The sequence below is a fragment of the Heterocephalus glaber genome, unplaced genomic scaffold (assembly GCF_053883595.1).
Source record: "Heterocephalus glaber isolate CG9 unplaced genomic scaffold, H.glaber_assembly_v1.0 deba00001555, whole genome shotgun sequence".
Lineage (NCBI taxonomy): Eukaryota > Metazoa > Chordata > Mammalia > Rodentia > Bathyergidae > Heterocephalus > Heterocephalus glaber.
This window is the reverse complement of record NW_028258346.1, coordinates 440,827-585,005: the sequence shown is the minus strand read 5'-3', so window position 1 is coordinate 585,005 and position 144,179 is coordinate 440,827. Positions and strand designations below refer to the sequence as shown.

The following is a 144,179-nucleotide window of genomic DNA, read 5'->3' as shown; positions in this document are numbered from 1 at the left end:
TAGAACTCCAATTAGCCATGACCAAAATAAATCTACACAAAGATTTATTAATATAATAATCAAGATTCTAGAAACTCAGCATAAAAACAGAATATTAAAAGCTGTTAGAGAAAAGAAACATATCACCTATAAATGAAAGCCCATCTGAATTACACCAGACTTCTCAACACAAACACTTAAGGGAGGGAGAGCTTGTAGTAAAGTATTTCAAGCCCTAAAGGGAAACAACCTCCAAATCAGATTGATGTATCCTACAAAATTATTTTCCAAAATCAATAGAGAAATAAGATACTTCCATGATAAAGAACAACTGAAGAAATTCATGACCACCAAACCAGCCTACAAAATGCTCTGAAGGATATTTTAGAAAGAGAACAAAGACCACGATTCCAAGAACACCAATAGAAAGAAGCCACCAGGCAAAGCAAGCAATTAAACAGAGAAGAAAGACAGGGAACCAACAATAGGAAAACAATATGACAAGGATAAACCAACATATATCACTTATAACCACCAATGTAAATAATCTCAATTCACCAATCAGAAAAAATAGACTGGCAGAATGGATCAAGAAACAAGAGCTAACAATTTGCTTCATACTAAAAAGACATTTAACTCAAAAATAATTTCATAAATGAAAGTCAAAGGATAGAAAACAATACTTCAGGTGACAGGAGTCCAGAATAAAGCAGGGGTAGCTATTCTATTTGCAGACAAAGTGAACTTCAAACCAAAACTGATCAAGAGAGATTAAATAAATGCAAACAAGTTGAAATTATCCCATGTGTATTCTCAGACCTTAGTGCAGTGAAACTGGAAATCAATGGCAAAAGAAACCACAAAAACTACACAAATATGTGGAAATTAAATAACATCCTCCTAAACCACCAATGGGTCACAGATGAAATTAAAGAAGATATTAGACACTTTCTACAATTAAACAATAATACCAATACAATATTCTGAAACTTATGGGGCCAAATGAAAACAGTCCTACAAAGGAATTTTATAGTGGTAAACTTTCACATCAAGAAAACAGAGCGAGCTCAAATAAACAACCTAACGTTCAACCTCAAACGTCTAGAAAAAGAAGAACAAGTCAAGCCCAAAGCTTATATGAGGGAGGAAATTACAGATCAGAGCAGAAATTAATGCAATTGAGACTAAGAAAAAATAGAAAAACTCAAGGAATCAAAGAGTTGATTCTTTGAAAGATTAAATAAAAGTGATAAACACTTAGCCAACCTTATCAAGAAAGGAAAGAAAAGAGTCAAACCCATGTAATTATGAATGAAAAGGGTGAAATCACAAAAGATCTTGCAGAAATCTAGAAGATCATCAATACCTACTTTGAGAACTTGTATTCTAATAAGATGGAAAACAGAAGAAATGGACAAATTCTTAGATGCATATAAATTACCAAAGCTGAATTAAGAAGAATTAAGAAGATATAAAAATGCTAAATAACCCAGTATCAGTCAATAAAATTGAAGATATAATTAAAAACCTACCAACAAAGGAAAGTCCAGGATCTAATGGATTCACTGCTGAATTCCACAAGAAATTTAGAGACAATCTAGTGCCACTATTCCTCAAAAACTTTAATAAAATTGAAAGGGAAGCAGTACTCCCAAAGTCATTCCTGGAAACAAGTATTACACTGATACCAAAACCAGAGAAGGATCCAATCAAAAGAGAGAACTACAGGCCAATCTTCCTAATGAATAAAAAAATTCTCAATAAGATATTGGAGAACAGAATGTAGAAAATCATCAAGAAGACTGTGCACAATGACCAAGTAGGATTCATCCCAAGGATGCACAGGTGGTTCAACACACGCAAATCAATAAATGTAATGCACCATATCAACACAGCCAAGGAGAAAAATCACATGATAATCTCAGTAGATGCAGAAAATGCATTTGACAAAGTCCAACAACTTTCATGATAAAAACCCTATAGAAAACGGGAATAGATGATCTTTATCTCAATCTGATAAAAGCCATCTATGACAAACTAACAGTCAACATCATACTAAATGGTCAAAAACTGAAAGCTTTCACCCTAAAATCAGGAACAAGACAAGGATGTTCACTATCATCACTTCTATTCAATATAGTTCTGGAAACATTAACCAGAGAAATTAGATAAGAGAAAGAAATAAAGAAAAGAATAAAGATAGGTAAGGAAAAAGTCAAACTATCATTATCTCCAGATGACATGATAGTCTACATAGAAGACCCCCAAAACTCCACCAAAAGACCTCTCTTCTTTTCTTTTTTTTTTTTTTTTCTTTTGGTACCAGGGATCGAACTCGGGTCCTTGTGCTTGTGAGGCAGGCGAAGAAACAACTGAACTAAATCCCTGGCCCTAAGACTTCTTGATTTAATAATCAAATTCAGTCATGTATCTAGTTACAAAGTCAACATTCAAATATTAATAGCATTCCTGTTCACAAATAACAAACTTAGTGAGAGAGAAATTAAAGAAACCACAACTTTCATGGTGTCATTGAAAAACGAAATACTTAGGAATCAATCTAACAAAGGAACTAAAAGATCTTTACAATGAAAACGACAGTACTCTGAAAAAAGGGATTGAAGCAGATATCAGAAAATGGAAAGATATTCCTTGCTTGTGGGAAGGAAGAACAAACATAGTAAAAATGGCCACACTCCCAAAATTACTATATAAATTTAATGCAATCCAAATCAAAATACCAATAGCATACCTCACAGAACTAAAGAAGAAATTCTTAAAATTCATTTGGGACCAGAAGAAGCACACATAGCAAAAGCCAACAAAAGTGAGCAGGGACCGGGGTGGGGGGGCGGTAATCACAATCCCTGCTTGAAATTATACTACAGAGCTCCTGTGATAAAAACAGCAAAGTACTGGCAAAAAAACAAACCCAAGGATCAATGGAACAGATTAGAAGGTGCAAAAGCAAGTCCAAACACACTTAACCATTGTATCTTTGACAAAGGGGCCAAACACCTTCATTAAAAGAAAGATAGCTTCTTTAATAAATAGTGCTGGGAAAACTGGCTTTCCACATGCTGAGGAATAAAACTAGATCCAGGTCTCTCACCATGCACAAAACTAAAATCAAAATGGATCAAAGATCTAAATATTAAAATAGAAACACTAAATTTGCTAGAAGACAGAATAGGTAGAACACTCGAAAAGACTGATGTAGGCAAAGACTTTATGAACAAAACCCCAATCACATGGGAAATATTACAAGGAATCAACAACTTATTCAAAAGCTCATCTTATTAAAAAGCTTTTGCACACCAAAGGAAATAACCAACAGAGCAAAGAGACAACCAACAGAGTGTGAAAAAATTTTTGCCAGCTGTTCCTCAGACGAAAGACTTATGTCTAGAATATATAAAGAACTGAAAGAAATCAACTCTCTCAAATTTAAAGCAAAAATGAGCATCTGAGATGAATACACACTTCTCAGATGAAAAAGTACAAATGATAAGTAAATATATGAAAAAACATTCCACATCACTGTTCATTTGACAGATGCAATTTAAAACAACACCAAGATTCCATCTCAGTCCAGAAAGAATGGCTGTTATCAAGAAATCAACCAATGATAGATGGTATGGAGATAAAGGAATATGGATAGGGCTATGGAGATAAAGGAATCCTTCTCCACTGTTGGTGGGAGTGTAGACTGGTGCAACCACTGTGGAAATCACTTTGGAGATTCCTCAAAAAACTACAACTAGAAGTTCCCTTGGACCCAGATATCCTCCTTTTCAGTAGCTTCCCCAAAAGAATTAAAAGCATTATACCACAGTTATATATCTATGCACATCCATATTCATAGCAGCACATTGTGTAATAGCTAAATCTTGGAAACAGCCCAAATGCCCATCAACTGATGAATGGATGAAGATGTGATTTTTTTTATATAATGGAATACTGCTCAGCCATAAAGATGGATAAACTTGAGACATTTATAACTAAATGGATGCACCTAGAGACCATACTCTTAAGAGAAATAAATTGGACACACATGTGTAAATATTGTGTTGTTTCTCTGGTGTGAGAAACTGAAAGTGTAAAAAAGGACCAAAATGTATAATAGATTATGTGAAATAGGAAGAAAAAGTTCAAGAGGAAAGGAGCACTAGGAAGGGGGGAGGGGGAAAGGAAAAAAGGGAAAAGGGGGAAAAATGAGAAAAGAAAGATAAAATAGAAACAAAGCTTTTGTAAATAAGGAAGGGAGGGAGGGTTGCAAGGAGAGGAGGGGAATGGGAAAAATATGAATTAAGATATATCATGTACAGGTACAAATTCCATAGGATGAATGTGATCATTATGTATATCTAAATTGTACCACTAAACTTAATTTAAAAGCTAGTTTGTTTTATTGCATTGGATAAACATTTACCAAATTTCTCTAAAATGGAGAAAGAAATGTATGCATGTATTTACAGACTAAATATTAGTCAAACTCTGCCATGAGTTTCAAATCCAATGGCCACCAATTAATCAAAATGGGGTTTTCAATTAAAAATTTAAAACAAAACAACAAAAACCCCACAGTCTCATTTGTACCCCAAAACACAAGTCACTACTAGAACTACAACAAATGTTTAACAAATAGCATTCAAAGAAGGCACATAAATAGCATGGTAGAATACTGACATGATGATCTCAAAGAATAAAAAAATGTACTGCCTAAATGCAGCTATCTAAACTAGTACTTCCTAGCATAGTAGCACAATATTTAGAAAAGAAACATTTTTTTAGGTTTAGTAAGAATATTTTCAAACTATGATATTGGAAGAGTCAAAAAATGATGGACAAGAAATAAAGAAATCATCCATAATGAAATTTAATTTTTTATTTTTTATTAGTACATGTTTGTAGTACATATTGACTTTAATCTTTTTGGAGAATTGGTACATGTATGTAACACATGATTCTTTCATCTCCTTCTCCTTCTTCAGTCTTTTGGTCCCTCTCTCATTTGCAAAAGATCCATCTCCCTTTTTCCTACCATCTATCTTTTATTTTGCTCTTTTTTATATTTTGGGGTTCTCATATAAGAGAAATCATGTGCTATTTAATATTTAAGCCCATGTGCTTGATTATTACCTTTAATATTATAGTCTCAAGATGCATCTATTTTCATACAAATGGATTAAGTTTATTCTTGTATATGACAGAGTAGACCTACATTGTGTGTGAACACCATATTTTCCTTATCCAGTCATCTACTGATGGACATATAGACACATAGGCTACTTCCAAGATTTAGCTATTAGTAATCATGCTTCTATAAACATGGGTATGTATAGATCACTGTCATATGATGTCTTTAACTCTATCAGGAAGATTCCTAGAAGGGGAATAGCTGGGTTGAATGGAATTTCTAGTTTTAGTTTTTTGAGGAAATTCCATACTGATTTTCATAGTGGTTGTACTCATTTACATTTCCATCAACAATTTAGAAGGATTTCTTTGTCCCTGTAGCCTAGCCAGCATTTGTTATTATTTGATTTCTTGGTGATAGTTATTCTTTCTGGATTAAGACTAAATTTCAGTGTTGTTTTAATTTGTCTTTCTGTAATTTCCAGGGATATTGAACATTTTTTCATGTATTCAATGGCCATTTGTACTACTTCTTTTGAGTACTGTCTAGTTCACTTGCCTTTTTTTTGCCTGGGTGTTTTACTTTGGGTGTTCTAAGCTTTTTGAGTTCTTTATATATTGTAGACATTAGTCTTCTGTCTGAGGGGTAGCTAGTAAAATTATTTTCCTATTCTTGGTTGTCTCTTCACTTGTTTGTTGTTCCCTGTGAATGAAAATTTCAATATAAGATTTCTACATAGAATGAGTCAAAATGTAAAAGAAAGAAAAATAAATCACACATGAAATTTTAAAAGCTAAATATTGTTCAATTCAACAACACTGTCACTGTGACAAAAGTCAGACTTAAGTAATATTATATGTAATGTTGAGTTTCCATATGAAGAAAAAGAATTCAAAGTTAATGATTATTTCATTAGTTTCACACTTATTACAAAGCACATTTGGTTTTGATTCATATAAAAAACTTGAAGAAAAACAATTTTCAATTTTAGGCAAAGATTGTTGACCTATGATAGTAACTCTGACATCGTTGATAGAGAAAAAAGTCAGAATTTGGATATATATGGCATATAGTTTGAATTTGTTAGCATGACCTCCACTATATAGGTGGTGATGATATTCTTTGGAACAACTTAAAAATTATATTTGACATTGTCTAAATTTACCACATCTTGAAATTATTTCAAATTCCACATTACAACCACTCTTTGGCAATAGATGAGAATAGCTACTAAGTGATGTTAACATATTTGTTTATTCAATATTTTAGATGTCTTATAAGAACACGGTGGGGCTCATAACTATTTATATTCTCTCTCTCTCTCTCTCTCTCTCTCTTACACACACTTACACATACACATACACAAACATTCAGAACACTGAATTTTATTAAATGTTACCAAGCTCTTGGTAAATATTATCTTGTTGTCTGAAATTAAAGATAATGTCTGGCTTGTTCTTCCCTGTATATCTAATACAGGAGATATTTAGAACATAGTGGGCAGTTAATACATCTTCATCCACTCTTAAACAAATTATGCTTTCTCATGGCTCAGTGACTTCAAGGTTTTCTAATGGTCTTTAGAAACATTTTTGAAAACTCTTTTCCTGAATTATGAAGTGTTCTTTCTTCATTATTCCCAGCATATCTTGGTTCTTGTCTATTAAACATGTGAGGCTCTCTGAAAAAATGTTGATTTACTCGTCTGACTTTATCACTACTATAAGAGTCACTTAAAATTGTCCTGTCATTTTTGTAGGGTCAATGCCTGAAATTGTTTTAAGAATGAGCCATTAAAAACTATCTTTTTGAATGAATACAAACTAATGATATTATTTTCCAAAGTGCTCCTTATTTAAGTAATTACATACAACTTACTTTATGTTATATAATACTTGTCTTTTTCACCAATGAAGTTTTGTTTTTCTACAGTCTTTGATGAGCTATAACATCTATACATGTGACACTATTGATTTAATTTTTCCTTTATTTCTGTGCTAACACTAATTCCTTAAGAAATTCTTCAATCTCCCTAAGTAAACTACTTTATTGTTTTAGTACATGTTTGCAGTATATAATGATTACATTCATTGTGGATAATTGGTACATGTGCATAATATGTTTTAATTCTTTTTAACCGCTTTACTGTCAATTTTGTCTGCCAAATTCTTTTTTAAACTGAACATAAATCCCTATGCTAATGCTTAAAACCTTTATTTCTCTTTATATTTTTACTATAACTCTTAAAATTAATGAAAATAATTAAAATAAATACGGAAAGTAAATTAAATATGATTCAATAAGTTAGCTAAATATTTAGTATTTCACTATATATTAAAATCATTATTAATTTGTCCTACAAACACTTATTGAAGGATCAGTATGAATAGGGCAGTGTTGAGGGCTTCGTATAAAATTAAAATAAGAGTAAGTTTGCAAGTTTATTTATTGTTCCCAGTGCCTATTGTTTCACTTCCTGTTAGTTTATCCTCAGTCCTTCACAACGCAACCATTCTTTAAAGCATCACTAGCAAAGGCTTTTATTTCTAATACATTTATTGAATGCTCTGGAGAAAATAAAGGGGAATTAAACTGGGCTACAGCAATAGAAACAAGGCATACTTGAGTATTGGTCATCTCAAAATTGTCTACTTATCTTTAACATAAAGAACGTCTCAGTAGGTATCAATGTCCAGGAATCACATTCTGTGTACCTATTGATTTGACCCCATACTTTACTGAAGAGACTTTCCCATTTTTTTCCTGTTTTCCCCTAATACTCTCTCCTTTGAGATAAGGATTTTTGTTAATTTATTTTTAAGAGTAAATCTGCTCTCAAATACCTACTGTGCCTTAAATCATAGTACTATCTGTCTAAACACATAAAGGCTTCTTATTAAATTCCCCTTAAATATAAATAAGTAAATGAGAAAATGAACAAATAAACATAAATGAACAAATAGCAATCTATCCAAAGTCTAAAATCTTGGTAATAATAAAGAATAGAATATTCCCAGAATTAAGAAAGGGTCAAGATATTTCCTATTGTACTATTTAGCATGTACAATATCACTGTGCAATTAATAGATAACCATTATGTATTAAGATGGTTCAAAGGAGAATTAGTCATGTTCGTAATATTAAGGTAATCTCTGAGTTCATATATTTCTTTATGAATCATTTTATGATAAATCATACAATTCACATATAAGAAACCACTTGCTCCTTGATGTTCGACACTATTCTTCACACAATATTATTACAGTATTTATATCATGCAACATATGATTTTGCTTGAATATGCAAGTAAGCCTTAGTTTCTGGTTTAAGATAGTGGGCTAAGCATTTGGATTTATTTTTCCAAAGGTATCAAAAGGACTACAAACATGAAATAAAAATGCCATGAGAACACTGGAAAACAATGAAGGGTACAATCAATTGAAAAGAAATATTTGAATATTTTAGGAGAACAGAAAACAGAATGGGAAAGTCTAGCAAAGCACATGCTAAAGTTGAGGAAATAGGACCTATATCATGGAAACCTTGCAAATCAGGGAAGTTTAGAATTAATTCCAAGTACTATGGAAAATCAAGAAGCAATTTTAATTCAAGGTGTAGTATCATTGGATTTACATTGTTGTAAGATCACTCAGAGAGATTCCGGAAAAGTGGCAATCAAAACCTAAGTAAGTCTAAGATACTCATTCTCCCAGTCTCCTACCAAGTATATCTCAGAAATGCAAGAACTATATCCTCAGAAATGCAGGAACCAGAATGGATAGTTAGATGGAGCTGAGAACTTATGTATCTGTTCAAAGGCTTTGCCAAAATATCTTTGGGAGAATATATGTTGAGTAGGGAGGGAAGTGATACAATTTTGGATCTCCTAGGACCTGGAAAGACTTCCAGAGAGTCACAGATGGATTAGGATAATCCTATACCCAAGTCTTCTAACACAGTAATATTTGTAACTGGATAAAACATAGATCAGAGAGGCCTTGTTGGGGTGCTCACCAAAGGCCTGACTCTTGGTAGGTTCATCTCACCTGCTCACAGGAAGCTGTTTTTGAACCTTCTATTTTTCTTCACTTTCCCATCATCTTAGCCTATATTTTCGACTCAGGTTTGCTATTTTTTATATGTTTTAAGGTGAGTGCTACTTTTGTTTTTATCTTCTGTCCTTAATATTGAAAGGTTTGTAAACCTATAATATTTTCTCTCAGTAGAACTTTTAGCTTTATTTTAGGATTGCATATGAAATGTGATCTTTTTCATTGCCTTTTTGTCGCTTTAATTTCATAAATACTTTATAACTGCTCATTATAAGGAATAATTAAGAGTTGTTCTAAGCGGAGAAATATTTGAACAATATAATAGCCTGGTCCCCCTCTGACCTGTGATTTCATTTCGGGAAAGGAACAGCGCCACCTAACGCCAATCAGGTGGCCTCTCTTGACCCTGCGGATGCTCTCAGAACACAGCAAGTTTTCTCCTCATCATACACTCACCCCGTCCTTAGAATATATCTCTGGCCTGTGATTTCCACGTTGGACTTGATCAAGGAGGCCCTTTACTGCAAAAATCTCAAAAAACTCAGTCGCTAGGCCTCTGCATTCCTGTGGGAGAACTTCTCAGCTTGGCTGGCACTGTATCTGCTAGGTTGAGCCCAGACTGCGGAGCCCCGTGACTTTTTCCCATGGAGCTCTATCTGGGCAGTTCACAAGATGGCCTGGTCTCCAAACCTGCTCTGTTAGCAGTGCTGGGTTGTAGCAACAGCTTCGCTTCTTGTTCTACTTATCCCAACTTTGTTTTCCAGCTGTTTTCTATCTAGTTCAAGTTGTATTCCTGGGATTTGTTTCCCTACCACCGGGGGTTGGGGGCAGCCATTCACCTGATGATCTGAGTTTCTACTTCCTCTAGATCGCCATGATGATCTCTCCTGATTTCTGTGTCTTCTAGGAGGTAAGCTCCAGGAGGAAAGAGGTTTGTTTTGCTCTCTGCCATACCTCCAAACCTAGAATAGAAGTTAAGAATTGTTCAAGAATTAAGTAGGCAGAATAATTTAATGAACTAAATAATATATTCCAGATTATCTTCGGGGTAAAAAACTATTGCATAAGATACATAAATTGAACTGGAAGAGACAAAATTAGTTTTCTGCCTGCATATGTTAAAAAGACCTAAGGACCTAAGGAAATAAAAATAAATAAAACTAAAGAATTAATGAGCAATTTGGTAAGGACTTGGGTTGTTTCTCCCAGAAATTTGAATCTGCAGGGGAAATTAAATATCTACTGGTAGCTACAACTAGAGTTAAGCCACTCTATTAACAGTGCCCTAATAAATTCTTCATGGGCATTTGCTCCCGAGGTTCTTGAAGTGCTCTTTATTCATAGCATTCATTTTTATTATTTCAGCAGAGAATTTCCTTTTTCTTTTCTGGCTTAATTTAATAATTTTATCATTTGTTACTTGATATCAATACATCCTTCCTGGTAAAATAAATAAAAATGATTTTAGAGTTCAGTTGAAATACTGATAATATAGATTGATGTTTGCTGAGTCAGACTAAAAAAAGATACAGGGAAAGCATAAAAATAAAGCATCAAAAATGAAAAAAAGAGCAGCACTACAAACATAGTAGCCATATCAGTACATAATTGACTGGAATTCTTAGAGAAACAGATGTTCTGGTTAATTTAATTTTCCTACAAATTGATAAGTAAAAAAGAAGCTCCTAATACTTGAAAAAATATTTATAAAATGTCTTTCTTCATTTTGTTTTAATAATAACTCAAAACTTAAGGCACTTTTTTTGGTAATTCTAGCTTTGTGTTTCCATGTGGTCTTCTGATCAGTATAGAATGATATTCTAACATTACTCTACTTGTAATCTATATTTTTATGATTAGCTTAAAATCCTGGTTAATAAAGTATTAGTATTTTTTTAAAATCACTACTACAAACTATTTTTAAAGATTTTATTGGTACATTTTAGGTATACAATATAATGACATTCACCATTGGAAATTTGCACCTTTACATAATCTCTCTTGGTTCTTATTTTTTCGCCATTCTCCAGCCCTCCCTTCAAACTCTCCATCCCTCCCTATTTACAAAACCTTTCTTTCCATTTTTTCATTTGCTCCTATTAATTCAATTGCCTTCCTTCCCTTCTTTCCTTTTCCCTCCCCCTCCCCCTCCCCCTCCCCCTCCCCTTTCCCCTTTGCTCCTCTTCCTATTTCACATTATCTATTATACCTTTTAGGTCTTATTTATATTTTAAGTTTCTCACACTACAGAAACTATTTGGTATTTACATGTGTGTCCTATTGATTTCAATTAAGAGTGTCCCCTCAATGTGCATCTTGTTTACCTTTAAATGTCTCTAATTTCTCATTTTTTATGGCTGAGTAGTACTCCATTTTATAAAAACACTACATTTTCTTTATCCAGTCTCCAGTTGATGGGCAATTGGGCTGATTCCACGTTTTAGCTATTACAAATTTTGTTGCTATGAACATGGGTGCACATATATCACTGTGGTATGTTTCTTTAATTCCTTGGGGAAGATACCCAGCAGAGGAATAGCTGGGTCAAATGGGACTTCCAGTCCTAGTTCTTTGAGGTATCTCCATACTGATTTCCGCAGTGGTTGTACCAATCTACACTCCCACCAACAGTGGAACAGGGTTCCTCTTTCCCCACAGCCCTGCTAGCATTTGTTATTGGTTGATTTCATGATAGCAGCCATTCTTTCCAGGATGAGGTGGAATCTCAGCACTGTTTTCATTTGGATTTCTTGAATGACCAGTGATGTTGAACATTTTTTCATGTTTATTTGCTATTTCTACTTCTTTGTCTGAGAAATGTCTGTTCATTTCAGATGCCCATTTTTGGACTGGGTCTTTAAATTTGGGAAGTCTGATTTTTTTTCAGTTCTTTATATATTCTAGATAGTAGACCTTTGTCTGAGGAACAGCAGGTGAAAATTTTTTCCCACATTGTGGCTTGTCTCTTCACACTGTTGGTCATTTCTCTTACTGTGCAGAAGCTTTTAATAAGAAGAGATCCCACTTGTTGATTGTGCTAGCTCACAGGCAACTGAAGTTTTGTTCATAAAATCTTTTCCTACACCAATGTCTTCAAGAGTTCTACTTAACCTCTGTTCCAGCCAGTTCAGCATTTCTGTTTTAATATTAAAATCTTTAATCCATTTTGATTTTAGTTTAGTGCATGGTGAGAGATATAGGTCTAGTTTTAATCTTTGGCAAGTTGAAACCCAATTTTTCCAGCTCCATTTATTAAAGAGGCTATCTTTCCTCCAATGAGGGTGTTTGGCTCCTTTGTCGAAGATGAGGTGGCTGACTGTGTCTGCAGTTGTTTCTGCATATTCTAATCTGTTCCACTGGTTCTCAGGTCTGTTTCTTTGCCAGTACCATGCGGTTTTTATCGCAGTAGTTTTGTAGTATAGTTTCAAGTTGGGGATTGTGTTACCCCCTACCTTGTCTCTGTTGCCTAGAATTCCTTTTGCTATTCTAGCTCTCTTCTTGTTCCAAATAAATTTTTGGATCGTTTTCTCCAGGTCCGTGAAATATGCTGCTGGGATTTCAATTGGGATTGCATTGAATCTATATAGCAGTTTTGGAAGTATGGCCATTTTCACTATGTTGATTCTTCCTACCCAGAAGCAAAGGATGTCTTTTCATTTTCTGATATCATCTTCAATCTCTCTTTTCAGAGTGCCATAGTTTTCAGAGAAGAGGTCTTTGATTTCTTCTGTTAGGTTGATTCCTAGGTATTTCCATGTTTTGGATGCTATTGTGAAAGGAATTGTTTGGCCTATTTCTCTCTCAGTGAGTCTGTTGTGTGTGTAGAGGAAAGCTATGGAATTTTATGTGTTGACCTTGTATCCAGCTACTTTACTGAATTTGGTTAAGTCTAGAAGACTTTTGGTGGATTTCTTGGGTCTTCTATATAGAATATCATGTCATCTGCAAATAATGACAATTTCACTTCTTGTTTCCTATCTTTATTCCTTTCTTTTTTCCTTGTCTAATTGCCATGGCTAATGTTTCCAAAAGTATATTGAACAGGAGTGGTGATAGTGGACAGCCTTGTCTTGTTTCTGATTTTAATGTGAAGGATTTCAGTTTTTGACCATTTAGTATGATATTGGCTATTGGTTTTTCATAGATGGCTTTTATCAGATTGAGATAGAGACTGTCTATTCCAATTTTTTGTAGGGTTTTTATCATAAATACCTTTTGGATTTTGTCAAATGCTTTTTCTGCATCTATTGAGATGATCATACGGTTTTTGTCCTTGGCTGTATTGATATAGTGTATTACATTTATTGATTTGCGTATGTTGAGAGAAAGACCCATGTGCAGCTGAAAAGAATATGTATTCTGGTTTTGTGGACTGGAACACGCTGTAAACATTTGTTAAGTTCATTTGTTCAGGAGTTTGATTGAGTTCTAGTATTTCGTTGTTTATTTTTTGTCTATTTGATCTATCTGCTTATGACAGTGGAGTATTGAGGTCCCCAAATACTATTGTATTAGCATTTATTTGATTTTTCATGTCTGGTATTATTTGTTTTGTATAGTTGGGCGCACTCGTGTTTAGTGAATAGATATTTATGATTGTCATCTCTTCTTCTTGGACTGTTCCCTTTACAAGGATATAGTGGCATTCTTCATCTCTCTTAATCAGTGTTGGTTTGAAATCCACTTTCTCTGCAGAGGAGAGATGCTCCTGCTTTTTTTCGGGTTCTTGTCACATGGAGTATTGTTTTTCACCCTTTAACTTTCAGTCTGAGTTTCTTTTTGCATTAAATGTCTTTCTTGTATGGAGCATATTGTTGGATCTTCCTTCTTGACCATTCTGCCAGTCTATTTCTTTTGATTGGTGAATTGAGACCATTAACATTGATGGTTATAACTGATATATATTGACTTATTATTGTCATGACTTTTTCTTTCTGTTGGATTCTCCCCCTTTGCAATTAATTTCTTGTTGTGACTAATAGATTTATTCTTCTTTGCTTCCTGGGGTTGTTATCCTCATTGTCTTTTCCTAGTATATTGTCTAAAGTTTTTTGGAGTGCTGGTTTGGTATTTATGAAGTTCCTAAGGTTCTCTTTGTGATGAAAGTATCTTATTTATCCATCAATTTTGAAAGAGAGTTTTGCAGGGTAGATCAATCTGGGTTGGAGGCTGTTTTCCTTTAGAGTTTGAAATACATCACTCCAAGATCTTCTTGCCTTGAGGGTTTGCATTGAGAAGTCTGCAGTGATTCTGATGGGCTTTCCTTCATATATGATTTGTTTCTTTTCTCTAACTGCTTATAGAATTTTGTTCTGTTGAGTTTCTGTAATCTTAACTATTATATGCCTATGTGTAGATTTTTTTTGATCATGGGTAGTTGGAGTCCTATATGCCTCCCTTATGTGTATGTTAATTTCTTTTCCCCTGCTTAGGAAGTTTTCTGCCATCACTTCTTTGAACAGCGTTTTTTTTTTTTTTATGTCATCTGCACTCTCTCCTGTTTCTTCATTGACTCCAATCTGTCTTACCTTATTTTCCTTTGCATCACCTAGCACCTGCTGGATTGATTTCTCATGGTCCCTTGCTATTTTAAAGAAATTTTTCTTTTCCTGGTCACTAATTTCAATCTCACCTTCTATATCTGAAATTATGTCCTCACATTGGCTCATTCTGCTGTGTAAACTTTCAATGGAGTTTTTAATCTCCTAGAAATCTGTTTGCATCTGTTTTATGGATTCCATTTATTTCCTATGTTGGGATTCCATCATGTTGCTCAGCTCCTCTATTTTTCAATCTGTGTCTTCTCTATTTATTAATCATGTCTTGCTCTATGGGCACAATCTCTAGTGTTTTCTGAGAAATTATTTCTGATTTCATTTTTTCCAGGTCCTCTTTCATTGCCAGTTCAGGGAGTCCAGGTTGTTGAGTAGCAGATTGTTCCACCTTGTTTCCCTTTGGGGTTGCTTTAGGTGATCTGGAAGGCTGGGATGAGATTTGTTTACATTTCTTCTCATTTCAAGGGGGTGGGGGGATGGGTGTGAAGGGTTTGCTGCTGGTGCCAGGGGTGCTCACCTCCTCAGTGCTGGGGTGGGGGGCTCTGCTCCTTGGTAGTTGTGGCAGTGGTACGGTGGCCCAAAAGGCTCAGTTCCTTGGCACTGGGGTCCTCTGCTTCTCATTGCTGGTGGTTGTATGGCAGCCTGAAATGCTCAGCTTCCCAGCACTGGGTTGGGGGGGACTCTGCTCCTCGGTGCTGTGGGTGGTACTACAAACTCTTTATTAAAGTATTCGTCCTTGTGAAATTCTTGCCACTATTCTTGCCTTTTAGTTTTCTAAATTTGGTTAACAAGAGTTTTTAAGAAAATACTGTCATGTAGTCAAAATACATCAATATATTCTATAATCTTCACATTTTTATGGTTAAATATTCAGCTATAGCTTATTCTAATAATAATTTCTTCCATGTTTTGGTTTTAGCTTTTCATACATCTGGAATCTATTTTATTTAGAGGGTGAATTGTGGTTCTAAATTGTTTATTTTAAAGTAGAAACATGTTTTATGGCTAACCCTTACATTCCTGATATATAGTATTATCTTGATCACATGTTAAATTAAATTCTCATGGATAAAGTGGTTGTGCTTTATGGTTGTCCATTCTCTTCCATTGATTTGTCTACATAATCTGTATCTGTAAAACACTATTTTGTGTAGCTCTTGTTCAGTTACCTTTACAAATAAAGTTTAGAATTTTATTTGCATGTCTGCTATCAAACATAAATTATTGCTATTGTCATGTTTTGGATATGAAATATCCCCCAGGGCCTTCTGTGTTGTAGACTTGGTCTCAGTGTTAGCACCAGTGTTCAGAGGGAGTCCTTTGGGGAATTGCTCAGATCATAAGGGCTCTTTAATCTCATCCATGCATTAATCCATTAATGCATCCATAACTGGATGGGTTATTGGGAGGTGATAGCAACATAGGAGGTGGGACCTAGTTCAAGGAAGTGGGTCATGGGTACTATATCTTGTCCTGAGCCCCTTTCTGTCTCTCTCTCTGTGTCCCTCTGTCTGTCTCTCTCTGTTTCTCTCTCTCTCTCCTTGTTCCTAGCTGTAATGAGGTGAGAAGCTTTCTTCTACCATTTCTTCCTGCCATGATGTTTCTGCCTTACCACAGGCATGAAAACAGTGGGGCCACATGACCATGGAGTGAAGTCTTAAACCTTGAGCCCAAACAAACCCCTCCTACTTTACATAACTTACATTATTGTTCTTGGGAATTTTGTCATGGTGATGGAAATCTGACTAATATAACTATATTTTGATTGAAATGGAACTAAAACTACAAACTAGAGCAAAGGGGTGAACATATTCATATGTATTTATCATATATATTTTTATCATATAATATTCCAAGATTATAAGACATTGAATGAGATGCAATACCTCATAATGAGAAATTTATTGTCAATAAAATTTGCTAATCATTAAGAAAAAAGTATCCTTTGGTTTATATGGAACACTGCAAAGTGATATTTTGACCAAACTGGAGATTTTCAAAACTCAGGAACAGATGGTATTTGAGTTGACCAGTTCCTTAAGTGTTAATATTACCCAAGTAAACCTTGGGGAATAAGCAAAATACAGATAATATGAAGCATAATAATTTTAGGAGATGAATTGAATCAAAGGTCAAATTGTAACAAATCAAAATGAAGTTGACTTTAGTTTTTAGTATTAAAATAAAAAATAAATATACCAAATCAATATTGTATCATTAGAGATTGTAATGCCAGAAAAGCTAGCGTAAAATTGAAACCAATATGTATACATACACAAACAAACATAATACTTTTCCCTCCTCCTTCCTTTTGTGATATGAATTCACTTTTTTAGGGTATAATAACTTTAGAAAATACAAATAAATGAGGTCAAAATAAAATTACCACAATATGTCATCCAAATTAGAGTACTTACAATAATATACCTTATCTACATCAATGTATTTTTTTGTATCTTTATCTGTATCTATCAATATTTAGATCAAAGTAAATATATTGTTAATTAATGAGTTTAATTTGAGAAGTTATTTCTATTTATAAATATTCCTCATAAGTAAAATTTTAATATCTATATAGAATTTTAGAATGTATGGTGAAAATTTGTGCATTAAAATTAGTATAATTATTCTAATCATTATTTTCAGAAAGTTATTTTATATATTTTGGTGAATCATATCATCACCTGCTTTTTCATTAATAAGTACAGTAAGAAATTCTTGTAATAGCTCACCAATAAACCTAGCTGCTTGTTAAGATTGTTAATATTCAAAGATAATAATAGTACTCATTCAATTCATAATGTTTGTGATAATTACTCAGGAGAAACCCAAATATTTATCATGTAAAACCAAATGATGCATGCACACACATGTAAGCCTATACATTAAATAACTCTTTATAGAGTTTCCAGTCTCTGAATGAAAACTGATCCTCCTTTTAGCTACTTTTTAAGGAACTGAATATATCTGGGACTCTGTAAGGTTCCTGACATCTGTTTACAATGTTAGATTTACAGAGACATCTCTTGAAGGTCCAGAGGAGGTGCTATGGTAGAAGTCTGTGCCATTTCTCCCCTAAAAACAATCATTATTTGGAAAACTACAAAATGAAGACTGTTCTGATGTAGTGGTGCTGGGGATTGAAGCAAAGGCTCTGTATATGGTAAGTGGGCACTTCACCACTAGGCTACATCCCCAGTTTCAAAAATAAATTTTATTCCTACTCTTTCCTTCTGCCATGTACATAGCAAGAAATTAGAACTAAATGGAAGAGGAAGCTCTAAGAAATGATTTCAACTAAGAGTAGCTGGAGACACTGTAGGCTTCACATGTTCTGCATTATGGAATTACTTGAGGAGCTGGGGGACTCATACAGAGTGAGTTATAAAGGTGTACTCTAATTAAGGCTGAGTGAAATTCTCCTGGTAAATGAGGCTGAGGTTATTAACAAAGATTTGTTAAGAAAGACAGTCTCATCTTTTTCTAACACGGTTGTTAATTTTACTAGTTTTTGGGTTCAACTATTTCCCCAAGTAGTTGTATTTTGTCAATAGAAGAAGAAATCTTTAAAGTAAAAAGCTTTAATGTTAATTTCAGACAATGTACATACCTGGTAGATAGAGCCACAAAAGCATTTGAAACAAAATAATTATTGCAGTTGATACTTGAGAAAATGCTTTGGTGACTTTAAAGAAATTGCAAAAACATTTTTTTGGTAAGTTATTTTGTTTAACATACAGTAGAATTTATTTAACATGAAGATGTGTTTAATTCTTGCAAAGATATGCAAGATCATCCTGAGAAATCGGAAAGGATCCCAGCTAGCTATGTTTGTACATTCAAATTACTCAACAACCACCTCCCTGTGATGAAAAGCTACAAACACCTTTCTGGTAATTTGACTTCCCATGTAACTCATATATAAGGAAACAGGGTACTAGTCAAATAGTGAAAAGTACAGTAAAACCTTGGTTTGTGAGCATAATTCATTCTGGAAACATGTTTGTACTCAAAAGCACTTGTGTATCAAAGTGAATTTCTCCCTAAGAAATAATGGAAACTCAGGCGATTTGTTCTACAACCCCAAAATATTCATATAAAAATGATTATAATACTGTAATATAATACAAAATAATAAAAAAGTAGAAGAAATAGGTGAATCCCAGATGCTATCATGAACAGAGATCAATGGAGGAGTGGAGATTTCATGGTCAGTAGCTAAATTTATAATGAACATTTATAGTACAGATATTCTCTCTTTCCTTTCTCTTACTTTCTCTTACAGTCTGTCTCTCTCTCTCTCTCTCTCTCTCTCTCTCTCTCTCTCTCTCTCAAACACATACACACTGCAGACCTCTCATATTTCACATAAAGGCAAAAAAGGCACACTTTCAATAAATGGTTTCAAACGTTGGAAACCACTGAAGAACAATAATAGTCATTCAAAATCAATCACAGTGTCAGTTGTTTTGGAAAAAAAAGAAACCTAAAATGAAGCAACTGTATAGTAGTGTTTAACCTGAGTCTAGGACAAAATTGAGACAATGAATTTATTAACCTTTAAACCCAAAACAGGCTAAGAGAAATTTGTCATGATAATTGTCAGAAGAGCAAATTTCTTAAATAGAATTTAGGTAAGTTAGAAGTAAAAAATGATATACATAATAGTCAAATGTTTTTTTTTGTAGCTTCCAGATTTTATTAAATATAAAGATACATAAAATATGTACATAGACAACAAAATTTTTTTTCATCTAAATGATAAGGAACAATTGTGAATGCTAAGTGACAATATATTCCAAAGATAGATAATGTCTATAACACAATCAGACAATGTTTATATTACAGCAAGAGGTGAACTAAGGAATTAAATTTTTCTTTTCCATTCTTTGTTAAAGACTTAGCATACAACCCTACACTTAGGTTCCCTTTTTAGTCTCATACTTAAAATAGTGTTTGTATCAAATTTAACTATCCACTTTACAGGCCCCTGCCAAATATGACCTCTAAAAACACATCATCTGAATCTTTGTTTTCTGAATCCTTGGTTCACGTGTAATGTTAGGATAGCGTCAGGGAGCACTGATTGAATCTAGCAAGCACAGAACTACATTCCCAACCCTTTTTATTTTGAGGAAAAGTCTTGATTAGTTGCCTAGGCTCACCTCAGGCTTTTGATTCTCCTGCCTTAGCCTCTGAGTAGCTGGGAGTACAGGCATGCACCACCATGCATGATTGACTTAATATTTTTATATCATAATTTATTTGGATTGTTTCAGTATAAGAAAGTGTTAATTACACTTATATTCTCACTGTATAATACATGTGAAATTTAAATTTATGTCTAACACTTAAAGAGCATTTGCACAAGGATGCTAATGACTTTGATGAAGACATGGCAGAGTGGTAATGGGATGCCAAGTTATTATTATAGTAATTTTCAGCCATCTTTTTATTAGTAAAAATAATGCTTTATGCTTCCTAATTTATAAATGCATTTCATGTATTATCTCAATTTAAATTTCCATTTCTGTAATTTAGATAGACTTTTTTAGGTAATAGTAGCTTGAAAAGGTTGAGTTACTTGACCAACTTTACAAAGAGGAGGGAAAGGAATCCAGCAGTCTAGGATCTGCTACCTTAAACCGATGAGAAAATCATGAACTATTTTCCTGCTTATACTTCACTTTGAGAAAAAAATGGATGTTCATTTTAAAGATAAGAAAAAGCATGAAAAAATTTAGCTGAGGAAGTTAAAGACAAAAGTTAGATTTCCAGCCCTTACTGTGGCATCTGATCACATCGGTGACATAAACAATGCTATGTATCACCAAAGTCTAATTGTCTTCCCACATTGAGCACAGTTCATTTTTAACTCCATATATCCCTTCTCTCAGTTGATAGGACAACATGACCAAGTTGTGCAATATGAAAAGTGTGGACATGATACACACTGAATCTATGCACAGTCCCTATAAATACACCTGTGTGATTCTTTATTCTTACTATGCTTTACTTCCCAGGCTTTCTAGATAAAATAGATTATTGTTTCTAAGTAACAATGGCATTCCAGTACAAATATCAATTATATTTGTAGGTACTTAAAAATACACAGCACTCAACAAAGTAAAATTCAAAATATCTGGTATTCAATGAAAAATGCCAGGCATGAAAAGAAATAGGAAAAATGATGCCCCATGTGATGAAAAACATATCAGTCAATAGTAACAGACCAGGCATGACAAATGATAGAACAAGCAGAGAAGGATGATAAACAGCTGTTGTAACAATCTTCAGAACTTCAAGAAGGTTAAAAAAAAAGAAAAGCATGTTAAGGAAAGATGTAGATCATATTTTATAAGTGCTCAAACTTCTCAATATAGGAAACTATGTTGTGAAAGTACTGTACATTGGGTGGGATTAAAAGCAGTGAACATGAATATATAGTAATGGAGCAATAAAAATTATTCAAAATTATACATCATGTGGTAGTTGGGCTTAATTGTGGCAACGTAATTGGGAGCCACCTACGGGATTAGTAAAGCACTCTTCTGGGTGTGTCTAGGTGGAATTTAGGGGCACGAGCTTGGGCATTCTATGTGGTCCCTGTCCTCTGCTTCCTGGCTACCATGAGGTAAGCATTTTTGTTCTCTGGGCCCTTGCACCATGTTTCTGCTTTGGAGCCAGTGGACCATAGGCTGAGTCCAAAGAAACATCAAGCCAAATTAAATCTTTCCTCTTTTATATTGTGCATAGCAGGAATTATGTCTCAGTGATGGAAAATATGACTAATAAACACAGAAAGAACACAAAACTATGACTAGATCAGGTATCTAAATATATATGTATTTGAAGTCTCTAAAGGCAAGGAAAAAGTGTGAAGGATTAAAAAAATACTTGATACTATATTGACTTAACAAAAATTTCAAAATACCTTAAATGTGTAAAATATGAAGAAACTGCAGTACAACATATTATAATCAATTTGTTAAACTGATTAACTAAGGGAAAAGCCTTAAAAACAGCCAGAGAAAAAAGACTCAAGCATTAAATATAGGATAAAAAGCAGATATTTTATTGGAATATGCACAGCAGAATGAAATGGAGCAACGTCTTAAAATTACTGAAATATAAACTGTCAGCCTAGAATTCTGTACCCAGCAATTGTATTTTTGAAAAATAAAGGCAAACAAATAACTTGAGACATACAAAAAGATGAAAGAATTCACAACCAGCAGGTATACACCATTAGAAATGTTCAAGGAAGACTTTTAAGCAGAAAAAACATAATACCAGATGGTATACAGATGTATGCAAAGAACAAAGAACACTGGAAATGGTAAATATATAGGTGAATACAAATAATTTTTTCATATTTTAAAATTCTCTTTAAAGGAAGATAGAAGATTTAAAGCAAAATAAACAATATATTATTAAATTTAGAATAAATAGAGAAATAAAATGCATAACAATAGCACAAAGATAAGAGAAATGAAAATATATCTGTCAAGTTTCTTTTGCTGTATGTGAAATTATATAATAGTGCTTAAAGACAGGTGGTGGTAAGTTAATATGCACATTATGAACCATAAAGCAACCATTAAAAATTATCACTATTAAGGTAGTAAAGGAAATGAAAATATTCTATAATAAAAATAATCTATAATTCCCCAGTGGGTAGAGTAAGAACAGAGAACAAACAGCAGATAGAACACATATTGAAAACAATGAGCAAGAGGGTGTATTTAAATCCAATTATATCAGTAATGGCCTATATCCCAATTAAAAGGCAGATATTGTGAAATTAAATAAAAAAGCAATACTCAACTATATTTTGTCTATAGTGTTTTTTTTAAAGTTCAAAATACAAAGTTACAAATTGGTTAAAAAGAAAAGATTAAAAAATTAAATCATGTTAATACCAATTAAAAGAAAGCTAACATGATTACATTAATCCCAGATAATGGAGATTCTAGAGCAAAGAATACTATCAGAAATAAAGAAGGCTATTTACATGACAAAACATATACAAATACTGACAAGGCTTTAAAATACAAAAAACAAAAAACTTATAAAATTTCAAGAACAAATACACAAATCCATAAGTATAGTAAGAGAGTTAAACACCCTTCTCTGAAGAACTGTGGAAACAAATGGACAAAAAATCAGCAAAGATATGAAAGACATGAATATGTTAAATAAAGATATAATTAAAATTTATAGAACATGACTGAAGTACAGAAGCATTCTCTTCAAGTATACATTAAATATTTACCAAGATAAACCTATATAACGAGCTTTAAAACATGTTTCTATAAATTTTAAATAATGATAATCATACAACACATATTCTCTAATTATAATGCAATTAGGTGGGAGATTAATAACAAAGATCTCTGAAAAATCTCCAAATATTTTGAAACTAACAAAATTCTAAGTCCTATCAGAAATAGGAAAACGAAATTAGAAGGTTTTTTAAATAAATAAAAATGAAAACAAAATATCAGAACTTGTGGGTTAAAAGTTCACCTGTGTTTAGAAAGAAATTTATATCCTTAATATATTGTATTAGAAAACTGGGCTGGGGATTTAGCTCAGTGGTTTCACCGCCTGCGGTGCAAGCGCAAAGACCCGAGTTCAATCCCCGGTACCAAAAAAAAAAAAAAAAAAAAAAAGAAAAAAAAAATATATACACACACACACACACACACATATATATACACATACATATATATATACACACATATATGTATATATACATATATATATTGTATTAGAAAACAGAAAAGTCTCTAATCAATGACCTCAACTTCTACCTAACTTAAAAGTCAGAGGGAAAATGTGCCATTAAAAGTAATAAAATATAAAGCTTATTGCTTTCATTGACAACTTCCTGTCTATATTTCATGAAGCTTTATATCTACTATTTAATGCCACTCTAAGAAAAGAAGTTTACAACTTTAACATTGTTTCCATTCACCTTCATATTATGCTATACAAGTTTTACATGAAAATATAAAAGCTTTTAGTGATATATGGAATTTCTGAAATTGTACAATTCATATTTCATAGATAAGATGTCCATATATATTTTGTTCTTACTAAAAATGGGCAGACTGCAAAAACTAAATATTTTTATCTCATTTTGTGTTATGCACACATTCTTTTTTTTTTTTGGTACCGGGGATTGAACTCGGGGCCTTGAGCTTGAGAGGCAGGTGCTGGAACCACTGAGCTAAATCCCTGGCCCCTAACACATTCTGTCAATACTCGGCAGAAGCGAGTGACTCACAAAGCACACTTATCTCCTCCCTGCTTTGAGTCTTGCTGAATTGCCGCACATCATGGATCTACCACAGGGCATTATGAACTTGTATACAAGCAGGATGACTAGCATCATGGTAGTGAATGTGCATCTTGTGCTTATGCCTTTGGCTCATATATATGGTCTATCATGCTATTAAACTTCATTTACAAAAGACAAGTTCAAAGATAAAATGAAAAATTCTAAGATAGCTAGAGTAGAACATATAGAGACCTTCTAAGTATGTTGTTCTCACATCATGAAGCTGGCCCTGAGAAACCAGCCTTGACCCTCTTCAAGATCATGTACAAGTTTTGGAAATTGTTAAAGGGTTGGCTATGTATGGCTTTCCATCGGGTAAGATTGACCTTTTCTACTCATTTACTTCATATCCCTGTTTCCTTGGCCTAGATACAGAAAATGACATTTTTCACTGTCCTTGTAGGTTCATGCCGAGCGTCATAGTGTCTAAGAACATAGACCCACTGAGTCCTGTGTACCGGCAGCCACCACTTGACCACCAGCCAGGGCTTCAGCTGTGCCTGATGGGAGAATGAAAGTGGGGTATACTTTAAGATTGAAAAAATTATTAATATAATTCATTACATTGAGAAAATAAAGTTGAAAAACCTTATGATCATTTTAAAACATGTAGAAAATTTTGATAGAGCTAACACTCATCTATGATCCTTTTAAATGTCTTTGAAAACTACGCACAAAAGGGAACTTCCTTAGACTAGTAGAGAACAACTTAAAAAATTCTGCTGAGAAATACTTAATGATAAATGTTTAAACTGTTCCCTTTTAGAATAAAAACTAGATAAGACTACCTGCCATCATCACTTTTATTCAGCATTGTACTAGAAACTATACTATGAAAATGAAATTTATATTGAAATACTGAAAAGGAAAAAAGTCATTACTTATAGAGGACATGACTGTGTAGAAAATAAAATAATATTTTAAGAGTTTATCAGAATTATAAAATACAAAATAAAAATTGAAATATCAATACTGACTTCCGCTTCATGCTATAGTAGAGCTGTTGAGACCAGAGTAGCTCTTCTACCCAAACTACTCGATCAGATACCTGGGGCAACATTTTTCAAGCACTGGGTAAGAGACAGCACATGACTAAGATCCCTAAGTGAAGGGAAAGACTTGATAGAAGCCTCATGTTTGCTGTCGCTCTCTAGGAACAAATTCCTGATCAACCGTAAAGAACTAGAAAATAAGCAAAGCACATCAGTGGAACTTATCGGTGGGAGCATATTTCACAGTCTGGGGTTATCACAATGGTTAGACTGTGTAGGGAAGGATATTGGAGAGAGGAAAGATGAACCTAAGAGGGGCCCAGAAGTCTATTTGGAAGTTCTCTACAAATCCATGGCTGTACACTTCTAATCCAAGACACAAAAAGTTTACTAAAGGCTGGTTTCCATAAAATTAGAAGACAAATAAAGACTTTAGAAGACAACTTGGACTGAGATAAAGAATTCTAGCCCAGGTCAAAGAAAAAGATCATAGAAACATGTCATACATAAAATTGAGACACTGGAAAGGCCACAGATTGGGACTTCACCCTACAGGAAAGCCTGCTCTTGACCTACACTAACAAAGTTTAAAACCAAACATTGACAAAACAGAAGGGGAAATAGTTTGCCAATGAGAATAGCCCATAAGGAAGAAAATGGGAAATACCTCAGTATATCCACAAATCCACCTTAACAAAGCATAAAATCAAGTCTCCGAAAGTGCAAGATATTTGAGCATAATTGACATTGTTGTTAGAAAAAAATTAGTTTTCAGTAAAACGTAACATAATCAAGTCTCTACAGCATAACTACAATGTCCAATGCTATGGTTTAGTTGATGTGTTAGAGGACTGGCTCTCAGTTTTGTGATACAGAGATGGTGAGGAACCTTTAAGAGGTGAGGCTGAAGAGAGGTTCATAGATCAATTATAGGCTTGCCCTTCAAAGGGAATGTGGAACTCTAATCATCCCTGGTATCTGTCTTAGGATGAGATCTATACTTTCATATGTGCTCTGCCATGATGCCATCCTCAGTAGGAACTCACCAGCCTCCAAAACAATGAAGGTGTCCAATCTTGAACTTTCAGTCTCCCCACATGTGAGCTAAACTCCTTTTCTTTATAGAGTTAGTTGGCCCCAGATGTTTTATTACAATAGCAGAAAATGGACTAATATATCCAGTATAAAAGATTATCAGACATGCAAAGAAAATGAAAAATATGACCAAGAGCCAACAAAAATACCAATTAATACAATACAACCTCAAGACGGCCTAGATGTTTTATACAAGGTAAAATGTTTAAAACAATTATTATCAACATGTCCAAAGACTTAAAGGGAAATATAGCTTTGGTAAGTAAAAAGTTGTCTTAGTAAAGAATAAGAAATATAAAACACATTTAAATGGAAATTCTAAAAATTCTATAGTAAGTGAATTGAAATTTTCACTGAAGCTTAAAAGCAGATTAAAGGGAGCTGAAGTGGGTATATAATCTGAAGAATAGAAGAGTGAACACTTAAAAAGATCATATGGATAACGCAATTATTATTCCTATAATTGGGATTATAGAAAAATTATGATGAATTTGAAACATTATTAAAAAAAACAGATGAACTTTCCAAATGATGTAAAGCTTTGACTTATAAATCTAAGAAATGCAGCAAAATCAAAGTAGAGTAAACAATTATACACCTCATCACATGGTAATGAAAATTCTGAAAACTAAGATGAAATCATGATACTCAGATGTAAAAAGAATAGATGGACCACAAATAAAGGAACATCAAGACAAATAATGGTTAAGCTCTCATCAGAAATATGGAAGCAAGAAGACAGTAGCATAGCATATTTAAAAATGCTGCAAGAAAAAAGGTTCAAAGATGTAGGGGTGAAGGGAGGGGAAGGGGAAAGGAAAAATTATGAGAAAAGAAAAAAAAATGGAAATTATGTCTATGTAAATAGGAAAGGGTGGAGGGAGTGAAGGGCGCACAGGTAATGGGGAAAAAATAAGAATCAAGATACATCATGTACAGGTACAAACACCCAATGATAAATGTAAACATATTGTATACCTAAAATGTACCAATAAAATAATTTAAGGAAAAAATGCTGCAAGAAAAAAATAACTTTCCACCCAGAATTCACAGAAAACTTCAAAGTGGATAAAGGCATTTTTCAGACAAATAAAAGCTGAGGGGAAATATCAGCAACATATTTGAACTATAAAAATGATAATTTTGTAATAAGAAGGGATGTGATACTATTGGAAATGCAGGGAGGAATGACATCTACCAGAAATAGTAAGTTTGAGCAAGTATAAATAATTTGCAATTTCTTTGAAGAAAGTTCAGCATTTAATCAAAAGTTATTACATTTTAGGTTGAGGTTTTACAATTTGAAGGAATAATATAAGACGGGCAGAATAGAATTATTGTAAGTCTCTGATTTATGAACAATTTTCATTCCAGGAGGATATTCTTAAATTGGATGCATTCCTAAGTCCAGCAAAGTTAGTCATATGCACTATTGACACAAATATACAATGTAAAGCATAAAAACACCTAGTGCAAGGTCTGTTTGTATCTGTAAAATTTGTAATTTGAATGTTTGCAAGTTGGTGACTCACTGTACACTATTACAAGTTTCTTACATTTGTGAATTTGTGGCATGAAGGAGGAACACAGGGGGATCACTCTTAGAAGTGTAACATTAAATGGATATAACACTGATAAATCCTAGAGATGAGTTAAGGATACACAAGGTTAACCTCAGGGTAACTCCAAATAAAATAAATATAGCTAAAAAATCATTTGAGGCTGTTATTTTCTAAAAACAAAGCTCAGCTAAGAGAGACTAAACATATTTGACCAAACCAAATTTAAAAAGGAAAGGAGAAACAGGAGAAAGTAATGAAATTGAAAAAATAAAAAAATACATAGAAAGATGAAAACACATAGTAAGAGTTAAACCTTCCACATGAATAATTACATTAAATGTAAATGAAAAACACTTAGCAAAGTAAAATGCTGTCAGATTAGCTAGACAAGGAAACTCAATATTATGTTCTCTACAAGATACATATTGAAATATAAGGACAGATAGCTTAAAATAAAGGTATAAAAATGTATCTAATGGTTACGTTCAGCCCAGGAGTCCTAGTCTAACTTTATTAATATCAGGAAAATACACATCAAGATAAAGATATTACTAGAGATTAAAAAAACCCAAAATTTCATAATGATAGAAGCTATTCATTATTGTTATTCATTAAGAATAGAATCTTAAATGTGTATGTTTCTAATAACAGAATTTCAAAATAAATGAAGCAAGAATTAACATAATTAGAGAGAAATATAAGCGTCGTTGGAGCATAGTTGAAGATTTAATACCTATCTTTCAATAGTGACAAAATATTCAAAAACATCAGCAAAAATATTGATTATAACAGACATATAACAGACAATAACATACTACATCCAATAATTGCAAAATATACATATTTTTAAATACATAGGGAGCAGTTATCAAGATAAAGTGTATGCTGGATTAAAAGTCTCAGTAATTTTCAAAATGTTTTAAATCTTAAAGAGTGTGCTTTTGGACTATAGTGTAATTGTATTACACTGTAGTATAATTATCTATGATGATTAGATACTAGAAAACCCTCAAGTACTTGGAAACTAGATTATAATTCTAAATATATAACCCAATGATAAAAGAAAAATTCAAAGAGAGAAATTAAAACGTCTTAAATTAAAATGCTACAGCACACATCAAAATTTATAGGATACAAAGAAAGCAATTCTTAGAATTAACTTTCTAATTGTAAATGTCCTATATAATTTAAGAATAAGTTGAAATCATCTATCTTAGTTTCTAACTTAAAAAATACGAAAATAAGAAAATTAAGTCAGTGGAAAAAAGAAACAATGAAATAAAAACCAAATAATTAAGTTGTCAAAAGCCAAATTTGGTTTTCCAAAAGGATTACTACACTGAACTTCATAAAACTTTCTATTAGATGGGAAAACTAGTGCAATACCTTGGGAAAACAATTTGGCATTTTATTTTTCTTTTAAAATATAGACATGCTCTACAAATTTTGTGATTCTTCTCTTAATTATAAACCACAAAGAAAGTCGGGCAAATCTGCACCAGGAAGTTAAGGTGTTTATAAACCATACTATTTGTTACAGAAGAAACAAGTAATCGTCTGTAACAGGAGAACAGATACATGAAGTGTGGTGTATACAAACACTAATGTATTTAAAAACAAATCAGTCATGGCCAGGCACAGCAATTCATTCAATCAGAAACCTCTTCCTGACTGTCTTTAGATACTGTGCATTTTTCTTAGCACTTGAAATACACCAATTAATAAAACCCACAAGGATCTCTACCCTCAAACAATTACATTCTCGAGATGAAGAAAAATAATAAGCAATACACATAATAAGTAAATTATGAATATAGTACAATAAAGTGTAAAACATTATGAATAAAAATACAAGTAAAATAAGCCTCAGGAATAGTAGATTTGGGGAGAAACTGGGATGTAATATAAAGTGATGCATAAGGAGATTGCTTTTAGAAAGGTAATATTAAATGTACGTCATGTTTATGAATCTTAGCAAAAATACTGAATGACAAAAGTACCTCCCAGATTATTCCCGTGTCCCGATTTTTACCCAGGGCCATGAAAAGTTCCTATGAAATCCTGTAACTCCTGATGTGAAGATTGCGGAGGCCTCATTTTGAGAGGAAAGAAGCCAAAATCAAAGTAGCTTGGATTACTGAATCACACTACCTAGAGGCATTAGGATGGAGGAAAATGTTGTCTGTAAATTAATATGTAAGCTGCCTCATGATTTCAGAAATGTTTTTAAGTCACTGACATACAGTCAATGTTCCATAAACTGAAAAACAGTAAATGTAAACAATTTCAACTGGCTACATGATGTCTTTTATAAACATGTCATTTGTTAAAGAAAAGCTGGCATCTACATATTTGAAATTATATTTTCAAAATATTTTCATTTTGTGACACAAACAATTCTCTATATGTTTTTATATCATTAAAATGTATTATATGTAGTAATTTTTTTCTAGATTTCAGAGACGATCTTTCATTCAATCATTGAAAAGATAATCTTTTAAATAATCCATTTCATAATGTAGGTAAATACTTTCCATGAAGTTTATTCCATATGTGGGCTTTGTAGCTATAATTTCATATATTTTACAAGTCAGTGGAAATTATTTTTATGGTTCATTAATTTTTTACTTTGAAAAAGGAAGCCTTTATTTGAAAAAACAAATTCATTTTCCAGTTTTTATTAAGTGGTTTAAATATAGTACTATAAAAACTGTGACTTGTAAGAATACACTTTGGGGAGCGCAGAGAATTCCTATACAAATTCAAATGAGAAATAAATTCTTTAAATAATTTCAACAAATTTCCCCCTAAATTCTACTATGGTTTTGTCCTAGGAGGTAAGTATGACCTATAAAGTAGTTAATTATAGCTACTTAGAGAGGGTAGGCTTTATAATTCAACTATTAAAATTTAAAAGACATCTGAACAATATTAATTTCATGTTATATTTATCAGTTTAAATATTTAATAGGCTTCATATATTTTTGACATGATAATTTTTAAGACAGACTTCACAATTATTAAAACAAGTATGTGTAAATGAATTAAATGGTTTTCCTCCAGTTTCAGTATGTACAGTTATTCTTATAGGCCAAAGGTCCCAGCATATATAAATATTTAATTCTACTTTATATTTGAACTTGCCACAAATAAAACCTAAATAACATGTGTCCTATATTGTAAAGAAATAAGTATGTTCATAACATATATGTGGATGTTTTAATTTTACTTGTTTTGTTTTTTAATCAAACTCAGGACCTTTCGCTTGCCAGGCAGGCACAGTGCTGCTGAGCTACAGCCCTGGCTCAGTTTAATTTTACACTAAGCCATTTATTCCTTGTTCAGTATCTCTAAAATGTATTTATTTATTCGCTATATTCATTCTTCATAAGTTTCTCTAACACTCATTTTGGCCTATGGAGGAATCTCAAAGTATACATATTCCAAAGTTTTAAGCAGAATCATGTGGTGCAAAATAAACAACTGAGGTAGGGGTAAGAGGCAACGCTCCTATTCCAAATGTGGGGAATACTGAAAGTTAATTAGAAAGGAAGCTTAAAAGAGAAACACACTTTCATAACTACTTGGCAATAGTTATATTAATAAAGGGTAAGTTGGCTTCTGCCTATTTTATAGATCGGTAAGATGTTTGTAGAATAACTGTAGAACAAGTGCATCTCATAAGGATATCTTACAGTAACAAATTCAATGATAGAAACTCATTATTTGATGTTTTCATCTTATCTCCTCATAGTACATATAATTTTAAAATTCGTTCCTGTGCATTTGTAGTACAGTATACTCTTCCGTACATATAACTAAATATCAAGGTGTAGAATCTCAGAAATTTGAATGTATGCTTCAAACATCTGGAGTTATACATATCTGGAATATACAGCTGTGTTTATTTCAAGGCTTACACATTTACATGCATATAATATGATTTTCTTAAATGCGTATTTTATATATGTAAGACTATTCAAACAAATGCATTTGCTATACTTACTTGAATATGCATTTGAAAAAGTATTCAAATGAATTTGCCACATTTATTTCAATGTAACAGTAGTTATTTATATATTATACTTATTAATACACAATCATAACTTTCTCTTTATACTAAAACCAAATATTTTCAAGATTCAAGAAACTTACTGGGGGCTATGAATCATACAAATCAAGGAATTCTCATATAAAGTTATTCAGAGTTAGCAAGTTTTCAGAAGAATTCGGAAATTCGGCAGGGCAAGAAAATGAAATCAGCTGCAATTGGCAAGTGTTTCTTTTATTCCAACAATTTTATCACAACATGATATGAGCGTTTTAGTGGAATCTCAAAGCATGTGTCCAGGAATATTATTTAGTTATTTTCCTACTATTACTATTTCTGACAAGATGATTTGGTAGAAAATGTAGAAAAAATGAGTTTCCCCATTTTAAAGCTAAATCCATTAAAAATCTGGCCAAGAGAATTTATATAATCTCATTTAACTGTACTTTTATTTTTTGGAAGAGGAATTGGAGTCCAGAAAATGATTTTGGAGGGCAGAAAATAAAATTACTTTTTGGATTTAATTTCTGGCCACAATATCCTGGGAGATTTCAAAACATTCTGGTGAGTCTATCTATAGTTGTTTCAGTTTTTTCTTTTCTTTTCCTCCTTCCTTCCTCTCTTCCTTCCTTCCTATCTTTTTTGTATGCAACTTTCTTTCTTATGAGCATTTTGAAGATGATAGCCTAGCCAAAGAAAGGTGACTTAATACTTGAAGAAAAACATTAAACTGAAAGTTTCACAGATTTTTGAAGGAATTTTCAATTCAGCTTACCACAGCATAAAAATAACTGCAGACACATGTTTGTTGAATAATTAAATAAAATATCCTTTCCTAGCTTGTTTCATTCTTCATAGGCTGAAAATAATATCTTAACCCCTTGGCTGGTTTGCTAAAGATTATATTAAGCACTATGTACAGAGCATTCAATTATCAAATGCATTCCAAATAATAATATCTTAATATTTCATTACTATTTTGTAGATGTGAAAACGCAGTACCTGAAATGGGCCCCCAAACTTTCTTTGTCACATTTCATCAATTGCCTTCTGTAAATTGATTTACCTTCTGTTAAAATTAATTCTTTAAATATAAAACTTTTGCTTTTTTGCTGCTTGAATTGGCAATCACACACCTTGTTTTCAGTTGAGACTGAATTTGGGATACGCGAGAATGTGGATTTTAGACAGTATGTGCCTATGTATGTTAGGTGTGTAGGAATCAATAGTCAAAATAACATTTCTTGCGTTTTAAATTTGTAAAATAAGATACAGGTCTTTTAATTTTTACAGTCACCTTGCTGGACAGTATTCGAGTTTAGGACTTACGTCAAAAGGAAGCAAAGGTCGTGGGGCGCGCCCTTTTGCATTCTGGACTAGCTCAGAGGCGGGAGAGAAACCAGCCAATCAGAGAGTAAACGGAGGAGATGCCACGCCACGCCGGCCTTACCACGCCCCTCTCGTAGCGCCCTTGGGGAATAGGGTGTGTAGCGGCCTCGTCCCGCCCCTGCCTCTGAGTGACAGGACCGTGGACAGCAACATTTCCAGCCGGACACGAAGTTTGTCGGCCTTTGCCTTGGTTGAGCTGAGGTGTGTGCGTGTGTCTGGCGAGGACGAGGGGACTAGGGTGACCTGCGCGGGTATCTTGGGGTGCCGAACTGAAAACGCGCGCACCTCCTTAAGCGAGCCCCCAAAGCGTTTAGGAGAGCACAGTTCTGCCCCGGGGAGGGGCTCCTGGGCGGTGTGAGTGCGGGGAGGCTCTGCTGGGGGAACCGGAGCTCCGGAAACCCAGAAGGTGCGGTGACCACCGAAGGGTTCCTTCCTAGGGCGCGGGGCGCTCGCCGTGGGGGAGGCGGGCGGGCCCGGGTGGGCTGCAGAGTGGGCGCGGCCTCCGCGTTGCTAAGGAACCACGGCTCCCGCCCTGCCAGCGTGTCTGGCGCGGCCCTCTGGGCGCTGAAAACCTTAGCCCCGCCCACTCCCCCAAGCCTTCCTCTGGGCGAGGGATTGGCTCCCTTGTGTTGTCAGTTAATCTCGGCCCTTTATTCCATTCTGGGTCCCCTCCCAGGTCTGCATTTCACCCTCTGGCCTTTCCTTCCTGTGTTACTCTTTTTCACTAGTTTTTCTGTTTTCTCTTTATTAATAATCAAGTATTTGCAGACCAAAATATTTGCAGAGAAGAGTGAATTTATTGATGGTGGCGGTGGAACGTGGTTCCTTTTTCCTTAGTGCTTGGTGAATCCCTGAACCCACGAGATATTTGTGTCCACGTGCATGACTAGGAAGAGAATGCTGTGGTATCTGGTCTTTTCCATTTGGAGTTCTTTTTCTCTTTGTAGCCTGTTCCTGTTTGAGCTCAATGAACTTCCTCAGGAAGTGGAGGCGATTCATTACCGGAGAGACACCAATATGTTTTATTTTCCTTTTAGTCCCTGCTTACTAAACCTGTAACATTCCCCCCCTCCCCCCGCATTGAGCCCATCTTTAATGATTAGCGAAGACATGGTAACACAGATAAATATTTCAAAAAGCTCCCTTAGCTCATATCTTTTGGCCCCAAATTCACCAGAGCAAACATTCCAGAGAGAAAACAAATGCTAAAAAGCTGCTTTTACTTCCCTGTGCCAGGTTTACAGTGTAAATTCTCAGGAAGGAAACTTGTGCCGCTTAACCCTAGGACAGCATTGGCCTACAAGTTAGGAAACTGACAGGTTAGTTGTCCTTGGGCAGTAACCCTCAATACTCTTTCTCTCTGTAAAGTGGCGATCCTAGTATGAGCCCTTCCTTCCTAAAAAGGAGGAATAATTGATTTCAAAGTACAATTAAAATAGTACACAGGTACAGAGCGTTGTTGATTATACTTTTAATCTTTCTGTCTATATGATCTGAACTTGTGAAGACACTGTTTAGTTTATTTTCAAGTTTTCTTCATTTTTTTCTTTTTGAATTTAGAAATGAGGAATAAACTCATTCATACATCCATAGCCGATTCAGTGTTGGTTCTGACTGGGTAATACCTGAAATGTTTTGTGGGGCACTTTTTTTCTCTTTAACATCACTGGACATTGTTGTTGTTGTTTTCAAGTACATATGTAGACAGAAAGGATTGAGAAACAGCTTCTAATTCAATGACGTTTTTGGTGTCATATGCTACTTTGAGAAATAAAAAGAAGCCACTGACTATCTTCTTAGAAAAAGGCACAATTTGAAGTCTTAAGTGGAATGGTGGATTAAGAATACCTGCTTTTCGGGCCAGGCATTTAGCTCAGTGGTTCCACTGCCTGCCTCACAAGTTCAAGGACCCGAGTTCGATCCCTGGTACCACAAAAAAAAAAAAAAAAAAAAAAGAAAAAAAAGAATACCTGCTTTTCTTCAATTTCTTGAGGGATACAAAAATTACTATTTCCCTCATGCTTCATGCCCAAGGGATTTAGTATATATCTTCACTTGGAGTTATGTTTTTCTCCTTCCATAAGCTTTCATACTATAGCTTACAGTTCAGAATCATCATTACCACATCTAGTTTTTAGCAGCGAAGAAACAGGAACTACCAAAGCTTAGTAACTTATTGCTGTGTCACAAAACTATGTAAACTGTCTTTCATTCCAAATGTCCTTGAAGCAACTCTGATCTCTAAGCAAGTGAAAGGAGAACTTAATATTTTAGGAAAATATTACATAATATTTTTGAGATAAACATGAAATATATAATTTTCTCTTTTATTAAAGCCTATTTTGAACAAAGGAAAGCAGTACCATTACCCAATTCCTATGACTGTCTTTCAATTTAAGTGAAAAATCTTATATTGTAATTTTTGGTGACTAAAAAAGAATTGTGGTTGGCGTCACTGTGACTCTTTTCCTGATTTCTTTATTCAAATAGAGGTCGTTACTTACTTTGCTCAAGTTACCAAGTTAGAATCAGTTGTAGATATAATATGTTATTATTGAATAAAGAAGATTTGAAAGAGCCATTTATTACATTTATAATAAACACACGAATACATAGAAGCCCTGTTTTTGCCTTAGTACTTACAACTTAATTTGAACTGTAGTATTTTACTCTTCCATTTCTTACTGCTTTGTTTCTCTTCATTTCTCATAGACCAAACTGGAATAAAGAAAAATGGACTAGAAAGAACATTACAATGGACTTAGAGATTTTAAGTGCCCAGTATTAGCTTTGTTCTTTCTGCCTTAAGTTGTAAACAGATGCTTTGAGTTTATGACATTAGATTTGTTACTAACAAGCTGACTGGGGATTGTTACTAATAAGCTTTAGATAGGAGACCAAAAAATGAGTGCTATTGCTTCCTACCCCCTTTTACTCCCTCACTCCTTTCTTTCCTACAATCTGGACTTTAATCCAACTAAGAAAAAATTTCAGTTTGCAGAACAGATACATTTACCCAGAAGTACTGCCGTGTATAGTCCAGAGCACCTCTATCATTGGAGTAATGTGGACCTGTGCATTTAATAAGCCACAAATCAGGTAACTCCTGTTAGGAAGGTATGAACAAGGAGTGAGATCTTAGGCTGGAACTGTTAACTGGTGTTCTGATTTTCCCTTTTGGGTGATACCCCTGGGAGATCTGAAATGTGTGGGAGTATTTTAAGTTATTACAATGCCTTTAATGTAGATACTCCTGGCTTTGGGCACACTGAATGTCAAGAAGGCTAAATATTGGGTAATGTAGAATCTACCACATAACTGAAGTATTTTCCTTTCTTACTTCGGTAGCACAAGGCATCTCCAACAAGAAGCACTGGTCCAGTGGAAATTCCTATATGTAGAAACATGAAGCTAGGCTATATTTTCTCCAGACGTCATTCATGTGTGTCTGCATTTCTTATTTCAATAGGTTTGGCTCTGTGAAGGTCTTTAAAAATACTGCTTAAAATATAGTCTTTTTTGTATTTTTAAGTGAGGTAAGTATATATCTGTGAAAAAGAAATGATTTCTTCCTTCATAATTTTGAAATATTAAAAAAACAATAAAAAGATAAATATTTTGCACTCAGATGTCTAGCAAACTATTTTGTTAAATCAGAACATAAAACAATCCTGCAAATGATGAACGCTTTTCAATTGCATGGCTTTTAAGCCACTGACTATGGAAGATGGCAGCAAGAATGAAGTAAATTAGTTTTTGTATAATAGTATTATGTGGTGATATAATTAAAAATTATATCTAAAAATAGTATACCAATTAGATTGAAAAACCTAAAATTTTAACAGATGGAAAGATCATCTAATTAAAGGAACATGTGTTTTACATACTTTGGATATTAAAAATATTCAGATATTGTAATGTTTTGAATTAGAAATTGTATAGGTACCCAAGGCAAGGTCCTAATTTTGGGTTGTATTTTGTAATTACCGCAGCTGGAAGGTGCACTGGATGGAAAGCTTTAGACTTGGCTCCAGTAGTGTACTTTAATGGGTTTTATAACATTTCCAGTCATCAAGTTCCTTATCTGTGTAGAATGTGTTGAAGATTTGTGGTTCTGTACCATTTTTTGAACATTATGATTGAACATCATAATACATTTCTTCTTACAGTGATTAATCATAGCACTGAATCTCTCTGGGCAGGGGCATTTCATTTCTTAGGATATATCTTAGTTACTTTTCTCATTTCTGAGAAATACCAACAGCCACAAGTTAAAGGAGGAAAGGTTTATTTGGCTCACAGTTTGTAGAAGTTTCAATTCATAGTCAGCTGGCTGCAAGACAGGGTGGCATGGCAGAGGGGTGTCACACAAGAGAAACAATTTATGGTGTGGCAAGCAGAAGAAAGTCAGAAGCAAGCCTGCTTTCTTTCTGTCCCTTAATATTCCATCCAGGCTACAAACCTATTAATTGGTGCCACCTATACCCAGGGTGGGACTTCTACTGTCCACACCCTTAATCCCAGTATCACACCCTTAATCCACATTCACATACCCTAGTCCAACCACATTTGAAACTGCCTGCCTATGAGTGCATGAGGTTTTGGGCTGACATCTAGATACAAAGCCTAACAGGATGCGTATTTGTAATAAATTTCTGATTCTGTCTTGTTTGTGTTCCTAGTGCAATGTGGCAAACCTTTGCCCTGCGTATTGTTTTTCTGAGACAAAAGATGTTAATGTATGAATTGTTTTTTTCTAAACTAAAACCTCAGTACTCAGGCTTAATTGCTGTGTTGGGACTTTGCTATAAATTAGTGGGTTTTGGGTTGCAGCTTGGGTATTTGTCTCTAAAACATTCACCACCGATGGCTTAGGGGGTGCATTCTTTGTTCTCCTTTCTTCAACACCTGTCTCCTCTAAACATATTTGGAAAAATTTGGACAGTGTTGAAATGATCTATATGGTTGCTTTAAATGCCAAATGGATAAATTTAGCATTTAAAAATAAATTGAGTGGAATGAAACATCCCAAAAAATTATGGCAATAGAAATCAGCAGAAGACTCACAGGCATACCTCTAAAAATCTGAACAGAATTTTCAGTTAAAGAACATGTCAGTGAATCCTTTAACTGCTAAACTGTCAAGAATACATGACCTCTATGGACAAGAGAATTCCTTTTAGGTGAATGAAGTGACATAGTGATAAACTGACAATAGGAATAGGGCAAGGGATAACAAAAAGATGACAAACTAGAAATATGAGAGCAGATTTTGTTTTTTATTCTTTCTTTATTATTACCATAAATTTAGTGGCTTGAAACAACACAATTCTATTTTCTTAAAATTCTATAGTTCAGAGCAATCTGACATAGGTCACACTGGGCGTAAATCAAGGTATTGCCAGGACTGCATTCCCTTATGGAGAGAATGTTTTTTCGCCTTCCCAGTTTTTAGAGGCTACACATATTCTTTAGTTTATGGTCCTCTTTTTCCACCTTCAAAGCCAGCAACATTTCTTCTCTCCATTCTTCTGTAATTCTATCTCCTTGTGACCATAGCTGGAAAAGGGTATCCACTGTTTAAAACATATCTAGATAATCCAGGTAAATCTCTCAGTTTCAAGGTCCTTCATTTAATCATGCAGCAAAGGCTTTCAGCCACAAGGTAACTTATTCACAGGTTCTGGGAATTAGGACTCGAACAAGCTATTTTTAATGATCTTATTATAATTAGTAAACTTTATATTTTCAAATATTTGGGGTTAAATTTTGAGTTGGTGTTATTATCAAACAGCAGTTTGGAACTATTTAAATTTCATACTGTTATCCATGCGAGCTCAATTGCATTGTAAAACCAGAGAAAAGTTCAGTGTTTGGCACATATTAGGTATTTAGTAAATATTTATTGAACAAAAATGAATAAATTATGCATTTATTTATTAATTAATTGATTATGGTTCTTTGTTGATTTTTAGTGGGTGTTCAGAAAGTTATATACTTGAAAGTTTTTTTTTTTCTTTTTTTTTTGGTACCAGGGATCAAACTCAGGACCTTGAGTTTGCAAGGCAGGTGCTGGAACTACTGAGCTAAATCCCCAGCCCATATACTTGAAAGTTTATGATTGAGTAAATACAGTTGTTTTTATAAGTCCTGAAATGAAATAACGAGAATAATTTCAAATTAGTCTTTTTACATTTATACTTGCATCTACAACACAAGTGAGACACTTCCTGCTACTTTTCAGATAATCTTTTGGAACATGTTGGCTGAAGTAAATTGTAGTAGCCTTTTCTATTACACAAATTCTCAGAGTCTGATTCAAGGAATTAAACTTTATGATAATGGGGCATAAAATATAGCATTTCCCAAATATATATATATATATTTCCCAATATATATTCAATATAATATATAGAATATCGTATAAAATATTATATATAATTATATAGATTATTTTACATATATATGCACTGTGGATCAAGCCTAGGGTCTTACATATGCTAGGTAAGTGCTCTATCGCTGAGCTTTTCCAAGTATATTCAAAGTTTGAAAACTTCTTTGGATTGATTTGGTAACACAGCTAGTAAATCAAGAACCTTTTAGAAATGCTTTTACTATAACTATTTTGTGGACAATTAGGAAACCGGAGATCATCCATTTAATATTTGCATATACTCTATTTTGAATTCCAGTAGAAAAAAAACAACCAGGAATATTCTTTTTGGTATCTGGAAATGAATATGCCAGAAACCCAAGCACAGCTTCCTCAGTAAAGACCTTGGTTTTGGAAACATCTTACCCCTTGGCAGCTCCCCAAGCTTCAGACTTGGCAGCATCAAAGACACAGCGCAAGGTGTGTTTATTTGATTTAACATTTGGTAAAGGGTGTTTTGATTTGTGGTTTGTTTTCTTTCATTTTGTTTTTCTTGTTTTGTGTTTTTTGCTTCTGGCATTGAACCTGGATTCTGGTCATAGTTCTTTCTTATGGGAGGCAATATCATAATGAAGAAATGCTTTCACTTATATTTATTTTGTGGTATTTGGAAAAATCCAAGTAAATGAAGCAAGATTCATAGAGCTGTAAGGCTTTATGTGATTTGTTTGTGAAATCATTTTGTACTATCATCTACTAAGATTTGTTGCTACATGAGATACTTAGTCTTTCTTGATATTTGGCACATTATTATACTTTGATACATTAACAATATTTTGTTAGTTATATATTGAATCTTTCACTCATAATTCCAAACCTGGAAGCAATCAAGGTATCCTTCAAGAGGTAAATGGACAGATAAACTATGGCATATCCAGACAATGGCACTCTAAAAGCCTTAAAAAGACACGGAAGAAACTTAAATATATATTACTAGTTGAAACAAGCCAGTATGTAAAAGCTATACATTATATAATTCCAACTATAGGATATTCTGAAGAAAGAGAAACTACGTGAGAAAAAAATCAGTGAGAGGAAGAGGTTGGGAGGGGGGAAAGATAAACATGCAGAACACAGAAGTCTTACCGAGCAGTGAACATTTTCTGTATAATACTGTATGGGTAGATGCATGTCATTACACATTTTTCCAAATCCATCAAAGACATGACACTAACAGTGAGCCTTAAAGTAAGCTATAGGTTTTGGATGATGAAGTATCAATGTAGGCTCATCAGCTGTAACAACTGTGCTAATCTGGTGAGGGATATTGATAAAGCAAGGCTATGCATGTGTTGGAGAAGGAGGTATTTGGGGAATCTCTATCCCTTACTCTCCATTTTTCTCTGAATGTAATACAGTTCTAAAATTTTTTTCAAAAAGGCTATAAAAATGAACTAAGAGTGTTGGATAATTAGTTTAAAAAATTTCCTGTATTATGAAATGATTGAGATTTTATTATCATATTAAGCAAGACACATATCCAGGGACTAGTTTACATCTCTTGAATCATCTAAAGGAAACAACATACACAAAATGTTTAAAAAGTGTATATTTTCAAATTATCGATGAATTCCAAACAATTTAAAGAAAAACACCACTGAGCCTCCCAAAGCAATTTTGCAGTAAAATGTGTTATCAGCAGTCTTTGCGTATCTCCCAGTTGCCTGAGCCATTCCAACTTGCTCATCTTCCCTCAGCTCTCACATCTAACTTCATTACAGTCTGGGTACATGGGCTTATTTCCAAATCACGACAGTATGAATTTTCAGGTAAGGAGCACTCACTTTTCAAGCTTGCTTTAATTAACTCTCATTCACACACAAATTTACACACACATCCTCAGACAGGTACACTGTCTCAACAGTACCTCAACTTGTATCTCAGGACAAGAAGTATCCTCCTGCCACGGTTTCACTTGTGCTTATGAAATTGTCCTCATGTACAATTTCCCTGCCTTTGTAGCTTTTATTCCCATTCTTTCTGTCACCTCTGTAAATCCCTCTAGCTGTGTCATTGACACCTGGATTACTGAATTAGTATCATAACTCATTTTACTATTTATTTCTAGTTTTGTTTCCCTCAAATCCATCCCATAACACTAGTAGGGACTAAAGGCAAGTAGTGTATATACAGTGTAGATACACTGGACAAAGGGACGATTTATGTCACAGGTAGGATGGAGTTGGATAGTGTGACATGTCATTACACTACACAGAATGGTGGCAGTTTAAAACGTGAGTTTCTTATTTGTGGATTTTTCATTTGATATTTTCAGAAGGTAGTTGCAAAAAAAAAGTGAAACTGCAGATAAGAGGAAACTCCTGTAATGGATGATTAGGGGGAATGGAAGTGTTCTATAGTCCCATTACTAGATCTCAGCTGTTTGGTGAGCTTATCCTTCTGGACTGTGAGCTTCAAAAGTGTTTTTTAGTTCTTTCTTCCCCTTAGGTGGGACAGGATGACTACAGTGGTTTGAAGTTGAGTATTTCCTTTCTTACTTTCAGAAGCCTAGAACTGACTGGGGCTGCATATTTCCCTTACCTCAGGCCAGTTAGGTTCCGATTAAGTAGTAGAGAGCAGACCTTGTTAAGAACAAAGTGCTCTGGAATATTTCAAAATGGCATCTTTCCTCTCCCCCTGGAGGAAGTATATGTGGATTTTTAAAATATTTATTGTATGAACCTAGATAGTCTCTTTGAGATAAAACTCACAGAAATGTGGGGGCCCCTCCCCTGACTGGGTACCACTAGAGTTTATAACTCTCAGGTTATTCTGCACTAAGCCTCTAGCAATTGTCAGTTGCAGCTCAAGTTTTCTTGCCCTGGAGTGGCTCCTGCAGTGTTTCTGCTCATGCATCCTCTCCTGGTGAATGGTGATGCTCCACTCTTAGGGGGACAAGTTTTTCTACGTAGATCCATAAAGAGTTATTTTCAATCTGTTCAACTTCTGACTTGCAGTAAGAATATATGGTGATTTCCAAACTCCTTACATGCAGAAATGAAAACAAGAAGTCAATGATAGGTTTGTCCAGTAAAGCAGGATGATGCTATAATAAACTTTGATTCTCAAAAAGAAATAGAAAAGTTATTAGAATATGTATGATACTTTTCTTAAAGATCATAGAAAGATATTTTTTTGGAATATACTATGGTTTAAGGGGTATTCTAAAATTGTGTTTCCTATTTGCCATTATGTGTTAGGTCTAAGATTGTTTTAAACATTAGGATACTATATTTTTCATTGCAAATTAAAGGTTTGAGGCTTCTGTGGCAGAGCAAATTTTATCTAAAGATATACTACTGGTTCACTGAAGAAATTATATTGACCTCACAATGCATGTAGTGTATATGTTAGAGAAATTTCAACTTATAGACAGTAAAAAAAATGGCCCTGAAGAGGGAATAAAGAAGGATTGACAAAGTGTTTACCTGAGAAAGTTGCTTTCTTAGCCAGACAATTTGGGACTTCCCATACCAGTTAGAGATTAAGTGGCCACTTTGAAAATGGAGACTGCTGTACTATGTAAGCCTTTTTTATTCTGAAGCATTTGATTTTAGAGTAAAAATATTTTTGATTGCCCATTGTATATACATACTGTAAAGCATCTATCTATCCCAACTCTATCTATTCCACTCTAAGCATCACTCTATCCCAACTTCCAACATTTATAAGCAATAAGATAGTATGCATAATTTGGCATCTTGAAAGTTATCCAAAAGTACTTTTATTGAAGCCACTTAGCCAATAATAAAAGATAGCTAAGAGATCCAGCAGTAGGCAAAACTGTATACTTACATGTAATTAAATTGTTACTGGCTTACTATACTCTGAGACCATGCTTATAACCTAATGTTACATGTAATGGAGCTCATTGATTTTTAATGAACATGAGATCAAGGTAAAGGGTTTTTTTATTTTTTGGTTTAAATAGTAACTTATTAAACCCTGATGATGTAGTAATATTAATAACATTTATTGAGTACTTACTATGTCAGAGCACTATTTGAACTACTTTATATGATTTATATTTTATTCAACCATTACAACTCAGCCAAATGAAATAAGTGTTCTTACAGTACCCATTTCTAAAATGGGAAATTTGCTTACTATGGTCAACAGCTAAAAAGTGACAAAACCACAAATGACTTAAAATAGGGAGGAGTTAATTACTCATATTCAAGCTCATATTCTTATTAGAGACAGAGAACTCATAGTAATATTTTAAAACTCAATGCATTCTAAATAAAGCTTATAATAATTGAATATCAAATACGTTTTAGGTTCATATAATTACCTTTTGGGGAATATTTGATAAAAAATGTGTATTTATTATGTGTGAGACATTAGCCTTATTGTTTGAAATTCTTCAGTATACAAAAGAAAGACCTCTTTTCTCTTGGTACTACATTTTAGTGGAGGGAAGTCAGAAAATAAACAGTCTATATTTAATACGGAACAATAATTTTAATATTTTTAAAGCTATACTTGGTAGGTCTAAGGTAGAGTGCAGGGTACCTTGTGCTGTTACACTGATCACTGATAATCTAATTGTTCACATCATTTTGTAGTATCTACAGTGAATCATGAAAAGTATAAAATATTAAGTGCTGTAAATGTTACTTTAAATAATTAATTTGAAATTAAATAATGTTGACCATTATTATGGAGAACTCTTTCCTTTTCTTCCCTCCTTATACACTGAAGATGCAGCATTCCAAAGAAGCAATTAAATATCGTTTGCCATTTGTAAAGGAACTTTACTTTCTATCATTACAGACATAGGTGGTCCATGGCTAAAACAGAATGAAAGAGAATTTGAAAAAGGTCCTATGGTATATTCTTCCAATGAAGAGCATATTTATATGCAGTCTTAGCATCTTGAAAAAATTATAGAAGCTCACTATTAAATATTCAATTTTGTTCTTTTTGTTTGCAATATATGGGTGTGTCTTTATGTGTACAAGAAAAAGAAGGGATAGAATGAATACCAAAATAAGAATGAACTACATTAGTGCTCCCTGGGGTCAATTGTTTTAGGAGCTTTTCAGAGTGCTACCCATGTAACTCAGGGAACTGACTAAACATTTACATGTATTGTTAAAATAGAGGATGCCATTTTTCTCCATCTTGTGTTTTTTCTTTCTCTCTCGCAATCTCAGTAGTACTATACTGACATTCTTTCTAAGCACATCTAATATATCACTCTGCATCCTGTATTTGATAGACCATCTTCGCTTAATTCTTTCTTATGAGAGCTTTTAAAGAGGTAAATGATAGTAGTGATGCGGAACAGTTAAAAATTAAAATGTTCGATCGCAAGGTCATTAACAAACAATGAAAAATAATTAACCAAGAAAGAAGGAAGATTTTAAGATAAAATCCAAACTCAAGTATAAAAAATGCACTGTATTGAGAAAAGTGTCAGCAGGAATTTTGCAGAGGATAGAATCTGAATCTGTATTAAAATTCCAGTCTTTTGGTAACTTTTTTTTCTTTTTTGTATTGGAAGAGATAACACGGAAGTGTTGGGACAGGCTCTAAAAGAGTTTTGGAAAAAGTAGAGGTGACAAAAGTGACACATGTAATTTAAAAATGGACAATAGGTAGTGTGGCACATTAAGGAAAAATATTTCTAATCAGAGATCATGATTATGGCTAATTATGTGAAAAAGTTGGAAAACATTTTTCTTTTATTAATTGCTTTAGGAAGTTTATTCATGGAATAATAGTTGTTTACTTTCACAAAATCTCATTTTCTCATCGCAGCAAACCAGGACAAATTTAAAGACAGGGGTTCAGAATAATTCATAGACATTTTACTACATTTATTTTTAAATGCTTTATTTGAAAAGGATGTCCTGGTTTATGATTTTCATATTTTTTCTCTTTTAGAAAGAGGCAGATGGTATGAAAACTGGACTCCCTTATTTAAAGGGAATGTTGATATTTATAACCAAGCTTATCTCCAGCAAGATTTGTTTTTTGCAGCTGTTCCAGGTTGGAAAAAAATATTATATTAAAGCTCTGGCTTATTTTTCCTTCCATATTTAGGGGGGAAATCTTCAAAATGTGATGTTTGATTTTAAACATGAATGCAATGTAAACTGTGATTTTTTTCATCTATATGTGAATTTTCTGTTTGTATGCTGTGATGATATTACTCTTGTTTCACTGATCTATTTCCTCGATACATCACACTTGAGAAATAATTTCCTCTTCATTTTCTATATATCATCAAAGTATTCTAGGAAATGTAGTAGGTTTTAGTTAAGAGTTAGCTTATGTTATTAAACAAACCATTTTTTAATTTTCCATTTTAGTATTTTAAGCATTTTTCTTTCTGCTTGAAGTACCTTTTTCACTAGAAAATGTCTTTACAGTTTTATTATTTACTTCAAGATACTGTTTTTCTATTTTATTTTCTATTCTTTGCTTCTGTTTTTTTCCTCTGGATATATTTTAGATTCCTTCTTTCATAATTTATTTGAAAACTAACTATATTTTATACCCTAAGACAGTGGTGGAGAACCTGTGGCCTGTGTGCTACAGAGAGGTGTTCGTTATCATTGAAAGCTCTAAAAGGTTCGCCATCACTACCTTGAGCAATACATGGGAATATCTCTTTGGGAACATATTGACATAAAAGAATGAATATTAATATAATCTTTGTATGTACGTGTATCTCTCTATATACCCACATATATATAATAATCCATAAAAGTGTTCTTGTAATTAACCTATTGTGAATAAATATTTGACTGATGTGGAGATAACAGTGTGCTTGTGGAATAAAACAAATTCTCCTATTTTTGTAGGTATTTATCTTTGTAAATAGGAAATATTATCCAAATTATAGTTATGCTGCACTTTTATATTTTTCCTTTATAATTTTGAAATCAAAATTTTATTTTTAAGGAAAATGTAATAGATTTTAGAAGTACATCAACATTAAAAACTTTTCATATCAAAACCATCACTAAGAAAATTAAAAGGCAAACATTAAATTGGGAAATTGATTTTTACCAAATAATGACATCACATCAAGTTATCCTTAATATACATTGTCAAGAGTTATACTTGAGATTATATTTTAAATCATTACTATTCATTGTTTTCTTTTATCTTTTATTACCAATTCTGACCTATTTTGCCTCCTATCTCTTTAATCTTGATTCTCTTTTTAATCTTAAGACACCAAAATTTGTATTGAAGTTTCTGTTGAAGTTTCTCTTTCAGCAGTTTCATTGCTTACATCTATGAAACCCATCATTGGTAGTAGCCAACAATTTAATTATCTCCAGAGAAATTTCTTGCTTTTTCATTAATAAATCTTTTAAACTTCAATCTTCAGTTCATAAAGTAATCATTTAGTCACAGGATACATAGTACATTTAATACATTTTATCGATTCAGTTTATTCTACATCTTTTACTCTTTATTAATTATAATAATTTCCATAATTAGAAGTATAACATGAAGAACATGGAAACTCTTCATTGGTGTGTCACCATCTTTTTTTTTTTTTCTTTAAGGGATTCTTTACAAATTCTATTCCTTCCTTCTATAAGTGTTTGGTTAATGTGGGTTTGGAAATTTTTAGACGGAACTTTCAAAATTGAGAAAAATTTGATATGAAACATTTAAAACTTCTGCTAGTCTCTTATTCTATATGTTCACTATGTAACAGCAAATGATCCCGCCAAAGGTATAAAACTGTGCAAATAAAAATGTACATGTCTATTCCTGGTTTATTGTTATTGCTGTTTGTTTGTTTCTAGTAGATACATATATATGAGTGAGTGTTTAAGGACCATGTGACAGCACTGTCCGTATTCATTTTGTACTTATTTAACCAGGGCATCCAAAGTATATAACTCTCAAATTCTTTAAAAATAAAAAAGATGAAAAGATATTATTTCAGTCAATATCGTATATATCTAAATGACACAGAAGTTCACTTATGCCTTCAGATAGCAGGAGCTAGGGCATAAATAAAATGCATCCTTATATTACATGACATGGTTGAGGAAGGAGGTGCTGTGTTTATTCAAGTATGTATAGAGTTTCAATGTATAGAAGAAATTGAAATGAAATATATTTAAATACATTAAAATAATTGGATTTTTAATTCAGAAAACATTTATGAATTTCCCATGCTTGTAAGCTTTTCATTACGAATCAGTGATTGTTATTCGATTCATTTATTGAGACTAATAGCAAGCTGCTGACAATCACTAGAAGTATCCTTTTATAGATCGCAATGGTGAGGAAAAATGTTAGGTTTTCTGAAGAAGGATTTGACCAACATTGGCCCTATCCAGCCCTGAAAAATTTCGTTTATAGGCCAAATCCATCTCACTTAGTATTCTTTCTGATTTTCTTGACTTTGACTTCTAGACAAATAGTTAAACTGTTAGTGTAGTTGAGTCAGTCACACTTGGATGATATCCCCATTTACAGTCCGTTGATATGGCACCTTGATCCTGTCTGTGAAACCCTCAGGCCATTCAATATAACATATCACAGAATCTCATCATAGTCACCCATATGGAAGATAAGGAGGCAGTTATACAAGGCTGAAAGTCGTTGGTGGTCATCTCAGAATTCTGCTTATCACATTCAATATCATCAATATGTATCAATATGAGTGTGGAGAAAATTTTTAATTGCATAAGTATTCCAGGATCACTTCACTACTTTTGAAGTTTATCACAGCTCTTTCTTGCTTTACTCATGCAACGTCTTTATATCTACATTTGACTCCATCTTCTTCTAGGCTGCTGCTCTCATAATTGCTTTTTTTGGTACCAGGGATAGAACTCAGATCTTTGTGCTTGTGAGGCAGGCAGCAGAACCACTGACCTAAATCCCTGACCACCATAATTTCTTTTTTATCTGGGTTTAGAACAGGACTGACATTGGGAATGCACATGTTGAGTTTTCTATTCTTAATAAGCTGCTCATAAATTCTTAGAGGGGGAGTTATTCTGGGTCTGCAATGGACATTTGAAACTTTTGAGAAAGCATAGAATGTTACAGTTAATTACAAATAACTGATATATTTAAGAATTGATTTGAAAAAAGAATTGATGGGACAGAAACAGGGTAATGGATTGGCTTATCATAGGGTTTGCGGACAAGAGTGAGGCACAGGTTAAGCTGGGATACAGTGTTAGGAGAGGAAGAGTGAGGAAGAAATGGAAGAAAGGATAAACAGTAGACAAGGAGAAAGATAAGTATAAGTTGGTTACCAAGCTGGCCACAGCTGCATGAGAAAATGCTCCAGATAGGCGACGTAGAACCAGTCAACCAAAATCAACTGTACATAAATAAGCATATTATATCCTTAACAATGAGATATTTTATTATCAATAGAGATGTAATAATATTATAGACATCTGTTTCACTCTCAAGGTTAAGCAACTAAATTATAAATACAATTAAAGACTTCCTCTTCTGACCTTGATGGAGTAACAGGGGGTAGACTTTGCTGTAAACAGCTGACAGTAATAAGTTATACAGAATATATTGAATGTGTGTGAGTATATATGTGTACATACATACATAGCATAGAAATGTGCTTCTTAAGACCCAAGTTATGGGGAACAAACAAAGTGAGCCTCCCACTCTCTAGCTGTCTTCCCAAAGTTAATTTCCTGACTGTGGTTATGAAGAGGAGAAACCCAAACAGACCCAGCAATGCTATTTAATGTAGGTGATGAAGATTGGAGTTTGGGGAAACTGAGAGTTGAATTTTATGGGTCAGAGCTCTAGAGGGAACTTTGAAAGCACTGCCTATCAGAAATAGGTAGGAGTTCCCTTCTAGGGTCATGGATGTGCAGTGTAAAACTCCGTATGTCAGGAAATAGCACGGGGAAGGATGTTTATAATGAGCAATTCTGTGAGCTCATAAGAGTAAGGAGAGATTAGGGCTGTGACTAATTAGAGGGTCATATCCTCATCCATGACATTTAGTTGAGATCTCAGTTTGAATAATGCTTTGGAAATGGGATTAATCTATCCGAGAAGTGATTGCTGAGTCAGACTCAACCTCCAAATATGTAAAGAAAGTGGAGCAAACTTAACTTTTTCCTCCTCCTGAAAATAAAAACCCCAAAAGTTTCAAATGAATAAAACAATATCTAAATTTTTCACAATGTAGCAATTGCAATCTCCATTATCTCATAAAAGTCCGATGCATTACACAGAGCAGAAAAATGTGATTTCTTACCCAAGATAAAAAAAATAGTCAATAGAAATGGACCTATACGTGACATCGGTGCTACTGTTACATAATGTTAATCTCAGCAGAATATATAGTGGTATTCTCTTTTTCATTCCTAACACAGTTTATTCATTTTTTCTTATTATGAGAATTTGATCCATATTTCTGTTTTTCAGTCATTGGCTTTTATCTATGTTGATCATTTCTTTGGAATCATTGTTTTCTATTTTGTTACTGCTTTTTGTTTGACTCTTTGTAATTTGAGGGACTTCGTTGTTCCTTTTCTAATTTTTTCTTTTTAGTTCATTATTTTTCAATCTTATCTTTTTTTTTTTTAAAGTTTAGGGGGACCAGGAGGAGATATGCCTGTAGTGGACTCTTTCAACAATCTCTCTGGTAGACCCATTTTTATTAGTAAGTAAGAAGTTCAGGGGAAGGAGTAATGAACTTTTCATGGAACAGCAGCAGCAGTAGTGAATGCATAACTAGTTAATGGGGAACAGGTCCTTCCTTCTACTTGGATGCCTGTATTCTTTACATTGTCCTCAGCAGATGTTATCCTGCCACGAGAGTGCTGTGATTACAAGCATCCCTATACACAGCCAGAAAGAATGCAGCTTTCTGTGTGCTTTTCTGTTTCCCAAGGTAGATCACATCAGCCTCTGGACCATGGGACACAATCTGGGCCCCAATAATTTCTCACGTAGCCTGGTCTCCAACATTTCTATAATAGTATTTTATGCCATTTTTGCTGTCTTCCGATTTTTCACTAATTCCAATTAGCCATAGATTAGTCTTCTTTGTGTCATCTAGCAGTTATTTGATCCTTTTTTATGTTCTTTTAATTTTAAGGTATCTTTGAATATGTGCTTTCTTTCATCAGTCTTATCTTCTAGTTCTAACACTGTCTTCACACTGGTTACTTCTGCTGCTCATACTTTTGATAGAACTCCTGGATGATTCTTTGCTAAATGGTCCTTCATGTTGTGTAGCTCAGCCAGCTTTTTATTAGTGTCTTCTATATGCTCATTGATCATTTTTTTATTATGTTCAATATCTGTTTAGTTACATCCTCTTTGAGCTTGGTGAGAACCTTATTGACCTTCTTTTGTCTCTTCTCATATCATTTTGTATAATTCAATTGTTTAGTTTTTTATTTCCTCCATTTTGATGCTCCATCAGTCAGCTTTGGGGGAGTTGGTAGTTTTGGGGGCATTTTCTTGCCTTGTCTTATCATGTTTCTATTTTATTTTTTCTTGTATGGAGGTTTGCAGGTCAACTATAGTGGGAAAATGTTGTTGCTAGTCTGGAGGTCTCTTTATTTAATGTCTGCTTTTCAGTGGTTTCCTCTGGGCATAGCTAACTGTAGGCCTTTACCTCTGTTCCAAGATCTGACAACCTTTGTTAGTTTGGGAGGGGAAGGTACAGTGCAACTAGCCAGCACCCAGTTCTTGTGTCAGCAGAGACAGGTCCCCCTTCCTGGGAGCTGCGGTGAGCTTTCCAGACTTCATTCTTTTCCTTGTGTTGTGCTCCATTTCTCCAGCTTCTGTGTAGTTTTAGTTTTCTTATCAGCTTCCTACCAATTCTTGGAGATATACTTCTTTAGTTTTTCTCTCTTTATTAAATTGATATTTTCCAGATATCTTGATTCCAGGATAGTTCTGGAAGTTGAAGGGCATTACACTGGTCTTGGCTAAGCTCTGGTGAAGGTCCCATAGGAGATGACACCATGGTGGTAACACATGTGAGAGGAAGTGGTTATATGGTCAGAGGCTGACAGATTCCAAGCTGGCAGCCTGCACGCCAGGGAACCAGAAACAAGTAGTTGCTCAAAGATTCTGAAAGCCTCAAAACAAGAGGCACCAGTGATCCAGCCCCAAACCGAGGGTTGTGGGACCCTGCAGAGTCACTGGTGCAAGTGAATATTCAAGGGCTGAAGACCCTAGAGTTCTGGGTTCATGGATACCAGCACCTCCTCACCAAGAAAAACTGAGCCTGTGCATTTGTCTTGTCTTTTCTAATTTAAGTATACTTGAAGCATCACTTTAGCTGCATTCTTTTTTTTCTCAACTTTTTATTGACATAAAAATAGCAACATGCATGTAACGTAATAGTGTAGATGGTGAATTTTCACAAAATGAACACTCATGTAAACAAAAACCCAATTATTTTATTTAAGCTTTAATTTCTAAACATTTTACCATTCACATCTTTTAGTCCTTGTAGTCCACAACTTTGATGAAAGTTGGAGTCATTACTCTTGAACAATTTATTTCAAATCTATATTTTTATTTGCTAGCATTCTTTCTTTTTTTTATGAAACTGAATGCTTTTCAAAAGGTGAACTATCACTATCCAGGAGCAGTTTGACATCTTTTTAAATGAAATACCTTATGAAAGGCATTCCCCACTTGATAGAGTAGGTATTTGAGAATAGGAGATGAAAGACACAAAACATGGTACAAGGTAGAATTTCTTGTTTTCTCATTTGAATTTTGGGTCATATCTAAGAAACCCTTTTTGCTATCAATCCATTTTAACAGAAATATTAATTATGCTTTTTATAGTGTACTTTTTTCTCTATTTTCAATAGTAGACTTATATTAGCTATAAGCCAACATTTCTTTCCATTAACTTTTTTGGCATTGTTTTCTTGATTTTGTAAACTCAGTATCCTTTATTGTATTTCTCTGGTAGTATAATTTAGTGGTTTTATAAATGTGTAAATTGCATCATAATTTGTAAATACAACTTTAAATGCCACAGTCTGAAAACTACCAGCTTGAAAAATTCTCCTATTAGTGAAGTGGTAATGATATAATCACATGGGACTTCAGTATAATGAATACATTTAGTGTAACTTCTATACATTTGAATATATATATATATATATATATATAGTTTTTTAATACTTTTGACATCTACTTGCTAAAAAAGCTATTTTAAAATAAGTAATACGGAATTACAAAACTACTAGAAACAAAATAACCATAAAAAGCATTCTGATGGCTGCCTTGGGCTGTTTTGATTCCCCTTGTATATTTAGATTAAGCTATTTCAGTCGACGTATATTTCAGTGGTTTTAAAAAAATGTATGTTTAAAAATTATGTATAACTATGCCTCTTCTAATGTGGAAAATGTGTTTCTGTGTCCCGGCCCGCGGGTAAGTCAACGAAGACCCTAGAGGGGGAGCGAGGATGAGAAGGGACAGGGGACACGAGAGATGGAGACAAGACAGGTTTCTGATCAAGTCTCGTTTATTGCGGAAGCTGCTACAACATATATACCGTAGGGCTAGAGGGGAGGAGCGAGAGGAGGGTACTGGGGCTACTTCCTTGTTGCCGGGTAGATTTGCAGCAGGCCCGGATATGTCCGTAAAAGGCACTCAAGAGTTCTAGCGGGGGTCAAGGCCCCCCACAGGTCCTCCCTTTAAAATTATAATTATAAGAAAGGCGTCAGGAGAGCCAAGCCTGCGGGGGCTGAGCCTGTCTTGGGTCAGAGCAACATACGTGTCTGCACCGTGCACCTTACCCGTCATCGGTTAACCAGAGAATCAATGCTCTGGCACCTGTCTTAGGCGGCACACAAGGGCCTTTTTACAGCATGGCACGCTTGCTCAGTTGCCCGTCATTGGCTTGCCAGCCCTCTCACCAGGTACTCATCCTGATCAGCCATGGCTAACCGATTATAATGGACCTGTATGGGCGCTGTTTTTATTGCCTTGATTTGGGCTTTTAGGAAGGCCACGATTTTGTTATAAAGTATGGGCCCTAAAGAAATGAGCAAGAGTAGACCCAATAGAGGCCCCAACAAAGGGAGGAGATAGGGGAGAAAACCATTGAGGCCAGTCCAAAGGGGATTTTGAATGAGTTCTTGTCGTCTTCTGTTTAAATCTTCTTGAAGTTCGCGAATTTTTCCCTGACAATCCCAGATTTGTTGGCATAGAAACAGCAATGTTTATTTAAGGCTATGCAAATCCCTCCTTGTTCTGTTGTGAGGAGGTCCAGACCCCTTCTATTTTGAAGGACCACCTCAGCCAGGGAATCGATCTGATCTTGTATATCTGTAAGAGTGTTGGAGAGAGCTTGAACATCATTAATCAATTGGTTGGATAATTTGGCATAGGAGTGTAACGCCACCCCAACGCCAGCAGAGCCAGTGGCAAGGGCGCCGGACACCCCTAGCCCCACGAGCAAGGGGACCAGTGAGATGGCCCTTTTATGTCGCCCAGCGATATAGTCAAAGCTGGGCAAGGGCACTGGCTCATCTCCAGGAATAAGGGAGATGCCCGGGAGGACAGTCGCCACCACGCACAGCCCAGTCCAATTAGTGGGGAGGGAGATGAATGCCAAGCTCCCTCCACAGACGAGCACGTGACCCGGGGCAGGGCAAATGGCGGCAGGGCCATTAAGCACTACCGAGCAGAGAAAGAAATTTTGGACTCCAACACATATATCGAAGCTATTGTTGTGGCCCGAATTTAGATAACAAACTGAGGCATTGAACTGTACTGGCTGGACCCTGAAGGGCAGAGAAAAACTGCAATTGTAACTAGAACTGTTGGCATAGTCAGTTTGGTCGACAACTGGCAAGGCGAGGGGCAGGGGTGTGTCAAGAGTCAAGCATAGCCAACAATCCGCAGCAAAGGCGGGGTTGGATGTATTGATCAAATGATAAGTGGCCTCTAGGACACTCAGAGTTTGGGCGTCAGGGTCTGGGCCTCGAGGTTTGGGAAGGACCAGTGGATGATAATTTAGGGAGGGATACATCTCTTGGATGATAGTCTCAAGTAGTTTTTGTACTCGCTCTTCCCTGAGCTGATCTGAAGGCCCACCACCATCAGATATATGGATTGGGGCCTGTGGTGGCCAGGAACAGCAACAGACCATGCAACAGATTCAGGGATGTCATCTCTTTAACCTGTAAGCAAAATTTCATCCTGCGATGTAAACAAGGCTGGGCTGTAGATAAGAGAGTTAGGCTAACCTGATTAAGCTTTTGAAGATAACCAATGTGGACATACTACAATAACATATTCAGAACTTAACCAATATAAACATTTTGTAACAACATATTCAGTGCTTAAATATCAAGGACAACCAATACAATCAATTTATAACATATTTAGATAATATTCATTGTGATATGTCTCCCATAAGATTATATAATATAAAATTTACTAGGGGGTCCCTTTAATGAATTAAGACCAGAATAATCATTTTCTGGGTGGCCACTTCTATATTCATCAAAGGGAGTCCCCATCTTAAGTCATTTTGACAAACAAGAGTCTATATCTTCCTATTTTGTAACTGTCAATTGCAAATTGATTATTGCTTGTAATGCACATTACTTTCACAACATAAATTCCAATGGTACTTTGATCCATTAACAACCTGGAAAGGAAGGCATGTCTTTAATTCAGTCATATTTATCTGTAAATCAATTTAACAATAGGCGAATATCCTATGAAAGGGAAGGAACATATTGAGCTCAACTGTACGAACACAAACAACAGACAATAGACAAACATATAAGACAGTGTATAAAATTAGGGTGCACCCAAATATAACTAACCAAATTGAATTATACTATACTCTTGATGATTATTAGATTGTAATTGTAGGCGCCGTTGTTAACTGGTTAAGATTGGACAATGTCAGGTCATCGGCATCATCAGCACGCCTATCGACTTGTTTTACTAGGCATTCTGGGAGCCACCTGGCTGACTTCATTTCCTTGGAGTAAATACACACTGATCCTCGGCCCCAGATAAGTACAGGATTGGGCCCGTGCCATGAGTGGTCCAGGGGGTCTTTCCACATCACCGAGGCAAATTGTCGTTGCGTCTCTGGTTGCCAGAAACGATTGGCTGCAGATAAACCTTTGGCATCCAAATTTAAGAAGTTAAGAATAAATAGTGCATGTGATATCAGGTTTCTAGGTGACCCCTTGATAGGGTACCATTCCCCTCCTTTTATTTTATCTAATGTAAGTTTGAGTGTGAGGTTGGCTCTTTTTATAATGCCTTGTCCCTGTGGATTATATGGGATTCCCGTTATGTGTGTTATGTCTAATTGTTTGCAAAACTTTGAGAAGCCAGAACTGGCATAGCCTGGACCATTGTCTGTCTTAATTTGTTGTGGACATCTAAGTACTGAGAAGGCAACTAGAAGGTGGGCAATTACATGTTTAGTAGCCTCCCCGGATTGTAGGGTGGCAAATACAAATCCACTATATGTATTAATGTTGACATGTATATATTTAAAATTTCCAAATTTAGGGTAATGTGTGACATCCATATAGTGTATAACATACATTTGGGCCCAAGATTTACGTACGGCCTGAATAGCTGAAGCTACAAAGGACTGGCTCAATGGGCTGTACAATACCTGTAGAGTGTTTACCTAGCCCTTTGCCTGGAATGTACCCATTTTTAAACATCTGTGTAGTGACAATTTTATTAGGGCTAGAAATAATCATCTCCATTTGTGATAATAGGTCTCTCCCCCATAGATTAATGGGTAACCCTGAGATGATATAAGGTTGAATGGTGTCCTGATTACCATCTTGGTCTCTCCAGGTCAGATCTTTGGCACTTTGTTTAGGATTTTGACTCTGACCTATACCCCTGAGATGGGTGAGGGTGTCTTTTAATGGCCATGCCTGAGGCCAATTTTTTCCCTTGATGAGAGTTACATCAGCACCAGTGTCTACCAATCCAGAAAATTGTCTCCCATCCAACCACAAGGTCATGAGAGGCTTCTGGGCTGAAAGCATCTCCGACCAGTAGACATCGGATGAGCCGAATCCCTGGCTGCCTCGGGCGTTGTTAAGAGCCTTATTAGAGGTAGAGAGAAGGGGAAGGAGTAACAATTGAGCAAATCTTCGGCCTGATTGAATGGTGTTAATGACTTTGGGGGAAGAAACCATAACTCTAATCTCTCCGGAATAATCACTATCAATCACCCCCGGGTAGATCAGCAGCCCATCTATAGTGCTGTTGTTTTTGTCTATTACAAGCCCAAAGGTTTCCTTAGGCAGGGGCCCAAAGACCCCTGTTGGAAGGGCCTGTATCCCCATTTCTGGAGTCAATACTGTGTGGGCAGTGGAACTGAGGTCCAGTCCGGCACTTCTCGTTGTTGCTCTGAAGAGGTCTGGAATGGATTGTTGTTTGCTGGAGCAAAATTGAGCGCCCCGTAAATTTGTTTGGGTGTGGGGGCCCGGGGCTGGCCCCCTTTCCCGTTTCCCTGGTCCGGGTTATGGACAAGCGGGAGGGGCCAGCCTTGAGCGTCAGTCATGGACTTGTATTTATTTGTCCAATGTCTCCCTTTATTGCATCGAGGGCAAGGCCCCGGAGGTGTGGCCCTAGGGGCCGACGTCCTAGGGGCCTGACATTCTTTGGCAAAATGACCCGTTGTCTCGCACCGGAAACATTTGTTACCCGGGCGGTGTGACAAAGCGACAAAAACTGTTTGACCGTGTAACCCTGCATGGCGGCAGCCCTGGCAAGTCCCTGTTGGTAGGCAGTCCCAATTTCTGAGCAAAGGCGAATGTAACCTGAGAGATCAGTTTTCTTTTTATAAGGGCGGATGGCGGCCTGGCAAGCAGCATTAGCATTTTTAAAAGCAAGCTGTTTAACAAAATCTGTCCCGGTTTTTGTGTTCCCAAAAATCTGACCCGCTGTTGTGAGCAGGCGGTGAACAAAATCCGCGAAGGGCTCATCAGGCCCCTGTCGGATATTGGTGAGAGAAGTACTCACATCCCCTTTAGAAGGGAGCTTTCTCTAGGCTCTAGTGGCTGCGGTCTGAATCTGGGCATATAACCCCGCATCAAATTGCATCTGTTGATCGTTGGTAGCATAGGCCCCATCCCCTAGAAGCATATCAAGTATCCAACCATTACCCGCCTGAGCATTGTGTCTAGCAGTATCTCGGCAATTTTCAATATATTCAGATTTCCATAATAAATAATCACCTCCTGTAAGGGTGGCGCGGGCCAGAGTCTGCCAATCAATTGGGGTGAGCCAATTTTCTGCCACCGATTCTAGAATAGCCATGGTGTAAGGTGCAGTGGCCCCGTATTGAGCTGCGGCCGTTTTAAGTTCTTTAATAACCTTGAAATCAAAACCACTATGGTGTCTCCACGCCTGTCCCTGTGCGTCAGCAGTCTCAGTTACAGGAAAGACTTCCACAGTTTCAAGTTTTAGGGGTACCCTTGATCCAGATGGCACCCTGGGGGTCGCCCCTCTAATGGGGGGTCGTGGCTTAAGGGTGTCTTTTCTACGGACATTTTTATGGGCTTTGCCTGTTCTTAAGCCTTCAAGCTGGGTAATAAGGTCTTGATGTTCCTTTTCTAACCTTATCTGTTTTTTTAGAAATTCTATTTTGTCCCAGAGTTCCTTTTGGGGATCAACAACAGGGCATGTCAAAGCGGGCGCAATGGGAGTGTTGGGTTCTGGAAGATAAGGAGGCGGACATTGAACTACGGGTGGCCAATCAGGATTGCGATATCTGGTTGCCTCCTCCTCAAGATTGGTCCAGTCAGCCTCCCCCGGACCGTTCTGTGGGAAGGGGGGGGTTTCTGAAGTGTCGGAGGGAAGGCTACAAGGCTGGTTCCTCCTTAACAGGCGGGGCGGGGTTAGAGGCAGGGGCTGAAAGAGCGGGGGCGGAAGCTGAGGAGCGCCGAAGCTTTTTTTTTAAAAGGCTTGGAAGCGGCAGAGCCCGCCTGTAAGCCCTCATCAATAACATTTTGTTTTTCCTTGTCTAAGTCATCGTCGCTATCAAAAGACATCAAGTCTTCTCCTTCATCCTTTGAAGGAGTCCCGTCCCGCAGGGGCTCGGGCCTCGGCGCCATCTTGGCGTCCCGCAGGGGCTCGGGCCTCGGCGCCATCTTGGCGTCCCGCAGGGTATTTACAAACTCCTCACTCCGAGGGAGAGTGATCAACCCTTCCTCCGATCGGAGAGCTATCTCCCCGACCTGGATGGCTTGAGCCACCACCGGATCTTTGGTTTTCTGAGAGATAATGTCATTAATAAGATTCCAATAAGAAAATGCAGTGATCGGGACCTTTCCTGGTCCGCAAGTAGCATAATAATCTTTAAGGGCCTCCCCTACTCTTTTCCATCACCTCTCGTCAATGGTACCCTTGGCGGGAAACCAAGGGCAGAGATCTCTAATATAATAAAAAAATTTCAGCAATTGTTTGACTGTAACCTTTACCCCTCGTGCCTATAATGTCTCCTTGAGACCTTGCACGAACAATTCGTGCTGACTAATGCCCTGTCCCATAATCGCTGCTCAACTTACCGAGGTGCGAAAAAGACGGCAGGTTTACGTCAATTGCAAGCCTCTCCTGTGTCGAGTGTGCTCTTTGTTCCTCAATCTTAATCTTAGGGCCCCTGAGCAGCGTCCTTCACTGGATCCCCCGTTCTCTGGCCGCACGTTGGGCGCCACTTGTCCCGGCCCGCGGGTAAGTCAACGAAGACCCTAGAGGGGGAGCGAGGATGAGAAGGGACAGGGGACACGAGAGATGGAGACAAGACAGGTTTCTGATCAAGTCTCGTTTATTGCGGAAGCTGCTACAACATATATACCGTAGGGCTAGAGGGGAGGAGCGAGAGGAGGGTACTGGGGCTACTTCCTTGTTGCCGGGTAGATTTGCAGCAGGCCCGGATATGTCCGTAAAAGGCACTCAAGAGTTCTAGCGGGGGTCAAGGCCCCCCACATTTCTGGGATTGGAAATAATTATTCCCAGAATATGTATTCTCTAATATGTATGCTCATGTATACTAGGGTTTTAAAACTGGGAAGGAATTTAGGATTGTTTAACAAAGGAAACTACATGAGTTTGTCAAGGTCATCAGTCTTTTGTGAAAAGGTTTGGCTGAACTAAGGCTTTATGCCTTCTGGTCTAGTATGCTTCCCTAGTATTTTTTACTATGTCAGGGAACAAGCTTTGAGTCTTTTAAACTATGTACCTTACTAGAAATTTGCTTTTCAGCTTATTATTCCTGATGTAGTTAGCCATATAGAGAGATAGTCAAAGAAAGATAAATCTGTATTGCTTTGTGTTTACTCTGCATAAACTTATTTTCCTGGGATATTTCTGTTAAATTTTGAAACCTAATTATTTAAAATAGATAATACACATTGAAATTATTCAAAATTAACAAAAGAATTGCTTGCCTTTAATACAAATCAAGGAAATTCACTGAGTAGTATCTTGTTTCTGTGTTTTACAGTAAAAAAGTGAGAATCATAGATTTTACATCTTAAAGATTAGTCGATACATATATGTGTAATTTCACAAAATATACCTTGAATGTTAGCAATTTGTTATAAACCATCTACTTTTTAATGTGTGAATACATAAATGTGAATAGTATGTGGCTACAGATTGAAATGATATTTGTAGATTTCTGTGTAGAATCCTAACCTTTTGTCTTCAAAGAACTCTGATTTTATTCTATTATCTCCACCTCCCATAGAAAGCTGTATACTTAGGGGAAGCAAATCCCATGACCAGCTTCAAGGGATAGGCAGTATTAATGTGAGAACAGTCTTACTTTCCTTGCTATAGAGTGGAGGATACATATATGTAAGGTTTAAAATAATGGGATCAGCTTCTATGAAATATTCAGTAATTGATATTAACATTATCTTCAACTTGGTCTGTGTCAACCCAGGTTAGCTATTTGGTAGATTTAGTTCAAATGGTCTTTTATCCATTGGTTCATAGATGATTCACAAAGTTTAAAGCAAACAGGTGTTAGGTGTTTTTTTTTTCACTAAATACACACAAAACTTTAAGGATGAAAAACTTACATTGATAACAATGTCTGACAGATTTCTCAATATCAGAGAAGAAAGTTACACATAGAAATGTGGAAAAAGAAAAGCTAGAATGAATTCTGTGATGTTGGATTGGAAGTATCCATTCCATTCCAAATACCTTTATTTTCTTCTACAAATGAACATTAGAAATGAACCTTGACTCAAAATTTCAGTTTCTGCTTAACCATTTTCAAGTAAAGGGAACTGAGGCCCCTGAAAAAGTGGCAGACTCCAAGGTAGGAGTAGGGAAATCACAGGATAAACTATGAATATTTTAAGTGTCAGAAAATAAGAAGGTGTTTAAGAAATGATCACACAAACCACCTTGAAAGACATTCCATGCCAAATTCAGGACAATGCAAACATCAAAATAAAGAAATTGCATAAATGAGTTCTAACTTATTGCATAAAACAGTAATCTATGAATACACACTGCTACAAACAAATGAATAAACAAATGGGGAGAAAAACTTGCTTTTGTATATATTAGAATACTATCTAATAAATGTAGTAGGAATGATGAAATTTGAAAATCATCATTTGGAAACTGTTAAAGTTTAATGAACTCAACCAAAAAATATCAATAAATGATAAACTAGTTGTTGCAAATTTTATGAAGAACAAAATACAAAATTTATATAGTTTCAAGACTAATTGTAAATACTTATTGATTACAAATGGGCAGACACTAAATTCACAATGAAGAAATTAGGCAGATATCACCTTATTAAGGGATCAAGGTTAGTACCACTCATTAAGGGCAACATGCAATAAAAAGAACACTATTGTTGTGTTATTCCTATGATATATTTGTGTTTTTTCTGTGAGATTAAACAAACAAAAAAACAGCAAGGGAGAAATAGGAAAAATAAGTAGCTTTTCGAGAATTGAGAAATTTAGGTTGGTTATGCTTGGTTACAATGATGTAGGTATGAGTGAAGAGAGTCAGTGCTGGGGAGAAAGGTACTTGGTATGTATTTGAAAGAATGAGACACCCAAGAAGTCATAGTATATGGAGTAGTTGAACTATGGGGAACATCATACATCAGAGTTTCATAGGCAGAAAGGAAGAGTTCCTTTGATAGAGGCTGAGAAAAAATGGAGATGTAGGAAGACAATCAGGAGAGTCAAGTCCTAAAAACCTACAGCTGAAAGTTTTAGGACTCTGCATATATACCATGCAGTACCGTGTCTCAGAATGATTTTGTATATATGGACAGTTCTCTTAGTACCACAATCTTTGCTTGTTGTATTCTTATAGCTGATTTGGGTATAGTTTAAAATAGTGATCTATTTCCTGAAACATAAGTATTCTAAAAGAAGATTTGTCATTCTTGTATTCCAGTGTCTTATGGATAATAAAGCTATTTGAGGTACAGTGTATTATGAATTTTTCTTCTGTGCTCATAGTTGAGGCAAAGGTATATCCCAGTTGTCCTGGAATTGTCCTGTTTTGCACTTGTCTTGGTATGATGGGAACCCCGCCCCCCCTTCACTCACAAAAGTCTCCTACTTTGGATGGTAAATTATATGGTCCTCTTACTCTAGATCTTATTAACACGTTTATCTGAAGCTAGGAACTCATAGATAGGCGTGTAAGTCAGGTCTTGTTAGCTTTTATCCCATTTCTTTACAGTCCTTCTAAATCAGCTTTCCAATAATCCAGGCCTCTGTTTCCTATATTTTACACAAAATAGAAGCTCCATGAGATGATAATGCATGTACATTGAAAAATTGGACAAATAGAATTGGAACATGGCATTTTCAAGCTTTTCAGTAGATTTCCCAAACCTAATAGCTTATTGTAAAACTACCATATTTGGGGACGTGTTCATTGTTTCAGTGTAAATGCACATCTATTAAGAAAAGTAAAAATGTTAACTTTATTTGAATTAGCCAAAGTTGGGTAGAGATAGTGAGTTTCATAGATTCAGAATATATTAGAATATTTCATCTAAACACAAACATATTTTTTTATAAGTTTTCTTTTATTACTTTAGCAGATTACCATAAATTTAGTGATTTAAAAATATCCCGCAAATATATAATCTCACAGTTCTGGAATTTAGAAATCTAAAGTGAGTTTCACTGTGTTAAAATCAAAATGTTGGCATCCTTCTGGAAGTTCTAGAGCAAAATGTGTTTCCCTGCCTCTTCCAGCTTCTAGAAGCCACTTACATGCCTTGGCTCATGCCCCTTTCTCCATTTCCTAGGCCAGCAACACAGCGTCTTCCAGTCTCTATGACTTTTCAGCAGCCTCTTCTACATTTAAGGATTTGTAATTACTTAGAGCCAACTGAGATAATCCAGGATAATCTTCTTATTTGAGAGTTAACTGGATTAGAAAACTTAGTTTATCTGCAGCCTGAATTTCCCCTTGTCATATACAATTACATGATCACAGGTTCTGGAGTCTATGATATGGACATTTTTGGGAATCATTATTCTTACAATAGCTGACTAACAGGTATTGTATTTTAAAATAACAAGAGCAAGGAAGATGAAAACAGGACACAGCTAAAATCTCACTTTTTTGGGCATCTTTTGATAGTAGCCTTCACAATTTGTATGGGATGAATTTTATTACATAGCTTAAGGAGGAAAGGAGAGCTAGATTAGGAAAGAATTAGCAAAACACATACTTTGAAATGTGACATATTATTTTGAAATTCCTCATCAAATTCCTTGATCATTTGTGCTAAATGGAGAAAAAGAAGTATTTTTGACTAATAAATATTTGTTTCAGAGAAGTTTATTGAAAAATTTTAATCATAATAATACAGTAATGTTCTACTGGAATCCAAGAAAAGGGAAATCTTAATAAAATGAATATGTCTATTTATGCAGGAATTATAGAGATAAAAGCAGATGCTGTCTGAGATGTTGATGTTTAGAACTTACTGTTTTTCTTCATCCTTTAGTTACTAGTTTTGACACCAGATGGATGAAGTAAAGATTTTATTAGTTATATAGTAAATGAATCAATGATGGCATTCATATAACTCTTGTAAAATAGCATAGTTTAAAGGGATTACACACATTGAAAATTCAAGTATTGTGACCTTTGCCTAAAACTCCAAATGTCTCATGAGGACAAACAGTCTGAAGGTGCATCAATTAACAGTTTGGGTGGATATGAAACTTCCCTTTCTCAACCTCAGAAATGTTGAAGCTAACTATACTCTTGCTTTTTCTCATTCCTCTTAACTTATTAAGCTCTCGTGCACAGTGCCCAACTGCCTGCATTATTACAGCATCTTATAGAATCACTTGGTAATAGTAAAAGTTTAATTATTTGGTGCCATATTATTGTAAGCTTTAAAAACATTTTTGCAAGAACAGTTTACATAAAATAACTTTTATTGATAGCATAATGTAATTCTGTGATTAATGAGTTTTTAGTTTGATAACTACAGGTTTATATTAGGTATCTCTGACCAATTCTAGCTTAACTAACCTACATACATCCTTTTACAAATATAATACAAGGAATTACCTGAGAGTATGTCCTGTTTTGCTGAAGTAAAATCTTGGTGAATTGTAATAATAATTTTCCTGTTTGGGAATTTCTCTCCCTTATGTAGATAGACATTGTCTCCCTTATGTAGATAGACATTGTCTCCCTTATGTAGCCTTTCAGATCTGAAGTCCCTGCCTCTTTTATATTTGTTCACAGTTCAGAATTTTAAAAAATAATTCCAGAGGACCCAGCTAATGCAGCACCCCCTCCCCCAGTGAGGAGTGTTGATGGTACACGCAAGGCAGCTTTTGGTCTATTCTGGGCAGTATAAATTTAATGTGTTGTTTTCAAGTATGTCATGTGTCCAGATGCCACAACAATCTGTGCATTAAAATGGCATTAAAATAAAAGTAAGTAAAATATTTATGGGGTTTTTTTTGGTGGGGGCCGAAGGATTTATAATACAATTATGTTCGGACCAGCTAATTCTATTAGGTTTCAAAAAAGCAAGTGCATTGTTTTCTTTTGGCATCTATAAATATTTTATCTTGCGGATTTCTAAGACCCCCCACCCTTGCCACCTGCCCTATACCTCCTTCTTGTGTACGACCTATTTCTGTTAACAGTGTTATCATCTCTCTAACCCAGTATTTTGCCAAGTGTGGCCCATGATCACCTGAATTTGAAAACGCTGGCAGGTAATTGGTGCTTACTGAAAATGCTCCCTACTTGTCCCTTCCTTGATCTTACTGACTGTTTCTGAAGAGTGAGGCCTTGTAGTTTGTATTTTAGTTAACTATTTACTCAAGAGGAAAAGCACTATTATCTTTATTTTTTTCTCTACCTCATGCCCTCACCCATCTGTTTCCCAAATCCTGGATAGCCACCCACCAAATATCACATCTTTTTTACTCGCTGTATTGTTTCCTTAGTAGATTATTTTGGGAACTTAGCCAGGTTTTGTTTTTTGTTTTATTTTTCAGTCAGTTAACTGTTTTCAAACTTCCCAGTCTTTCTAATCTTATTTGAATCCTACTACTCAAATCCCAAGCCTGTCAAAAAAAAGATATTAAAACTCAGCTGATCATTAAAAGCTTCAGGAATTTAGTTGTGCCACCCCAACCAGGCCTCAACATCCACTGACCAGCTGATGAACCTCACAGACTCTGCTCAAGCTTTACACCTACTTCCAGCACTTATTTACAAATGCTAGCATGCAGAGTTATCTATAAACTTGTTAAAAAGAAAAGGAATATTTTTCAAACTTGAATAGTCTTAATAATCACCTGGAAAATATCTATAGACTTCAGCTGCTGAGATTTTGATTCAGTAGGATTGTGATGAGACCTAGGAATCTGTATTTTGATGAACATGCCATACAACTCTGTTGCTAGTGATGGATGGCCTCATTTTGACCAATGCTCCCCTAGAGCTTCCAGTCTCCTCTGGTGAATCAACATGCCTAACTAGATATGAGCTCTGAGGCTTTTCTGAGGTGCTGAATTCTGGCTAGGTGACTCTTACCAGTTTGACTGAGATTTCCCCCATTTTACCTAGGCCACAGCTCACTTCTGAGAGACCTGTGCATTCAGTGCAGTTTTGATAAGAAGCTATCAAGACACTACACATTCTTCTTTTCTTTACTCATTTTCCAATATGACCCATTTGACTATATGTCCTCCTATGCATATCTGTGCTCCTTGTTATGCTGGGATTTTCCACAGACCAGTCTTCTGCTGTTCCCTTCCCCGCCTATATTTTTTGATATCTTCTTTGGACTCTATCTATCCCCAAGCACTTCATTGATCATTATTGTTATCTTTTGAGATCAAACCTGATTCATTTTCCTGAAGCCTTCTTAGAGACGCTTTTTTCTTACTTACACATCGCTGTGACACAAGACATTGGTTGTAATCTTTTGTTTCTGTTGCTATTTCCAGATCATTTAGTTTTCTGTGCATAATACAAGCAAGCGAGACAAGCCAAACAAGAAAACCCAACTTCTTTGTGGCTCATTCCATTTGACTGTAATGCCCTCTACTTCTTCTTTTACTAGTTCCATTTTGAATCTTCTTAATTCAGAATCTTTCTTTGTGCCCAAGTCCAAACCCTGCCACCACTTCTATCCCTTCACTTTTCACATGTGTAACATATACATACATCATCCTACTACTTTTGTCACCTTGGGCCAAAACCCATTCCATTTCAATAATGATGATGGTGATGATAATTATATCAATAATCTCAGATTCTCTATTACTAGTTTTTATTCTATAATAAAAGCAGTTCTGATTCTTTGTCTGAATGTTTTATTTTTTCTCAAGTTTGTATAACCTCATCTAAACCTCAAAGTATAAAGATTGATCTACTTTCTGATTAACCCCCTGCTATCTTTAGTTTCTTCTCTAGATTTAGACACCATGGTACAGCCCTTCATTCACTATTGAAACAATCTTGAATGTTTTTGTCTTAGTGGCCTTCTCTTTTGCTCACCCAAGAAAATCTATATAAAATCTGCCTGAACTGAGTTCTTCTGAGCTAGTACTGAGTAGCTGAACAGTCAGAAAGAAATGCTGTACATTATTTGCCATCATGTAGTTCAGTGCTATGATAGATCCATGATTACCAAATCCATTGGTCATAGCATTTTCCAAGACTCTTGTTTTCCTTAGACAGCACTTTATATTCTTCCACAAGCTCAATTCCAATCTCTGATACTCAAATCTCTAAACTTTCTACCCTCTCTTTCATAGTTAGGAAATAATGTTGCCTTCTACTTCATAGTGAAAGCAGAGGTACCAAAAATCTTTCTACTTTTGGCTACCAAACCTCAAACCATATATATATATACATACATATATATATATATATACATATGTATGTATATATATGTATATATATGTATATATATATAGTAACTGGTTTTTCATTTTCCTATTAAAATGACCATCTCAACCAATGCTGAAAAAGCCTTTGACAGAACCAAATATCCTTTCATGATAAAAAAAGACTGAAGAAAATAGGTGTAGAAGTATCTTATCTCAATTGAAGAAAATCTATTTACAACAAACCTACTGTAAACATCCTATTAAATGGAGAAAACTGAAATCTTTTCCTCTAAAATCAGGAACAAGTCATAGATGTCCACTATGAACCACTCCTGTTCAACATAGTACTTGAAATGTTAGCAAGAGCAAATTAGGCCAGAAAAAGTAATAAAAGGGATATGTATAGGAAAAGAAGAAGTAAAATTATCATTGTTTGCAGATGGCATGATCTTCTACATAGAAGACCCAAACAAATTTCACTTAAAGACATTGAGAATTAATATACAAATTCAGTATTTAGCAGGATATAAAATCAAGAGACAAAAATCATAACATTCTTGTATATCAATAATGAACCCACTGAAAAAGAAATTAGGAGAAAAAAATGCTATATAGCATCAAGAAAAAAAATCAAATATTTATGAATTAACCAGAAGAAGTGAAGGACCTCTACATTGAAAACTACAGTACTCTGAAAGGGGAAATCCAAGAGGAAATCATAAATGGAAAGATGGCCCCTATTCCTGGACAGGCAGAACCAATATAGTAAAACAGGCCATACCTCCAAAATTGACATACAGATTTAATGCAATCCCAATCAAAAGTACCAACAGTATCTTCACAAAACTAGAGAAAACAATCATAAAATTAATATAAAACCAAGAGAGACTCAGAATAACAAAGACAATCCTGGATGACAAGAGCAAAGCAAGAAGCATCACAATCCTAGACTTGAAGTTATATTACAAAGCTACAGTGATAAAACAGCATGGTACTGCTACAAAAACAGATGTGAGGATCAATAGAGCAGAATACAGGATGCAGAAACAACTCCAAGCACATTCAACAATATGATCTTTAACAAAGGAACAAAAACATACACTGGAAGAAAGATACCCCCTTTAATAAATGGTATTGGGAAAACTAGCTATCCACAGGCAGAAGACTGAGTCTAGAGCCATGTATCTGACGCTGTAGTAAACTAAAATCAGAATGGATCAAGGAAATAAATGTTAAAACAGAAACACTTGACCTGCTGGAAGAAAAAAATAGGCAAAATTCTTGAAGTCATAGGTGTAGGCAAGGACTTTCTGAAAAGAATACTGGTTGCACAAGAAATAGTACCAAGAATCAATAAGTGGGATTATATCAAATTACAAAGCTTCTGCACAGCAAAAGAAACAACCAACTGGGTGAAAAGACAACATACAGAATGGGAAAATTTTTTTGCCAGCTATTCCTCAGACAAAGGACTAATATCTAGAATATATGAAGAACTCAAAAAAAATCACATGCCCTAAAATAAGACTCAATAAAAAAAGCAAGTGAAATGAACATCTCTGAAAAATGACATAGCTCAGCAAAAGGAGTACAAATAGCCAATAAATACAGGAAGAAATGCTAAAAAATTATGGCCATTAGAGAAATGTTTCTTAATTTAAAAAGAAACAGATTCTATCTTACCCAAGAAATAGCCATCATCAAGAAATCAAATAATAACAAATGCTGGTGAGGCTGTGAGGAAAAAGGAACCCTTCTACATTGTTGGTGGAAATGTAAACTAGTACAACCATGATGTAAATCAGTGTTGAGATTCATCAGAAAATGAAAACTAGAAATTCCATTTGACCTTTCTATCCCCGTTCTAGGTTATTTTCCTGAAAGAGTTAAAGATATCATATTCCAGTAATACATGCATACCCATGTTTATAACAGCATAGTTCATAATAGCTAAATTTTGGAAGCAGGCTATGTGTTCAGCAACAGATGAATGGATAAAGAAAATGTAACATTTATACATAGTGGAGTACTACTGTAGCATAAAGAAGTATAAACTTGAGTCATTTGTAGGAAACGGATGCACCTTGAGACCATAATGTCAAGTGAAATAAATCAGACACACAAATTTAAGTATTGCACAGTTTCTCTTACATGAGAAACCCAAAATATAAATAAAAAGCAAAATAAAAAAAGAAAATAGGGAAGTAGGGTGATACATCTCTCTCACATGGCAAGAAGATCAACAGATGGAGGGAGAGAAAGATGAAAAAAGAAATTAAGATGTGTTATGGACATTTACCAACTCCACACAAGGAGTGTAAATGTTACGTATTACAGACATGTACTAATAAAATTTTTTAAAAAGGGAAACTAGTTTGCTATGATTATTCTGTCAAATTTGCATTATATTCTGTCTTCTGTCTACCTAGAAATACCTGCCATTTTTCATTTTCACCATTATCATTACTTTCCTTTCTCCTGACTCCTAATTTAGACCAAATCAAATTTCCTTCTTTATTCACAAGTCTTAAGAGTATAAACAAAGGATCATAGCCTGGTGTGGTGGTGCCCACCTGTAATCCTAGCCACTGAGAAAACTGAGGCAGAAGCTTCATGAGTTCCAGGCCAGGGTGGGCAACTGAACAATACCCTGCTTCAAAATAAAATGCAAAAAAAAAGGGACTAGCTGAGTGGTAGAGTGCTTGCCTGGCTTGCCTAACATGAGCAAGGCCCTGGGTTCAATCTCTTAACACATACATAAGCTGGTAAAAAAAAAAAAAATTAAAAAGCACCCCCTCAACCCCAGGTCCCATTGACCTACTATCCTCTCATTCCTAATACTCATTTTGTAATAGATTTGAGTAAATTTCCCATCTGCACTTTTTACTTATCACCTCTGCTTCATCTCTTACTCATTTTAGCCTCTAGGGAATAATGACTTCAAGCTTGTGTGCCAGCGAAGGAGCAGAGATCACTCTTATAAATGATAACAAGGATACATAAAACTGATGGGTGCTCATTTGATTTGGTTCAAAAGGAACCATGTTTCTTTCACTTGGCTTAGTATTTTTGAGAATTGAATGCACTGTTGCACATTCTCAGTTGTTTTCTCCCCTAGTGGATAATATTATTGTATGAGTCCATGGATTGATTTTTGGGCTATTTTCAAATTTTGCCTATGACATATAAGTTTGCTATGATCATTCTTGTATAGTTTTGTGGCCATATGTATTTATTATTCTTAGATTAGGGGTGCAATTGTTGGTAGTTAACCTGGTCAGGGAACTGTCAAACAATTTTCTGAAGTGGTTGTATGGTTTTATTTTTCAACTAGCAGTTTTAGTTATTTCACATTCTCTCCAGTATTTGTGCATTTGATCTTTTTTATCTGAACCTCTTAGTGGGTGTGTAGTGTTATCTTGTTTCTAATTTATGTGTATTTTGCTAATTACCAGTGGCATTAAGAACATTTTTATGTGCTTATTTATCACTTGCATAGTGTCTTTTGTGAAGTTTCTATACAAACTTTTATCTTTTTTTTCAAAAATTGATTTGCCTGCTTTATATTATTATTAGTTCTCTATATATTCTAGATGCAATTTTTTTTGTTGAATATAAGTATTATGAATATTTTCTGTATTAACTCATTTATTTTTACTAGTATTTTTGATGAGCAAAATTAATTTTCATGTAGCACATTTTATATTTTTTTCTGCTATTGTTTGTTATTTATGTTCTAAGAAACATTTGCCTCTCCAAGATCATAAATATAAACTCTTTTCCCTTAGCAACTCTAGTATTTTAGTTCTTTCGTTTAGGTCTATGATTGTCTTCTACTGTGCATGGTATGAGAGAGTGACCACATTCTTGTTTTTGTTTTGTCTTATTTTGTTTTTCATAAAGAAAGATAGCAGTTCTGGCACTATTTATTAATTTGTTAATTTTGTAGTTTGGCTGAAGGGTAAGTCCCAGAAACTAAAATTCCTTTCCTAGAACATAACTTTTTTGGTTTACATGGATAACTACTGTGTAATTATTTTTCACCTGACCATTTTTTTTTTTCAGGAACAACATGGAAGTGTTTATTTGTTTTTTTTTAAATTTTATTTTATTGGTACATTTTAGGTATACAATATAATGACATTCATCATTGGAAATTTGGACCTTTACATAATCTCTCTTGGTTCTTATTTCTCCCCCTTCCCCTGCCCTCCCTTCAACCCCTCCATCCCTCCCTATTTACAAAGACTTTGTTTCCATTTTTTCATTTTCTAATATTAATTCCATTCCCTTCTTTCCTTTCCTCTACCCCTCCAACTTCCCCTTCCCCTTTGCCCCTTTTCTTGCTATTTCACATTATCTATTATACCTTTTAGTCCTTATTTACACTTTCAGTTTCTCACACTAGAGAAACTATTTGGTATTTACACATGTGTGTCCTATTTATTTCACTTAAGAGTATGACCAAAATGTGCATCCATTTAGCTATAAATATCTCTAATTTACCATTTTTTATGGCTGAGTAGTACTCCATTTTAGAAAAAAAACACATTTTCTCTATCCAGTCTCCAGTTGATTGGCAATTGGGCTGCTTCCAAGTTTTAGCTATTGCAAATTGTGCTGCCATGGACATGGGTGCACATATATTGCTGTGGTATAATTCTTTTAATTCTTTGGGGAAGATACCCAGCAGAGGAATAGCTGGGTCAAATGGGACTTCCAGTCCTAGTTCCTTGAGGTATCTCCATACTGATTTCCACAGTTGTTGCACCAGTCTATACTGGCCCCAGCAGTGGAGCAGGGTTCCTTTTTCCCAACAGCTCCACCAACATTTGTTATTGGTTGATTTCATGATAGCAGCCATTCTTTCTGGAGTGAGGTGGAATCTCAGCTTGTTTTCATTTGCATCTCTTGAATGACCAGTGATGTTGAACATTTTTTCATGTTTATTTTCCATTTCTACTTCTTTGTCTGAGAAATGTCTGTTCATTTCAGATGCCCACTTTTAGATTGGGTCTTTAAATTTGAGAGGTCTGATTTTTTTCAGTTCTTTATATATTCTAGATAGTAGACCTTTGTCTGGGGAATAGCAGGTGAAAATTTTTTCCCACATTGTGGGTTGTCTCTTCATACTGCTGGTGGTTTCTCTTGCTGTGCAGAAGCTTTTTAATAAGAAGAGATCCCACTTGTTGATTGTTTGTGCTAGTTCACTGACAACTGAGGTTTTGCTCATAAAATCTTTTCCTACACCAATGTCTTCAAGAGTTCTACCTAACTTCTGTTCCAGCTGGTTCAGAGTTTCTATTTTAATATTTAGATCTTTAATCCATTTTGATTTTAGTTTAGTGCATGGTGAAAGATATAGGTCTAGTTTTAATCTTTGGCAAGTTGAAACCCAATTTTTCCAGCTCCATTTATTAAAGAGGCTATCTTTCCTACAGTGAGGGTGTTGGCTCCTTTGTCCAAGATGAAGTTTTTGAGTGTGTCTGGCGTTGTTTCTGCATCTTCTAATCTGTTCCACTGGTCCTCAGGTCTGTATCTTTGCCAGTACCATGCTGTTTTTTTCACAGTAGCTTTGTAGTATAGTTTCAAGTTTGTGATACCCCCTACCTTGTCTCTGTTGCCTAGAATTGCTTTTGCTCTTCTGGGTGTCTTCTTGTTCCAAATGAATTTTTCGATTTTTTTCTCAAGGTCTGTGAAGTATGATGCAGGGATTTCAATTGATATTGCATTGAATCTATATAGCAGTTTTGGAAGTATGGCCATTTTCACTATATTAATCCTTCCTACCCAGGAGCAGGGGATGTCTGTCCATTTTCTGATAACATCTTCAATCTTTCTTTTCAGAGTGCCATAGTTTTCAGAGAAGAGGTCTTTGATTTCTTTCATTAGGATGATTCCTAGGTATTTCAGTTTTTTGGATGCTATTGTGAAAGGAATTATTTGCCCTATTTCTCTCTCAGTGAGTCTGTCATTGGTGTAGAGGAAAGCTATTCATATTTGTGTGTTGACCTTGTAACCAGCTACTTGACTGAATTTGGTTATTAAGTCTAGAAGACCTTTGGTGGAGTTCTTGGGATTTTCTATATAGAGTATCATGTCATCTGCAAATAATGACAATTTGACTTCTTCCTTACCTATCTGTATTCCTTTTATTTCTTTCTCTTGTCTAATTGCCATGGCTAATGTTTCCAAAACTATATTGAACAGGAGTGAAACCTGACCATTTTTTAATGATTGCATGAATAGAATTTTAGAATCATCTTTTCACATATTCAAGTTTTTAGATAGCTTTTTGCAGTTATAAATGAAATTAATTTGCAAAGTCAGGGTAAATTGGTCATTCTGATTTTTTTTTTTTTGGTTCCGGTGTCAAACTAGGGTCCTTGTGCTTGTGCAGCAGGCAGTGAAACCACTGAGCCAAATCCCTGGCTCTTTCTGATTTTTGATAACCTAAAAAGAACACTTTTTAGCTCTCTAGTTTTACACAAGAATTTGTTTTTCCTTATGATTGTCTATACAATCAGCCCTCTTTATCCAAGGATTCTTTACCCAAAGTTTCTGCATCCGTACATTCCATAAACTGCAGATTGAAAATACTCAAAAAAATGAAATTGTGTCTCTACTGAACATATGTATGCTTATTTCTTTTCTTTATTCCCTTAACAATAAATTTTAACTACTATTTATATAGCATTTACATGGTTTTATGGATTATGGGTAATCTCTGTATGGTTTAAAACATATAGTTATAAATTTATACTGGGAAATATGCATAGTTTGTATGTAAAAACTTTGCCTTTTATAAAAACTATTTAAGATTTTGGCAATTTTGGCATAAATACTGAGGGAAAGATTATTATATTTATTTATTAAATGTTATCAATTAATATTACTAAGTATAATTTAAATAATTAACTTTTAAATATTGTTTTCATATTATAATATTATACATCATCTACCCACGGTAATTGTCATTCAAGTTACTAATTTTTTTCCATTTTTACAAATGTGAAGTATCATCTCTAGAGATCAGAAATATTTTTGTTACCTCTTAGGCAAGGTCTAAGCTATTTTTATCGGAGGTGACCCTGGTGTATATTATTAAAATAAAAGTTCTACAAGTGGGAATATATTGAAAGAATTTTTCAAGAAAATCGTGGAGTATGAGTAAATTTATGAAAATGTGAAAAAATGTGAATTAGATTGTTAGTATCATGGACATAAAAGGTAAATTTGTTATTGTCCTGGAACATGAATAGGGAACAAATGGCAAATTCATATCATTAATGGTTCTTTATACTAAAATTTTTTAAATCTAGGAAGTGCATCATCATTGGATGATTCAAATATGTTAATTACATGAACAGTTTTGAATTTTGAATACTCTGAAAAAGTTGGATATGTTATAATATCAGAAACAAATGTTTTTATTGTTCCCTACTATATTTCCAGCATCTAGAATTAGATTATATTTCATAATTAGTCTCAATTTTGATCCAGCCATAGCAAATATCTTTTCTCCTTAGTTATAGCTTCATGCTTAGCTAAAAATTTTTCCTAGTAAAGGTCTTTCTTTTAGTCTCCAAAACTGAAATAATTATTTTTTCTGTGGTCATGGGTTAAATCTTTTAATAACCTATGTTTTGATATGTATTTAAATGTCACAGTCTGGATTTAAAGCTTTTTCTGGAAGCAGAGACATATGTGAAGGCTTTGGGTTTCTTATTTCTTTAGTTTTTCTATCTGGATTTCATAAAAAAGGTATAAGTGAACAATAAATAACTTAGTTGGAATGTGATTGAATATAATACAACTTTTGTTTAAAGGTCATATATTATGCTTAAAAATACATGTAACAGAATTGCTGTATTAAATTCAGGTTGAGAAAGCATACTAGAAACAAAAATGCTATCTTTAGTCTTAAGAGTTACAAAGTATAAAGTTTTAATTAACTAAAAAATTAACTATGAATTATTTTAATATGCAATTTAAATATTAAATAAAATTAGCATTCCTTCTTCCTCAAATATGTGTTATCAAGTTTCAAAAATGTTAGAATCTTCTCTGATGATTTAATCTGAAATCATTCCTACAGCAAAATTCATAAATAATAAATACTATCTTATTAATCCATATTTTAGCTTAGCTGGGTCTCAAAACAAGTTAGTTCCTTAGGGAATGCAGTGTTCTTTATGAAAGAAGGTGATGAGACATAATCTCGAAGGAATTAAATTGTGAAAACAATCTTGGTATTGTACATGCTAATATAAATCTGTTATTCCCTTTCCACATCTATCACAACACATTTTAAATTGTGGCTGATCTTCTATGCAAATAGCTATCTTATTAGAAATTGCGGCTGTATGTGTTAATGTCTCCCTGGATGTCTTGTGAGTTTGCTATCTAAGCATCAAAGCAATAGAAATGAATGATGATTACTTCAAGGCTTTGAAGAACAAAGAAATGTCAGAACATTTTAGAGGTTCTAGATGTTGAGGCATTGGCAGTTTACTGTACACTTGAATGGGTATCTCTTTAGATTATTTTAAAATAGCTTTAATGTGTTTATTAGTAAAACATTTTTCACCTTCTTGTGTTACAGCTAATGAAATGTAAACGATTTTTGAAAGCTCCTTTCTATCTGCATTTTTTGTTTCATTTTTGATAAAAATTTTTTTGTTTGAATAATAGAATATAATAGCTGTAAAGACAAGAATAAAGTTAAATTTTTGAAATTTTAGGTAAATATTACAAATCACTGAAATAATTGGGAACAAATATCGAAAACCAGTCCCTCTTTAATGTATTTTCTTGGTTGAAATGCTTTTAATATTTATATATTCAGAGGTTTCCTTCAGTAAAATGATATTTTCAGTGGATCTCTTATTTTTAAATTTATTACAGGATAGGTAATCATTGAATAAAATCCGAGCCTCTAAAGTGTTTTCTGTCTTGGGATCTTGGTTTAAATGACCAGGAAGTAGACAGAGAAACATAGTGAATAACTATTTTGTCAGGTAACTTTAGTAATTTGTTTTTTTGAAAACAAAGTTAAGCATATTTCACAGGACAAAGAAAAAAACTAAATTGAAGAGGGACTGTTATTTTGTGTGTTTATTCACTTAAACTAACTTCTGTCCTAAAATGGAATGGTATCTTTTCTATCCCCACACAATTAAGATTAAAATAACAACTCTACAATTAATAAATGCAGACACTATGCAAATGGAATTGTTATGTGAATAAATTATATCTATTCACATTATTTATGTTACTTGTCTTGACAGATTTATTTTTAATGTTTTGAATTATAATAAGTAAGATTATAGGATTTGGTGTGATATCTTGGTTTCATTTATGAAAATTTTTTAGAGTATTTTTTGTACATGTTTGTTGGCCATAATGATCACATTCATCATGGGGAATTTGTACATATACACCAACAGAGTAAAGAGACAACCTACAGAATGGGAAAAATTTTGTCATTTATAAAATTTTAAGGATGTTTATGTTAGATGTAAGTAAGAGGATTTGTTAGAATTGAAGACTTAATTTATTTGACTTCCTGTCATCTTCATTTTTACATTCCTAGATATTGCTGTGATACTATAATATTGAATACTATTTTGATTAGAAAAGTAGGTTTTTAGTTGAACTTTTAGTTTTCTTATGTAAACATAAAATTATTTGTGGGAATGCTTTTTATTGTGTTGGGTTGGATGAGTGTGAGCTAGCTCTGTGAGGATGGGTAGATAGATAATGTAGTTCAATTTGAACAGATTTCACATACATTTGGCATTTGATTAATAATACTCACTAGGAAAATTGCACTTTGGTAATTGTATCAATGTGTATGGACCCATCTATACATTTTTGTTTTAGAGTAATACAAATACTGTAACAAGTAAATGTAACAAATGTGAAGTGGCTCAAATGATACAAATTAATGTCTTAATCTCACAATAGTATAAAAGAGCAAAACAAATGGGTTGGACAGCTCTGTTCCATGCACTTATTTAGAATCCAGGCTGTCATAAGGTCTACTCTGCTATCTCTATCACACAATTTCCTAAGTCACCATGGAGGTCATCTCCATTTCAGCTGGATGGATGGGTGCACGTGAAATATTTTATAGGTCAGTTCTATAATTTGCAAGTTGAAAATTAGTGATGTGCTCACAGCTAGTATGCAAGGAAGCTCGAAATATAGTCCATTGTGCCTAAAGGGGAAAAACCTGTATTTTAGTGAACAGTCTACAGTTCTTGCTATGGTTCACCTTTCTGCCCCTAAAAATAGCAATGAATGCCCTTTTTCCTACCTTCCCATACCAAGAACCTAATAGAGTTCCATGTCTACTGCATCCATCTCAAAGCCAAGCATCTGCAGCCAATTCACAGTTCTCTCTCTCAAGTTGGAATGTGGTTCTGTGAGGTTTATAGATTATGAAATTTACCTACCCTTCACAGCCTCACTCACAGAAATTTCTTGCTTAAACCCTAATTATTTTTTTTTAAAGACCTCTTTTGTCACTTACTCTCTATGACTCTGCCCTTTGGATGGTTCTTTGTTTCTGATTGTATAAAAAGTGGGATATTACAGACTCTACAGAGTTTGCCTTCCTTGGGGTGTGCTATTTATTGTTTTAAGTGTAGCGGTCCAAGGGTTATTTTTCATTCACAGATTTTTTTTAGACAAAGTTTCTGCTTTCTTGGTAAATGTAGTTCCCTCATACATTACTAATCTTCTTATGATTTCTAGTGAGTTATGTGTGCCAGCAATTGCACTACAGTTTCTTTCCTACATGTAAGTCTTGCACCTGCTTTGTTTCTGTGCCTCAAAACTCCTGAGCTTCTCTCCTTCCCCACCCCTCATTACTATAGGCTCATGTAATACAGTAACACCTTTAATCTCTGCTCCCCTCCTGCCAAGAAGTCTTAATGGCCCATTGTTCTTTAAAGCTTTATTTAATTATTGGTATATGGTGGCTTTTAAAACTTCATTTATTTTCCAGTTACTATTCTCTTATATTAAGTTTGTGAACTGATTAGTTCTTGCTTGGCTTTATCTTTTGCTTGCAACACCTTACACAAAGAAGTGAGGAACAACTTTGGAATACCAATGTTTCTATCACTTTAGCAAACACTTGTTTATGTACTAAATCACAAGTGTCAAATAACTCAGTTACATAGAATTTCATTCCTTTCTCATGGTAGGTTACTAAGATGCCAAACTAGTGAAAATATTATCTTTACCCCCAGGCTGGCCAAATTTTCATGCTTCCACAAAACTATCTTCCAGGTTTTTCTGAAGCTCATTTCCATTTTAGCCAATTAGAAGAGGAAAGGAGAATAGTTGGTAATTTTTAATGCTCAGGTTTGAAAGTGACGTCACTTCCATTCAAATTCCTTTGATAAGAACTCAGTTATATATATGAATTAAGGGTAGGAAATAGAGTGTAATAGTGAAAGCAAAACAAAGAGAATATTGATTTGGTGAGCAGATTATAGGGCCTGGTAGAGTATTTAAATTCAATCAAAATAATAGGATATGAAAAATACATTGAGAATTAAACAAATAGTGCATACAATGGAGTAAGCATGATCATGTTAATAAATGGTAGTATTTATTCTTTAAGAGAGGCAGAACAAGAACCAAAATTTCTCCAGTTTGGCTACAAATGTCATACTTTCTAAAACAAAATACAAACTGCTTGAGATTCAAAGATTAGCCTTCCTTTTTGGTGCAATGTAGCAAGTAGTTAGAAAGAAGCATGGCACTGAGAGCATGCCTACATCCCAGCTCATCTGAATTAATAATACACGATTTTCACACTTAGAGATAATGTGCTCTAACAGTATGGTTTAACAGTATGGTTTAACTGTGCTTTGATAGTTATTGATAAAAATGAATGTTAATAACAAATAATTGGGAGATTTTAATTGCTAGCCATTGCATCCTTGATAATTTATTTGAAAGAATTTTGTGTTCTTTATGGATATCTAATGGGATAAGCTGAAGGCATTTTTACTCATGCTTTAAAAATGAATTTTAAGAAATAAATTATTCCTGAAGTTTACAGATAGTATTTTTTAAAAAATTTCATTATAATTCTTTTCCCTCTTTTCAGGAGGCATTTTGGAGATCAAAAATGGGTAGAAAAGATGCTTCCACTACAAAACTTCCTGTTGATCAGTACAGAAAGCAAATTGGTAAGTGATGAATTCCCTTTGATACATTCCTGTGAATTAAGATAAAGAAAAAGCAATTATGGATGATAGTAAGAATTACATTTTTTTCTCATATACACAATAAATGGAAATAGATGAGTAGAGAAAGGCTTTATAAAGTTTTTAAGAACAAAAAATAAATACAGCCATCCCTGATAACCAATAAAGATACATGCTTTATCTATGATTTGTCAATGCTTTTATAGTTTTACTAATTTAATAAGCATAAAATAAATTTATTAGTTTTGACATTAGATGTTTTAACACAATCAGAATTTTCAATATCATTATTAAATGATTCATTTTTGTATAAAATCTTTTTATTCTCTTTACTCTTGATGGCAATAATTTGCTAACCTCAGAATTATCTGTTAAATACGCTGAATAAAATAGAACACATGTTCTTTCCCATGTAGAACTGAGCTTATCAAAAAGTAAGAGAATTCTTCAGGGATCATAAGTGAAAGCTTGGAGAAGATACAGCATATAAGAAGACCTTGGACATGGAATTAAGACTACCAAATACATTATTGAATGTTTGAAGATTTTAGAATATGTTAGAGAAATATTGAGCTAAAGAAAAGCCCGCTTATAACAGAAAGTTTATCTGTTTCATGCAGTGCTTTAGGTAGGGGTTTCCTTATCAAGAATACATGAAGTGCCTATGAAAAAACCCCCACATACTAGATCACAAGGAATGACCCTCAAATTTTAAAGAATTAATATCCATGAAACATATTCTTTGATGAAACTGTAACAAATTAGAAATCACTTAGAAGGAAAAGATAATATTCCTTTTCCCAGTCACTATTCTCTCCCTTTATGCACGCCCTACCCAGTCCTATTATTTTTGGAAATGAAAGTGTAGTAAGTTGACAAAGAAAAACTCTTCAAGCAACTGAAGAATAGACAAAGAATTTGCAGTAGAAGTCAGAAAGTAAAAAAATTGATACTGAAACTGTATCTGTTTTATAAATATGGCATAAATGTTCAAATTTAAATAAAAATATTTAAATACATATAGCCAATTAAGAATTTTTGTGTTGTGTACAACGATCACTGATTACAAAATTTCATATGTGTATAAATGTCTTTATATGGACGTGAACACATAACAAAATAATTTCTTTAGTCCAGTTAATTAAGTATCATGTCACATAGTTATCTCTTTTGTGTATGCTAAAAGCATCTAAAATATACATTCATAATTTTTCTATTATAATTACATTATTATTATAATCTTCATGCTGAACAATAAATCTTTTAGATTTATTAATTCTACATAACTACATTTTGGTACCCTTTGACCCTTATATTTCCTGTCTTAACTGCTGTGAACCAACATTCTCTGCTCTTTTTCCATATGTTCAATTTTGTTTTGGATTCAAATACAGTATAAGAGTTCATGTAGTGTTTTTATTTCTGTATTGGTTCATTTCATTTAGCGTAATGTCCCCATAAGGCTCATCTATGTTGGCAAGATCTCCTTTTTTAAGACTGAATGACATTCACTTATATATACATACATGCATACATTCATAGATACATACATATATAAAGACATATACACACATATACCTATTATATTGTTGTATTATATACCCATTATCTTGTAATCTGTCAACAAATTCATCTTAGCTACCGTGGATTAATGCTACATTGAACGTGGATTGAAGCTATCTCTACAAAGTGTTGATTTTCATTCCTTTGGCTATACACCAAACAGAGGCACTGGAGGGTCACATGGTAGTACTATGTTGAATATTTTGAGAGAACTCCACACCATCTTCCAAAATGGCTCCAACAGTAGGAGCCATTCTTCTCCAAGAAGGGTTCCTTCTTCTCCAGACCCTCTCTAACACTTGCTATCTTTATTTTTTAATAATAGCTGCTAATGGTTGTTAGGTTATATCTTATTGTGGCTTTATTTATATTTTCCTAATAATTAGGGTAATTGAGCACATCTTTATAAGCCAGTTAGTCATTTTCATGACTTCTTTAGGAAAAAGTATATTCTGATCCTTTATTTATTTGCAGATTGTTTCCTTGCTGCTGAGCTGTGTTTCTTACATCTCCTGAATTGACTTTCTTAAATAAGTGGCTGTAAATATTTTCTCGCTATAGGTTGCTTTTTCATTCTATTCAAAGTTTTCTGTGCTCTGGATAAGCTTTTAAGTTTAAGGTAGTCCCACTTGTCTATTTTTTTTTTTTTTTGCTTCTATTGCCTATCCTTTTAGTGTCATATCCAAGAATAATGTCAAGAAGCGTATCCTCTATGTTTTCTTCCAGTATTTTATAAATTAAGGTGTATGTTTAAGTCTTTAACCCATTTAATTTGATTTTGTGTTGTGTAACATAAAAAACTAGTTTCATTCATTTGCAAGTTTTCCCAAAACAAATTGTTGAGATGACTATCCTACCCCATTGTGTAGTCTTGGCACCCTCATTGAAGATCAGCTGACCATGCATATTTTGTTTTATTTCTGAACTTTCTATTCTGTTCCACTGATCTGCATGCTGATTTTTTGCTAGTGCCATACTATTCTGATAACCATAGATTTGCAATATTCTTTGAAATCAGGAAATATGATGTCTCCAGTTTTCTGTTGCTCAAAATTTCCTTGACTATTCAAGATCTTTTATGGTTCTAAATGATTTTTTTGAATGTAATAAGTACCATTAGGATTTGATAGTCTGTATTCAATCTGTAGATAGGTTTGGGCAGGTAGCATGAACATTTCCACAATATTAGAGATCTTTCCTATTATTTGCATCTGCTCTAATTTCTTTTATAAGCATTTATTTTTCAGTGTACACATAACTTACTTCTTTGATTAAATTTATTCCTAGGTATTTTGGTTTTTTATGATGTTATAGATGGGATTATTAATTTCTTTTTCAGAAAGTTCATTGTCAGTGTATAGAAATGCATTTGGTGCATTTTTGTGTGGCTATTATATTGTGCCACTTTTTCATTTACTTGTTCTAACAGTTTTTAGTGGAACTATGGTGGTTTCTATATAAAAGATCATAATATTTGCAAAGGTGTTTTTACCTCTTTCATTGCAAATTGAAAGTTTTTGAATTTTTCCTGTTAAATTACTCAAGCTAAGAATGTGTAGATGAAAATGGTGAGACTGAACATGCTTGCTTTTTTTGTTGTTTCTTTCTGGTACTGGGATGGAAGACAGGACCTTGTGCTTGCGAGGCAGGGGCAGTACCACTGAGGTAAATCCTGGCCCCCACATGCTTGCTTTTTTTAAGATGTTGGAGGAAATGCTTTCAGTTCAACTTTGAGTACAGTGTTATCTGTTGGTTTGTCATATGTGTCTTTTATTATGTTGAAATATATTCTATACCCAACTTGTTGAGAACTTTTATTGTGAAATGATTTTGAATTTTGTTAAGATACATTTTCTGTATTTATTGAAATGAATGTTATTTTTATTCTTCATTGTGATGTATACTGTATCATCTTGACTGCTTGCATATGTTAAACCATCTTTGCATTCCAAGGATAAATACTTACCATTATGAATGACCTTTTTAATGTGGGCTGAATTTGAGTTGCAGATGTTTTGTTGAGGATTTTTGTAACAGTGTTCATCAGAGACACTAGTCAATAGTTTTCTTATGGTGCATTTGTCTGGCTTTGGAATCCAGTTGTGCAGTCTTCATGAAATGAATTTAGAAATGTTTCTATTTTTTTTTTTGCACAGGCTTAGGGATGATTGGTATTATTATTTTTTAAACATTTGGCAAAATGTACTTGTAAAGGGATTTGGCACTGGGCTTTTCTTTTTTGGAAGTTTCTGATTCCAGAATCAGAATCTTTGGAAGATTCTTGATTTAGTCTTCTCATTTGTTATTCATCTGTTTAGGCTTTAAAAACATTTTTATTCATCCTTTCAGGTTATATGCTTCTAGAAATATACCTATGTCTTCTAGGTTACTTTTAGGTTCTTTGTTGCTATGTAATTGTTCATAATGGTCCCTTGTAATCTTTTTCATTTCTACAACATCATTTATATTGTCTGAGCTTTTGTTTATTATTTTATTTATGTGAATCTTTTCTTCACTTTCATTTATGATTTTATTTGAATTTTCTCTTTTTTGCTTAGTATTAAGGGTATGTGAATTTTCTCTTTTAAAAAACCTATTCTCAGTGTTGTTAATTTTTTCTTATTTTTCTATTTCATTTTTTTCTTCTCTTACCTTTATTATTTCCTTCCTTCTGTTAACTTTATGCTTCATTTGTTCATTTTCTAATTTCTTATGGTTTAAAGTTATGCTATTCAATTTGGATTGTTTCTTTTCTTATACAGGTGTTCATCACAATAAACTTCTCTCCTTGTACTACTGTCTCAGTCTATATTCTGTTGCTGTACAGGAGTACATGAGACTTATTAGTAGATAAAGAAGAGGGACTTTTCTACTTCATGGTTATGGAGGCTAGTAAGTCCCAAAGCATGGCATTGAGAGCTCATAACATCCATCTCACTATTAGTGGTGGGCAACCTGGCAAGCCAGAGAAAGCATGTGTCAGGTCAGTCTCTCTTCCTGTTCTCATAAAGCCATTAGTTCCATCATGGCAATCTCATCTGATGACCAGATGTAATTCCAGTTACCTCCTTTATGTCCAACTTCCAAATACCATCAACATATAAATTTGGGGATTAAGTTTCAACATGAGTTTCAGAGAGGATAGGACATTCAAACTATGAGAACTACTTATGTTTTCATTTTTATCTCTCTCACAATGTTTTCAAATTTCTCTTTTTATATTTCTTTGACTTGATGGTTAAGAGTAGTTGATTTCCATGTTTGTAGATTTTCTCATTTTGCTTTGATTTTTGTTGTTTAATTTTGTTGTTAATTCTGTTTTATTGTTTAATTTCATTTCGTTCAGAAAATATATTTTAAATGAGTTCAAATTTCTTCAATTTGTTAAAATGTGTTTTATGACTTAGCATATGATCTATCCTGGGAAATGTTAGTAGGCTCTTGAAAATGTGTATGCTTTATTACTGTTGGATGGAATTTTCAGTGTACAACATTAGGTCCATGTGGTCTGTAGAATTGTTCAAATGTGCTATTTCCTTCTTTATTTCTTCCTGGATGATCTATCCATATATTGCTTTCTAGTTCTCTCTTAAATTCCATTAATGTATATCTATGTTTTGGTACTGTGATATTGGCTTCATATTCAGTAAGCCTTCCATATCCACAGGTTCCACTTCCATGGATTCAGCTGATTACAAATGAAAATGTTTGGGAAAAAATTGCATCTATACTGAACATGTACACACTTTTTTTCTTGTCATTTACTCTGAACAATACATTACAACAACTACTTATATATCAAGTATATCATACTCAACACTGCAGGTACTCTAGAATGATCTGAAGTATAAGGAGGATGTGTGTAGGTTATATGAAAATACGATGCCATTTTGCTTAAGGTATTGTAGAAAAGAGAAACAGCTCAATGTTACAGCCAAGAGTTACAGCTCAGTGTTACAGCACAAGTGCTACTGCTCAAGTGCTACCACTCTAGCAATTTGAAGACTCAAGAATCCAAGAGTCACTCAAAGAGGTGGAGATAAACCTTTATTTCCAGCCTGCTCAGAGGAGCTTCCCTGCTCTGAATCCTGAGCTCTGAGGCGAAATGGGAGCATTCTTATATAGGGATCTATGAGTCAGTTGAGCATGCTCACAGAAGCAGGGCTCACATAAGCACGCGAACATGCTATCAGAAGAACATTCCTGAAAGGAGCAGAGTTAACAGAACATTTTTGAAAGGTTACAGTTCAAACAGTTACAAAGCATTTTAAAATATTGGGCAGGAGCACGAAGCAGCACAAACTATTACATTTTTGGAACAAAACGGGGGAAGGGAGGCAAAGGCTTGCCCTATGCATTATTGCTCCATCAAAGGCACTTGAACATTCATAGACTTTGACATTTACTGAGGGTCCTGGATGGAATTGCCGCAAATGCTGTGGAATAAATGTAATTATAAATTACATAATTATAAATAAATTTATAATTGTTGTATCTTGCTATTTAGCTCACTCATTTAAAATTATATAATCACTTCTGCTTTCTCATGTGACAGTTTTGACTTAAAGTCCATTCCTCAGATATAATGTCTCCACCCCTGCTCTTTTTTTGATCATCAAGTGTGAAATACTCATAAATATCTTCTCCATTTATTCACTTTCAGGCTGTGTGTTAAATTTAAATGATTAATCATTAAATTTTAAATTAGTTTCATATTGTCAGCATATAACTGGATCTTTTAAAAATCCATTCAGTCACTATCTTTTGATTGGTGAATTTAATCTGTTTGAATTTAAAGTAATTATCAATTCAAAAGGAATTACTCTTGTATTTTGTTATTTTTATAGTTCTCTTTCTTGCTATTTTCCTTAGAAATATGATTTTTATATTGATATAATTAGATTTTTTTCTTTGTGATTAGAATGAAGCTTACATAAAACATAATAGTATAGTATTTTGCTCAGATGCAAAAATCTCTTCACTTTTATCTCCTCCAGTTGATTTTTAACCTTTTCTTTTGTCTTTCAGAGTGTTTTCTATATGGTAGCAGTTTTCAATATTAAGCTTTCCTCCTTTCCTCTACCACTTAGTGGGTAGTGCTTTTGTTTACATTCCCTCAGTGCTTCAAAGGAATAGGTGTTTTTTAATATTTGACTTGTAATACTAGTTCTGTTAATTATGGTTTTCAAATTATTTTGTAGTTATGTTTTAGATGTTATTTTTCAAGAAAGGAAAATTTAAAACTCCTCAAGCTGAGTTTTGCAATTCTTGCAATTCTTTTCTATCCATTTTTGCTTTAGACGATTCAAAGCTAGATTTTTGTTATTTAGCATTTGTAACTTTTTACATATTTATATTTCTCCCTTTTCTATTATGATAACCTCTTTATAAAGTAGTTACAAAACTTTTAAAAGTCTTTTTTGCTTTATATTAATATTGGTAAATTACCTTTCTTTGTAATATTCTAATATTTTTATTCTTTTATTTTCATCTGTTACTGCAGATATTTGTAATATTCTGCATATACAAATAAAACAACACATAGTTTTGTACTTAGTTAAAAAATTCATTTTTGCAAGTTTCACCTTTTTAGATAATATTTTTTTTCTGTTAGGAAACATGTTATGACTGCCTACATAGATAATTTTATTATGCTGGTGCTAACTCACTGGATCCATTTTTTAGTATTTTTGGTTTTGAATAATTGTATTCTAATCAAAATGATTGATGTTCTAATTAGTTATTTTTGTGAGCATTTGTACTTTTGTTCATCATGAAGATATCAAAGGTAGACCATTTGTTTTTTGATATAGTAAGTGGAGTTTGCTGTATAGTTCCCTAAGAATGGCTATTGACATTTGTTTATAATGTCTTTCACAGTTATGTAGTCTGTAATATAGTAATTAAAAATTGCATCATGTGACAGTTGGGAACTTATTTTATATGAAAAATTTTATTGCTTTTATATGTAATTCTGTAATGTGAGAAATGTAAGATTGCAAGAAGTGTTTTGGCTTTGAAAAAAAGGAAGGGATTTTAAGCTGTTGATGAGAAATTTTTCTAAAAATGTTTAAGGCAATATAAAAGTCTTTACTGTTGATTAGCAAATATTATTTGTCAGTATTTTTGCCATGTTGTAAATCACTCATCTTCCAATAATTCATTTGAGTAATTAAATTTAGATTGCAAATTTTTCTTTTCAAATATTTTGACTCTTATCTCTCTGCTTTTCTATTGTATCTTAATTGATGTGGTCTGTATAAATGGACAATAAATTATATATCTTTGTTATAGAGATCAGACAGTGAATAGAACTTGGTATTCATCCCAGACAGAATTATGATTGAATGTATTTGCAAGATTAAAGCACTGAATTTACTTTTTTCTAATTAAAGGCAATTAAAGATTTCCAGACACAAATAAAAGACAATGAATTGAGGAATAAGTGTAGGAGCAAGTCCATTTGCAGGTGAAAAGATGTGCCTTTGAAGCAGAACCAGCTGTATTTTCATTGAAAGAATAACAGTTTAGGAAGCTTTTCTGCATGTGCCTGCTTGATAGCATAATGTACTCATAAGCAGCTTATGCAGTATTCAGAAAATAACAGTGCATTAATTTTTAAAGCAGCAAAGGCAAAGGAAGAGCAGTGCTGCCACACGATGATAATGAGTGTGGCTAGTGTAAAGGTGACTGATGAGAAAGGAAAAGAACAGTGACCTTCTGAAAAATGAACATTTATAAAACAATAGCCAGATATTCACATGATAATGAGCTTGAGCAACAATATCAACAAAGGGCAAAGGTACAGTCTACTTTCTAGGGAAAGGTACAGAATTGAACAGAAAAGAGCCAAAACCGAAGTACTCATTCTTTTATTAAAGAAATTCCTATGTCAAACAATTTCATAGTTAAAGCTAGTCCTTTAAATATAAAATATTCCTGCCATAAATATAAATTTTTATACTGAATTAAGGAGAGCATGTACATTGCTTTATCATTTCCTTAAATGATGTAATATAAGGAGAGATAATAATGAGATACTAAAATATGATGTTTATTAAATATGCTTTTATATCGCTATACATTAATATATGCTTTAGTGGATATATTTTATACCTGTTTAAATATATGGTTCTTCATAGGACCAGAACTCATGTTTAAATAAGTTGTAATCACACCAAATAATATATAAGCAAATAAACTTTTAATCAGAAAACATCTACTGGTAGGAAATTATAACTTAAAATGGCTTTTTAAAGTATTTTATTAAAGAAACATATACTAAAGAGTGTCTACAAAATAGATACAAATAAAAATTATGAATATTTGTGCTGCCATCTTTGTTATCAAAAAATCCGGATGTAAGTTTTAAGTTTTTTGCATTAATATATACCTTTTAATTATTATTTTACTATTTTATACAGTTCCTTAGATTTTTTTTTTACTAGTGCATGTTTGTAGTACATAGTAACTACATTAACTATGGGGCATTCCTGTCTAAAACTTGAAGCAGAAATTTGTTGTGTACCATGGGTTTTTAAGTGTATATTTATAATTACTGTATATTTAACAGATGAAAGTAGAGACTAATAGATGAAAGTAGAGGCAGTACTCTTTGGTTTGTTGAAGTCTCTTGAATTAGGAGCTCCCTATATAGTATTGATTAAATCTTAGTTTTCTGTAATTGGAAGAAAACTGATAAGTGATCCTTTAGTTCATGATAAAAATAATGATCCAGGGAAAAGTGTTCATATCCATTTTACTTTGGTCTCAGTTTTATAAGATGTGAACCAGAGATGGAAATAATCATGAATACAGAGAAGAAAAGGAAATAAAAACTAACGACAGAATGAGAAAAATCCTTCAGAGTCAAAGCTCCAGTTTATGTCAACCCTTCCCCTAATTTTTGCTTGTCCTTGTTCACTAGAATCAGTAGAATCTCTCTCCCTCCCTCCCTACCTCCCTTCCTATCTCACTCCTTCTTTCTGGCTCTCTCCTCCTTCTCCTTCTCTATGTCATTCAGAATTTCATTTAAAATGAAAATAATCCTGAGCAGCATCTACAAATATCTCCAGCATCCTCAGCAAATAACCAGATACCAGTCCCAACCAAACCTAAGTTGCTGTTACTATTCTCTAAGTCCAGGATCTTAAGTGATAGCTGTGTTTATTTTGTTTTGGTTCAAGTTTGATCCAGCCTAAAGAAAGTAGAAATAACATTTTAAAAATTCTACTCATGGTGTCTTTACAGGGATAAATAGATACTGCTTTCTACGAGCAAGTAAAAAATGTAGAGATCCAGGCTGCCACTCTCAGTTCTCTAGCTGGTCATAGCAGTTGTAATTTGTGACCTTTCCTTTTCTGTAGCCATTCCAGATCTTATCTCTAATAGCCATCTTAGTTTGCTGAAGGTCTTTGATTTAAAAGATACCCAATAATTCATTTTTGAAAATTTTAAGCCTTTTTTATAAAGTTAAATAGAAATATCACCAAATTTTATGATTGGCCATAAGTTTTACTCCTAGGAGCTCTCTCATATTTTCTCATATTTCTTTAGATATTTATTTTGTGTCCACAAAGCATTTTATCTTTGAAAACAAGCATAATTCATTCTAGCTAACACTTTGGTTTCCCATTTTTCCCGTTTGAGTAATCCAAACTGATTAGGCAGCTAGCTCAGTTTCCCAGTCAAGAGAACTAACATTGTGTTTTTTCTTACATTACTTCTCTTTCCAGGTAAATTGCATCATAATATATACAACTCAAACTTTGAGTACTGAGAGGATTTCCCTTTTTCCTAGTCTTTTTTGGTCATCTCCAAGGATAGCAATAATAACAGCAATCTAATTTCAGCTGTTTTCAGAATATTATAAAGAGCCATCTATAAAGACTTTTTAATATCAGAATGATACACCTAACTTGAAAAACAGTTTTAAACTAGATAATCCCCAACTCACAACTAGTTGCTCAAACCTGATGGACCCTGAGTCTTATGACCTGGTCATCTCCATCAGAGGTTGGTAGCAATCCAGGAGTTGTATTTTACCACCTGTTACTTGCTGAAGAAAATATGGCACTGTTCCAAAAACTAGAAACTGCCATTTGCTTTTATTGGGCCCTTTTAAAGACTTGATTCTACGTCTCAGTCTCAGTTAGCTAAAAGTAATTGGGTCTCCACTGACTCTGCCATGTCATAAATGCCAAGCGGTAAAGTAGTTTATACAGCAATCTACTGGATAACCTTTTGTTGTCCCATGCCCTTTTCAACAGTAGCAGCTTTTCAGGTTTCTATTTACACAAACAATATGTATATAAATTTGAAATAACAGTAGTAACATGAACAATCATGAATCCACCACCCATGTTAGAAATTAAATATGTACCAGTAGCTTAGAAGCCTCTTTTATGCCCCTTCTCAATGGCAACACTTCTCTTGATTCTGAAAGATAACCTTGATCTTGATTTTGTATTAATTCTTTTAATATGTTTACTACCTAGATGTGTTAAACAATATATTGTTCAGTTTTGTCATTTTATATAAATGAACTTATATAAATGAAATTATAGTGTATATATTATGCAATTTGCGTCAACTGAACATCATGTTTTAGAGTTTTATTCTTGTTTATGAATGTTGATATAAATTTTCTTTGCTATATAACATTTTCTTATTTGGATATTCTGGTATTTTTCTATTTGTTCTCCTGGTTTTAGATGCTGTAATTAGTTTATTCTAAGTTTTCTCTTTTCCCATGAATACTACTAGAACTATCCTGATATAAATATTTTAGAAATTTTTACTCATCCATTTTCATATACAAGAGTTTTCTACAATGTATAGTTAGTACAGGAGTGTTGGTATGGGTTTATAGCATTATCAAGTAATTCCATTTTTTAAATAAGAAGTTGCATCTATGTACCTTTCTTCATGTGAAATAGAGTGTACCTTTTGACAAGTTGGCCTATACTTCTGAGAAACAATTCTGACATACTTTAAATCAGTGGACCTCTGTGAATCAGATTTAGGTGACAAGTCTTTTTTTTTTTTTAAACAAAATGTTCATTCTTCTTTCTCTTAGGCATATATCTGAAAAGGCTTCTCAGGCACTTTCAGTGTATTCTTTGAAGCTTATACCATTGATATGGTGATGTATTGTAGGATGGAGAAGCAGTTAAATATCTCTGGAAATTAATTTGAATGCTAAAATACAGAGTTGATCTATTCTGTATTAAAACTGTAAGTGCCTTCCATTAAAGACAGTCTCTTGTCTATATGTGAAGGACCATATGCAAAGGACTTTTTATTTTGCTACAGTAAGAAAGTATACCACAAGTTTGAATTTTCAGAAGTTCTCAGCTGGTGTTTATATGATCAACTAGCTACAGTGAGGAAAAAATAGATCATGAAAATAATCAGTAAGACTGCATAAAGTTTTTGGCAATATAGTCAGTCTCTGAAATTTCTACAGGAATGTCAATTGCTTTCAACTTATTTCTCTAGTAAGAAGAGAAAATAATATAGTTACTTCACCTTATAATCAAAATAGCTTTTATATCACATATCAAAGAATCAAGTTAGAGGTTCTCTTTTTAAGTTTGTCGTTTGAGCCCATGTATTCCAAAAATGAGAAACAAACATAGGATCTTTTCAGGACCACTTTGTCTGCCATTAAAACTGTTATTTTTTAAAATCACTTAGCTAGTTAAGATCTCTTGTTCTTTACGAGTTAGTCTTTTGAATCTTTTCACTATGATGATCTGTTTTTGGAATTGCTACTACCAGATACCTACATGATTTGCTTTCTGATTTCATTCAAATATCAGGTCAAGTAACATCTTATTAAGAAAGACTTCCCTGTCTATCCTCTGTGAAACAAAAGATCTTTCCCCATTATTGTCTAATCCTGTCTGCTCCTTCTATTTTTTCTTTTAGTTCTTTTTATCACCTAACAACATGAATCATTGTTGATTATTATTTGTCTATTTTATAATGTTCAGGTTAATAATAACATAGTCTATTTTATTCACACATAATGTATCAACCTGACTATAACATGTCTTTCTGAACTTTGTTTTGGTTTTATAGTCTCAATACAACTTCACTGATCCAAATAAATAGTTAAATATTATACTTATTCTAATAGTGCAATCTAGCAATTTCAGGGTATTTTTCACGTAAACTAATCACAAAATATGAGGGATGTATAGTAGGAAATTCTATTAAACAAGACTATATATGGAAGGCCTGTAGTTTTTATTCTAAGTATTAAATTTCAGCAACCAAAGCAAACTCCTATATATTCATATACCTTTCATGTTTTATTTTTTTAAAGATTTTTATTTAAATTAAATTTATTTTTTAAACTGATAGATAAAAATTAAAAGTTGTTCATATTTCTGGAGTAGCATGTGGTATTTTAATACATATATAGTATATTCTTTAAATTTCTTCAAATATTTGTTATTTTATTATGGTGAAAACATTCAAAATCCTTTCTTCTAGCCTTATACAGTACATTATCATTATCTATATACCTTTCACCTGGTACTGCAAAACTATTGGGGTATAATAAGAACATGCATCAAGCAGGGACATCAATGTCTTGCCTGACATTTAATTAAGCAAAACATACTTGTGCTATAATAGTATACTCACTTGCATAATTCTTTGTGTGCAGACCTCTAAAGGCTTAAATTTTTAAAGGTCCACTATCTAGATAAACTTCCCTAAATAATGACATTTGCCCCACAAGTTCAAATATAATAATAACAAAGTCAAAATATATAAACAGTAATTAGCCAAAGTATTTTTATAAAGTGTGCACTGATTATTTCTGTTATAGTAAAATGTGAAATATGTGAAGATTTTTAAAAAATAGATGAAAACTTTTTAAATAACTTGAGGTATGTTAAAAATAGAAAATTGAATAAAAATTGATTTGACATAGACTCTGAAATTTTGTATAGTTTTGTAATCTCCAGGAAAATTATTACAACATTATTCTAAAAGATATTGTCAAAACTATTTAAATTAAATACTAAAAATATTTGAGCAATCTGAAAAGACTCAGGAAAAGTGAACAGAAGCAAAATAGTAAAGTGGTAGACCTCAATAAATCTTATCAATAGTATTATTAAATATAAATGTTCCAAACATTCTAAAGAATATATTTTCAGGTTGAAATTTTATAAAACAATCTAAATATAGGGTGTATATAAGCAATTCACTTCAAATATTACACAAAAGGGGTGGAGGACAAGTATTTCTTGAATGGAAAGTGCAGAGCTCTAAAAATTGACTATATAAAGACAGTGAGGACAGTAGAAGAAATTGCATTTTTAAAGCACTGGAAATTAAATAAAGTATTAAAACATTCCAAGGAATGTTTATTCAAAAAAACAGTAGAATCTTGGTAAGAACAGCAAGCTTTAACTTGCCTTAATTCCATCTCCTCTCAGCCTTGCTCCTATCTTATTTGTGAGGAGAAGGCAAAATTAGTTTGGAGATATCCCAAATCCCCATCTTCAAAGAACTGTCACTATTTTACCTGTTTGGCAGTTCACGGAAAAGCTCTTTTTCAGAACTTGTCTTTATTTGACTTGGCATAAAATTTACTCTGCATAAAGAGCCTGTTTCCTATGCCACTTGACAAAAACAATTGGTGACAAGTGTTTGAACACCACAGTTACCTAAGGCAGCATTATTAATTGGAGCTAAATCTGAAATGAACCAAGAAACTTAAAAGAAAAGAATTGGCAAAGGGATGCTCATAAGGTCTTTAAAAAACTCTCACATAGATTCTTGTGAAATTAGAAAGCCAAATGCATGTGTAGGGCTACATCCTGTCCAATAAAGATGTGAGAAGGCTATAATCTGTCACATCTGCCTGAGCTTCAGGTTCTGCCTAAGCAGAATTGAATGTTAAGGTATAATTTTAAAAGTTAGAGCTGGAATATGTACTCCCCCCAACACACACACACACACACACACACACACACACACACACACACACAGCCCCCAGTCACTCGGCCACTCAGCCATTTGAACTTACTTGTTCAAGGCATTTAAGAAAATATCTATGTAATCATTAGATGACACTAAGATAACTGAGCAGAGACTTTAGTAGCTGAACATGATAAAGAATACAGATTTAATAAAATTAGTCAAGAAAACTCAATTTAATAAAATACTAACAACATCCAGTAAAGATTTGATTTGCAGAATTGCCTCATTATCTTATTTAATATATCCAATTTTGAAAAAAACAATTTATGAAACACACGAAAAACCAGTATACTATGGTCCATATACAGAAAAAAAGCAATCAAAACTGTAGGTAACTCAGACATTAACTTACTGGACAAAGACTTAAAATCAGTCATTTAAAGTACGTTCAACAACTGAATAAAACCATCTCTAAAGAATTAAAATATAAGGACATCTTACTAAGTAGAGAACATTATATATTATATAATATGCATTATAATATATAATGTCATATATATGATAAATTAGTAAATTATATCCATGATAAATTAGTTTGAGGACCTCCCATTGATACTCAAATCTGTAGATGCTAAAGTTCCTCACATAAAATATATTTTCATATATCCTACATATACCTTTCTGTATACTTTACATCATCTCTAGATTACTCTTAATGCCTAATAGAGTATAAATGCTATGTAAATAGTTATACTATAGTGTTTAAAGAATAATGACAAAAACTTGTGCATCTTCACTAAACATGCATTTTTAAAAATATTTTTGATATACACCTGGTGAATTCACAGGAGATAAAAACATTTTAGAAGGAATCCACAGGCAGTTACAAGTGAGAAACAAAAAAAGTCAAGGAACATAGATAGAGGTTAATTGAGATTATACACAGAGAACTATAGGAAGAATAAATGCAGGAAGAATTAAGAAAATTCCAGAAAACTGAGGTGTATCATCAAGGATTCCAACACAAATGTGATGGGAGTTCCAGAAAAAGAGAAAGAGAAAGGGGAATAAAAACATTGAAATAAATGTGTAAAACTTTTCAAAATTTGTGAAAACATTATATGTCTAAGATAGTTAATAAAATCCAACTACACTCAAGAGAGGATACACATCTGCCCACTCTATAGAAACTATCAAAAATCAAATATAAAGGATGAATATTGAAAACAGCAAAAGTATCTCATGACTGATGATGTGTTAATAACAAGTGATTGTCAACCAAGAAATCTATACCCAGCACAAATATCCTTCCAAAAAAAGGGAGAAATTAAGTCATTCTTTGTTTAAAAACTGAAATTATTGAGCAATAGCAGACTTGGCCTACAGTAGATAATAAAAGAAGTTTTTCAGGCTGAAAAGTACAACAGGCAGTAACTTGAATACACACACACACACATACACACGCTCACACACACATGCAGAATACATTAACTCCACTAAAGGTAATTGCATATGTAAATACAGAAGAAATGTATATGTAGGTTTTTGTGTAATTTTTATTCTTATTTAAAATGATAATTTCACAAATTAATAATAGTCAAACTGTATAGATGGCTTAATGTCTAAAGATGTAATTTTTAAGAGAATAATATTATGAAGAGGAGGGACTAGAGCAATGTTATTATATGCTATTGAAATTAAATTTGCATTGATTTGATATTAGATTGTTTTAAATAACATTAATTGTAATTCCCAAAGATTAAATTAAAAAAATATTCAAAATGTGAAAGATAAAAGAAAACAAGGTAATTAAAATAGTGTACTAGACAATACCTATTTAATACAGGCATTTTCAACCTGTGTCCTCTGGACCACAAATGACCCTGGATAACTAGAAATGTGGCCCACATTATTATTAGTATGCAACCTCTTTTAACATTATATGATTTCTAGTAGTTCTTTGTGATTCAATTATGCAGTGCTCAAGTGTGGACTGCCTAGGCAAGAAGAGACTATTGTGTAGGGAAGGTGCAGCACAGTGCTAACTTTACCTCTTAAGCCTGCCATACTGTCAATCAAATTGAAACCTCCATGTCATCAGATGTTATGTGTGCTTGTGCAACTTGGTGCATGAATAAAACACAGCAGCTACTGAGAGTAGTATTTCAGCTACCTATGTGTATGTGCATATGAAGATAGGCACTGATTGTTATTAAGCAGACCTGTAAATTTTCTTATTTAATTACTATACTTAGGCTTCTTGTGGTAATGTTTTGTTACTTATATACATTAACTATATTTTATATTTAATATGCAGCCCAAGACAATTTCTTTTCACTTAGTGTGCTGCAGGTAAGCCAAAAGGTTGGACACCTGCAGGTTTTTTTGCGGTTTTTTTTGGTACCGGGGATTGAACTCGGGTCCTTGCACTTGCGCAGCAGGCGGCAAGACCATTGAGCTAAATCCCCAGCCCATGGACACCCATGGTTTAATACAAGAGATGGTATCAGATAAATAGAGGAACAAAGTGACATAAGACATACAGAAAACCAAAAAATCACCTCAAACAGAAATCCTTTACATTAACTACATTAAATACAAATGGATTAACCAATCTACTCTTGAGTAAGAACAGTAGAATAAATAAAAAACATTATCATGTCTACAAGACACACAGTTTAAATTCAAGACCCAAATAACTTGAAAATAGAAGGATGACAAAAGGTATACTAGGAAAATAGTACCCAGAAGAAAGGGGATGCCTATACAAATATTATACAAAATCAGTTTTATAATAAAAATTGTTAGAAATGAAAGACATTTTATAATGATAAACGACTGAATTCTTCTGGTAGATATTACAATTGAAAACGTATAAGCATATAACAAAGGGCCCCAAAATATATGAAACAAATCCTGACAAAATTGAAAACAGAAACAGATAATTAAAATGTAACACTTGGTGATTTCAATCTTCCATTTTCAATAGCAGGTACAACAACTAGGAAGAAAATCATAAAAGAAAGAGAAGATAAGCAACACTATAAACCAACTAGACCTGTTGAACATTCTACCCAACAGCAGCAGGCAACATATCCTTCTCAACAGCAAATGGAACCTTCTTCAGGATAGAGCATATGTTAGGGCATAAAATAAGCCTCATCAAGTTTAAAAGAATTGAAATCATACAAAGTTTATTTTCTAATGCAATAGAATGAAGTCAGAAATTGCTAACACAATAAATTTGTATACCTAAGCAAATTAAACATGTTTATGAAATAGCATTTTTATAAATTAATAAAGTTCAAAGAAATTACAAGGGAAATACCTTATGATGAACAAATGTAAAATATAACATGACAAAAGTTATGAAATGCAGCTAAAGAATATTTATGTGAAAATTCATATCTGTTAATGACACTATTAATAAAAAATAAAGATTTTAAATCTAAAAATAATTTTCTACCTAAACCAACTAGACCAAACTAAACTCAAGGCAAGCTGAAAAAGGATATATTAAAGATTAAAAAAGAAATAAAGACAGAAAACGGAAAAGCAATAGAAAAAATTATTAAAACAAGTTTACCATTAAAAAATTTCAGCAACATTATAAAACTTTTAGAATGTGAGAGACAGAGAAAAAGAGAGAGAAAGAGAGACAGAGAAAGACCCAAAATGCTAAGTAGGAATGACTTTGAATACAATGCACAATAATGTGCTGAAATAATTCTATTACCTAGCTAAATCAATATCAAATGCTAGTGATGTTATCACGACTCTTACACATTGCTAATGGGAAATGAGAATCCAAAATAATACAACTACCCTGGAAAGTGGTTTGTAGGAAGTTCCTTACAAAATTAAACAGATATTTATCATATGATTCAGAGTCCCAGTCCTAGATAAATGAAAACTTAATGTTTACACAAAAACTTGTATACATATGCCTAGAGTAGTTCTAATTATACTTATTAAATGATGGAAATAGCTCAAATACAGTTCAGTGAGTGAGTCAGTAAGCAAACTAATACCTTTAAACAGTGGAATACTACTGAGCAATAAAGAACAAATTGCTGAAACATATCTTGGATCAGACTTAAAAGTTTTGCACCAAATTAATGAAGCGCTTACCACCATGTTGCCACATTATTGAAAAGGCAAAATTACAGAAATAGATACTAGATCAGGAATTACAGTAATTATTAGTGGAAGGAGTGGTATGTGTATGTTTTAAAGTTTGATGCAACTATTCTGTATCTTGATTTTGAAGGTAGTTATCTGAGTCCATACATGCATTAAAATCCATAGAACTATAAAGGAAAAAGTAAATTTCACTAAATTATCATTTTAATGTAAAACACTGTTATAGAATTATATGAGAGGAAGGAAGCATGAATCACTTGATCGTGGAGCTAAGGAGAAAAGTCTTTATTACTTAAACTATATTATAGGAAATGAAAATACAAAAATTATGTGATGAATGATGTCACTGAGAGTAGAGAAACTAGACTATTGAGGTTTACAAGTTTAAAATGTCAGGTTTCTTCTTCCACAGAAAATTTAATGAGCAACTTTTGAATAGATACTTGAGTTATTACTGTTTTTTTATCAGACTGAACTCAGGAACTTATGTATGTTAAGCCTTGCTGTAACATTTAGCTGTATCCCAAACTCCTTAACATTGTTGCTATAACCAGAATCAGACACAGTTTTGTCCAAGAAACATACACATAAAATCTATATTGTTTTGTGTAGGCATGTGTGCATGTGTATCTATGTTTGTGCATATTTTCTAGATGAAAACATTCAGAAGGCAAGGACTTCTGTATTTTGGATTTTTTTCAATCATGCGGACATAGTTATCTGTCTTGAAGACGTGAAAATTCACATGTTGAAAACTTATTAGAAACTAGAAAATTCAGTTTCTGTTACAAAGAAATTAACAGATGCCATGTAAATATTTTGACTCAATAGAGTGAAATAAAATTTTGCAGATACATACTTTTGGATATCATAGTCTATAAGAGGAATACTAAATTAGTGATAGATGCACAGTTTGGAAAAATACCAAGTGTATAACATTTTTAATATCATTTATTATAAATACAGTTTCAAATGTTCATATCATCTTTAATATAAAACTAGAAGTATTTTCTAAGAAGATGTAGGAATTGAATTGAAATAGAATTCATTATTCACCAATAGTTACGTGGCATCTGAAATAGTGATGAAGTCTTATTTAACATTGACTTATGTATAGTTATATTTGAGACTGTTTTCTGACAGACACAGAGGCCAAAAGGTGACATATTTGTATGAAAAACATTTTGGTTAAGATAATATTTTTATTTATTTATTTTCTTCTCCATTGCACTCAGAGATTATTATAGGACATATACTGGAAAAAACAAGAAATTACTTTTGGGCCTCAAATATATAATCTTCAAATTTCTTTTTAGGTTGTCATTAGAAAGTTGCTTTGTAACCCTGAGTGGAAACATTTGATGTGTTACCATTTTCATTGTTCTGAACTGTTTATATCTCAGCAGGAATAATGACATGAATAATTTGACTGTTGAGATGTGAAATCAGAGTGAACACTTGTCAAGCGTTTTTCAGCAAAATTAAATGTTACTAATTTAAAGTGAGTCAGAGTAATATTCTCATGCATATTATTTATTCCATGATTTAAATTTAGATCATTTGATATACATTTTTACAATTGGCTCACTTCTGGATCATTAAACCCCATTATCAAATAATATTTATTAAGCTTCTGCTTATAGATTCAGAATGACTTCTATAAAATAGCAGCTAAGGAAGGAGTGTATACCCCTTCCATAAAAAATAATACATAGCTCTTCTGCCAAACACTTTCATGTGTCTAATGAACACAAATATACCATGTCTACATTACTTCCAATCATCTGACTCATTTCTTTCTGCCAGTTCTAATTCTAAAAATCTATATGAAATTTTAAAGTTACTTTGAATCATTAACAGACACATTAAGAAACAGATTTATTGCACTTTAAATTTTTATGATCTACTTTAGATCAATGGCTTTTAGATTTATTTAGTGTGAGGAAGATGTGGAAATGAAAGTTAGAAGTTGTATTATTTAATAAAAGAAATCTATGCAAAGTATTACAAAGGAACTGATTGTTGAAAAGAAAGGAAATGACTGAGAAACAGGAAGTCAAAACAATAATAGAAATAACCTGAGAGATTATATAGGCATGTAAACTGCTACTCAGAATAACAATATACTCTAATGTTTGAGTCTTTTTTGCCTCAGTTCCAAGTCAAGAGTTTACTTATCAAAAAAGTATACTATTGTAATGTTTTTGTTGCTAAATTTATTTTCTCCCCCAGGCTGTATAGTATCTCTTTTCAGCTCATCGGTGGGGTTACCAGATGGTACATCAAAAAAAAAAAAAAAAAAAAAAAAAAAAGAAGAAATTTTGTGAAACTAAGTTTTGTTCATTTGGGACTGTGAAATGTGGTTGTGATGATTAAGATTAATATCTACATGTAGGTACACTACATCTTTTATCTAGTCATATTTATTCTGTTGTTCTCTATTAGGAGGAAACAAAAGTTAAATACATATTTTCCTAATGAATTCAGAGAACTAAAAGTTAGTTATTTACAGATTCCTTATTTAGTCTCTTAGAGAAAACTAGATAATATTTCCCAAATTTATTATTTTAATACTTAATGTACCTATGATAAATCTATAATGAGCTATTACTCTTTAATTATAAAGTCAAAGTTAACTTTACCTATCAATAGTAGGTAAAGCAGGATCTTACATATACTCATTTATTTATACATTTGTTTTCAAATCCTTCCAAAAGGCTTATTCTTTTTATTATAAACTTACTCTCTAAAATAAGGTGTAAGCTCTTTTTTTTTTTTGGCATTCATTGCCTCTCACATCAAAGATGTCTGTCAGAATCTTCTTTCTGAAAAAAGGAAATGAAGATGAAAAGTTGACCTTTGGGTGACAAGTTTGTGATTATCACATGAGGGAACTGCTTTGCAACTTTGTGTCCCTGTTTTACTCTATTTAAGCATTCTTTGGCATTTCTGATGACTGTTGAACCTGAATTATGTATAAGCATAACTCATTGTCTGAAACCATTTATTTCTAGGTAAACAGGATTATAAAAAAACCAAACCTATTTTACGAGCAACCAAATTAAAAGCAGAAGCTAAGAGAACAGCAATAGGCATAAAGGTAGGCCTCTACTTGATAACTTTGTCATTTGATATGTGTATGCCATTTCATTTTCTAAAACTGGGTTGCATAAATGTTAAATTCTAAATGCTTTTTGGCATTTCAAGATCTAAATAAAATGCTAGAATTGAAGGGTTTTGAAAAGAATTTACTTAATGGAAAATATCTTTTCTATGCTGAGATTTTGAGGGACTTTAAAATAAAATAGTGTCTTAAGAAAGCCAATTATGCCTAAAGTTATAATTTATTTTTTCTAGTGCTACTGTTTATATTGTTCAAACATTTCAGTAATGTATGTAGTCTTGGTCAAGTTATTTCATTTCAATAAATTCCACCTTAAAGTTGCTTAATTTATAGTTGTAATTATATATACTTGGATCATTAAAACATGCAATTTTACTGTTTCATATTGTTGCTGATGAAATTCTAATGGCATCCCCGAACTTGTCTTTTTAGAAAACAACTGTTTATCTACTTAAAAAGGATAAATGCAACTGAGAATGATATTAATAGATAATTCACTGTGCTTGTTCAATAAAGTTTATCAAAATGACATTTACATTATTACTCGTGTCATCTTTTTGGCAAGTATTTAGAATTTAAGTAAACTAAGTAGAAAAATGAGATTGGCAGCCCTGCTACAAAATGTGTAAAATAAAAATGACCAGTACATATATTTTATTTAAATATTAAAATGTTAGAAGGAGATTTTGGTTTTTATCTGGCAGATGAAAAATCAATTTTTCTAAGTTATAGCTTACAGCAAATGCCAAGGTATTACTAGCAAGCTGTAACAGCTGCTGGGTTGCCAGATGATATATTTGGTTGCCTTCCAGAATTTGCTATTATGATTAGGAAATGCAGCCTTCTTTCTGCCTCTGATTGCTGATTTTGATCAAGCATTGCCGAGTGACGTGGTGTGTTTTCACAACACAATCTCCTCAGTGAGTGCTGTGTGTCAGTTTGTAATGAAAAAAATCAAATTACCTTTCTGTTTGAAAGAGAGATTAATCTTTGGAAGGTTTTTTTCATAAGCTCGTGAAATTTTGTTCATCTTTGAAAATATTTCAGTGACATGTCAAAACAATGCTTAGTTTTTTATTTTTCATTCAGTTACCTACTTATTGTCTCTTATAATAAGAGCATTTTTTTGTTATTGTCCTCCAAGGCAGTTTATCACTGAATTTTATCTTTCAGAGTATGGTGGGTTTTCTGTTCGTTTAATAAGCAGTTGCATATTAGGATTTGAAAAATAATGCAGTCATTCATTTATTTATATAACACCCTTTGCACACATCGTTTTTTATTTGCTTTTATACTTTCTGTTATGGCTTTCATTTATAGAAATAACTGTGTTCCCAGTGTGAAATAAAATTTTCCCTTACAGTGCAGTTATCTAATTTCTCTTTAAAAACAATGTAGAATTTATCTTTAATTTATGTTTTTATGACAGTTTTTTCTTGCAGTTCCTTTATAATTTAAGCTCTATACAGAAAAGTTTCTAACTGATATAAGAACCTAGTTCCTTTTTAATAAGCTAGCACATCATTTTAATTTGTAAGCTTGCATAAAAAAAAAGACCTTGACTTTAAATATTGTTTACTTTGCTTGAAAATTTATGTGAAGAGCCCATTAAGATGATATGAAACTTTTAGAATCAGAACTGTGAGGTGTTTTACATTTCAAATCTGGCATAATAATTAGTTTGCCCTGTCAAACTTTGATTGCCTTGTCATTTTGGCATAGGACTTTAAATAACGAAGTTTCTTTCAGCAATTGCCATTTAATGCTTTTTAATTTCCCTAGTGAGTGATTTTATCCATATTGATAATGTCAGAGAAGCAACTAAGGACTAATGAACATCAAATATATTTGACTCTTATCTAGTTGATACAGAATGACCATAATATTGGACAATTTTATCACTTCGCTTCTTATTCTTTTGAATGAATCATAGTTATGCTCTTCAAGTAATTTAAATGTACAGAGACTATGAACATGTGCATGGAATAGAAAAATAACACCAAGGAAACATCACTGCACATATGATGAGGCCTAGGATCACATCCCTTTTGACCCTTGCTGTTGGAATGATATCCCTTAAGTTTACACTGCCACATTTGTAAAATGGAGATTATCTCATTTACCTCATAATGTTGTCAGGAAACAAAAATAAGGCAGTGAAAACATTGAATTTTGAATTTAGCATGTAGAAGTCATAATGAGTTGTTAACTGATCCAAAAAAATTATTTTTATAATTTCTAGTTTGTCAAGTATTTGTCAATGGCTTCGCTCTCACTTCGATTACTTTTGTGCTGTGTAGCTGTGTTATGTATTACAAAATGTTCTCAGAATTCTGTAGGGATAGTATCATGGGTACTAATTTGGTAAAGTTTTAAAAGCATTATGTAATTTTAAAATGTTTTGTATAGAGATCATATTAATATTACTCAATCCATTATTTATTTAGAAATTACTGTATTGCAATATAATAGAATCTGCGGAAAGAAGAATGAGTAAGACATGATTGTACCAGAAGAACTTATACAAGAAATCACTTCCAGATTTAATTACCATATTAAATCAACAATACAATTGAGAAACCACAAGCTAGAGAAATGATCCTATATAATAGGATTCTCAAAGTCTTCCGATGTTTTCTTAAATGTATGTTTAGTAATAGAAGATATTGGAGGGTAACAGTAAGTGATTCCGCTATAAGATACAAATAGACTACATTAAATATAGAATTAATTTCTAATTGAGAAGTGTTTTTTATTTCTTGTATTTTACAAATATAATGTCATAATTTATGACATACTAATGTAATGAGTGTCACCTAAGAAACATTTGCATAGCAAAGGTTGCTGTTTGGTTGCTGTTCAATTTGATTCTTTTGTGAGAATTACCAAGTGACTAAATTGTTTAAGAATGCAAATATCTGTGTTTCTCAGTATTTTAAAGGTAAATGATGTGCATTCGTTAATTTATTTTAAAAGGCCGATTTGAAAAACATAAAAGAATAAAGATCTAAAACTTAGTTTTCTTGCATAAATTAAGAATTCAATGTTAATCAGATCCTGCCAACAACTACTTAGGATGTGTAGCTAGAAATGTTATCGTTGTTGTTTTTTTGGTTTCTGATTCAATGTCAAAAATGGCCCAGAGACAGGCGTGACATAAATGCCTACAGGTGTCTAAATTATAGTTAATGTCACCAGCATCCTGAAAGAATTATTTTCAAAATTTACCATTGTTTGAATACTACAAAAGGTAGTGTTGTTGAATACTACAAACATTCATCCTCCACAATACTTGTCTCCTCATCAAAACAGGGACATTTTGAAGAACATTTTTGTTGGGCCGGGGATTTAGCTCAGTGGTTTCGCCGCCTGCTGTGCAAGCGCAAGGACCCGAGTTTGCGAGTTTGATCCCCGGTACCAAAAAAAAAAAAAGAACATTTTTGCTACACCTCTCCATCTGATGTTTACATAAGTCATCCTCATGCCATAATATACTATATTAAACAGATATAACTGGGTAATGGACATGACAGAGTTGTATTCCATGAATATTCTCTTTATTCTACCTTTAAAATTTTTTCATGCCTCTGGATATTCTGAGAGTGTACAAAGATATGTTCCAATTATGATACAGAGTTTCTTTAAGAACAAGAAATTGAAAAGCAGCAATTAAAGTTGATTATCAGTAAGATGAGAAGCATGGTCTCCAATCAAGAATAAAAACATTTTTGCATTAAGCTTGGGTGAACGCCGACTGCTGTTGATCAGTTTTGTTGTCCACTCTACAGAACAGATGGAGTTTGCAGTTGTGTGTCACTTGTTTATTACATCCTCTTAAAATTAGTAGCTGGGTAACCAGATGGGTCTGGGAGCACAGCTGTGGATATAAGAAAATAAATGAAACCTGTCTGATGCTGCCATGCCCTTTTGAGATGCCAAAGTGTTCCAATTGTAACAAAGAAAAATTCACTTTCATGTGACATTATATTGATATATTAGATTTTAAAAATCAGGTCTTACAAAAATTGTTGACACTGAGTTTTCAACCCCATAGCTTTATTAATATTTATTTTTATAGCCTGGTAGCTAAATAAGTTGAATTACAAAATTTAAGAATTTGTATAAAATATATATTTTTAATTTCAGTGTTTAGGTAAACATTTCATGTTGAGTATAAATGAAGTTTATTTTAATGTTTTTAAAGTTTAAAGGTGGCATATGTTGAAATATTTATTTTACATTCTTATGAAATATAAAATATATTCATGTGACTGCAGATGAATTACTTCCCCAGAAAGTGATGCCAAATAAGTGATGTAATGCACATGGGAAAACCAGAACAAAATTTTAGGTCCTTTAGGATATTGAACTGGCACTGTGTGCTTTTCTTCTACTTGTCAGAATAATACGTTAATATTGAGAAAGGTTATATACATTCACACATGTGCATACATATATAAACATACACATATGCACATACTCAAGAGATAATATGATTATATAATAATCTATATGGTAAAATTTTTGGTCATTATTTTCATACAGTTGATTAATATAATCAATAAATGAAATATCAAGTACCATCCTTCACAGTTGTGATAAATTGTACTGTATTATGCTTCATGAGCTAAGTACTCATTTTTGCTCCTCTACATAGAAGCTATAGAATTTAGGATTTAAAGATTAGAGCTTGAACAAAGTAATATTTAATGAGAATGTATACAGAGACATAATCTAAAACTGGTTATTTATAATAAATCTTTCTTCACACTTGAAATGGAATGATAAATATTTTTACAAATCTGTATCCAAATGCTACCACTTAATAGCAAGTGTATTATTGAAGCAAAAAGTGAAATTAAGCATTCTCAAATACACAACAGATAAATGGTATACATGCAGACTACATTGCTTTCATCTAACATTTTGGTATCCAAACTTAAAATATATTAAAGCAACAAATTTCAAATTTACTATTAGGAAAAAAACCTAAATCAACTAAAAGTATAATAAGAATAACACATCCACTGATGTGCTTGCAATTGCAATGAGTATTGTGTGTGAAATAAATTTATTTAATGGCAAAAACTATAAAACAAAAAGAATGGAATTATTAGTTTCAGATTATTCACTCTGTCTATACTGAAGAATAATATGGTTATTTTATCAAATGATACTGATGATAATATCTTCATCAATTTCAAGTCTCCTTTTCTTTCTTTCCCAGGAAGTTGGCCTCGTGCTTGCAGCTATATTGGCCCTCCTGTTGGCTTTCTATGCTTTCTTTTATCTCAGACTGTCCACGGGTGTTGACCCTGATCTGGACCCAAACGAAGATTAGCTGAGCAACAATAAAGAATAATAGTTTTATAAAAGCACCTTTTGGTACCAGTGCTTCCTGAAGTGATGAAACTACAACATGTTGCATGTTTTATTCTGGTACTTTCAGTTTCCAGAAATGTCTTTTAAAATAATTGTATAGGATATCAAGAAAAGAACTTCACCTGGCAATGCTGTATAATGTATGCTACCAGACACTTTTATAAATCTCTCTGGTTTGAAAAGTACCCTCTGTATGATGCATTTAGACAAGATGAATAACTGATCCTAAATTCTTCAGATTTCTTACCCAATGTATGGGTATAACTCCTTCACGTACAGATTACTACATGTAGTTTTGTTCTATAGACATTGTAAGTAAAAGTACTGAGCTTAGAATCAGCTCACTTTCAGAGCTAAAAAGGAATGAAAATGTTTTCTTTCACAAAGAAACCCCGCTTTCTTTCCAGACACATTTTATATCATTAGCGAGACTCTCTGCACGTACATCTACAGTAATCTTGTTCCTTCTTTGCCAACTGTTCAGTGCACATGTGCTTCGTCAGAAATGGCACCTGGATGACAGAAGCTCAAAGAGTCACATATGTCTCTCAAATAGAGTCCCTTTCCTCTTGGGCTGTCTGAACTGGTGTAAATAGAAAGTTCAGTTGATCTTGATTTTAATTAACTGATTACTCTATTAATATAAACTTGGAATTCTATTTTAATTATGTTGTTCTGGCTGCCTACAATATCAGTTTGCCCCTCTTGTTAGGGAGCGATGTAACAATCTGTCATTTAATTGTGCAGTCTTTTTCACAGCAGAGAAATAGCGGAAGTCTTACCTCCAAACATCTCCTTGGATTATGCCCTAAAGCTGAACAATACAAAGTTGTTTTGGAAAATTTCATTCTGTCTCTTAAAAGTTAATCCTATAGAACTCTCTAAAAACTAGAGAAATAAATGATAGAAGAAAATGTATGTCTTCTATTACTCTCATATGTAGTTTTCTGTTTATATAGTTTTCAATGTATTTTGCATTTGTTGGAGCATAATGACCAGGAAACTTAATATTTTTATTGGTAATTAAACTTTAGTGGTTTTTTGAAACACATGAATACATAAAACTGAAAAAATTGGAAAATATCTTTTCAAAGAGTGTTTAGCTATTTCATTACATACATAGGTATAGAAAATGGATAGTTTGAAATATATACTCAGAGAAATATTTTATAATGTGTATATTGTATTTATGAAGAACAAATACAATATTAAGATTGTTTCCTTACTGGCCAAGGGACAGAAGCTTTGATAAATACCCAAGACGTGTATGGGGCTTAATAAGCACAATTTTTTTTAAAAAAGGATATTCTTTGGTACTTTTACAAAAAGTTGAAGTTGATAGTGTAGTGCAACATTGTAGAATTTTTTAAAGTAGCATAATTTATTTTATCAGTGTGAAAACAGCCAAAGATTCCAATTTTCTTAGAGATTATCTGTGCCAAACATCTGAGGGCAACATTTAACCAGTGTTATTTACTTGATTCTTCCTCTTGAACTCACAAACTCAAGAGACAGATCAAGAGTTCTTATGTACTCACCACAGTGGACCAATCCAAGTGGCATTTTTAGGAAAGGTTGCAGCATTTTATGCCATGTGGTATGTCTGTTCGCAAAGTGGGAGGCAAGGGAATATCCAAGCTGGCATTTTGGATATGATGGGCCTTTTACTTTCCTGAGTGACACGCCACATGTCAAGAAATACTGCTTTCCTCCACTCCTATCGCATTTACGTGAACAATTTTCATTTAGTTATTTCCTTCCCATATGGTGTTAAAAACAGTCATATTAAATAAAGATTACTTCTGGTTTTCAGTGGTAATTTAAATAAGAGGATATGTAATAATTGCTTATTAGATGCCTATCCAAGTGAGATAGTAACAAAGTTTACGGTATATAAAAGAGATGACTATACTTTTGGAAATGCTTGAAAATTCATCATTCTGAGAAAAACTTTACCATTCTGTTTTACTTGTGAGGTGTTCTTTTGTGGGAAAAAGTTGTTGTTAGTAATAAATATTAATCTAAATATAGCATAATTATAAACAAGTTTCATTGCCTAGTTTTATTAATATCCTGAGCCTATACATAGTCCATTTGTATAACAGATTGATTTCTAATGGCCCCAGAGAACCATAAATCCCAAAGGCTTAAAGCTTTGATTTAATTAAATAGCAGGTTAAGTGAGACAATACAGTATATGTTTAGACACTGTTTTTATGAAATTCAAATTTCATTCAAAATTCAAAAAGTCACACTAACTGGGAAACAGCCAATCATGTGAAGATAAATCCCAGACTGAAAGTCTGGTTTGAATCTTTGAAGACGGAAAGGTGATTATCTTTCTGATGTTTCAGGGCACTACACTTTTGAATAGTGAGTAGTGTTTGGCATAAATCTGAGCCTGGCACCAGGTAAATATTAGACATGGCTATTTCCTCTACTGTAAGCAGGAAACAAAACCAGAAAAAATTATGATGACTTTTCAGAATGTTAGAACCGACTTGTTAACATACTCTGCAAAATAAATTTCTAACTTGAGACTTAAAATATGGCCTATGGAATACTATGAATGGAGTATGAAGGGTTGCTACTTCTTATTTTGCATTCAAGTCTAGACTAGGGTAAAGAATACATAAATTTATTTGCAAGGAGATATTATAAAAATATAATATCTAATATTTATTTTGAGACAAACAAAAATCCTTTAGTACAAATACAAGGTTAGTTGTTTTAAGGGAACAAAAATACTTCAAACTCCTGTTCAATTTTTTCACAAAGACAGAAGAAATAACTCTTATCCTAATCAATGATTATAAAATGCTGAGGGTATGTTCTTACTCATTTCTGTCATTCCAATAGTGTAGTAATCTGCACATAAATATAATATATACCTGCTAAAATGAAAGTTAATATATTTTAGTCCTTTCAGAGTCTGGAAAAATTCTGTGTATATAGTAGATAATCAAAAATTGCTTAAATTTAATAAGTAAAACATAAGCATCACAGTATTGATCAACTCAGCATTAAACATGTATAGTCATTGGTTGTTGTTTCATCCTACTTCTCTTGAAGATTAAAAAAATTAGTGTTAAGTTTGCCACAAAATAGAAACATTGACTTTTCTAGAAAATCAAGTACGTATGTTTATTTTAAAACATACTTCATGGCTAAGTTCAATTTAGCATATGCCTTCACTCCAAAAAACTAAAACTAAATTTTTATCATAACATTTATATGAATAGCAATGCACTCAATTTTTGCAGATTCTAAAATATAATGAATGATAAGTCCATAAAGGGAACTGTGCTTGAGATAAGCTTTAGAAATAAACTTTCAGAAATTCAACTTATCCAATTTTAAGGTATTTCATCCAAAACATGCTTATTTAGCCACAGATTACCTAAAATTCATGTTCTCTCCTTAACAACAATTAGACTTGTCACTTACCTGGGACTTCTCTGGGATGATTCCTACCACTTCTCCCTGAGCAGCACTGCTTTCTTTTATTAGAACTAGTCCAATGCAGCCTACTTAGAATGGTTTTTTTCCACTGACACTAGATCTAGAATCAGTAGAACCCACATTAAAAATTTTTTTTAAAGTAGTAGATGAAGTCAATACCTACAAAAACATTCTTACCATTTTGTTCAGGGTAATATAGTTAAGTATTGAGGGAACTGGGAAAGTCATGTAAAGAACTATGCCAATGTGGAAATGCCCGTACTGGATCAGTAATTCACTTAAAACAATTGAACTGCAGCCGTATTCAGTGTACTGCCTCCTTGTTACACAATTTTTTAAACCCCTAGCAACAGATATGAGATCCTCATTTTAAGAAAAAAATAAGATACTCTACATGCCAGAAGATTTTTTGATGACAGTACCCCCTCCTATTCTTCATTTTTTAAAACAACCAAATTGGTGGGGAGGCAGCCAAAATTTGAGGTACCAATGCTTCTCGAACAGATGTCGCACCATTATTTTTTAGCTCGTTTAGATGAATAAACATGTTAAACTGTGAAGTATTACATTTTAGATTTTTTCATTAAAAAAAGAGACAATCTGTTTACTGTCCTAATTGAGACAACAATCCTTGTGGTTGCCAATTTTGGCAGTCATAACAATGAACTATAAATATTTGGACCAATCAAGTAAATGGTGATTCTACAGGCTATAGCATGTGTAAAGCTCTGTTTTCACGGGCACCCATCTTAGTATGACATTTTTTTCCTGACTTCTTCAAATACAATTGTTTGTGTGAAACTGAAGTTTCATGCTAAGACTAAAAGAAATTGATTTCAATATCTAATTTCTTTCTAGTTTGTCATCCTTTTTAGTGTTCAACTATCCATCTGCTTGTAACAAATTGCTTCTTCAGTTGTGCTGCTGAATGTAAGAAGGCAGATATTCGTTGGTTTGCCTGCTCTGTATGTCCTAGAATACCATAAAATTCAGAGGTGGTATCTCTTTTTAAGCTTTTTTTATATTTACAATGTGATTTTAATGGTATTTTAAATCTCTTAAATTGTAACGCTTAGTTCTGTAAAGTAAGGTTTTATGAATAAACGGTGGTGGTTGCAACGTTTGTTGTAATGATGAGGAGATCATAATATCAGCCCCCACGAAAATGCTTGACCTGAAATATCAATGGCAGGGAGTTGATATACTAACAAGAGATAGCCCATACCTAAAGATGATTTCCAGACCTCTGTGATCCAGATAGGGAGTGTTTTTCTAGGCATCTGTATGAGTGCTTCAGCTGCCCTCTCCCGCTCGCTCTTCACCTTCTTACCTACCTACCTTAGTCTCAGTTTGCGCAGTCTTCAACCTCGTCCCCTCTGACAGTTTGTTTCAACCTCCTTCTCTACTTTCCCAGGCTGGCACTCTCTCAGATTTCATTGTGCGCTCAGTGTATTAACTCCCTCTACTCTTGAAATTATCCCTGATCCTTACCTATTTCCCAGTCTTTTATTCCTTAACTGCTTTCATTTTTATTGCTAATCTTATGCATCACACAAAAATAGAGAAAATAATGAAATGAACTTCAATATGCTTATCACTTAGTTTTAAAAATTATCATGTTTTGTCTCTCTTCTATGAATTTCCTCCATTTTTATAGCCTGAAGTATTTATAGCCTAGATATGGTGACATTTTACATGTAAATTAAAGAGTATGTTCATCTAACTGGCAAGAATGCTGTTTTTGTTTATTTGCTGTTATATATATTATCAGAAATCCATTATTATAACTAATATAATTATGTACTATTTATTAATAGCATATAAGTCAATATTCAAATTTTCTTAATTGTCTCCAGATGTCTATTTACAATAGATTTTGAATCAAAATTCATACTCCATTTGTTTGACTCTTAAATTTTATTTTTAATCTATAACTCATCTTTATTTCATTCCATTGATTTACAGGTCCTTTTGAATATCAGTATTCTAGATTTGATATTTTCAATTCTTATTCAGTTTTTTCCTCTATTTTTATATTTTCTATAAGTTGGTATTTAAACCTTTGGTTAGATTAGATCCAGGCAGTCCTTTGTTCTTGTTTTGTCATTGTTGTTAAGCCAAGAGTATTTCTTAGTACTTAATGATAAATATAATATCAGTGTTGCTCACTTGTGATTCTGTGATTTATCAATGTTTGTGTGCTAGAATCCTGATTCCCTCCAGAATAATGTTTTCTAATATTTTATCTATGACTTTCAGCATCCATTCATAATTGTTTCTTAGATGTGTCACCTCATTAGACATTGCAAGGATTTCTTTAGTATTTAATTAAGTGGAATTATTTATTATTGTTATTGCAACATGTTTGTAGATCTTTATGGAATATAGTGTGATAATTGATACATGTAGATAACATGTAATAATCAAATCAGGGAAATAAGCTCTTCTGTCTCCTCAAACATTGATCATTCCTGTGTGTTGAGGTCTTCTGATTATTTTGAAATACTTCATAGATAATTATAACAGTCGTTGCCCTATTTTGCTTTAGAAAACCAGATCTGACTCATCCTCCCTGTGCTTCAGTGATCCTCAGCTAACTTCTTTGCATCCTTCCACCTTCCTGTTTTTCCCTTCCTCTAGCAACCACTGTTTCATTCCATTCACGTATATTTTAAAAAAATTTTTTTATCAACTATTTGATAAAGTAAAAATATAGCTCATAAGGAAAGGAAGAATAAATACTTGCATCTGCTTTTTGTTTCCTTTCGAAGTTCAGGATTAACCCTCTCTAAGAGTGACAAAGAAGGTTTCCATTGCTATCATTGTTGTTGCTTTTTTTGTCATTATAAGTTGTAGATTTTATGTAGTTGATATTTTCAGTGCATTTCAATTATCATTTTTAGTACTGAAATGAGAATTCTATTACCATGTTTAATATTAGAAACATTCTCATTAAAATCATGAAAGTTGTTTGCTTTTAAATTAGTTTAGATTTTTCTGGAATTGATAACCAGTACAATCAGATTTTTAAAACATGCATAAATTGTAAATATGGCAAAAATGGAAACAAACCTAACATTTGTAAATTACATAATTTGATTGGAAAACTACCAAAATATTGAATGAGATGTGTAACTTGCTCCTTTAGAAAAATGTATGTTAATTTATACCTTTATCTGTATATAAATTAATTATAAAAATTAGTTAAATACAATTGAAAAGAATCTTTCATAACTACAATTAAAATTATAGACTACACAGAAGATATTTTAAAATGTGATGCATTTTCATTAAAAAATGCTACACAAAATACCAGATGTAGAGGCACACACCTCTATCAGACGTGCTCTGGGAGGCTGAGGCAGGACGAGCACCAATTCAAGCCCAGCCTGGGCAAATTAGCAAATTAGTGAGAGCCTGTCTCAGTATACAATATGAAGGAGCATGAAAAGACCTGGAGATGTAGTTCAATGTGAAGACTTTGGGTTCAATTCCCAGTGTTCCAAAAAAAAAAACTCCAAAAAGAACAAAATGAATCTTTAATAATAAAAAAAAAGTTGAGAAGATTCAGTTGTACAAATACATAGTTTATTATGTTCTGGGTACAGAAATGGGATCCTTAATCTATAAAATATTAGAGTATATTATCAAGTTTTAAAAATATAAGTTGTATCCTAGTCAGGGAAAAAGTAGACAGACCAACAGAAAAAAATGCTATGTCCAGAAGTCGGTCTAACTATAAACATTTGCTTATTGCATCACATGTCACAAATATAAAAAGATAAATTACTTATTAAATATATTGTTATATTTGAATATCCTTTATTAAAATGCACTTATTCTATGACTTAGAGCAAGATTGATTTCTGATGAAATTAATGATTTCTGTATGAAAAATAAAACCATAAAAATTATTAAAAGAAATTATAGATAGAGGTTTTTAGAATCTTTTAGTAGAAAAATTATTTCCAAGCATTGATTCATGAGTCAAAAATGATAAAGGAAAAGCTATTAGATTATAACATTAAATTAAAATCTAACATACAGCCTTGTGCTTAATTAAAAGTGTGAGAAAACTGTCTTTTACACAATGCTTGAGGGAATGGTGATCTCACACTTTCTGAAGAGCACTTTTATAGTATATTTCCAAAGCTGTATGTTTCATGCATGCTTTAGAAATTCACCCAAAGATAATAATGCCACTAGTATGCAAAAATGAGTAAAGTATATCAACTGTGGTATTGTTTGTAACATCAAAAGACTGAAAGTTATATAAACATCCAACACAGGAATCTTTTAAAATGAATCATGTTACCTCCACAAAATAAAACATGATGTATTCATTACAATGATACATATTTATATTGAATGACATGAAGAGAAGTAAAAAGCAGTTGTAAAAAATTACATGTAGTACAACTCTATTTTGTTCAAATATGCATGTCTATATATGAAAATACTTTTTGAAATGTGTTGGGAAAATATTTACCAAGAAGAGTGTTTGTCTCTGAGTATGAAGTGCAAGTGATTTTAACTTCTTCATATTTAGTGAATCCTTCAGTCTCTGCTCTTCAGGGAAGCCAAGAAGGGAAATGTTTTGCTGAGCTATATCAAGTCCAAATACTTAGTAGATATATCTCTGTTCTGTTCATTATGTTTTCCTATTTTTCATTTATTAAAAATCATTATGCACCTATTTCTGCTTTTAAACAGCAAGAAATTGAGCAACACTTAAGATAGGAATTATTTGTGTTAATTCATTGTTATTGCAAAATATTTATTGAGCATTTGCTAAATGCTAGTCACTATTCTCATGCTTGCAACAAATCAGTGAACATTAAAACACAGGAGCAAAGCATTCCTTTCTCAGAATGCAGTATTGAAAGATGGTGATGGTTTCATCAAACAGGAAAAAAAAAAGTTAGGAAGGTGTTCCCTGTGAGGGGAAAAGCAATAAAAGAGTACAGAACCATATTAATGCCCAGCCTCTTCCAGCTGGGATCTTGAATAAAGAATATATATGGCATGCTGGGGTGGCCAGGTTGTTTGCTAATGTTCTTTGTGCTCACTGTTGCTTTCTTTCCTTTCTTTGCCTTAAAGTGATTTTCTCTTATTTAATCTGAAAAATTCCTATTATCTATGTTTTAAGACTCATCCATTCACAGATTTACCTGAATCTCTCCAACCCCCAAGCTTAAGTTATTCTTCTCTATGTCTTTCATAGAATTTATTCCACAATAATTATCCATTTATGTTACTGATCCTCCCACTTGACTTTGAAGTTCTTAAGAAAGAAACTCTGGGTTTTATCTCTGCATCTCAAACCCTAAGCCGTATTCCAAACTGGTAGTATGTACATAGTAACTATTTTTGAATAATTACGTACTATACTTCATTCCCCACAATAGGATTTCTCAGTATTAGCTTTATTGGCATTTGGGGCCAGGTAATTCTGTGTCTTATAGGGTGTTTAGCAGGATTCTTAAATGCTAGTATGCACCTAGATGGCCGCAGCATCGCCCCACCAGTCATGATAAACCAGAAGGGTCTGTAAACATCGTTAAATGTTGCCCCTGAAGTCAGCACTGTCCCCCCAAAGCATCGAGAACCATAGCCTTAGGACTTTGAAAATTGCATTATAATAAGTATGGTGTGGAAATTGAAAAGTGTGGAATGGGATTTTTGAGTCTTATCAGAGGCATTGTATTTTAAATCCAGGCATTCCTAGGGCCGGGGATTTAGCTCAGTGGTTCCGCCACCTGCCTTGCAAGTGCAAGGTCCCGAGTTCAATCCCTGGTACCAAAAAACAAAACAAAACAAAACATAAATCCAGGCCTTCCTAATTCTGCATTAATTCCTGGACTCAGATCCTGTACCATGACGTTTGTGTTGGGTGAGGGGGTGAGGGTGGGGGGCATCACAGGTAGAGAAGACGTCTGCACTTGATCAGGCTGGATGCCCCAATCCCACTGATGTTACTGCAACTTTGTTTCGCGCTCAGAGGAAATGAAGACCTTAAGATGTTAAATTTTATCAGGTAAATAAGATAGGAATTTTTTGAGACTTTTTTTGGCACACTCTAAACAAAACTCCCAAAGGATAAAATGATTTTTAAAAATAGAATATGGCTTTCTTGCACTTCTTTTTTTTTTTTTTAATTATCAAACCATTGTTCAGTGCAGCCAAAGAAATTATATATAGGTAGACCAATAATAATCTTAGAAACATATTTAATTCTTTGAAAACATTTTAGAACTTTCCTATCTAAACACATTTTCATGGATGCATTGATAATGTCTAACATCTATTTTCCTTTTATTCCTTAACCTGAGGTGATTGATTTTTTTTAAAAAATGCATATTTATATGTTGTTGAAATAATGGTAATAAAATGAATACTTTTGCACCCAGTGCCCAATACCAACAATTAGTACGGCTAGACTATTTTAATTTTGTCCATTTTAAACTATGTGTAAAATTATTGCTAAACTTTTACTTTCCCGATTACCATTGAAATTGAACATCTTTTTATATACTTTTCTATCCATTTACTCTATATTTTCTCTCTGTTAAAGGTACATTCATGTTTTTTGCTCATTTAAATTTTTTTGTCATTTTTCTTAGAACTGATAAATAAGTTTTCATTTTTAATATATTCAGATACTAATATTTATCAATTATGTGTGTATGTGTTTCAAGTATATTGTTATGGGTTTTGTATACTCTTTTTACTTTCTTTGAGGTATCTATTCATAAAAAGTTCTTAATTTTAATGTATTCAAACAAATTTTCTAGTTTTTTGCAATTATTGAGATTTAAATCAAACCTTCTTGCCCCAGGATCATGAAAATATTTTTGTAAATATTTTACATTTTTCTCTTATATTTAAGACTTTAATCTCTTCTAGAATTGATATTTTTGTATCTGGTTTGAAATTTATTGTTTTTCTTTTTGCCAAATACCATCTTTTCGATGAGACTATCCTTGAACAACCAAAGTAAAATTGTGATTTCCTCACACACTGAAACATCCCGTTTTGCCTGCTTTTAACTTTCTCCCAAGCATTCTTTACCTCCTGTCGTATTTATACATCAGTTCTATATTTGTTGTTCTGTTACTAATTGTAGAGTTGTTCCTACCTTTCCATTTTGACTTGCTTTTCCATGTAAGGCAAAAACAAATGCAGTTGCTCAGCTCTGAACTGCATTAAAGTTCATTCACTTATTCTGCTTCATTAATTTATATATTTCATTGTTTATTCCTGTGCCAGCATCACACTGTCTAGATATCTGTATTTGTATCATTAACTGGGTTGTGTAGGGCTAGTTCACCACCTGTTCTTCAGAAGTGACACAATATGTGTTGCTTTCAGTTTCTGTTCAGTATTACAAATAACTTTTCTAGTAACCTGACAAACTCTCTTAACATTTTTACTGCAATTCTATTCAAACGACTTGGGGAAAATTCTTATATTTAATATATTCCACTCCTATCCCATTGAACATAATGATTTTGCTTGATCTTTTCCATTATTTTCGCAAAGTTTTGTAAGTTTCTTTATACAAGTTTTATGTTTGGGTTAGAGCTATTCATAGATACCTTTTAATATTTGTGTATGCCAGTATTTATATTTTAAACTACATGATTATTTTTTTCAATCCTCACAGTTTGAGCTAGTGCCTGCAGTACCTTGTAGTATAGAATGTTGATCGTGGGCATTGCAGTCTTGTTCATGGCACATCCTGCAAGTCTTCACACAAATGTCATCTCAGTAAGAGAAAAATAACAGACAATCCCCATTTAAAATTGTAAATCCCCATCTATTCTGGGCCTTTTCAACCACTTGCTGCTACCTGACGTAGTCACATTTTATTCCTGTGCTAGCTTATTCTCTTATGAGGGGTGGACTGTGTTGCTATCATGAAGAAGTTCCTTTAAATAAAATGGTAAAAAGTGTTGACCCAATAAAAAAAAAAGGTATGTTGAGGTTGTAAGATTCATACTAAGTTGTTGTTAATCTCTTGCTATACCTAATTTATTAATTAAACTTAATCATAGGTGTATGTATATGTATGTATGTAGGCATAGAGAAAATATAGTATGATTAAGGTTCAGTACCATTTGCAGTTTCAGTCGGGCATGTGTGGGTGTCTTGGAATTTTCCCTGGTAGGTCAAGGAGAACTGCGTATTTTATCTTATTTTTATTCTCTTGTTTGTTTTCCTGCTTATTCAAGTTTTCACTGGTATCCAATGTGCACCCTGATTATCTTTTAATTTTTTCTATTTTTCTGAGATGAGCTTCTCTTTTTTTTCCTGCTTCTGTATTAAGATCAGTTAATACTGCATTAATCCTTTTTCATTTATGTTGTTTGGTTTACAATTTCTGATTCCAGTTTATATCTACATCCATCAGATAGATAGACAAATAGATAGATGATCTCCAAATGCTTTTTTGTTTGAGAGTTTTTAAATAAAACAAAGTAAAGCTGAACTAATTGGGTTACAGTTTTCTTTCCTTTGGGTTTTGTTGTTGTTGTTTGTTTGTTTTTGGTAGAGAGGATTTTTTTCACCTACAGTATTTAGAAATCTCTGTTTTCTTCTCCCATCAGTTTTGTAAAGAGTTGGCTATTTTTCTGTTGCCAGGCATTTTGAAGGGTAGAGTTCCTAGTTCAGACATACCCTCTGTATTAGCAGAGCAAAGCAAGTTTCTTCAGTGAACGCTGTTGATGGCAGAGGAGAGGCAGAGACTGGTACATCTGTTTTGCTTTAATTTCTGTTCTTCTTTCTCATTTCTGCTACATCATCAAGGGAATAATCTTCCCTCTCCTTGTATGATTATTTCCAAGAGACAATGCATTGTGAAGCTGCTGACTTCTTTAGCATATCTCGCTTTCATACCTCTTACCTCCAGCCAGTGTTGTGATCTGCCAAACACTCACCCCAGACTTTTGTCCCTTATTTTTTTTCCTTTCTCACAGTGGGTCTGTGCCTTGTCTCTGTGGTCCACTTTGTCGTTGTGTCTCTGAAGCTTCGTCTTTCTGTTTTCTCTACCCATAGGCGTGCAGTTGTGCCAGCAGGTCTGTTGTAATGTGATATTTGCATCTCCACTCAGGTAATGATGTTCATGTTTTTCTGAATTTCCTAGTAAAGCTAAAGTCTTTTTGAGTTATTTGTAATTTTGCTTGCAGTATTTTTTTTTGATGTTATCAATTTGGATGATGACTTGGGAATTAACTCAGTATCAGGACACTGCTATGCCCAGCCCCAGGAATGCCTTGGAAATAGATTTTTGAATTGATCATTTTCTAGGCTAAATGTATACAATAAAATCACCTTGGAAATATTTTCTTAAATTTGTTATATTTTTAATTTAAAAATGTTTTTGTGACTTTAAGTTGTGTACCCATAATTGACTCAATTTGAGGGAAAGGATCTTGTAGTTCTAACACTGTGTAGCATAATAATTTACATTTTACAGTTTCTTAATAAGTATTAATTATTTCATCATTGAGGCTATTATTCACTGACCTAATAAAACCATTTTATGTAATAAATTGTGACCAAAACTGATTTGGGTTATTTAAATGTCTTTTAAGAAGTTTTGTACAAAGATAATTGGTAAGAAATATATTTAGAACAAATAAAATACAGTGGTTTTTCTTTTTTGAAAAAAGTTGTATATTAGGAAAATATGTATCTAAGAACACATTCTTCCCACAAAATGGAAAATAATATAGACTAATTTCTCCAATTCATATTTTTTTCAATAGCTTCCCTGTAATAAAATGAAGACCCATGAATTTTATTCATTATTTTAGTATGTGTAAAAATTAAAGCAGCAAACAATAAGAAAATATACCACATTATTTTAATCTCTACTATTTATTAATTCATTTAATTTAAATGCAAATTATATGTTTTAATAATCATAAATTGCGTGGCATCAGGTTGTTCCTAGTAATGAGCAGTTCCAGAGATGGTACTTTTTTGAAATTCTAATAAAGCATTCTGCAGAGCCTTCTTCCTTTGTGAACATGGCTGTCCCTTGAAACATCCTGATATTCGGAGCAGAAATGATTTAAAACCTCAGAAGGTTTTTAAGGTTAGAATAGGAACCACTCTTGGCTTCATGGCTAGATCTGAACATTGAAGTTAAGAAGCAATTTCAAATCAATGTAGAAGGATTTTACTTCTGATCATGAGCAAACAGAGACCTTCTCTCCAGCGGGTGTCAGGAGTCATGTGATGGACACTAATGATGTCTGCTGCCTTTTATCATCTGTCAGGAACAAGTCACATTTATTTCCACACAGAGAGTAAGAACATTTAATGAAACAAAACAGCATTATCGAGCTGCAAGTTCCCAGTCCTCTTTGGTCTTAGCAATGAGGCACCAGGTTCATTAAATTTTAGTTTGTGGAGGTATAGCACAATTATCGTTTACTGAACCAGAAATTATAGTAAGATCCTCCAGGTGAGACTTTAATATTCACTGACCCTCCTTTCTCTATTTTGATAGTTCAAATTAATTCATCAAATATCACAGGCTAAGGTCGTGTGTGTGTGTGTGTGTGTGTGTGTGCGCGCACGTGCTTGTATTTGTTATTTTGCTATTTAACATTCCAGGCTTTATGAAACATTCATAGTCATATAAAATGTGCAAATTACTTGTTTCTAGACCTCTACCTATGACTACAGTATACGAAATCATTGCTGTCTTAAACCAAAAGATGTATAAATGTAGGCAGACATTGGCCCATTGTATTACCATATTTTTTTGTTCATTCACTGGACAAATATTTATTTTCTACTACCTAAGGGGTAAGTTTTAGCATCTGGAAATGCAGCAGTGAACTAAAACTAATAAATTCTCCACACAGAGCTTATATTCTGGAGGATTGGGTAAATAGAAATATAAAATAAACAACTGAAAAATATAACTACATAAAATATAACTACATAAACATAAACTACATAAACATAAACATAGTCCAGGTGATGAGAAGTGTTATGGAGGAAAAAAAGACAGGAAAGAGGAAATGAGAGTTTCACTTACCCCACTTAACTCTGTGAACGTCACAATTCAGATTTTTCTTGATTCTCTTCATGTACTTTAACTTTGGGGCCTCTGTACTGATGTTCCTTTTATATTTTGCATTCTTTCGCCTCTTTCTAACATTTGATCAAATGGCCCATTCTTAATAAGGCCACCATTTAAAAATTTAACTTGACACCCTGTCCTGCCCTAGCACTAGCAAGTGAATCGTCATCGTTATTTCTTCACCACTTAATATATATGACTTTTAAATGTAAATATTTTACTTAGTTACAGTGCAATTGTTTATTTTCAGTGTTCCTCCACTTGCATGTATATTATCTACTCTCATGTCCTCCTTATGGACTGTAGATCCATGCATGAAGCAGAGAATTTTTTCCCTAGTCACTAAAAATTTGAAGTGCTGAAACATACCTGGTGCATAACAAGTGTTTAAAAATATTTGTTGGATATTTAAAGTGGAGCTCTTGAATTGTTGATTCAAGTTGTGAGGTCCCAAGGATGGAAATAAAATTTAGAAGTTAGAGAAGGGAGAAACTTTAAGTCAAATTTGAGAGGGATCTCCTGAGGAATAAGTAAAACTGGGCAAAAGGAAAGGTCCTAAAGAAAAGCCCTTCAACATGCAATTGTTTGAAAAAAATCTGTGGGGTGAGGGAGCCCCAGCAAAGAAGACTGAGGAAAGTGGCCAGGAAAGTAAGAAGAAATTAATTGACCATGGGATCCAAGTAGAGAAAATATTTCCATAAAAAATAGTTAAGGGTAAATAAAGACCAAAATGTATAATAAATAATATGAAATAAGAAGAAACTGTTCAAAAGGAAAGGGAAACTGTGAAAGGGGGAGAGAGGAAAAGGGAAAAAGATCAATGAAAGAAAAATGGAAACAAAGCTTTTGTAAATGGGGGAGGGGAGGTTAGAGAGAAGGGAAATGAGAGAAAAAGAGGAATCACGCTATATCATGTACAGATACAAACTCTGATGAATGTGATCAATATGTATATTTTAATTGTAACAATAAAATTAGTTAAATAAAAAAGAATAGTTAAGCAAATTTAGACTTTCCGTGAAAGATAAATAGGCAACATCTCTTAAGTTTTACCCTTCTTTTATGTGCTGTGCTACATGGTAATCTCAGTATTTTTGGTAGCAAAAAGATTTCTATTGTGATACCAATCTCTTTACAAAGCATTATAAAGATTCTAATGTTAATAAAATTAGCCACATGCAATAGTGTAGCACATAATCTGAAAGGCAACCACTAAATGAGCACAAAATATTTTAAAGGCCATTAGATACACAAACTATCTTTCAAACCATTGATCTAGAAAATAAGATTCCAAAGGATCTCAGATTGAGATTGTTCAAAAAAGAATCCACCACCTTCTTTCTCAGTTCTTGTGTTTTCTACTTCTACCAGTAGAGGATCTTTCTGTAAGACTATAGCTTTCCTCCAAGATTCCTCTTCCCTCCTGTCCAGTGACGTCTATTCACATCTGTGCTCTCTGGAATCCTTCTCTCTTCCTCCTCGGCACATCTTATTTCAGGCCTTCAACACTACTGTTTGTCTCTTGTATTCATGACCAAATGTCTTAAAGATATCTCACCTAAGATTCATCTATGTTCAGTAACTCCTTTTCACCATCTTTACACTCCTCACCTGTTACCTGTTGATTTCTGTCCCCAAAGGGCTGCTACATCTGCTGTAGTTGAGATTACTAATAATCTCCTAATTGTCCAGGTCAATGGACACCTTTTAGTTCTTAGTTTACCTGTGTCTGGTATTTCACAGTATTTAAAGCTTTTTGCTTAATATCTTTTTCCCCATGGCTTTTACCATATATTTTCCTTCATTTTCACATATTTTCCTAGTTCTTTGCCGCTTCCTCTTTGGCCTCTCTTTTCTACCTCTGGCTCAAAATTTTAGTGGTCCTCAGAGTTAAGTCTGAGTTCGTCATACCATTCCCCAAATTCTTTAATCTGTGTGAGCACCTTGCTCCAACTCAGTTAGACTCCTTTATACTCCATGGCTCACCTATAGATTCCCTCTCTTCTCTTCATTCTGTTCCTACCTTCTTAGTTCTTTTCCCGTCACCTCTGGCCCAAGCACAGGTATCTAGCAATGGCTTCAGAACACAACTGAAGTGACATTTTTTCCTTCCTCTCCAGAGCACTTCAAATGTACCTTTCATAAGTCACTTTTTGCAGTCCATCAAGCATTAGAGTTATTTAATTATTTAGCCTGTGATCTCCCCAAGGGCTGACTCATATCTCCTTCATCTTTGTCTCTGTTGGCATTGGATATAGCCACAACTCACTGAGTGGCCTGAATAAAGATCAAAGAAATAAGAATGTTTAATATCTCAATGGCACAGTCACAGTCACATCTGAAATTGCCTAGCAAGCTCCTGAGTTAAGGAATGAGCAAACGAATTCTCATCCTATTGAATGTAGAGTGCTTCAGACATCTGAGTGGTGGGGTGATACAGATTCACTGAGAAGTACATGTCTTCTCCACAATTCTGTGTAATTGAACACTAAAATATAGAAATATATTTACAAATGTTCAAATTATACTGGTTGTCTTTTCTTCAGTTACTTTCAATAAGCCATTTATATGTACATCAATACTATATTTTTACATGTTGTTATATTGTTTGAGAAATTTATTATGTATGATTTCACAGTTCTCTGACTACCTTGGCAGAGCTCACTCTGAAACAAAATTAACATTAATGGTTATTAATAACATTTTAATGGAGCGTTATATTAACACATGAGAAGATTAGAGCTTATTACTAACATTCTTCATATGATAATTTCTTTAACACTTTCAAAATTTATTATGCCATTATGTTAGCCCCCTTTCCATGAGCATTGCTTGTGCTTATAACTACCAAACCGACTAAATTTAATTATCTAGGAATAATAACAGCAACAAAAATTATTTAGTGAGCACTATTCCAGTCTAGGCCCACTGGTAAGCACTTTTAATTATAATTGTCCTTTGATTCCTAAGAGGGAGTAGATAATACTATTCCAATTGTACACTGAGAAACTGAGGCTTAGATAAAATGAATTCTTCAATGTCATAATCTGGAAGTAATGGTTCTAGGTTTCCAGAATAAAAATACCTGACATCAGAGGCAGCTTTTATCTATGCTTCTTTAGCCTCTATCTTTCTACTTTCAGTAAGATATATATTTCAGAAGGTCGGTCACACCATGACCAAGGAAGTTTGTCAGTTTTTATATTTAGCATCTAAGATCCTGATATGCTGTGTTCTAGAAAAAAACCCTAAATATTCCCAAATAATGAACATATTAAACAGAGTACGGTGTGCAATATATTTACTACATTTCCATAATGTATTATTTGAGAAGCATTAGCTTTAAAAAATGAAGCTGAGATAAATTTTAATGTTCAATGTAAGCTTTATTTTACGTGCTCAAAAAGTGTATTTTTTTTCCAGAGCCATAAGCATCATTTTTTTCAAATGAATTTTATTGGTGCACTTTAGGTATACAATATAATAACACTCATCATTGGAAATTTACAGCTTTACATAATGTCTCTTGGTTCTTATTTTTACCCATTCCCCTGCCCTCCCTTCAACCCCTCCATCTGTCCCTATTTAGAAGATTTTCTTTCCATTTTTTCATTTTTCATATTAATTCCATTCCCTTCTTTCCTTTCCCCACCACTCCCACTTCCCCTTCTCCTTTTCCCCTTTTCTTCCTATTTCACATTATCTATTATACCTTTTAGTCCTTATTTACACTTTCAGTTTCTCACACTAGAGAAACTATTCAGTATTTACACATGTGTGTCCTATTTATTTTTCTTAAGAGTATTGCCTCAATGTACATCCATTTAACTATAAATGTCTCTAATTTCTCATTTTTAATGGCTGAGTAGTACTCCATTTTAGAAAAAAAAAACATGTTTTCTTTTTCCAGTCTCCAGTTGATGGGAAATTGGGCTGCTGCCAAGTTTTAGCCATTACAAATTGTGCTGCTATGAACATGGGTACACATATATCGCTGTGGTATGACTCTTTTAATTATTTGGGGAAGATCCCCAGCAGTGGAATAGCTGGATCAAATGGGACTTCCAGTCCTAGTTCTTTGAGGTATCTCCATACTGATTTCCACAGTGGTTGCACCAGTCTGCACTCCCACCAGCAGCGGAGCAGGGTTTCTCTTTCCCCACAGCCCCGCCAGCATTTGTTATTGGTTGATTTCATGATAGCAGCCATTCTTTCTGGGGTGAGGTGGAATCTCAGTGTTGTTTTCATTTGCATCTCTGGAATGACCAGTGATGTTGAACATTTTTTCATGTATTTATTTGCTATTTCTACTTCTTTGAGAAATGTCTGTTCATTTCAGATTTCCATTTTTAGATTGGGTCTTTAAATTTGGGAGGTCTGATTTTTTTCAGTTCTTTATATATTCTAGATAGTGGACCTTTGTCTGAGGAACAGCAGGTGAAAATTTTTTTCCACATTGTCGGTTGTTTCTTCACACTACTGGTGGTTTCTCTTGCTGTGCAGAAGCTTTTTAATAAGAAGAGATCCCACTTGTTGATTGTTTTTACTAGTTCAGGGACAACTGAGGTTTTGCTCATAAAATCTTTTCCTACACCAAGGTCTTCAAGAGTCCTACTGAATCTCTCTTTCAGGCAGTTCAGTTTTTCTGTTTTAATATTTAGATCTTTAATCCATTTCAATTTTAGTTTAGTGCATGGTGAGAGATATAGGTCTAGTTTTAATCTTTGGCAAGTTTGAACCCAATTTTTCCAGCACAGTTTATTAAAGAGGCTATCTTTCCTCCAGTGAGGGTGTTTGCCTCCTTTATCAAAGATGAGATGGCTGAGTGTGTCTGACGTTGTTTCTACGTCTTCTAATCTGTTCCACTGGTCTTCCAGTCTATTGCTTTGCCAGTATCATACTGTTGTTTTCACAGTAACTTTGGAGTACAGTTTCAAGTTGGGGGTTGCAAAAGCCCCCTGCCATGTCTCTGTTGCCTAGAATTGCTTTTACTATTCTAGATCTCTTCTTCTAAGTGAATTTCTGCATTGTTTTCTGAAGGTCTGTGAAGTATGCTGCTGGAATTTCAATTGGGATTACATTGAATTTATATAGGAGTTTTGGAAGTATGGCCATTTTCACTATGTTGATCTTCCTACCCAGGAGCAGGGGATGTCTCTCCATTTTCTGACACCTTCTTCAATCTCTCTTTTCAGAGTACTATACATTTCACAGAAGAGGTCTTTGATTTCTTTTGTTAGGTTGATTCCTTGGTATTTCAGTTTTTTGGATGCTATTGTGAAAGGAATTGTTTTCCCTATTTCACTCTCAGTGAGTCTGTTGTTCGTGTAGAGGAAAGCTATTAAATTTTGTGTGTCTAGGAGACTTTTGGTGGAGTTCTTGGGGGTCTTCTATATAGGGTATCATGTCATTTGCAAGTAACGACAATTTGACCTCTTTGTTTGCTATCTTTATTCCTTTTATTTCTTTCTCTTTTTCTAATTGCTGTGGCTAATGTTTCTACAACTATATTGAACAAGAATGGTGATCGTGGACATCCTTGTCTTGTTCCTGATTTTAGTGTGATGGATTTCAGTTTTTGAACATTTAGTGTGATATTGGCTGTTGGTTTTTCATAGATGTCTTTTATCAGATTGAGGTAGAGACCGTTTATTCCAATTTTTTGTAGGGTTTTTATCATAAATTCATGTTGGATTTTGTCAAATGCTTTTTCTGCATCCATTGAAATGATCATACAGTTTTTGTTCTTGGCTCTATTGATGTACTGTATTAAATTTATTGATTTGCATATGTTGAACCAACTCTGCATCCCTGGGATGAATCCCACTTGGTCAGGGTGTATGATTTTCTGATGATCTTATGCATTATATTTGCCAGTATCTTATTCAGGATTTTTGCATCTATGTTCATTAGTGAGATTGGCCTATAGTTCTCTTTTTGGGTTGGCTCTTTCTCTGCTTTGGGGATCAAGGTGATGCTTGCTTCCAGGAATGAATTTGGGAGTATTGCTTCACTTTCAATTTCACTGAAAACTTTAAACAGTAGTGGCAGTAGTTCCTCTCTAAATATCTTGTAGAATTCAGCAATGAAGCCATCAGGACCCAGGCTTTTCTTAGTTGGTAAGTTTCTAATTACGTTTTCAATTTCATTGATTGATATTATGTCATTTAGAATTTTTAGGTCTTCTTCATTCAACTTTGGTAATTCATGCATATCTAGGAATCTGTTCATTTCTTCTGTGCTTTCCATCTTATTGGCATATAGGTTCTCGAAGTAGGTATTGATGATCCTCTGGATTTCTGCTGGGTCCATTGTAATTTCACCTTTTTCATTCAAATTGCATGGATTTGGGCCTTTTCTTTCCTTTTTCTGATAAGGTTGGCTAAGGGTTTGTCAATTTTGTTTATTCTTTCGAAGAACCAACTCTTGGCTTCATTGTTTCTTTGTATTGTTCTCCTAGTCTCCATTGCATTGACTTCTGCTCTGATCTCTGTAATTTCTTCCCTTGTATGAGCTTTGAGTTTGTCCTGCTCTTCTTTTTCTAGAAGCCTGAGGTTCAGAATCAGGTTGTTTAATTTGGCTCACTCTGTTTTCCTCAAATGAGTATTCAGTGCTATGAATTTCCCTCCTAAGACTGCTTTCATAGTATCCCATAGATTCCGATATGTGGTATTGTCATTGTCATTTAATTGTAGGAAGTGTCTGATTTCTTTTTTAATTTCCTCTGTGGCCCATTGGTTATTCAGAAATGTGCTGTTCAATTTCCACATGTTTATGAAATTCTTGCAGTTGCTTTTGCTATTGATCTCCAATTTCATCAGACTATGGTCTGATAACATACAGGGGATAACTTCAGTTACTTTACACTTACTTAAACATGTTTTATGAATGAGTATGTGTTCTATTTTGGAGAACAACCTGTGTGCAGCTGAAAAGAATGCGTATTCTGAATTTGTGGGATGGAACACTCTGTAAACATCTGTTAAGTTCATTTGTTCAAGAGTTTGATTGAGTTCTAGTACTTCATTGTTTATTTTTGCCTAGTTGATCTATCTATTTGTGACAGTGGGGTATTGAGGTCCCCCACTACTATTGTATTAGTGCCTATTTGATTTTTCATGTCTGTTAGTATTTGTTTTATATAGTTGGGTGCACTAGTGTTTGGTGCATATATGTTTATGATTGTCAACTCTTCCTCTTGGATTGTTCCCTTTACAAGGATGCAGTGTCCTTCTTTGTCTCTCTTAATCAGTGTTGGTTTGAAATCCACTTGATCTGCAAAGAGGATAGCTACTCCTGCTTCTTTTTGGGTTCCTGTCACATGGAATATTGTTTTCCACCCTTTAACTTTCAGTCTATGAGTTTCTTTTTGAATTAAGTGTGTTTCTTCTGTGCAGGATATTGTTGGATCTTGCTTCTTGACTCATTCTGCCAGTCTATTTCTTTTGATTGGTGAATTGCAACCATTAACATTGATATTTATAACTGGTATGTATTGACATTATTTTCATGACGTTTTCTTTTTGTTGTATTCTCCCCCTTTGCGTTTAATTTCTTATTGTACCTGATGGTTTTGATCTGCCGGGCTTCCTTGGGTTGTGATCCTTGTTGTCTTTTCCTAGGATATTGTCTCAAATTTTTTGGAGAGCTGGTTTGGTATTCATGAAGTTCCTCATGTGCTCTTTGTCATGAAAGTATCTTATTTCTCCATCAATTTTGAAAGATAGTTTTGCAGGGCACATCAATCTGGGTTGGAAGCTGTTTTCTTTGTGGCTTGAAATACATCACTCCAAATTATTCTTGCCTTGAGAAGTCTGTTGTGATTCTGATGGGCTTTCCTTTTTATGTGATTTGTTTCTTTTCTTTTACTGCCTGTAGAATTTTGTTCTTCTATTGGGTTTCTGTAATCTTAACTATTATATGCCTATGTATGGATTTTTTTTTTTTTGATCAAGGCTAGTTGGAGTCCTATATGCCTCACTTGTCTGTATGTCATGTTCTTTTCCCCTGCTTCTGAAGTTTTCTGTCATCACTTCTATGAACAGTTTTTTATGTCATCTGCACTCTCTCCTGTTTCTTTATTGACTCCAATAAATTTTATGTTATTCTTCTTTACATCGTCCATCAGCTGGTGGATTGATTTCTCATGGTCCCTTACTATTTTAAAGCAGTTTTTCTTTTCCTGGTCACTAATTGCAATCTTATCTTCTATGTCTGAAATTCTGTCCTCCCATTGGCTCATTCTGATGATTAAACTTTGAATGGAGTTTTTAATCTCCTGGAAATCCGTTTGCATCTGTTTTATGGATTCCATTTGTTTCCTGTGTTGGGATTCCATCATGTTCCTCAGTTCCTCTGTTTTTTTAATCTGTGTCCTCTCTAGATTTATTAATCATGTCTTGCACTATGGGCACAATCTCTGTTCTAATGTGAGAATTTATTTCTGATTTCATTTTTTCTAGATCCTGCTTTGTTGCCAGTTCAGGGAGTCCAGGTCGTTGAGTTCAGAGTGTTCCATCTCATTTCCCTTTGGGGTTGCTTTACATGAATGATCTAGGAGTCTGGTTTTGAGATTTTTTTTTTAAGTGTCTTCTCATTTCAAAGGGTGGGAGGGAGGGAGGTGTGCTGCTAGTGCCCTTGAGGCTCACCTCCTCGGCGCTAGGGGCAGTAGTACAGCAGCCCAGAAGGCTCACCTCTTCCTCAGTGCTGGGGGTGGCTATGCTCCTCCACAAAATGTATTTTGAACAACTCATGCTGAATTCATACAGAATTGGGTTTTCTGATATGCTTTCATGAAGCATCAGACTAATTTTACTCACCTTTAGACTTCTCAAATTTTGTACTGGAAAACTTTAATTCTTTGTATCTTAAGGTTCTCTAAATAGAGTGATGAATTGATATTAACTTTGTCTTAATTCTAAATAGCAATATTTGAAAGCTATGAGACATAAATATGATTAAGATATATCAATCACATTCTTACAGATTTAGAGCTTCAATTTTATCTTAGCAACATTTATTTTAGCTATCCTACCTGAAGATCATTTTCCTTGAAAATGAAGGTGGAAAAATCATGAAACATAAGATCTGTTCTCTTTGTTGTCAGTAGTATTCAATTAGACTTGAGAAACAGACAAATTTGTGCCTCCTCCCTTTTTATTGGGTCATAAATAACTGAAACTCTTTATATTTATTCTTAGCAATTTTTACTCCAATTTATTTGGGAGATTAGACTCCCTGATGAAGTTCTTGCTGTATTTGGTCGAGTAGGTGTTCTTTAACATACCCTTTTTACTTTGAGACTTACGGGAAGATTGTTTTGGGTTATATATGATTTCTAAAATGGTTGATTATGGGCCATTTTGAATTAGCAAACCCCTTTGAAAATCTGATGAAAGCACTAGGCAGCCCTTCCCAAAATGACACAGCTGTGCATCCAAGTTTCATAGAAGTTCAGAAAGGTTATAAACAAATGACTTTCATTCATGGACTCTTATGGACCAAATCCTTATTAAAACACCCATAATTAGAGACTTTCTCACTGTTATATTCATTAGGATGATGAAAATTTTATTAAAGGAATTTAATTGTTAATGTAAATAATTTGATTTTAGTAATTACTATTTTAGTGTCAAATATCACAAGTCCATGGCTGTATATACTGTGAATATTTAGAAGACTACCTTCTTAAGATTTAATTACTGCCTGCCTTTTTTGTTTGTTTGTTTTGCTTTGTTTTTTGATACCAGGGTTCAGACTTCAGACCTTGTGCTTTCGAGACAGGCGGCAGCACCACTGAGCTAAATTCCTGGCCCACTGCCTGCCTTTTCTATAAATATTTTGTATTATTTATTCATTTGAGAAAGTGTGTATAATTTTTTAAAATTTGAAATATAATGTTAATCAAGGTAGGTAATATTTCTGAAGTAGAGTGTTCTCATCTGCTAAATATGATTAAAATCTATCACATTGTTTGCTTAGTTTCTTGCTTATTTGTTTTTTTTAATGATTGAGAATTAGATGAGAGTGTCAGTAGCAGGAAAGTCACTGGATTTATCCATGCTGTTCCTTAATACTTTTCTCTGAATAGTGCCTGGAACATAGTAGGTGCTTAATAACTAATTATTGAATGAATCAATATGTGTCCAAAATTCTTAGCAGATGGTATGTCCTTGGTAATGATTTTTTATCACAGTTATTACAGTAATGTTTCAGAAATGAAGCCATCACAAGCCAACTCACAAATTTTCTGGAACATTTCTTTTAGCTGAATGTCACTTGCAGCAAGCTTATTGTACATTCCTTCTGCTTCATTTTTGTTATCACCACTTCAGAGGTGACTTCCCTGACAAATTTAGCTAATAATACACATTTCTGTCCTAAGCCAAGAACTCTCCACTATATTACACAGTCTGAGTTTCTTCACAATATGAAGTTACTTAATCTATGTGCTTAATCTGTTATCTCTTTCTCTCACTGAATAGTAAAATTTTCCAAGAGTAACGACTTTGTCTTGCCTGCTGCTCTATCTGTAGTACACAGTAGGCACTCACAAATGTGTTAAAGGATCAAGTTTTGTTTCCACACCCACACTCTTCCATGCAGCCATTGCTTTAGAGGCTGCTGGGCCAGCCCCACCCAGAGAATGGGTCTGAATTACTGTAATCCCACCCTATGGTCCATTCCCCTTTCTAGTGATTGGTTTTAGTGTGGACCTGAGACTTACTGGTGGCTACTGAGTTTTGAGGAGAATTTCCTGAAGTTTCCATGAACTGATAAAACGTAGACATGCCATCATGTTACAAGCTACAGGACCTCTAGAGAGTACTAGTAAAAAGAGCAAGAACAAGAAGTGAAATAATAAGCAAATACAAGACACTGAGAGGATAAGAATGAACGTGAGAATGAGAAAGACATAATCTAAAGGAGAGACTATGAGAAAGAGAAAATGAGAGTCTAGTAATAAGAGAAGAGTATACATAAAGATCAGTTAACTGAAAATACATAACTGCACTATTTTCCAAGAAGATGAACAAATAATTTAAAAAATCACTCTCCTACTGAGCTAGCAGCAAGAAACGTCCTGCAGAACTAATACATTCAAAGTAGATTTTTCTACCTGCTGCTTACTATTAAATGATTATATAATAAAGTTTTATTCAATTTCTTAGATTATGTTAGAGACTTTAAATATGTCTTCAAATTATTTATTGATAAAACTTAAACAAGCTATGTCTAAGTACCTACAGTTCTGAGTTTCTACAGTAATGATTTTTAAGAACAATCTGGTGATATGCAGTATCTATTTTCATGATATCATTATACACTTCCTATGAAGAATCCCAAGGAATGCCATAGGTGTCTGGAACATTCTGGCTATGGTCAGGAGACCCATATCATTAAGATAATGACCACAATTCATCCTGCTTGACTATGTGTCTGAAATCAAGAGAAAAAAGCAACATAAGTAAAGTTAATTTAAGGCACTTTTCCTCTATTTATTAAAGCTAATTGCAAGTCTGGCTTACAATTAACAATTGCCTGAAGGACTAAAGTGCCCATGGCACTTGACGTAACAGAGTTTCCATAGCGCTGCCCCTAGATTTACTCTTTCCAGGAATGGATTTTATTGCCTTCAGTGTTATAGCTAGAAATACTCCTGCTATATAATAAGTATCAACACTATCTTGGCAATGCCAAAGCAATTTATGATTTTTATGACAGTCTATACTGGTGTCTAGTGTTAAAGCAATACAGCTGGAGGCTAATTAATGGATGCAGGTAGGATGCTCCATTCTGTAAGAGGGAGGTTGCTTGTTCCCTCATCGGCTGCTGGCTGTAGCTCTCATACTGATAGCATGTTGTTACCAGTGTTGCCACCTCATTAGAAAATTAGCTTTTAATTAACTTTGGAAGCTGTTGCATGGGTTTCGATAGGAGGCATACATTTGTACACATCTTGTTGCAGAATTAAACCTCCCCTTCATGTTTCTAATGGTTCTCTCCTGCCTTGCAGGAAAGCAGCAGTCTAGCGGCTTGCAGGCAGGCGCTCCATAGGTAGCAGTGGCCATGTGGCTCCAGCCTGCTCCCAATTACAAGGAGCTGTCCTTTAGTGCCCTCGTGAGCAGGCCCTTACTCTGAGGCCATTTGAGACATAAAGCAGCAACAGAGTGGACCACAATCCCAGATGCTCCCCTTTCATTCTTCTGACCCCCAACCTAGCTTTAATGGCACACAGTCTGGGAAGAATGTGCCTTCCCTCATTTTTGTATTTAAACATCTCTGCCTGAGCACAGTGGTGATAAACCTATAGACAAGATAAATGGCCAGATTATCACTCTTCCCCCCAGGGGAAAGTCATGCTTTCAATTAGGCTAATGGGGGTTCCAGGTTCAGCTTTGGCGTGCCCTAACACCAGGGAAGGCTTTTTGCCCTGGATGGATGCAAAGCCCAAAGATGAATTTGAAAAGTGGCTTCGACCCTAGCGTGGCAAGCCAGCAAAGACTGAAGTCAAGAAGCTTGATGATTAACCATCTGCCACAACAATGAGAGGGCAAGGAAGATGAGACCCAGGAAACCAGATCTTTTGAGATTTATTATAATTATACATTGCCTATTTCAATTCTGTTTGGTGGCTTAAAAGGAGACATGGGTGCTCTCTGTTGAAGAAGTGAAGCTTCATCCCTTACCAAGAGTAAGTGTTCTTTTGACATACTTTTTCAAGGCACTTATTTGACATCTCATTTGATCTTATTGCCAGTCTCTGAGGGACATAGGGCAGGTGGCATTTTTCTCATTTTGCAAATGATGGAGCTTTGCTACACAGCAGAGTTGAGTAATTTTCCCGTGATCACACAGCCATCAGGGGATAGCACCACAATTGATTCCAAATAATCAAACTGCTAAACCTTTATTTATAGTTCTCCAATGTATCATACCTTGTTTTTCAACCACAAAAATTAAATTACAACCTGCTAACTCATTATATTTAGTTTCATCCATTATTTACTTTTGCTTTGGAGGCAAATCTAAAGAGTAACTCATCCTAGAAATACTGCCTGCTAAATAATGAAATAATGTATTTAATAGAAAACTGGAAAGCAACATTTTAGCCCTAATTTTCTTCACAGTTCAGAAGATACAGGGATGACTCTGAATTTTTTAGATACCAGCAGAAATCAGACTCTACAATGCTGCTTTTTTCTATTCAAAGATGGGATCTTTGAAGAGTAGAGGTTGATTTATAAATTGGGTGACTATATATTTTGCTTTGTTAGAGTGAGGCTCATATTTCCACTATTGTCTAAGCATTGCATAGGTTTTAGCATTTGTCCCAAATAGTGGTCCAATTGGATAGTAGATATCATGGGATAGCAATTTTAAATCAAAGATTTATCTTCCAACTGTACTTTTCCTGTTAAAAACCAACCCATCTACAACTTAATTCTGGATGTTTTCAAGAAGTTCTTTATTAGTCATATATTTCCAGTTTTTTTTCTGAAAGAAGATGGCAGTGGTGATAAAGATCATGACATTTAGAGGACATTCACTCTATGATAGGTACCATGCTTTATGCTTTATCTGTATTATTATTTATTTTAATCATCCCAAGGGCCTCTGAGGTGGTTACCATTTCTGCTGTTATCTTACATATGAGGAAGTTAAGGCTCACAATGATTAACCTGCTCAAGGTTAATTGACTCATAATGATAAGGACTCTGTTCAAGGTCTAACAGCAAGTAAGTAGACCAAGTATTTGAACTGAAGTCCTTTGAGCTTGGAAGCCCAGATCCCTAACAGCTATGATTTTTCAGAATAAGCACAGATTCAGTCTGTATTCACAGTCTGTTCTACAGTGTGTTTGACTCCTCTAAAATGCAAAAGCCCATGTTACCATCTCTGACTCCCTGGACTCTTCTTATGAACAATTTCTTCTCATGAAATGCATATTCCTGGGCGTTTCTTTAAAGGCTAATGTAGCACAACCTAATGATTTCTCTTTTAATTAGCTCCCCAAGTGATTCTGACACTTGAATTCTCAACTACACCTTAAGAAATACTGATCTATATATTTCTAATTATTTGTTGTGTGTGAAAATTTGGGATTGAGTAGAGATTACCAAGTAGGCTGAGATTATAGTCATGGACAGAGCTTCTATTTAATGCAATGTGCTAAAATTAACTACAAGGATGTATATGAGACATGTACTTTGTAATCAACATTTACATATTCTTTATTGAATTTAATCTTTATAGGAATCCTGCTAAATGTCTGTGTGTGTATGTGTGTTTGTACACATTTTACCCATAAGAAAATTGAGATAAGGAGAAGTAAAGTATCTTTTATTAAGTTAAAAATCTCAGTGGCATTGTAAATATACAAATTTAGATAAACATAACTTACTTGATATTTATATGGATTAAAATACATAAACATTACAATAATATGTATAGCTGTGTTCTGGTCATCTATTTTCTTCCTTAAAACCTTTATACAGTATGCCTTTGAGTTATGACTGGCCTGACATAAGAACAACTTGGGTTATGACCAGAATTTTAGTTTTAACTTAAAAACAAAGTCTTGAGTTACAACCAGAATGCCAGATGGTCCCAGACATAGATTTAACCCTTAAAGAGTTCTGGAAGGAACACTACAATATCCTTTCCTGGGTGGGGTTAGTTGAGAAATCCTGGGCCAATGTCTCTCTAAGGACACTGAGATCAGCTAGTACACAGAAGAGAGACTTGGAAGGCTGTGTAAAGTGATGTTATTTGATGCTTGAGACATTTAGGTATAATCTTCCAGGTCTCACCCATTTGCTCTCCAACTTTTTCAGCCTTCATTGTCCCTGAGATGAGAATTCTCTCGGTCAGAGAAAGGTCTTGGGCAAAGCAATGCAGACATTTGCAATAAAATCATCAGGTTGCATGGGGGCAGGCAGAATAGGATACACTATTGAAACAAGGGTGGAGTTCTGTTGCTTAATGTGTCTTCTGGCCAGAGTTACAGTTTGACTTCTCTAAGATGTTTCAGATGCCTACTGTTTCTTAATTAGTCACTTTATTCATTTTAACATGGATAATATTGAGCTTAGACTTTGATGTTTATATTATAGCCTACATATAGGTTTGTGTTTCTGTTATTAAACTTTTTCATATTACTGTCTTGTTGAAAAATTATAGGATTTTTTTGTCTGTTTTTTAGGGAAAAAGTCTTTATATGCATTGTATTGGCTTTTTAATTTTAGTGTGCAAAACATGTTTGAAATCCCTTTTGCTCACAAGATAATGAAAAAGAGTGATCAGAAATGTTGAATGTGATGGTTCATCCTCATGGAAAATGGTGGGAGAACTGTGCTGCATTCATTGACTTGGACACTCCAAGGGAAAATTAAAATTTATTGATAATGAACTGACAGGTAAGAATGATCAGTTCCCAACCATCATAACCTAAATCAGCTGAAATTCTGTCATTGCTCTTTAGGAAGCAGCAGGCCAGAAAGTGGGGGCTACCTCTACTAAGCAGTAAGGAAATCACCTTTACTAATTGAACCTTTGTAGAGGAAATTGCCAATATTGCGCTAAAAGTGGCCATCACTATCCTTCCTTCCAGGAAGAAAAAAAAAGTGGATGGAAAAGAAGACCCACAGACACTGGGTTACTTTCATATCCCAGATATATGGATATAGATACATATTGCCCATTTAAATTCATATTGAAGTATAATAAGCTTTGGCCTGCACAATGAGAAAGAGTGGAAACTCCATCTCTTCATTGCTTTCAGAAACTCAAAGATAATCATATAATGAAGGGTAATACTTTTTACAAAATTATTTGATGTGGATAATTGGATGGTAGTAGTAAGAGAATATGGCACAAGTCTCCTCAGAATGCTGGTATTATCTTGAGGATAGGAAGTGTTTGTTTTTCTTATTCTACATTTTTGCCAAAGGCATGATTGTTTGGGAGCAGCCCTCTTTGTTAATATCAGATGCATCCTTCCACTGAGATACTCAAGATGATTAATTAAAATTTTTTTCTTTCTGCTGTACTTTATCGTCTCCAAAAATCTCTGCGGTTGATCTGCCATGTAGAAAAGTCAGGGGCCTGAACTAATGGATTCTGAAGAGAATATAGCCACAAGCCCTAAATTTGAAAATGACATATCAATGCTGAGAGTCTAATAAATCACAGGTATGGAGGAAAAACACAAAGGGTGTAGAGGGGCTGAGGATCAGGACAAGCTCCTACTTCTCCATTGCATTATTGTGAGTCACACTGCATGGCACAGTCCTTATTGCTCTTGGTGAACCCAGATTTTGAGGAGTGGAGCCTCTTCACCTGATATGTTTCAACCTACCTATGAAGGGATGTTTATGCTTTTTTAAAAAAAATTTTAGCATGAGAAAAACTCCTTCTAACTTTCCCTTGGCATCTTCTTTAGCGTACACTAGACCTTCCACCACTTCCTATTTTCCCTCTTGAGAGCAACTGCATTCAAACTATTCACTCACTTTCTCTCATCATTTTTAATTTCCCCAAACAACATTCTACTTTCTAAAACTCGAATTTTTTTTGTTTGGCTTGAAAAATGAATGAAAAATGAAAGGTGTCATTTCCTTGCAATTTCGGTTTAAATGTTTTTCCAATCAAAGAAAGCCGCAATATCCCATATGATGATGGCTCAGTGAGTTGGGTGATGGAGTCCCTTCCATCCCCACTGCTGCTTCCCTCATCAGTTGCTCATCTTTCACCAGTCCCTGTCTTACTGCTTTCAGGTATGGCCCTTTCCCCTCATCCTCCTTCTTTATTCTTCCCACATTGGCTGGGTTATCTTTCTATAGCATAGATCTATCATTATATTTCTTTGAATCAAATACTTTTTACAAAGTAAAATAGAAGCTCTTCATTAAGAAATGGAAGACCTATGTAAATCTGGTGGACATGGTTGAGGTGCCACGGGAGCCTGGGCCGTGATAACGCCAAGTTGGGTGAAGGTGCTAGATTCCATTAAATAGGACAAAAGAAGCTAAATATTAAATGAGATTCAGTGTCCAAAATTATGAGGTAGACAGCAGTAATCTGGAGACTCTCAGATACTAGAGAGCCCATTTCAATGGCTGGAGCATGAAGATGGGTGCATTACAACATCTATTATCCATTTTAGTTGGGCTGCCTATTCATGTGTTTTAGTTAGAACTTTTGGTTGAAAATGACAAAAATTCATGTTAACTTGGGCAAAAAATATTACTTGTTTCCTCATAGAACTGAGGGATGGTCATGAGTATAGTTAAATCTCCAGAGAAAAACTGGAACCTAGAACTCCACTTTGACCATATTTCTCAGCAGTTTCCTCTCCTCTCCTCTCCTCTCCTCTCCTCTTCTTTCCTTTCCTTTCCTTTCCTTCTACACTTTTTTTCTTCTGTTCTTCTCTCTTCTTATTTCCTCTCTTTCCTTCCTTCCTTTTTTATTTTTGTGGTACTGGGGATTGAACTCAGAGCCTTCACACTAAGCTATTCTCCAGCCCTTTTAATTTTTTATTTTAAATCTGTCTCATTAAGTGGCCTAGCCAGGATTCAGACTTGCAGGCTTCTTACCTCAGTCTCTTGAAGTGCTGGGATTATAGGCGTGTGTCACCATAACCAGCTAGTTTTTTCTCCTACCCTCCTCCTCCTCCTCCTCCTCCTCCTCCTCCTCCTCCTCCTTCTCTCTCTCTCTCTCTCTCTCTCTCATCTTTTCTGATTTCCTTAGCATACTGATTTTTAGTCCATTTCTATCCACATATACAAAAGAATTTGATCCTCAACCAATTCTGTTCTCTATATTTTCCAGGTGGAAATAGAAAGGGGTTGTATCTCTTCAATTCATTCAAAAAGTCCTAAAATTGTTTCTGATTGTTCTAACTTCACAATACTGTTTAAAATTAAAATTTCTGGGAAACACACAGAAGACTAATGGGACTGGGGAAAACATGTATCTCTCATAGTGGAAGGAGCAGCTCCCCCCAAGGAAGGATGTACTACTTCTGCAGGGAAAGCCAGTTTACCATATATAGGAAGGTGGTTTTATCAAGAGGAGGAGGAAAAAGAAGAAAACACAGTGTACTGGACAGCTTTCCCATTGCTAGGACAAAATGCTTGACACACATAACTTGAAGAAGAGGTTTAATTGGGCTCATGGTTTCAGAGGTTTCTGTCTCTGGTCAGCTGGCTCCAAGGCAGAAATATCATGGAGGAGGGTGTGTCAGAGAAAAGCTTCTCAACTCCTGGCATCCAGAAAGCAGAGCAGACTGCAAAGCACCTGAGTTGAAGGAACTAGCAACTGTATCCCTAAAGTCATGTCCCATGCCTCACCTTTTCAAAATTAGTCCATGTGTCCTTTTAGCCCATTAAGCTGTCAACTTCTCAATATGTTACCCCACTGATGAGGTTAATAACCTCAAAAGTCACCTGTCCAGGTGTCTCTTGAGCCAGTCAAGTTGACAATCAGGAATAACTGTTATGTATAGTGAATGTTAAATTTAGTTAACTGGGGAAGATAGGATAGCTGTGGTCCCTTGAGCATGAGAGCTGAAGCACAGTCATGTGGATACTGGGATCCTCACCTGAACACAATAAAGAAAACAAATGATAAAATAGCAGTGTGATGTCTACACTGTGGCATACTTGGTTCTTGGAAGACAATTTAATGTGAAGCCTTTCCCATAACAACTGACACAATCTTATAAAGCCTATTTCATGTCCATTTGGACTAGTCTGCCCTTGAGGGAGTGAAGTGAGAAAGTAATTTTTTTTTTTTTGCCAATCTTCATTCATCCATTTCTCCAGTGAAGGGGATTATAGATGCCAAGTAGTGGGTATACTGTAGTGATGGTACTGTTGTGAATGGACACATGTTTTTTACTGCCCAAAAGATGCTTAAAAGGCAGGACCACCATGTTTCCCCCATATCTACCCTTGCAATGCAATGTTAAGTAGAGAAGTCCAATAGAACCACTTATTTGCTACACAGAGGCTGATTTCAGCACCAGGATAACTCATCTTCAACATCTGAATTTCTCTGCAGTATATATGCAAGGGACACGTTTTGAAAGCTACTCTCTGATAGTTGCTTCTTTACTAAGGCAAATGAGAACAGTTTTCGATTTCTTATAAGTTATTGGATTAATCAAAGTAGCTTTGTAAATTATGACTTTTTGACAGATTTTTTTCTTTACTATCCATATTCTTTTAAAGATTACCAACATTCTGGATTAACAAAAAATATCATTTTGATGGTTTTGATTTATAAAAGGAACCTATAAGTCTATTCTTTTCTTCTACACTATGACTGTAATTCAGGTAGCTTTGAAAGGTAAATGTTATACTTAGCTTTTGTGTCTCAGCTCATGAAGTTAGAATTATGCTATGAAATTTAACCTGCAAAAGGCTTGTATATAACACATCATTAAATAAATTTTTTATAAGAATCAATTTTAATTAACATAGCAAGTCATTGAAATGGTTATCAGAAGATAGAGCTGATAAAATAATCCTCATTTTACTGTACTTATAAAAACAAAACATGTTAAATTTAAACTTGCCATAGGAGTCATATTGGATTTGTGTTTTGAAAGTAGCCTATTTATGATGTGACTTTCTTCCTCATTCTAGTCTTTGGGACATCACTTTGTGAAGGAAAAATAATATCTAGAATTTTAGAACTCAAAATATAAAAAAAAGACTAAACTCCCAACCAAAAACTAGGCAATTGAAATGAATAGACACTTTTCAATCGAAGAAGAACAACTGGGCAATAAGTAAATGCGAAATGCTCAGCATCTCTTGCAAATAGAGACATGCAAATCAAACCAAAACTGAGATTCCATCTTACTCCCATAAGAATTGCTATCCTCAAGGACTCAAAAAATAACAAATGTTGGCAAGGTTGTAGGGGAAACAGAAGCCTACTACTTTGTTGGTGAGAATATAAATTAGCACAACCACTAGGAGGTGGACTCAGTGGAGTTGGGAATGGGTCTTGGAGACAAAGAGGGGAAGGTGAGGGGTAGAGAAAGGAAAGAGGGAGTAAAAATATCAAGCTATACATGAAGATAAAGAGTAAAAATTATATAGCTATAAATACATGGAGTAAAATATTCCAGGTGTGAAATATATATATGCATATATATATTTCCCATGATGAATGTAACTAATATGTACTGTAGACAAATACTAATAAAAATATAAAAATATCTATAGATATATTTATTACATAAAGATATGCTTAAAAATGTGAATGAAATAAAACAAAAGGGCTAAACTCTGTAGTAACAAATTATTGCCTGGAATTTGAATTAAAGTTTGTAGAATCTTGGAAAGTTATGTTAAGAAAAGAAAACATTTTCTAGTCTAATCTTTTAAAAAGTCTTCAAGATCTCAATTATTATTTTGCAAATATAGACTTATATCTTTCCTAACCCCCTAGCCCTAGCAAAAATTTTGAGATCATTAAATGAGTAAATGTATGGGAAAATGGTTTGCAAACGGTGTCATGATAATGTGGGATTATTCAGTACTTATGAGTTAGTTATTCAAACATTTTACTATAAAGAATATGGATCAATGGCTCCATCTGTCCCTTCTATGGTACCAGGCATCAGATCAGCTTTCACACCACTGCACCATTATAGCCACAGGCAGTCAAAATCGGTGTTGGATTTTCTCCAGCTCGAGGTAATAGGGTATCTGAGGGAGACCACGGAAAAGATGCCTTTCAAAATATATACACAGAAGAAGGAATTAAATAATGAGAACAATTTTGTAAAATAAAGGAGAATGTGCCGATCTCTGACAAGCCACAAATTCAATAAGAAAAGTTTGCTTGAAACATTAAGGACAGCCAGGCAGGGTTAATTAATATCATGAGATTTCACTAATTAGGAAAATTGAGATTAGACTAGGAACTGCTATTATTACTCATTTAACTACTGAAATTTTTAAATTTTGACAAGCCAAGTGTCAAAAAAGATAAACCATAAAAATCCATTCATCATTAAGCATATAAATCAGTAAAGCCAATTTGGAAATCTAGTTGATGACAATATCTACAGGGATAGTTTTTAAACCAGATGTTCTACTCTGAGGTGTGCACCTACAGCTGCAGTGTCCAATACAGTGGCTACTAACTACATTAGGCCATTTAAGTTTAAATTGAATCAAATTTAAAGTTTTTGCTCCACGATACTAGCCACATTCCAAGTGCCCATACCCACATGCGGCTTGTGGCTATCATTTTGGACAGAGCATTTCCATCACTACAGAAACTCAATGAAGCAGTGACCCTAAGCCTGTCTTAAACATAATTTCTTGGAAGAGATATTTTTCTTTCTGGTCCCCCCTCACCACCACCTCAATCTAGCAGAATTGTTTCTATTTTTAGTAGCAATCGCTGCTCTAAAACAATATAGATCAAAGACATTTTTCCTCTAGCTTCAGCACTTTAAATTAGACAAATACCTTATTCATGTTAAGTATATAAATTAATGAATGTAAATATGTACTTTTAGAAAGGAAGCAGAAAATGGTCCATTTGCCATCAATAAGTTACCAAATTGGAGGCACATATTTTATTTGGTCAATTGCTTTTGTTGCTGTTTTAATTGAGTCTGTGTCCTACATTTAAAAGTAGAGTTTTTCTTTAAAAAATATTGTATAATTTCTTTTTAAAAATAGAAAAATCTAACAAACTGAACCCACGTATCTTGATGGAAGACATTTATTATTACCCAGAAGGGACAACTATATTATTAGCTAGAAGTGACAACTCTATCTCCCCAGGAGACACCAGTTTTTTGTTTGATTGTTTTACCATTTTGCTCATTTATATCATCTGCTTGGACCCTGTAGGCTCTAAGCATGTGCCTCTGCTTCCAACCTACAAAAATCATTTTATTTCTATTTAACATACACACACACTCAGGGGCTCTTGGCTTGTGTGTGGCTGACCTCATCAATGAGCATAAGAAGAAATCTTTTTCGCACAAACTTAGAGAGGCTAAAACATCAATCAATTGAGTTTGGTTATTTTAGTATGAACATATTCTCTGCATATGTTTATTTCTGAGGTTTTATTTATATAGGCATGTTTGTATGTTTGCATCTGACAACTGTTACTTTGAGGAAGTGAAGTAGAGGTGAAGGTCCAGCCATCCTCAGCTGTTAGAAGTTAATATTATGTTAGCAGATGCACCAGGAGAGGCTAACACTGTTGCTTTATTTATACCTGAATGGAGTGGGGGAAGTACAGTGTAAATGTACACAATATTTTCAAGGAGTAGAAATGTTAAAATCAGGTGGCTAATTGCTTTGTAAGGAGTTCCTGACAATTCTTCACATCTGACCTGAATTTTTTCTTTTAATTAATTAGGCAGAAAAAACATTAACATAATGTCATAGGCAGAGGTTAAATGGCCATACTGTAGGGATATTGTAGAAGACCTGATACTTTGTTTTGTTGGATATTTTGGTTTACTAACATGTTGGAATATGACAGAGTCAGTAAGTTTAAGTGGTTTGGGTGACTGGGAACAGGGATAGAAAGAGGGATTGATTTTAGTGTTAACATTAGAAGGACAGAATTAAGACTTCTTCCAGCAAAACAGAAACTTTTTTTTCCATTGAAAAATCATTTTCCAGTGCTGGGGATTTAGCTCAGTGGTTCCAGCACCTGCCTTGCAAACACAAGGTCCAGAGTTCGATCCCCAGTACCAAAAAAATGAAAAGAAAAATCATTTGCCTTTCTTTCTTCTTCCAGTTCCTGCGAACTCCCATTTTATTCTCTGACTCTGTGATCTTGACTATTTTAGATAATTCATATAAGTAGAATCATTTCATAGTTCTTCTGTGACTGGCTTATTTCACTTAACGTAAGGTCCTCCAAGTTCATCTAGGTTGTTCCAAATTACAGGATTTTCTCTTTTAAGGATATATAATAGTCCATTGTATCTATAACCCACATTTTCTTTTATCTATCTATCTATTAATGAACATTTATGCTGTTTCATACCTTGCTGTTGTGACTAATGCTACAATGAATATGAGACCAGAGATCTCTTTGAGAGTCTGATTTTAATTCATATATGTGTATATGTATATATATATATTCAGAATAATGATTACTGGATCAGATGGAGTTCTATTTTAATTTTTTGAAGAACCTCTAAACTTTTCAATTGTAGCTGTACCATTTTACAAAACCACCAAGAAGATATGAGTTAATTCTCTACCTCCTTTCCATCACTTATTTAT

At 33.9% G+C, this 144,179-nt stretch overlaps 1 protein-coding gene and 1 pseudogene across 3 annotated transcripts; one reads left to right on the top strand and one right to left on the bottom strand.

Moving 5' to 3' along the window:
• The first annotated feature begins 33,205 nt into the window (after positions 1 to 33,205).
• Triqk (triple QxxK/R motif containing) lies at positions 33,206 to 108,136 on the top strand. 2 transcript variants are annotated; one of them, XM_004850093.3, is made up of 5 exons: positions 33,211 to 33,362; positions 39,854 to 40,014; positions 79,072 to 79,153; positions 100,837 to 100,922; positions 106,174 to 108,136. In XM_004850093.3, exons 3-5 carry the CDS (start codon positions 79,093 to 79,095, stop codon positions 106,285 to 106,287), a joined length of 261 nt encoding a protein of 86 aa, XP_004850150.1. In that variant the 5' UTR covers positions 33,211 to 33,362; positions 39,854 to 40,014; positions 79,072 to 79,092; the 3' UTR covers positions 106,288 to 108,136. The 2 variants fall into 2 exon arrangements, with proteins under 2 accessions (XP_004850149.1, XP_004850150.1); XM_004850092.3 differs by lacking the exon at positions 39,854 to 40,014 and having other exon boundaries at positions 33,206 to 33,362.
• Positions 53,060 to 59,562, bottom strand: LOC147824056 (syncytin-1-like; annotated as a pseudogene). Its single transcript, XR_015442804.1, has 2 exons — positions 59,127 to 59,562; positions 53,060 to 55,701 (listed from the first exon to the last, which is right to left on the bottom strand). The product of XR_015442804.1 is annotated as a syncytin-1-like (transcript).
• Positions 108,137 to 144,179: the final 36,043 nt, after the last annotated feature.

Excerpts from the sequence above, each read along its gene's own strand:
- Triqk (XM_004850092.3), top strand. The coding sequence starts at position 79,093 with ATGGGTAGAAAAGATGCTTCCACTACAAAACTTCCTGTTGATCAGTAC. Across the intron at positions 79,154-100,836 it reads TCAGTACAGAAAGCAAATTG|GTAAACAGGATTATAAAAAA; the intron begins GTAAGTGATGAA and ends ATTTATTTCTAG. Across the intron at positions 100,923-106,173 it reads GAACAGCAATAGGCATAAAG|GAAGTTGGCCTCGTGCTTGC; the intron begins GTAGGCCTCTAC and ends TTTCTTTCCCAG.